Source organism: Myotis daubentonii, chromosome 3, assembly GCF_963259705.1.
Source record: "Myotis daubentonii chromosome 3, mMyoDau2.1, whole genome shotgun sequence".
Classification (NCBI taxonomy): Eukaryota; Metazoa; Chordata; class Mammalia; order Chiroptera; family Vespertilionidae; genus Myotis; species Myotis daubentonii.
The window spans coordinates 171,302,552-171,443,150 of NC_081842.1; the positions used below are offsets into that span (position 1 = coordinate 171,302,552).

Consider the following 140,599-nt stretch of genomic DNA (forward strand, 5'->3'; position numbering starts at 1 on the left):
CTCACCCGAGGATATTTGTCCCGTCAATTTTTTAGAAAGAGTGGAAAGGGAGGGAAGGGAGAAGAGACACAGAGTGAGAGTGAGGGAGAGAGATAAACATTGATATGAGAGAGACACATCAATTGACTGTCTCCTGCACACACCCCAACCAGGACCAGGGATCAAACCTGCAATCCAGGTATGTGTCCTTGAGTAGGAATTGAATCCGCAACCCTTCGGTGCATGGGCCGATGCTCTAACCACTGAGAAACACTAACCAAGGCATGGGGTAACTGATGGGAGGCGGGGAGCAGGCTTTATTTCATATCATCCCAATGGAATCAGTCTCACACAGCTGGAGAGGAAGCCCAGGCTCTGCTACCCCTCAACTCACAATTGCTTATGCTGCTTGTAATGTTCCTGAAGTTCTCACAGTATGTATTTCAACTGATCCCAATGAAATCTATAGCCTAAGCCGATGAGACATTAAGTCTGTTCCAGTCCCTAATGCATTTTCTATCCTCCCTCCTTCAATAGGTTCAGAGCTTCCGGACTGTATTCCTAGAGGTTGGAAGGGATTCTATTTCTTTATTCCCTCACTTGACAGACACTCACACACACAGGCAAAAAGGCATAGTGTCAGAGTGCAGACACTGGAACCAGACTTTGAATTGTAACTTTACCATTTACTCGTTCAAGGTCACACAGCTTGTTATTGAAATTTTTGGTGCCTCAATTCCCTTATGTAAAATGGGTTAATGATAACATTGATCTCACGCAGTTATTATGAGCTTTAAATGAGTATTGAAAGCTTAGATCTGTGCCTGGCACACAGTATATGCTCAATAAGTATAAAGTATCGTTAAACAGATATTTAGAAAATAGAAATATGCTAAGCACTGGAAATAAAAGGACTTGTAATCTACTGGGAAATAAGAGGCATAGTCCTCCAATAGATCCATTTACATGCTAAGCACCAGGGTGGGGGAGGTGCGAAGGTGCTAAACAAAACACCCTCATTGCAAAATATTTACAAACTACTAGAAGAGGTAAATAAACGAACAATGACATTTCAGCGTGGTAAGTATTGCAAATGGGGTAGAAATGAGTAATATTAGACACATGGGGGGAATGAGGTCATGGTGTTTGAGGGTCAGAGAGGGCTCCTTACAGGAAGTGAACTCAAAGTAAGACCTGGTAGACAAGAAGGAATTATTAGGACGATATGTGAATTGTAAGGTGTATGAAGGACATGGAGCATGTGCATGTGCATGGTGTAGAGTGAGTAGTCCTACATGGCTTGAGGGTTAGGGTGCATAGGGTGGGAGACAGGAAGAAGGAGGCTGGAAAGATGGCACCAGATTACATAATGGGGAGCCATGAAAAGCTGTCAAGTCTAGGAGTGATATAATCACATGATCCAGATTTTAAGTCAGGGCCACCAGTTACAGTGATACTCCTAGAGAGAAATGAAGGCCTGCATTGGAGTGCTAGCCCTGGGGATACAGGGAGGAGATGTTTGGGAGATAATAGGAAGAATTGTTAGAATGTAATGACTGAATAGAGCAGAATGGAAAAGCAGTACATTGCCACTGAAAAGAGGTATCTTTAAAGCTATTATGGGTACTTCGCTGGTGGCATATGGGAAGAACATGAGTTTTGGGAGCTGAGTGAAACTGAATTCAAATCCAGTCTCTACCATTTACTGGTTTCATGTTTAGTGTGGATAATAGTTCTACCTCAAAGTTTGTTATACAATAATATACGAATACATGTGGAGCACCTAGTACAGTGGCTGAAACATAGTAAGCACTCAGTACATGATAGCTGTGAGTATCCTGGGATTGGAAAATAGAACATGATTGGAGTTTCATGCCAGACAGCAATGGTTCTTAGTCCTTTGATTGTCAAAGATGCTTTTTATTTATTGAGATATAATTCATATACCATCAATTCACCCATTTAAAGTTTATAATTCAATGTATTTTTTTTTTTTTAGTATATTCACAGCGTTGTACAACCACCACCACAACTACAATCTAATTTTAGAACAATTTACTGGCCCCTAAAAGAAACTCCATACCCATTAGCAGTCACTGCTCATTCTTCTCAACTGCCCCTCCACAGCCCTAGGCAGCCAGTAATCTACCTTCTGTTTTTGTAGATTTGCTCTGAAATATTTCAGGAGTCTGATGAAAGTAGCTTCTACCCTGGAAATATGCAAAATTTTGTGTGCAATGTCAAGGAAATCAGACCCAGGTTAAAATTTAAAAGAAATACCCAATCGCTAAAATCTCTACTAGAGGAAGAAACTCCCAGTGGGGGTGGTGGGCAGCTGGCCCTTTTAGCCCTCACTCCGGTATCTCTCCATGATCTGAGATCTCTGCGCGGGCATACACATACACACAGTGCTCCAAAGATTCTACACGTGACCTCTAGCCATGGAGGCTCCATTTCCTTCACTCTTACAATCCGTTTCCTCTGGGAGCAGCAGAAACCTAAGACATTCCAGCCAGCAATCAAAAGTAGCACCTCTGATCGGTTCAAGCTATTGAGATAATGGTTACCATTCATTCAGTGCTATTATGTCTGAGCATTGTGCTTATTATGGTCTCTTCTAATTTTTCAGTTTTAGGAATACTACCTGGACATGTTCTGTCTCAGCTCTCTGGTGGCTCCTGGTAAATAATATGATGCCACTGTGAAGAAAGTTTCTGCCAACATCTTTGTTGGGTATTGTTGCCTTTAATCCACTTCACAGAAGCCAAAAACAGTTGCAGTTTAGAGGTAATGTTTCTCTTAGTAAAAAAGAGCAATAGAGTGATGTTTAAGTTCCCATTGGATCAGGAAGAAATGTCATTGGCCTCTCAATGCATAAACTATCAGGTTAAAACTTCCAAGAATGTGCTGAGCTGGCCTCTTTTAGAATAACAAATGAGAATTTTGATTACAGAATATTTTCCTGGTTTCAGTTTAAACCTTATTACCATGTTAGTTGAGGGATTCTTTTTGAAAACAAACAAACAAACTGGAAGCAACTTAAAAACACACACAGATGGAATTCCTGGTATTCACTACAGGATCTGTCCTTCAGTTTGCCACCCCAAACTCAGCTCATTTGCTACAGACACTTGTATGTCTACACAATCCCTGCAAACAAATATCATAACAGCCAAAAAAGCAGAACTAACCCAAATATCCACTAATTGGTGAATGAATAAAGTATAGTCTCTTCATACAATGGAAAATTATTCAGTCATAAAAAGGAAGTACTGTTACATGCTACAACATGGATGAACCTAGAAAATATGCTGAGTAAAAGAAGCTAGTCACAAAAGACCACGTACTACAAGATTCCATTTATATGAAATGCCCAAATAGGCAAATCTATGAGACAGAAAGTAGATTATTGCATGCCTAGGACTGGTGTGGGAGAGAATGAGGAATGACTGTTAATGAGTATGGATTACCTTGTGGGGAGGGGGTGTGTGGTAAAAATGTTTTAAAATTAGATAGTAGTGATAATTGTACAACTCTGTGAATAGACTAAAAACCTTTGAATAGTACTCTTTAGATGGGTAAATTATGTGGCATGTGAAGATATCTCAATAAAGCTGTTTTTATTTTTAAGAGTACAATGTAGGAAAAAAAGGGAAGTTTCAAATCAAGAGGATCGACCTTCAAAGTAAGTTTGAGGTGACAAAATAGAAAGTGTAATATTTCTATATTTAGCTTTGATATTCTAACTTTAGCAAGAGCCTCGACTTGCAAGATTATACTTAGCATTCCATCCTGAGACATAGATGTTATGCCCTTTCTTCACAAGAACCACCTTTAGCCTGGCCGGTGTGTCTCAAAGGTTGAGTATCAACCTATGAACCAGGAGGTCACAGGTTCGATTCCTGGTCAGGGCACATGCCTGGGTTGCAGGCTGTCCCTAGTGGGGGGCATGCAGGAGGCAGCCAATCAATGAGTCTCTATCATCACAGATTCTATCTCTCTCTCCCTTCCTCTCTGAAATCAATAAAATATATCTTAAAAGAAGAACCACCTTTATTGCTTTTATTTTAAAAATGCATAATGTATTTAAAGTACATTAAAAATTAGAGTCTCTTATTTACATTTTATGTGGTGTCTACATCTAGTGTCCCAAAAGTGTCTTAACAGAATAATAGTTTTCTATTGCTACAGGTGGCAGCAATAGAATGTTCCTCACAAGTATAATAGTTGGGTGTCCAGGCTGTGAGATCAGACTACCTGAACTCTTTCAGGCAATGTGAATTTGGGAGATGTTCTTAATCTCAGTCTTCCTATCTGTAAAAGGGAAGTAGAGATACTAATACTACTTATTTCACAATGTTGTTCTGAGAATTAAAGAAAAAAATGCATGTAAGGTACTTAGCACAGCGTTAAGTGTATACTAAAGGCTCAAATTATACTTGTTAGTAATTATGATTATAATATAGTAACAGTAATGGAGGGTTGAGATTATTAAGAAATGGGTGAAAACAAGTTGTAATGTGGTTGAAAACTGAGTATTAACATCCTAAAGGGAAGTGAGGGTTGCTAGGAGGTATAATATTGTTGCTCAGTTTCATAACCATTAAGCAAACATATTGGATATTTAATCAAGATATTTGGATAGTATTCAGCATTTACTGTTTTGAGAGCATGCTAGAGGTAAAGGCTGTGAAGTGTATTTTTCAGAAAACAATATGTGATTTAAGCTTGCTAAAGAGAGCTTGCTACATTTCTCATCAGTGGTATAACTTGTCATTTTACAATGCATGCCTTTAATTTGAATAACAGTCTGCCATGAAGTCTTCTTTCTTCCTCCCTTAGGTTTATTCAGCAATATTATTTTCTAATGAAAGTAGCAGGGACATTTAAATATTTTTAAAAACTATTTTAACTTCTTAGCAGAATGGAAACTTTAGTGAAAATAGTTACTTATAAGATAACTAGAGGCCTGATGTACGAAATACGTGCAAGAATAGGCCCTCACAGCCCCAGCAGCCTGGGCCCTCGCAGCCCCGGCTTCGTCCAGAAGGTCATCCGAATGATGGTTCCGCTGTTCGGCCGTTTTGTCAATTTGCATATTACACTTCTATTATTATAGATGATTGATTTGAGATGTAAAAGAATTACCATTTTGAGCTTTATTTGTATACTTTAAAAATGGTCTTTAAAAATTTCCTGGATTAACCAAAATTCCAGGAAAGAAGAAAGGGAGAGAAGGAATTTGAAAGTGCTTACAAGTTTTTCCCTCTTCCTCCAAATTTTACTCATATTTTCATGCTATATTAATAGGTAAATTCTCTAAAGAGCATTAAGTGACCCTCATAAATTCATAGCCATACAATTCCTCTATGTGTAGCTTATCTTTAAATATTCTTATTGTAATAGTGCTTGGTGGTCATAAAAACCTATTTGGAGAAACCAGGGATTTGTACATAGGATAAAAATGACTACGAACAGGCCAGCCCCACTCCCCCCAGACTATGGCAGAAGTAGGTAAGTTACTTAGTCCCTTCATTTTCCTCACCTTAGAAATGAATGAGTTGATGTGAGGATGAAGTGAAGTCACACATGTAAAGTACACCAAGCACATAGTGAAGCATCAAGTTTTAGCTCTTAATATTGTGGCAGTGGCCAGAAAGAGGTAAGTTGTAGCATATATCTCAAGGATGCAGCTAACCCTTGGTAAAGAGAAAATGTTTTTAGAGCATGGAGATCGTCCAAATTGCACTTAAGCTACTTTCAAAGGTGCTTGAAGAATGTGGTCAAAAACTCCTTGTCTTTTATCTTGGTTGGATCCACAAGAGCCAGAGCTTGTAGAAGGGTGTGTGTGTGTGTGTGTGTGTGTGTGTGTGTGTGTGTGTGTGTGGCAGGGACTCAGGCAACAGAGAAATAGGTGACTTTAAGGAGTGAGGGCTGGATTTAGAAAAAAGAAAACCACCAGGCTTGCTGCCACATGCCTGTAATGTAGACTCTGTCTTTTATTTTCTCTGGTAGGGAACTGATTTAAAATCTGCTCAGAAATTAGGAAGATCACATTCAGCCACGCTACATACTTTGCCTGATGTGCCAACGATATTTAAGTCTTACTAAACACTGGAAATTAAGAATGGACTGACTTCTATCAGAAGGCAGAGTTCGGATTAAGGAGTTGATGTCAACAGTCTCCTAGAGGAGTTAGAAGCCAGCGTTAACTCCCGGCATTTGAACAGAGGTGTGAACTTGATAAGCCATTTCACCTCTGAAATGGTTTCACCATCAGTGAAAAGGGAAAAGCACCTACCTAAAAAGCTGTCCCGGCGAAGGTTATTCACAGCACCTGGGACACAGAGGTGCATTTTCTATTATATTTTGTGTTAATGGAAAAAAAGTTTCAAAACTATGATGAAATACTTAAACACTTACAGTGTTACCAAATATGCTTGAATGGGCATTGACACTCAGTTACCTTAACAGACGTCAATAGTCTCAACTAATACGAATGCTGTAAGTGTGACCAGTCGCTGACACTTTCCTCTCCTCATTGTACCTCTCAGCACACCGCACGCTCAGATGCTGTCTAAAACGTTATTTCTTGAGCACCTTTTACGAACACCTAATCCTTGGCTCGCTGGACACTCGTGGACAACTGGACTGACTCTAGAAAGTGTTCCTGCAAACAGTGCCTTTTCGAGGCTTGCCCGGTGTCTAGCTTTTGCTGCCCTGTAAGGAGTTAACAGCAATGACAGCATCCCTCGCACAACCGTATTTCTCACCCAGGAAAGGCGCGCAACACTCCCACGTGATGGCTGTCCTTTTAATTATTCTGCTCTCCAAGTTCACGTCCCTGCGAGAAGAAGCGTATTCTGCGTCACGTTAAACACACTGTCGATTCATTGTTAGGGATACAGGAGGGCGACTCCAGCAACTGTGCAGCGAGGGACTTGAACTGAAACAGGTCGGGTCCTGTCTGGGTGAGGCCGGCGAGGCACCGCCGCAATCCCCCCCCACCCCCCTCCCCTGGCCCCGGAAGTTTGCGAGTCTCCAGTTGTAAGATCTGCGAGTCACCTTGACCCTCCCGGAGAGGTGGAGAAAGTTATAACGCCTTGGGCCGGAGACTAGGGGAGTAAAACCAAAGATAGAATACTTTCGGGAGCAAAACACGCCGACACGTTTTCCTGCTTTCAGCACAGCTCGAGACTCGAGAGTTTAAGGGTGGCGAGAGCAGGTGGCAGGACTCCGCCCATCGCCGCATTTCCCCTCCCTCACCTCGCAAGCTCCACTCCCTCCCTGAAGTCCGGCCTCCCAGGCGCGCGCGAAGAGTTGTCGCGCTGTGCATTCTGGGAATCGTAGTCCCGGTGTCGGGAGCCGTCTAGGTAAAAGCGACTCTGGCCTACATACCCCATAGTGCCCTGCGGCGCCGGCCGCTCCCGGATGTGTGCCTGGCACCGGAAGAGAAGACGGCCCCCCTCTCTCGGCCCGGCCATCTTGTGGGAAGAGCTGAAGCAGGCGCTCCTGGCTCGGCGCGGCCCGCTGCAATCCGTGGAGGAACGCGCCGCCGAGCCACCATCATGCCTGGGCATTTACAGGAAGGCTTCGGCTGCGTGGTCACCAACCGATTCGACCAGTTATTTGACGACGAATCGGACCCCTTCGAGGTGTTGAAGGCAGCAGAGAACAAGAAAAAAGAAGCCGGCGGGGGCGGTGTTGGGGGCCCTGGGGCTAAGAGCGCAGCTCAGGCCGCAGCCCAGAACAACTCCAATGCGGCAGGCAAACAGCTGCGTAAAGAGTCCCAGAAAGAACGCAAAAACCCGCTGCCGTCCAACGCCGGCGTGGCTGACAAGAAAGAGGAGACGCAGCCGCCCGTGGCGCTTAAGAAAGAAGGTGAGTCCGTGGTGGAAGGTGGGGAAGACCCGGCGTGAGGGAAGGAGCGGGGCAGCTCCTCGGGCTCCGAGCGTCCGCGGGAGGTTCTGCGGCCGATTTCCTCCCGTTGCCCCCGCATGACCAGAGCCCGGTCCTGCGAGCGTGGTAGCCTCGAGTTCAAACCACCTCCTGCAAGGTTCCCGCCTCGGGTCCCGGCGGCGAGCCGCCGTCAGCGTGCTCGGGTCCTGGCGGCTGTCGCCTTCCCGCTGGATCCCGCCCGCCGGCGGGTGTTGGCCTGAGGCTCCCGGGAAGCGTGGGGTCCCCGGTTCCCTCCCGCCCAGAGCTCGCTCTCTGTGCTGCTCTGAGGTGCGGTTGCCTGGCTTGGGCTGCTGTCCTGCCATCTTGTCCCACGACGGTGCGGGGAGCCCCCGTGAGTGAGAAGCTGGGGGTCGGGTACTGCGGCGTGAGCTACCTGTCTCAGGTGCCCCATGCGCCTTCTTGTACCACCCTCCCCCCGCAACACACACACCCTCTCCACTATTTTAAACTTGGTAAGTGGCTGCAGCGAGTGAAGCTGTTGGGAAGGGGAGGCTTTGGGCTGCATTCGATGACGCAGACGCGGGGCTTCTGAATGGAGAGTGGCTCTTGCAGGGAGCCCTGGGGGTCGCGACCCTTTCTCCGCCCCCCGCCCCCCGCGTTTCAGGTGGGGCGGCTCCGCGCCGGCCGCGTGGCGAGAGGAGCGCACGGGCTGTCACGCTCGCCCAGCGGCCGCGGGGAGCTCTCGGGCGCAGCTTTCCCTCCGCACGTGCGGGAAGCGTGCTCGGCGTCTCATTGGCGGCGGGCGGTTGCTGCTTCCAGGTCACGCCGGACGCTTCGCCGAGTGGCCCGAGCTTGGCTGTTGCGTTCTCACGCCTTACGTGTTTGTCTTTCGTGGTGACTGGGAAGAGCAAAAACAGTTGGGGGCCAGAAAAAGCATACGGGATCCACAGCAAATAGCCAGGCTCCGGATCTTGGTTGGTTTTCTACAGTCAACGTTGAAACCTCGCTTTGCTGCCACGTGCTCCGGAAAGGAGTTGTTTCTCATGAGCTTTAAGTTGGATTCCTCAACATTCAACTAATTTTCTTTTTTAAAATTTAAACACGTGTATTATGTTTTGGTTTAGGGTTTTGGTGTGTGTGTGTGTGTGTGTGTGTGTGTGTGTGTGTGTGTGCGCGCGCGCGCGCGCGCTAACTAGAACTGTGAGGTTTTGACATAAAGAACTAAGTGGTGAATAAAACAAAAGAATTCCTATACTAAAATTATGGGTTGGGGGAAGCACAAGTTGGAGTGTTAGAAAGCATGTGTACACCGAGTAAGCCAAATACCTGTTTTGTCAACTAAGACAGCAACCTGTAGCACAAGTGAATAAATCGTTTAAGTTCTGTGTTAAGGAACACTCTCTTGACTAGCTTGTGTAATTATTTAAACTGCTCATCTTTACCTCTTTGATCAGAATAATCCCAAGAAAGCACATGAAAAAATTGAGTCTGAATCGTAAATCTAAAATGTGCAAGGTAGGTGTGTTCACCCATTTTGAATGTTCAAAGGATGAAGCATGTTTGAAATCCCTCAGTTGTTTTGATCATAAAGCCCATCTTTGAAATAACCTCTTACTTGGAAACTAGTATTTTAAGTTACAAAGGTAGGGAATTGCTTCATAAATTTATAATTCAGTGGTCTTCGGGAAATCTCCCATATTAGCTATCAACATTTTCCTTAGATCAGTATTTCAGAGCACTCCTAACTTTAAATTGCATAAAACATTTATAAATAAAGGGAAAATGTTGAATGAAAAAACTCATTTTGAGATCCTGCTGTCAGTTGATGTTGTGGGCATTGGGGAAGGATAGTTAGCCTGATCCTGTGTTTGTGCTTTTGAAGAAAGGTCCTGGTATAGTGCTAGACTACCCTAGATATATATTTAATGTTCATATTATAAGAATTAGCTTTGTAGCTAGTCTTTTTTCCATTTGAAGAATTGAGAATTGACACTACAGACTATCACTGAGTATAGACCAATGTGATGTTTTTGTTTTTAATTAAAAGCCTGGTATCTAGTGAAAATCAAGTGAGCTTGCACATACAGCTAAATATATCAAGAGAAGCATGCATTTTTAAATGATGACTATTGGTTGAATATATTTGGTAAGTTTTTTAGATTCCGTAAGCCTAATATTGAATATTGGGTGGGGAAATAAGCCATTGTTCATTTGGGTGTGTTTGGCTTGGATATCATTATAAAGACTGGTTCCAAGCTCCACCCCAATACACTTTAGCTCTGATGAAATTCATTTAAGATGCCTTGGTGTAAGATCTCACAATGTGCCTACACTGAGAGTTTATGTGGAAAGGACTTTAAAATTTCATCAGAGTTTGGTACTTACTGTTTTACTCTACTTACAAGCACCTGAACAATTGGGTGAATCTTGATTGTGTTCCACTTTCTTAGAAAGAACCAGGGTAAATCAACTTAAGATCTTGTTAAAAAAACAGTTCCTTGGCTGCTGTTTGGCCTTGACTGAAATTGTGGTTTGGGAATTATGGCATACCTGAATTTTACAGACTTGAGTTTAACCATCAATCTATTTATTCTTAAGGCCACCAGTAATGCATATTGGTTGCTTCTTGGAATTAGATACTAACAGGGTAAATGCACTGGTAAGAACAAACCAAAAGAAATGTTCTCCATCCATAATAGTAAAATATTGAGTATTTTAAAGGTTGCATAACAGTTTTTCTGTCAGGTGTAGTGTGTATAAAACATGTAAAAACTAATAGAGGGGGTACTTTTTCTGGTTAAATAGCTATTTCAGACTGGATATGTAATTCTAGATGCTAGTTGTTTTCCTTTCAATTTTGTAATTTCATACAATTATCAGTCTTTTTTTTTTTTACATTTGAGGTTTTTTTTCCTCCAGATTATGTAAACTAAAAGTGTGGCCTTTACTTTAAAAAAAACTTTTTTTAGGGTCCTTATCTGTTGAATGTGAATGTGTATGGATTTGCTTGGTTATTTATGAATGGCTGCTGGTGTTATCTTTGGTGTATTTAAAGCCAAAATGTATCATTTGCCTAAAATTTCTTTAAATTTAGAATTTTAAAGTAAGAGACTGGCATTTTAAAAAGTGAGGAGAAATGGCCACCTACCCAGGTAACTTCCAAGTCAGTTGCAGAGAATGCTTTTAGGGGGTGAAAGTGACTTGGCAAACTAGATAGAAGTTTGAAACAAGTTTATTTAAAATAGGAGTTTCTCTAAAGTACTTTGTTCTACTTTAGATATGCCCAGTGTTTGCCTTTTTCAACAGTAAGTGCTAGTTAGGGGACCTGAAGATTAACATTTTTTTTTAGTCTAGGCCTAAAATTTTTGAGTTGCAAAAATAATTTTCTTATGCTGGTTATTTATCATTTTAGGAATAAGACGTGTTGGACGAAGACCTGATCAACAACTTCAGGGTGAAGGGAAAATAATTGATAGGAGACCAGAACGGCGACCACCTCGTGAAAGACGATTTGAAAAGCCACTTGAAGAAAAGGGTGAAGGAGGAGAATTTTCAGTTGATAGGCAAGATTTTTTCAAATCTCTTCATGTTTTGTCAGTTTATAGTCTCAATACAAAGCTATAAATTGGTAATAATTGCCAGGTAGCAGTGTGGCTGGTTATGTTTATCAGTTTTACAAAGAAACATCTGAATTGTTATTTCAGTAGCAGTTTTTAGTGTTCAACCTTAGATCCCTTGTAGTGAAACACTTTGTTGAATTGATAGACAGTTTCTTTTTCTTGCTATCCCAGGATGTTAACAGGAAAGTTCTGTTGTATTGTTTATAGCAAAGCAGATTATTCATTATGCAGGTTAGATTTGTTTATTTTAATTATTAAATGTATTGATGAATAGTAGTTTTATTAGGTTACTATGTAAAATGAATAACAATAAAAAGTATGTGCACTAATAAGTTTTAGACAATGTAAAATTAATGTTCTTGTTGTGGGAGTAGCTTCCTAGTTGTTTTTATTTCCTTTATGTGATTAGAAATAGACTGTTTTGAATTTTCTAAAACATGTGTTTATAACTGTTGGCTTATGAGCCAATAAATGTATTCCTGTATTTTTGAGTCTTTGAATGAATTTCCCTATTCTTTTTTCTGGAAACCTGGGATGTATATAATCTTCATTTGTTGTAGACCGATTATTGACCGGCCTATCCGAGGCCGTGGTGGTCTTGGAAGAGGTCGAGGAGGACGTGGACGCGGAATGGGCCGAGGAGATGGATTTGACTCTCGTGGCAAACGTGAATTTGATAGGCATAGTGGAAGTGATAGATCGTAAGTCTTATATTGGTTTTTATTATATTATATTTGAGTCTACTTTTTTTAGTAAAACAAACTTTGAATTTCTAGAATTAAAGAGTATTATGTTAACTCAGTTTTGTTAGTTCTTTCTCACATTACAGTGGCCTGAAGCACGAGGACAAACGTGGAGGTAGCGGATCTCACAACTGGGGAACTGTCAAAGATGAATTAACGTTGGTATTCTGATTTTTTAAAATAATTTGAATAAAATTGACCCTATACCTTACTAGAGGCTCGTCCATAACTCTTAAATATTATTTGTCCCTGAGACAAGAATGGAATAACTCTTATCTTATAGCTAAATATCTTGTATATCTTCCATACAAGATAACCTCTTGTTGGATATGTTTAGATTATAGTTATATGAAGTTACCAGTTTTTTCATATTTCAGTATATGTGATATCAGTTTTTCTTTTCATATGCATATGTAGCTTTTTCTGAAACCCTGCATTGAAGTTGTTTGGGTATTCTTATTTCTATGTCTTTAATAGTTTGTAGCTATTGACCCTTCTGGTTATTAGAAAAATTTGATAAGTGAGGCATTATTTTAAAACTAACTTCTGTCCTGTTTCTTTTTGAGTAAAATACTATAACTTGGATCAGTATACATTTTTAAATTATTTCCTCTTAAGGGTCTACTGGAGTATACATTTAGTAGGAAAAGACACAGGGAATGTGAGGATTTTAAAATATTTTTGTATAATGAATTCTTCAGCTACATGTAAATGGACCTAGATGCCTTTCTTTTTCTTTTTTTCCTTAGAGAGTCCCCAAAATACATTCAGAAACAAATATCTTATAATTGCAGTGACTTGGAGCAACCAAATGTGACTGAGGAAACACCAGAAGGTGAAGAACATCCAGTTGCAGACACTGAAAATAAGTAAGTTGGTTTATGTATAGTAGTAATCCTCTGTCACTGAAATCAGTTTGGACTTTTACCAAGAAAGCATATAGATTTAATTCTGTTACTTGATGTGTTTTTAACAGGAGAGACTTTCAGGGTACCCCAATTAATCAAGTAGTGTTTATATAGAGGAGTGTTTTACACATGTATATATTGGTATATTGGGCTCTAATGATTTGAAAAATGGAAATGGTTATTTCTATTTAAAACTACCATTGCTGTTTTAAAAAAAGGGAAGATAGTAAAACCTGCTAGCCCCAAGCACAAAAATAAACTATTGTAACCTCAAAATAGAGAATAAGATGCTATGCATTTTACCTAATTAACCTTACTTGATAGAGATAATAGTAATGGATAATTCAAGTGATAGCTGTCCAGAGACATCAAATAGACGAGAACTAGAATCTGAAATTGGGGGTTACTAAAAATTAGACCAAATGGTTGAAATAAGAGAAGTTGTATATAGAACTCATAGTTCAAAGTACTTTGGAATCTATAACTGCAGGTTTTATTTTGAGACAGTTTAAAACTAGGAAACATGACTTTAAAATTGTACCTCTTTGAAATTTATTTTCCATCAACATTGGATTTGGAACATAGCATTATTGACTTGCTTTAAAATATATGAAGAGAGCAAATGCCAGAATGTGTTATTCACTAGATTTCTTAATCTTTTTCATTGTCTGTGTGAGAGTCTTTTTAGGTAGAAGACCTGGTTTTGAAGTTTTTATTTATTCAAGGGTGAGAGTTTTAAAGTTTCAAGTTATGCTGGTAGAAATAATTTAATGCCTTTCTCTAGTTTCCATCAATCAAAGCAGAAATTATATGCCAGTCATTTCTTATGGTTTAAAGTCTTGCATTATAGATTACTTAGGTCTAAATCTTAACTGGGGCATATTCAAATCAATCAGAGGAGATGCTTTTCTAAACTTTGCTTTTTCTTAAGAATTGCTCTTACAGTGAACGATTACTAATGATTAGGGTATCATATTCCATGGGTTTATTGGAATAATACATTTGCTATTATTGGAGACAGAAAAAATACATGGTGTTAAATGATGTGTTGAACTTAGATAAATTCATTTATATGAAACTATATGGAATAATTTATTTGGTAAACAATGAAATTGTGGATGCATAAATGAGCCTCATGTAATATTGAGTACTTCACAATACTCAATACAAACGTTCTTCCTTTAATAAAGAGTCCATATTTAAATCACTGTAAGTGTGACCTGCAAAGATTATAAATGTCTACCAGAAGGAAATCATGCATTATTGATAGGGTATTGGAAGCAGACCTTTAATTCAGGACCCAGGAATGAAATTGAGGGTATTTGGTCCAAAAAAGATTATGATGATGGTATTAAGAACAGTCACCAGAGTGGAGAGAATCTGAACATAGTATTGTATCTTGTGTATGGAAATACAAATTTATAAAGCAGTGCTTGGCTGACTTTGCCTCCCTTATATATAGTTTCCAGAGCATTTGTTTTTTCTCACTTGATCCTTACAATAATCTTTGAAGGTAGGTGTCATGGTTCCATGTGACAAAATGTGCTGAGTTACATTACATTCTTGGCTCTGTCACAACTTAGGAGTAACTAGGACTTTTTTTTCTTAGCTTTCTCATCTGTAAACTGACAGGTGGACCTTATATCCAAATCTCATCAATTCAATGTAAACTTGAAATTTTAAGGTAGGATTAGTCTAACAGTACAGAGTAGCATAGAAGAGAGAGATATTTGAGCTCTGAGGCTAACTGGATCATCTGCTATCTTTGGAAAAAAGCAGAGCTCCCAAAATAGCAAACAACTTGTTTGGTGACAATTGGAAATTGATACTAGATTAAAATAATGGATTTCTAGGCTTTCTTTCTGCAAAAATGAAAACTCATATAATAGTTATAATCTAAGAATTACATTTAGAAATAACTAATTTACTATTAAGTATTGAAACCAGTGTGTTTTGTGGAGAGTTTCATTTCTAGTGAAACCTCAGTCTCCCGCCCACACACAGGTTGGTTTGAAAATTGGCATATATAGAATCTAGGATTTGTATAAACCTGGGTTTTAAAGATTCTTTTGTTTTGCCATCAGCGTTATCTGATAAAAGAGAAACATGGTAATTGGCTTATGACCGCTACCCTTCCCATTGGCTAATCAGGGTGATATGCAAATTAACTGCCAGCCAAGATGGCGGCCAGCAGCCAGGCAGCTTGAAGCTAACATGAGGCTTGCTTGCTTCAGTGACGGACGACTCCAATGTTCCCTGCCTGCCTTGCCAGCCTCTGAGCCTGCAATTTAAGAAACATTGTAACATATAGAAGCTAAACAAAACCCCAGAAACCAGCTTTCAGCCTGCTGGGATCTCAGAGCTGGAGTTGATACAGAGTTTCGATTATAGAACCGAAACAAACCAGATACCTGCTTTCAGGAGAGGAGGCCTAAGAGCTAGAGCCTCAGAGCTAAAGGTGGCCCAGAATAAAAAAAAAAAAAGAAAAAAGAAAAAAAGGAGCAGTTGGGAGCTTCAGTCACCCGCCAGCGTGAAAACAGCCCTCAGCCCCTCACCCAGACTGGCCAGGCACCCCAGTGGGGACCCCCACCCTGAAGGGTGTGTGACCAGCTGCAAACAGCCATCATCCCCTCACCCAGGCTGTCCAGGCACCCCAGTGGGAACCCCCACCCTGATCCAGGACACCCTTTAGGGCAAACCAGCCAGCCCCCACCCATGCACCAGGCCTCTATTCTATACAGTAAAAGGGTAATATGCCTCCCAGCACCGGGATCAGCGTGACAGGGGGCAGCGCCCAAACCCCCTGATCACCCTGCAGCTGTGTGTGTGACAGGGTGCGGCACCCCAACCCCCTCACCCCACAGGCCCTGCTCTGTGTGTGACGGGGTAGAGCCATAACCTCCCCATCGGCCCTACCCTGAGTGTGACAGTGGCGGTGCCCCAACCCCCTGATCTGCCCTGCTGTGTGTGTGACAGGGGGCGGTGCCCCAACTCCCCTATCGGCCCTACTCTGTGAGTGACAGCGGGGAGCTCCCCAACCCCCTGATCGGCCCTGCTCTGTGCGTGACAGGGGGCGGTGCCCCAACCCCCCCAATCGGCCCTATCCTGAGCGTGACTGAGGGTGGCATCGCAACCTCCCAAACCGCCCTGCTCTGTGCATGACGGGGCCAGGCCCCAACTCCCCAATCGGCCCTGCCCTGAGCCCGACCAGGGGCTGCAAGCCTAAGCCAGCAGGTCGTTATCTCCCGAGGGGTCCCAGACTGCAAGAGGGCACAGGCTGTGCTGAGGGACCCCTCCCCCCCCCCCCCCCCCCAGTTCACAAATTTTTGTGCACCGGGCCTCTAGTCCTAAAATAAAGGATAGAGGGACAGTTCTTTTTATATTCTAGAATGTGAAGTGTGGTTCACAGGCATTCTAGATGATAACATGAGTTATGTATTGTGGGAAATTAAAAAAATGTTTTAGGAGAAGTTAGGCCAAATATTTTAATTATGTAATGGTACAGTTTTAAGAGAAAGTAGTGTTATTTTACGAAATGTGTATTTTAGCCCCGGCGGGGGGAGGCTTGGTTGAAGCATCATCCCATGCACCAAGGAGGTAGCAGGTTTGATTTTTGGTCAGGGTACATACTTAGGTCACAGGTTCAATCTCAGTTGGGGTGTGTATGGGAGGCAACCAGTTGATGTTTCTCTTTATGTTTGGTAAAGCCAATTCCAGGTTGTATTACTGATAGATGAGCATTTAAAAGTTTATGAAGATGAATTGTGTTTTTCTTACTTATCCATACTTTCACTAATACAACAAGCGTTGAATACCTGGTGTCTACCAAATTAATGTTAGCCATTGGGTTACAAAAATTATGATCCTTCCACCCTTGGATAATTTTCCCTAAAAGATTGATTTACCAAGATTTAACTTCTTATAAGTAATACAGATTTTTGTCAGCCACCTAGTAGGTATAAAACTTAAACATCTTTTCACAGGGAAAACGAAGTTGAAGAAGTAAAGGAAGAGGGTCCAAAAGAAATGACTTTGGATGAGTGGAAGGCTATTCAAAATAAGGACCGGGCAAAAGTAGAATTTAATATACGAAAACCAAATGAAGGTGCTGATGGTCAGTGGAAGAAGGGATTTGTTCTTCATAAGTCAAAGAGTGAAGAGGTAAAATTAGTTTTTATGGTATTGGAAAATTTTTAGGTGTGTCTTGACAATTCAACACATAATTTTTGTTATTTATAATCTTTATAAAAAAGAAAAGCTTTGCATAGTGTCATTGGGTTAGGTAAATTGTTCAAAAAGGAAAATAAACTGCATTACCAAATAAATTGCATATTTTAAGAAATTTAGTCCTTCTATTTATTGTTATATTCAATCTGGTAGTCCCCATCCCCAAAAGCTGTTAGTCAATATATACCTTATAATTACTATATTTCATAAATACAGTCGGTCTTTTCAGAGTTTTAAAAATCATGCCTAAATTCAAGGACTTGTATTAGATTGAAAGATTGGCATTTTCATGTGGCTTAACCTACAATAAAATGAGTTCCTTTATATAGTATTTAATACTTGAAACTGTCTGCCTGTGCCATATTTAATGGTCAGGACTCTTCAATAAATGGTACTACCCTTTATTGAGGAATGATGTAAAGACCAGAAAATTAATTTATAGGTTTCCTTTACTTACAAAACATGGAAACTAATGAGAAAGATGTGTTGGTGGCTTTTACTTTGGCATCTTCTACTTAAGCCTTGGGGAACATTCTTAGAGGAATGTCCCATTGCTACATCCTTTTAGAGCTTGTGTAAGTATGATATTTTAGTCATAAAGTTAAAATGTTATGAAGGCAACCTGTAATAAAAAGATGCAATGAGATCTTTTTTTTTTTTAATATATTTTATTGGTTTTTTACAGAGAGGAAGGGAGAGAGATAGAGAGTTAGAAACATCGATGAGAGAGAAACATCGATCAGCTGCCTCCTGCACATCTCCTACTGGGGATGTGCCCGCAACCCAGGTACATGCCCTTGACCGGAATCGAACCTGGGACCCTTCAGTCCGCAGGCCGACGCTCTATCCACTGAGCCAAACCGGTTCTGGCTGCAATAAGATCTTAATACATTTTAATTTCCTTAAAAAATAGTTGTGAAGCAAACTTGGAAACATTTTGAAATGAAACAGGTTGAAGCGTTTTAAATATTTTTCTAGATTTAAAGGTGTTTTTTAAAAACTGAGTCTATAAAAATAGTATAAATGAGGACATTGTCTGTTAAGTGTCAAGTCATACAGAAAAAAAAAACCAGTAGAAGATTTTCATAGTTCTTGCAGATACAGTTGTATATCTGGGTAAAACAAATAAGATTTCAGATTAAAGAACTTTGAAAATTCTCCTTGGGGAGATTGTTGAACTAATTATTAAACTACTTAGGTTAATATGAGAAAGATTTATTGGGCACCTTTGAGACAATTATTTGTAACTGTTATGAGGTCCTGATAGAACTTTTCTCCAGAACAAAACACATACAAAATTATGATATAATTTTATAGGTGAGGCAATAATATCCTGAATCCTCTTCATGTATTTTATAGACCAGTTTAGGTATCATGGTTTTAAGTATTATTTTCCAGTGTGCTTTTCAGAAATAATTATACAAGGTGATGTATATGATTAGATGTTTTTGAAACTATAAAATGTGAAATTGGTTATGAATAACAAACTAATACATTTTCACTATTAAGACACATTCATATGCTTTGCCAATTTATCCTACTAGTTACTCAAAGGTTAGGGATATGTCCTCAACATTCAGACTTTATATTGTAGTAAAACCTTTTAGATTGTTTCAGTAGTATATCAACTTAGACTTTTTTTGTTTCTGTGCTCTAGAAAATTGTAAAAGCTTCTCTTTAATAGATTGATATTGCTTTGCAATATCAAACATTTAAAAGTTAGACAGTATATATAATTGACTTTAATTTGCTAGCAATTTTTTGGACTTATCTTTTAGGCTTCTTTACAAAGACTTCTATTGCCTTTAGGTTGGTCTGACACTTAATTTGGTATTAGATGCTTAAAGGGATGAAAGCATAGATACAAATATAACATTTATTTGTACTTTAAGGGTAGTTATTGACACCTGTAATATATTTTTTGTTTGTTTTGTTGTTTTTTTGCAGACTGGGTCATGTAGCTTATTACATAAATACAAAGGATCTGGATTTCACAAACATGATGTTTTCATTTTTAAGATGGTTCCTTTAATATGTTTAAGGCGTAGTTTTACTTGGGTGCAGCTTTTCAAGGTTCCCTTATGTAAAGTTGTGATTCACTTGAATCTGTAGCTCTCCTGTTTATATGAAGGAACATATGACAGTGTATGAACAAAAGTCTGTACACAATTTCTTAACCTGTGGTTGGAAGAATATAAAGTTTTCTTTAGAACTTACAGATTTAGTATTAATAATAGAAGCCTTACATGCTATCCATGTCTTTATCAGGGGTTCCTTGATGGGAATCCTAATCTGAAGGCATATTTTAAATGTACTGGTAAAGATTATGATTCATTAGGTTTGAGATGAGGCCCAGTCACTTGAGTGGTTGTGATTAGATACCTCTAATTGAGACTTGCCAATATCACCTGTAATTTTTTTAAATAATACTTTTATTGAATTCAGAGAGGTAGATAGAGATAGAAACATCAGCGATGAGAGAAAATCATTAATCGGCTGCCTCCTCCACGGGGGATCAAGGCTGCAACCTGGGCATGTGCCCTGACTGACCAGGAATGAAACCTTGACCTCCTGGTTCATAGGTTGATGATCAACCGCTAGGCCCAGAAGAAAGCTCATTCCGAAAGTTGCAGCATTACTTTCCTAGGAATCATCCAGTGGCTTTTACTTAAATTTTCAGGCTCACGCTGAAGATTCGGTTATGGACCATCATTTCCGGAAGCCAGCAAATGATATCACGTCTCAGCTGGAGATCAATTTTGGAGACCTTGGCCGCCCAGGACGTGGTGGCAGGGGAGGACGAGGTGGCCGTGGGCGTGGAGGACGTCCAAACCGAGGCAGCAGGACTGACAAGGTAAGTTGTAAAGATTTATTTTGTTCTTTTAAGTAATTCAAGGCCCTCTTTTGGTAAATCACTGCTTAAAGTCCTTTGGGGGACATATTGGAAGGAAAAAAGTAGACCCTGGCTGGGTGCTTGATTAGAGTATTGTCCTAATATGTCAAGGTTTTGGGTTCAGTCCCCAGTCAGGGCATATACAAGTATCAACCAATGAATGCATAAATAAGTAGGACAACGAGTCAGTGTTTATCTGTTTCTCTCCCTCACCATTCGTCCGTCTTCCTCTTCTCTAAAATCAGTAAGTTAAAAAAAAAGATTTTTTTTAAAGAAACTACATTTTTGGTTATATATTTTTTAAAGTGTTTAAATGACTAAATAGTGCTGCCAGTAGAATTAAATTACCACACTTTATTGAGTACTTAATTAGGTGCTGGTCATGGTGCTATGCTAGGCATTTTATGTGCTGCGTCATTTGACTCATGTTACTATGTTGACATCCTCATTTTACAGAAGAGGAATTCAGTACAGGGAACCAAGTTAACTCTTGGCCTTTGACAGGGTCTACCTGAAATGCCAACCTATATCCTTTGCCTTCACTGGTTTTTTAGGTCTCAGTTTAACATAACCTTTGTGTCTATTGTTTATTGTGTGAAACTCACTAGATGATGGTCTAGTGAACACCTTTTTAGTTCTTTATTTTTTTTTTTTTTTACTTGACTGTTACATAAGAGGTGGGATTCATTTTTGTCCTAATTTTTGTCATGTTCAATGCCTTGCATATAGTGTACTACACAAAACAAGTTCTTATGAAATATTTTGATATAAGCCCTAGTAATTGATAGATTTGAGCTCTGATCTGTCTGATGTCATAGTTCAAGCTTTTAATGTTTAGGTATTATTAAACTAAATTATTTGAGAAAACCTTTTAGTTAGTTCATTGTCTCTTATTGTCTATCTAGGATACAATCATGATGTCCTCCTGAATTTTGAACAACTGATACACAAACTGGAGGGCCCATTTGCTTGATTGGGTCTGCCAGTATTTGATTATAGTGGCAATTTAAATATTACAGATTTTATGGTCACCAGTACCAGTGTAGTGATATTTTGTTTCTGTTTCTTCCCCTGATAACAGGTGTTTTTAAAGCCAGTGTTATGTATGTGGACCTTTTCAATACTCTTTTGTTTTGTTATTTGTACGTTATAAATAGCATTTGGCAGTTTGGTCCCATTCTAACATTGATGAATGTGCTGCTTAAATAATTGTAATCGGGTTGCTTTCAAATTATTGCCATTATTATTTAGCAATTGGAGAAAATACAGAAATGCTTAACAAAGTAAGAATTTCCACACATATCCCATGTGAATCCTATGAGTATTAGAAAAATAAAATAACCCAGGCTATTTCTAGGGAATTTTCCTAGATCTTGATAGAAATTTAGGGCAAGACTCACTGCAAATATTTGTGACCCTAGCCTGATCCATAATTTTGCCTTTAAAAGGTTTGACACATTTGAGTATTTAATTAGTATTTTAACTTCAAGGTATTTTAGAGTTCTTGTCTACATGTAGACACTGGCAATTTATTTTCAGGGTTTGAGCATTATTAATTTTGGTTTGTTTCTTTTTCAGTCAAGTGCTTCTGCTCCTGATGTAGATGACCCAGAGGCATTCCCAGCTCTGGCTTAACTGGATGCCATAAGATAACCCTGGTTCCTTTGTGGACCCTACTTCTCTGAGGTTTTGCATGCTTAAGGATCCCAACCGTCTAAGAAATTAAAAAAAAAAAAAAAAAAAAGACTGTCATTCATACCATTCACACCTACAGACTGAATTTTATCTGTTTTGAAAATGAACTTCTCTCGCTACACAGAAGTAACAAATATGGTAGTCAGTTTTGTATTTAGAAATGTATTGGTAGCAGGGATGTTTTCATAATTTTCAGAGATTATGCATTACTTCATGGATATTTTGTATTGCTGCTTGCAAATATGCATTTCCAAACTTGAAATATAGGTGTGAACATGTGTACCAGTTTAAAGCTTTCACTTCATTTGTGTTTTTTTAATTAAGGATTTAGATGTTCCCCCAGTTACAGACCGGTTTTAAATATTGGACATAATATCCGTTTTAGTACCTGCTTTGCATTTACACATATGGTCAACTGGGACATGTAAAACTCTGATTGTCAAAATTTATGCTATGTGGAATACTAATGACTTTACGTATTTTAACTTAGTTTTAATATTTTTATTTCTGGGGAAAATCCTTTTTCACTTCTCATGATAGCTGTTATATGCTAAATCTTTATATACAGAAATATCAGACTTGAACAAATTCCAAGCACATTGGTTTATTAATCCTCGCTCCTGCATAGTTCATTAAGTTCAATTTATAATTGATTGACAATTTCAACTATATTTAAAAGTGTGTGACTTTCCCACTTCAAAAACCAAACTAGACACCTTACGATCTAATAGAAAGTTGTTTAAACTACTTATTGTTGAAAATACATCCTGTCAGGTGAAATAGTTTTATGGGTGTTGGGCTTTTCACCCTCCAACAGGGTGGGTATAACAAAGTTGATTTGGTTAATTCATAAACTGCTTCTGGCCACTCGATGTGATTTGTTTGTGAAAGGTTCCAAATCAAAATTATATACCCATAATCAATGATCCTTTATCCCTTCCCGTTCTAAAGAAACCAAAGGGCCTGGTTAGTATGGTAAGATGTGGGAGTGTGTTACTTTTTGGAATTTGGAAAGCAGACAGCTTTACTTTCTAAGGTTGGAACAGCAGCACCACCCATGAAATAGAAGCCAAAAATCTTATTGATGCCTAATTTCCTACATTGCTGTTAGCTTTGGTCTTAAGTTGATAAATGACTGTTCCACAGAAAATATCTTTTACCTCTTCCTATATTAGAAAAGTAGGTTAATAATGGATTACTGAATGGGAGTGTCAATGCACTTGGTAAACACGTAGAGAATGATCAATAAACAGGTTTTCTAGGATTTTTTAAAAATCTTCTGCCATATTTATTTTTAAGCAGAAAAGGAATTTTATTTAGCTTTAAAAAATTTTTGTCACTCATTTTCAGTAATTTTCTACCTATGTGTAGTAATGTCCAGTTTTTAAAATAATTGAAAATCTTAAAATCATAAAATGTCTGCTGTTTGCTGATTAGCTCCCCCATATGCTTCCAAAAGAGATGTACAGTATAAAAGTTATTCATTTGAATTAGATTTATTAACCTAGTTACTTACTAGTTTGACATCTTATTAGGAAGGAGGTAATTGGTTTTTAATGATGAATAACTTGTGCTGATGATTTGAATCTTATGCAGAGTGTGTTCTGTACTGGTGCTAATGTCTAATATAATTTTATATTTACCAACATAACTGCTACCCAGAGGCAAGTGTTAAATTAGTCCATATGGACTCTTGGTCCCTCCTAAGTTAGTGTGTTTGGACTTTTCATCTTAACTCATTTCTGGACTTGCAACCTGCTTATAAACCTCTTGATTTCTAGCGACATAAAGAAAACACCTGCTATTAACACTTCACAAGTTCCACTCTGTCAGCCATTGCTGGCATTTTGTCAGTAGAGAATACACAGCAATATCTGATATGTTGCAAGCTTTCACAACAGCCTGAACTTTAAAAAGTTAGTCCATTAGTTGTATCTGATGGATGTAAATTTGCCTCCTAGTTCACTTTGTGTCAAGCTAAAACTGTGAACCTGACTTTCTTTTATTGGTGGGTAATTACTGAAAATAAAGATTTTATTTTCATGCTCACTTCTTAAAAGTCATAAAAACAATCAAATAGGAACCCATTTATCGTCATGTGTTTTCTGGCCTGTGTGTGCACCCCAAAGATAATGCTCATATTTCATTTTTTACCTTATGCTTAGATTTTGTTTATCTGGGAGGGATGCCTATTTTAATGAGTATTATAATTAGAAAGTTGAATTCTTATAAAATGAATTTCAAGGACTGACTTTACATTGGCATTTCTCTTAGCATATCACATTTTGAATGCAGAGGTTAGTTATACTGAGCACCACTATTTTTTGAAGGGAGTATTAAACTGGATATAATACTCTAAAGAAATCCCTTGATACAGATCCATAAACAACAATTGTGGCTGATTGAATGTTTTAGTGAACTTTTATGGATGCTTTTAATTGGAAGTAATGCCAGAATTTATTAAGATATTTTCAGTTTGCATCGAAATGATTGGAATATGATTTCTTCTTTAGTTTAAATACTGTTTTGAGATCTGTGTGGAGTTATGAAAGATTTTTAAAAGTGTCACTAGGTATTATACATATAGTTAACTTTACTCACTTTTAAAAGTGGAAGTAGGACATACACATCATCTCCAGAGTTTAAATATATTTGGGGCTTATTTTTTGGTATGGGTTTGGAGGGAGTATATTAAGTAATCATTCTGAATGTGTTATTTTTCTAATCGCTTGTGATGATTGCACTGAAATAGAAAAAATCTTGTATTCTTAGGGAGTTGCATATGAAGTCTAAATATTATATATTGGACTTCAAAAATAATCTTTAAGAGCACTAGCTTTGTGTTGAAGGAACCAACGAGTATTAAAGGTTAAAAAAAAATTAAGGAGAAATGTGAAAACTGCTGGAACCTGATACTATGGACATCTATCCCAACATTTAAGTAACTGGTATAACAAATCCTTGGCTCTCAGGTGCATGTAATTCTATTTTTTAAAGTAAATAGAGCAGTGGTTCTCAACCTTGACTGCACATTAAAATCACCTGGGAATCTTTTTGAAATCCTGATTTCTGGGCCTCATCCTCCAGAAATTCTGTTTCTTTGTTACTAATGTTGTGGCCCCACCCCATAACAAAGAAACAGTTTCCGGAGGATGAGGACCAGAAATCAGGATTTTAAAAAGATTCCTAGGTGATTCTAATGTGCAGCCAAGGTTGAGAACCACTGAAATAGAGGCTTATAAAATAGATTCTAACCCAAACATTTGTAATTATGCTGAGATTAACATGTAAATAAGTGTTTATTGAGTCTGAACCTTATAAAAGCCAGATCGCCAAGTTAAGTGGAAAAAGCCTAGAAGTTAATTACCGTTAGACTTTGCAGAGTATATCTAGTGACAGTGCAGTAAAATCTCTAATCAAGCTTCAGACCAAATTTAACAACATTTGCAAAATTGTCAGGTTTTATAGTTGAGGTATAGATTAAGTGTCAGCTTTCAGAAATTTGGGTTCAATTACTTTTTGCTCGGCCTGGGTTTACCTTGGATATGTTCTCTCCATTTGAGACTCTTACCTGATTTTGAAGTTATGCAAATAGGAAGTTTAAATGAGAAATGATTGGAATAGGTCTGTTTCAGTCTGAGAAGAATATAGTGAAAGGTTGTGTCCTCAAAAATTAGAAGTTTAATTTCAGAAAGTAATTAGGGTATAAAGATAAATGATTAAGGCCAGCAAGATTTTGGCTACAGAAAAAAGTAATAGTATGGAAGTGTCACTTAAATAAAGTGCTATGTCTAAGCCTGGGGTCTGCAAATTTTCAGCCTGTGGCTTGTTTTGAAAGGGTTAGAAACAAAACTATTCTACAAAGATGTATGTAGCCCACATAGCTTAAAACATTCTCTGGCCCTTAACAGAAAACGTTTGCTGAATCCTGATCTAAGCTATCACTCCTAGGTCAGCACATATAAGAGTTCTTTTAAATAAAAGTCATTTTTAGCTACAAATTAAATCGTCCTACCCTGTGGGAAGTTGTGAAATCAGAAGTATTTTCAAGCGATTTTTTTTTTTTTTTTTTTTTTTGCCTCTTCTATACTCAAGATAAGGGCCAAAATATCCGGTAGCCACTTAGTAAAGAAGATCTTATTTTAAGAAAAGATTATGTAGCTTGTAACTTAAATATGTTACCGTAAAAGCTGTTAAGGAAAGTATAAATCTGCTATAAAAGTAAGCTTAATGCCATGGTTATAGTTTCATGATTCATGTTTAGTGACACTTGTCACTCAGTGCTGAAATCTTTCTATTGTGATTAATTTTCCATGAGATGAGAATTCTGAATGGGTAAGAAATGTCTGTTAACTTCATAGGTTGAGCTAGGACAAGAATGAATGACTTCTGAGGATTACTTCATTAGGATATTCATTTGGGCAGAGTTTAGATTTTGTGCCATTGAGGACTTCTGTACTGAATAACTGGGAGTCAGTTGTTCACTTCTAAATGGAAGGAAAGAAAAGGTGAGAAATGGCCTATACAAGTTAGAAGATAATTTACCAAATCGTTAGTTTGAGGTATTATGTAGGTACTTAGTGCTTTAAATCAGTAACCTTTGTCCCTTTTGCTGCCCATTTGGGGGAGAGTAGCAGTTCCCGGTGCATTGTATGTTTATTCTAAGCCTTGTGCATTCAAGACAAAAGATAACTGGTGATAACGTTTATGAGAATTCTGATTCTGGATTTTTTTTAACCTATTTAGATAATGGATTCATATCAGGTAATGAAAATTGCTCTGAATAGATCTTGCTGTGGTTTTGATTACTTATAATAGCTGCATTACTGGTATGGAAACGTGAACAGTGAAGGGTTAATATTCAGGATTATGATACCTGTTATTTGGTGAACTGAGTAGGGAAAATGGGAAATAGCTTATCTTTAGGCATTATTATTTATATCACCTAATCGCAGTTATAGCTGATTTAACAGACTTTAGGAACTTTAAAAGACCTCTAATTGGAAGAAATAGCATTTTTATCTATCTAGAATGATGGTTCTGTATAAAGTGATCCAGCTGAACTTGGTTCTTGACATTTGACTGCATAGAATTTTGTCAAATTGCATTAAATTTTTTTATTAGCTAAATGTCAGGAACTTGGGGAACTTTGCATGTTGGAATTCCTTGTTTCACGCCTTGGGTGTAATAATCCATGGTGAAATGTTGCTTTGTTTGGCAACCACACTCTGACAATAATAGGCCAGCACAGTTAGACATTTTGTGCTTAGACTGCCAGGGGCTGTTTTGGAAATTGATGACTTAAACACATCAGAGAAGTTGGTAGATTCCCCTCTACCCCTTCCAGTTTTATGCCTGAAAATATTTAGGATTTAATAATTGGTGAATTGAACTAAACGCCGGCAGATAGCTTTTCAAAGATAGTTGGTTTGTCTTCTCCCTGGAAATCCTGAATTTCCAATGAAGCTTCCACTGTTTTTTTTTCTCAGTAAAAAAGGAAGAACCTTTCTTACAAACTACAAATAATTTGGTTTCGACTTGGTCTTGTGTACACAAACCTTACATGTACAAGGCTTCACTTAGATGCTATAGTTTAGGAGTTTCCGAGGAGTGCTTGGGAAGACTGGATTGGATAAAGCTACTTTTAAGACATGTTCATTGGTCACTAGCATAGGAGAAAAATCACATACCTAGCAGGTATAGTGTGTACCACAGACCACTGTATTTTGTTCATTACAGTGTTCTTTGAAGATTGAGTGGCACTTTGTCACCGTTTCTCGACAAAATCCAGTATATCAGTTTTTAACAATTGGACTGATCTCCCTGCCTTTTGCCAAAAAGTAGAATTGGAAGTCATGCTGACTGAAGCAGAGAAGTGGTTTGGAGGCTGTGTAATGAATGCTAAGTGAAAATACTTGGCATGTGAGAAATAAATTCTCTTCAGGAAAAATTGGTAATATTTATTAAGAACAAAAAACAAACCTGTACTGTTGATTGAGGAACATAACTAGCACCTCCAGATTATAGGAAAGCATTAATGTGCACCCCCCCTTTTTTCCAACATCATCACTTTTGCTACTAAGTTATTACACTTTAAAGTGGGTGTTGTAAAATAAAACAATTGCAATGAAAGCTACCCTGCCATAGACAGGAGAGGGTAAACTAAAGGAAGTGTATATAGGAATGCAAAGGAATCTTGTGGAGCTGTAGCACAAGTGAGAGAAGATTTTATTTTCTACAGTGTTGAGAAAAGAAGGCAAATGGTCTTTTACTCTCTGTGTTGGAATAAAGTGAGATTTTTGTTTCTAAATGAAATCCTGCAGTGTCCTGTTTTCACCTTGAGGGATTTTTTGACTGGTGAAGGCTGGGTATGGGGGCCTTTTGGACTTGGTACAGCACAAGAAACTATCCTCGAGTTAACACAGGCCACATTCTCACCTACTTTGCAGGGAGATGTGTAAGCCATTTTAGCAAGTGAATTGTGATTTTCTTTAGTAAAGGAACAGATTTTTCTTTAATGTTTTTGCAGCTTTTGAATATAGTCAAAATTTCTTGTTTGTGGGTGGGCCTGCCTGTCCAGTGGTAATTTAGGGCCTTTTAATACAGCTTATTCTCTGTGAGGATCTTATAACAGCTTTTACAGTATTTCCTTGGCTTCTATGACCTATAAGTAGTAAAATGTCTGAAATTGGCAAGGGAGGAAAAGCTATTTTGAACCTTGCCTACATTCTCTTTCCTAGACAAGGCCAGGGTTTTATGGAATACCTTAAAGTTGTGGAATTTGCAAAGTGGCCCCAATTGACTTAAAGGGACCCCATTGTAGCAAATAATGCGTTTGTATATTTCTTAGAGATGTTACTGAAATTTCAGCAGAACCTACTTAACCACTTGTAAGTAAATGACCACTAACAACATGTGCAGCCAGTTACCATAGCATAAAGGACAGGCATTTATGTTTTAATAATACCAGCAACAAAATTGAGTTATGTAGTCCTAATTCCTTTTTGCTTAGGAAATAATAGCCTTCGTGTTGGGAAAAAAGCAGTAGGCAAATCCAATGGGGTTATAGCTATTATAACTAAAGAGCACAATTTCTCTGGTTACTTTCCTACTTAAAAGGCTTAATGATATTTATAGTTTGAAATTTCCATTTATAATTTTCCTATCTAATAAAAGAGAAACATGGTAATTGGCGTACGACCGATACCCTTTTCATTGGCTAATCAGCGAGATATGCAAATTAACTGTCAGCCAAGATGGCGGCCGGCAGCCAGGCAGCTTGAAACTAACATGAGGCTTGGTTGCCCCAGTGACGGAGGAAACCAACGTTCCCCGCCTGCGGCTGCAAGCCTCTGAGCTGGCAGTTTAAGAAACTCTGTAACAAATACGCCCAACTTCAGCCAGCAGATTGGCAACATTGTAAGCAAAGGCCAGAAACCTCCTTTCAGCTGGAGGCCTAAGAGCTGGAGCCAAGCCTCAAGGTAAAGCTGGCCCAGAATAAAAAAAAAAAAAAAAAAAAAGGAAAAAAGGAGCGGTTGGGAGCTTCAGTCACCCCCAGCCTGAAAACAGCCCTCAGCCCCTCACCCAGGCTGGCCAGGCACCCCAGTGGGGACCCCCACCCTGATCCAGGACACCCTTCAGGGCAAACCAGCCGGCCCCACCCGTGCACCAGGCCTCTATTCTATATAGTAAAAGGGTAATATGCCTCCCGGCACCGGGATCAGCGTGACAGGGGGCGGCACCCAAACCCCCTGATCGCCCTGCGGCTCTGTGTGTGACAGGGGGCGGGGCCCCAACCCCCTGATCAGCCCTGCTCTGTGCCTGATAGGGGGGAGCTCCCCCCCCACGGGCCCTGCTCTGTGTGTGACGGGGTAGAGCCATAACCTCCCCATCAGCCCTGCCCTGAGTGTGAGAGTGGCGGCGCCCCAACCCCCTGATTGGCCCTGCTCTGTGTGTGACGGGGGTTGCTCCACAACCTCCCCATCGACCCTGCCTTGAGTGTGACAGGGGACGGCGCCCCAACTCCCCGATCGGCCCTGCTCTGAGCCCGACCAGGGGCTGCACCTAGGGATTGGGCCTGCCCTCTGCACCCGGGAGCAGGCCTAAGCCAGCAGGTCGTTATCTCCCGAGGGGTCCCAGACTGCGAGAGGGCACAGGCCTGGCTGAGGGAGCCCCCCTCCCCCCCCGAGTGCACAAATTTTTGTGCACCGGGCCTCTAGTCTTAATATAAATGGATTTTCTTGGGAGTGTTCTCTCCTTTCTTTCCCTACCTGTGCCTTGTAGGATTTAGATTAGCTGGGTAGATAAATGAACAAATTCAGGAGTACCGGGTTTGTCAACTTAAAAATTTACCTGTGTGGTTTTGTTTGTTTGTTTTTAAGGTAGATTTCTTAGGAACCAAGAGTGATCTAGGGCTTTGGAAGTATGGAAATGCCAGGTTTTGGTTATTTAGTAAAAACAGCTCCAAAGATGGCATCAGTTTTAACCCCAATGGATGTAAGTTTGTAGAGCAGTCATTTGCATAAGAAGAACTGTATAGCTGAAAGTTATGCCCTGAAACTAGACTGTCCTGTATTAGGTACTAGTGTGACTTTCGCTAATTGTATTTCAGTTTCTTTTTCTGAATAGTGGTCTACCTTAAACCAGCCATGGTGAGAACTGAGTTACATATCTTAAAAACAGCATGCACTGAATATGATCCTCTCTATCCATGGTTCCAGATCCACAGATTCAACTGAGGATTAAAAGTATTCCCAAAAAAAACAACAAAAAAAACATTGTTGCTGACATTGTACAAGGGACTTGAGCATTCAGTAATGTTGGTATCTGAAAAGGGGTGGTCCTGAACCAAACCACGGAGGATACCAAGGAACGAATATACTGTGTTATATGTTGAGTGGGAATTTGGCAATATTTGGCTTGTTATATAAACTTTGTATTTCAAAGATGCATTGCTTCAGTTATTACCTTAACGTCCCCAATCCCCACTCTCACCTAGGGTGTCATAATGAATTTTCTACCAACTGACAGGCGAGCTAAAGGTCAGTGGAGGATGAAAGAGATACAGATCATAAAGAAAATGGTTGGTAGTGTCTCAACCCCTTGTGTCAGGTCTTTGGGGGGGAAGATTGGTTATATTTAGTTGACTTATCCAATTACCAGAGTAAGGAGTACTTAATGAAAAGAATATAGAAGTGTGATTTAAAAACCTATGGCTAGAAACCACTATTACCATTTTTGTGTATATTTCAAAAACTTTTGCATTGATTTATAAAGATGATGTGATCATTTTGTTCATTTTTTTGTAGCTTACCATTTCTGTGTCAAATATTGTTACACTTTTTGAAAGATTGCATAGTATGCTTTTCAATTCTAAGATCCATTCCAATTTCAGGCATTTCAGAGGGTTAGGGGCTCGTGCACCATAGAAATTGAGGCATTTTAGTTTAGTTAGCATTTTTTCTTATTCAGAGCATAATGAAATAGGGGTAATGGTTTTGTATAGATGATTTAGCCAAGTTCCTACTAACAGGCCCTTCTGGTTTAATCAATGCTGTGATAAGTCTTATTCAATTTGTTATTGATAAAATCTGTTCTTTAGTCTACATTTGTAGGAGTGGAGTTGTGTATTCAAATTTTAAAGAATATTGCCCAGCCTGGCCTTTGTGTCTGGTTAAACATTGACCGATAAACCAGGAGGTCAGGGCACATGCCTGGGTTGCAGGCTCAATCCCCAGTAGGGGTTGTGCAAGAAGCAGTCAATCGATTTTCATTGATATTTTTCTCCCCTCTCCCTTCCTGTCTCTGAAATGAATAAAAGCATTAAAAAAAAAATACTGCCCAGCCTCCAGAAAGAAGCTAGCTAGCATACCTGGTTACAAACACCCAGTTTCTGGTTATTCCTTACATTTTGCTAATTTGGTAAGTGAAAAGTGGTGTTCAATTTTCATTTATTTGAATGCAGGTAATTGTTTTCTTAATGCTTGTTGAGCATTTAATGTTTTCTGTTAATCTATTTTCTTTGAAGTATTAGCTTTTTTCAAAATGATCTGTAAGAATGTGTTATTTTTGGCACATGTTGCAAATATTTTTTGCTAACTTGGTGTGGGGATTTTGCAAATTTTTAATTGGAAATTTATTCCAGAATAGGCTGATGTAAAGATATGACTTGTTTCTTTAGTTGTCCATTAGCCAATTGATTGAATTTTCTTTTTCGGGGGGGGGGGGGGGGAAGGGAGGCGGGGGAGAGAAGAGACCTTTCTAGAGCAGGGGTGGGGAACCTTTTTCTGCCAAGGGCTATTTGGATATTTATAATATCGTTTGGAGGCCAAGCAAAATTATCAACTTAAAGATTGACCTCCTATATTCGGTCAAACATTTAATTAACATACCCTTAATGCCTGGGTAGGGCCAGATCAAATGATTTCCTGGGCCTTATACAGCCCATGGGGCTGGACATTCTCCACTCCTGTTCTAGAGAGTAGTTTGAGGATTCACCTATCCTAAAGCTTGGGTAATGTGAACATCCATGTGAGTCCTGCACGTTAGAAAGAAAAGCAGGGCTCCTACACGATAAGTGTGTCATGTGAAGGGAGAAGTTTCAGAAAAACCGAGAATCAAATGGATACACCGGAATAGAATGCCTAGCTTGGCATCATTTTCACTGGCCTCGGGCATTGGCGAGTTGCAGCTGTAGGCTATTAATGGAAACTGGGAAATTGGGACAGGGTGGAGGGGGAAAGACAGTAAAAGAAAAGAACTAGATAGCACTAGTTTGTTTAAGACAAGCCCAGGAAATAGAATCTCTGCCTCCTAGGAAAGGCCCCTTTCAAGGAACAATTCAGAGTTGGATTTCTGCACAAGGATTGGTGGAGAGTCCCATGTATCCAGTGTGTTTGAACTTGAACTTTATAATATTTCAGTCACAGAAAACAGAAATTTAATGTGTTTGAATAGAGCAGAAATTCCTGGATTGGCTTTGGATGTATATTGGGAGTGAGGATTTAAATCATTGCTGATTTTCTTGAGGAATGAAACTGGTTGTATGGATCTTGGTGAGCTCCACCTAGTCCTGGTAAATTAAGCAACCTGACTTGAGATTTTTGTGTGGGCAGAAAGGGGGTGTGTGAAACTACTTAGTGCAAGGACAGAACAGGGTTACCCATCCTCTGTCATTCATGGGAAGAGGACATTTTCTCTGGCAATGTGAGCAGCCAATGTCTTCCTCAGATATGTTTTTAAATTCTGCTACATGTGTAACAGCAGTACTGCCAGTGGACAGCAGGGCAGAGGAGGCGTTGGGGATCAACAAATGCAAACTCAGTTGTCCCAATAAAGAGGAAGCACGCACAGCTAGACTGGCTGCTGGGACAGAAGGAACACAATGAAAGTGTGGCCGGTGACATCTCTTTATTGATAGCCTATCCTGTACCTGGTATGGTGCTGGAGAAGATTGCATGTTCCCACCTTCAAGTTATTTACAGTCCAGAGGAAGTAGACTGTATAGGCATCATGCTAGGGGAGCACTGAGGAGGCCTCTGCATCCTTAGAAGGAGAAGCCTTTAGGAGTCCGAGAAGTCTCCCTGTTTAATATTTATTTATTTTTACTTTTTTAGGAAAACAAATGAGGACTGCATTATCCCCTGGGGTATTAAGGGAACAGAAAGGATGTGGGGGGGGGGGGGGCGGGGGGAATGAGGGTGTAAGGAAGACTGGGAGCTAGCTATCTTTGGGACCAAGTGGAGAAGGGCAGAGTGACTTAAGATGGAAAGGTAATCAAAAGAAGATCAAGGATTGTAAAACAAGTATTGCAAGAAAGAAAAGTTGGCTTCCGTTAAGAGGTGATAGATTGCCATGTAAGGAGGTATCCTTGTCTTGGCCCATTGCCAAATGAGGCACCACATCCTGGGTGCAAGCCAGCCAATTATGGAGCTGCTGAGATGCAAGGAACTACACACAGCGGCTAAAGAGAATTGAACAGAGATGTAAGGAAGGAAAAGCCTGGGAGAAAATACGTTAAGTCTGGAATGGCAAGAGCATGGGTGAAGAGTTAGACATGTCTAACAACATGAACAAACAGACCGATGTTTGTTACTTCAATTGCTGAGGCTCTGAGGGACACATGCCTCAGTTCCAGTGGGTGGGATGGGGGTAAGAGGTAGGTCCCATGCTTGACAGAGATTTAAGGAAAAGAAGTCTTGGACCTAAAAGTTACTATCAGCAATTGGACCACCAGCTTAACAGAAATGCCTACAGTGACTGCATAGAGGCAGTGATGGGTAAGGGGAGGTGACAGGCCAGGGCCACAGATCTAACAGTAAAGTATGGCTCATGTTCTGAATTTGTGCTGAGGAAAAGAACTCTGAGGACCAGTGCAGTTTTCCCCAAAAAGGAAAGCAGGAAAGATGACAGGAGTGTGGCAGCCCACTCCCTTTTAAGACACCTGATGTTAGAGGGGAGGCTGTTTGCTCAGCGTCCTAAGGTGGGTGTACAGTAGCTTTCCACCATCAGGCTGCTCTGGATTCACTGCACGATGAAGGCAAAACAAACCAAACTAGCAAAGCTAGGGGGGAAAATGCATTCTTGGGCCTCCACAAGTAAGGACAGTCAGAACCATCTTGGAAATCCTTTTATACTGGTGTTTACCAGGGTCTTTTATGTCAATTGCAAAACTAGGCTGATCTGTTTTGAAGGCTCCCCCTGTATTTCTCACCAGTGTGTCCATTACCTGTAGTTGTGCTGAATACAGTAGCCATTAGCCATGTGTGACATAATTACAACCAAAATTCAGTTCTTCAGTCATACTTGGCACATCCCAAAGAGTCAACAGCCAGTACTGAACAGTGCAGTTAGGCTGGTGAGACATAAGACCTGGTATGTAGTAGCTGCTTTTTTTTTTTTAAATACATTTTATTTTTTACAGAGAGGAAGGTAGTGGGAATAGAGAGTTAGAAACATCGACAAGCTGCCTCCTGCACACCCCCTACCAGGGATGTGCCCGCAACCAAGGTACATGCCCTTGACCGGAATCGAACCCGGGACCCTTTAGTCTGCAGGCCGACGCTCTATCCACTGAGCCAAACCAGTCAGGGCATAGTAGCTGCTTTTTAAACAGTTGTGTGAACAGTCCTCAGGACTATATGCCATTGCCAGTAAGAGCTTTGGTTTCCACTCTGCAGCAAAGCCAAGGAAGTTGTGGGAACTTAGTCTGGAGTCTGTAGGTCCACACAGTGAATGATGTAATATCAAGCCTCCAGAGAAGGCAAGGTGAAGTATCTGGGTTGCAGCCAACTCGCAGTTCTGAGATCACCCTGAGCCGGTTTGACTGCCCTCTAGCTGCAACCAGACCTAATGGTAGCACCAGAGGTGATGACAGCGAGCAGAGGGCTGGGTCGATGGGCCGGCTGCGCTGGTTGGGAGCACTTCAACTTTCCAAGTTTCAAGCTTCACTCAAAGCATGAGGGGACCGCACCCCATCTTTAACCGATCCAAAGTCAGCTTCTCACCACAGGAGAAGGGGAGTGGTTGCAGGGTACTTGAGGGGAACACAGAAAGGGAGATGTGCTGAGGCTCCAGTTCTTCCGGGGGCTCAGTTCCAGGAGCCCCGTGTGCAGGGAGGTAATCTATGTTGGAGGGTAAGTAGCCCTCCTGGGTGGGAAGGTAGTCCCCTGGGAGGACCCGCGAGGGGCTTGCTGGGTTTCCCGGCTTTGAGCTGGGGCTCCTGCTCCCCAGCACCTTGTACAGATCCACTAGCTGCCCTGTCTCTGCCGTGAGAGCTCTTGGAGGTGGTGCTCTCGAGGCACTGTACCCTGTTTCCTCAGAGGTATAGTGACCTTGGTCTCCTTTTCCCTTCTCTGGCCAGTTGGCACGAAGGAGCTGTCTGAAGACTGGGGTCACTTGCTGCAAGACTTCGCTGATGACCAGGGGCTCGGGTTCTTTCGTTGCGGGCCCGTCTGTCAGGAGCCTCTCCACGGGCAGCTGCACCTCCTGAGATGGGAGGAAGAAACTCAGGGCTATGCTAAGTGAGTAGCCTGGACAACTGACTTCTCCAGGTTCCAAAAGGCCTCGGCCAGCAATACCTAGTCAGCTCAAGGTGGACACCGGGCCCTTTGCGAGGTAAGAAAGCAGTTCACATTGTCAGGGAGGAAGACAGCAGGAGTCCTGGGGTCCTCTCCACCCCCAGCCAATAAGTGATTCACCGCCCTGCTCCACCTTCAACCAGACTGTTTCTGGTGAGTCAAACTGCACTCACTGCTTTTCCTCTGGGATAGAGGCATACTGAGTGCAAAGGAAAGGCTGAGCTTGCCTCTGTCTGGGGGAGGAGGCAGGGAAAACTATAAAAGGGTCAGACCAGAACTGAATCCTGAGAAGCAGAGTATTTTTTCAGATAGGTTGTGAGCAAGAGGACTGGTCTATTCTGGAACCTGCTAGTTGTTACGACAGGCGAACTGAGGCTTCAGAATTAGGAGGAGGTCCCATGGAGGGCTTTTAAGGGATGCTAAGGAGTTTGGGTTTTGATACAACTACTGAAAGGTTTTAGGTAATATCTTTATCAGTTCTACTCTAATGAATGACCCTTCTAGAATAACTTTTGGAAGAAATTTTCATTCTTTTCCCCCCTGTAACTAACTTTCTCTTGCTTACCTTCTCAACAGCACATTGGTTACCAACTCTTCAATGTCTTATCTCTCCTTTCCAAACTTGCTGCTGATCCCTGATTCCAAGTCCCAGCACTTTATTAGCATTTATTGTAAGGGGCTCATTGGGCTCTCCTTGCCTCCTGGAAACCACCTTCACGCTGACTGATCAAGCAAAGCTCCGGAGCCTTTCAGGGCTTGGACTTCCATATGGAGTAGAGCTCCCAGCCCTGACCTCATCCATCAGATTCCTTCCTCCACTTCCCATGTTTTCGTTCAGAAATTATTCCAGGCACACCATCCTAGTCTTATTAAACACAGTTTTTTTTTCTCTCTCTATGCCACACTTTTGCTTCCACTGCCAGCCTCGAACGGCTTCTGTTTATGGTACCATCCCCTGCTTGACACCTCCCTCTTTCTGTTTTTCTTTTTTCAAATGTTTTTATTGATTTCAGAGAGGAAGGGATAGGGAGAGACGGATGGAAACATCAATGATGAGAGAGAATCCTTGATCAGCTGCCTCCTGCACACCCCCGACCAGGGATCGAGTCTGCAACCAGGAAACGAACCGTGACCTGCTGGTTCATAGGTTGATGCTCAACCACAGAACCACACCAGCCGGTACCTTCCCCTTTCTTGAAGCCCCTAATGACTGCTGCCTCCACTGAACTACAGTAGGGAAGCAACCTCTTGTTAGGTTATTGGCACATGGTGCTTTATAATGTCACTCTTTAGAAACATGTCTAAGCATGTCAAAGCCATTTGTAAACAGGGACCATGTCTTAAGGGAGGCATAAGGTGATAAAAGATAGTCTTGGGACAGCGCAAACCCTCAGGACTAGTCCCAAGTCTTGACACCTTACCGCTTGGGAAAACAACCTCTGTGGCCTTTGATCCCCTCAGCTGTCAGATGTCAAGAGTGATTTGGTCTGGATTGGCTCTGATGTCCCTTGCCTTGCCTGGAGCATGAAAAGTTTCTAAAAAGTGAATGATGGTGCTGTCTCAGGACAGACTTCTGCCAAGGCCCACAAGCTGAAGGGTATGTGTATGTTTCTATTTTCTGGCTCCCTGCCCACAGTGGTGCTGGTGTGTGGGTGTGGCTTGGAACATGGCTGGTGGCTCAGGGTGTGGAAATGGCTCCTATCACAAGGTGAGGTGTTCACCTGCCTTCCTAAAAGCTTGGGCAGTGTTGATAGAGCTGTTTCTTTGATAAAGCAGGCCCTGTGGCAGACAGTCCTGGGGCAGGGCCTTTTACACCACCATTAGCTCATGTGCCTCATGGACAGTATTTTAAGATTTTACAAGCTCAAAATGGATTAGCATTCCAGTGATCCCCTTTATGGTTTGGCTTTTTCCTCCAGAGCTTTAAGACACATGTTTTTTTAGCCACATGTTAAGAAATGGTAGGGGCTCATAGGGCCTGAGAACAGAAAACGTTTTGTTGGAGTTGTAAGACTATTGTAGTTCTGACATCTGCCAAATCTGCCAAATGCCAGAGTGACCTGGTCTGGATTTGGTCTGTCACCAGCAGAGCAGTTTGGGTCTTTAAAGCCAGACTACTCACTTCAGAGGTCAAGCGACACAGGGCTCTGAGGCTGTCTCAAGGCCTCCATTACAGATGCCATGTCCAAGCTAAATTTTTACAGTTTTCTAATTTACCAGTTATTTTTACAAAAGATATATAGTTTTGTAAGAAATTTTAAAAATTCAAAGCAAACTTATGATGAAAATTAAGTCGCCCTCATATCTCCAACCCCTTCCCCAAAGGACACTCCAGTTATCAATTTTACATGTAGGCTTCCAGAAATATCTGTGAGCGTGTGGAGGGCTGTGTGTATAAAATCTCTCTCCTTTTTATGCAAATAAAAACCCACTTTAGAAACTGTTGCAAACTTTTTTTTTTTACTTTTAAATGTCTTAGAGATTTTTAGACATATATCTTTTTTAAAAAAATAATTGTATAATATCCTGCTGTATGAATATACTCAAAATATTCAACCTGTCCTCCTAGTGGCAGCTTACATTATGCCCAATTTTTGGCTTCTATTTATAGTGCTCTAATGAACATATTTATACTATATGACTTTGGGTACGTGTGTGGCAATTTCTGTTACCCTTTTTCCGTGTTATTTTCTCTAACCCTTTGTGTGTCTTAGCATTTCTTGTAGGCTTTTTATGGGCTCTTGTCATGCCCACACCCCCAAAGCTACCAGCTCAGAAGCCAGGTGTCGGTGACTGACCGGAGCTGCTTCCCACCATGCTATTTCAGGCTTTTAGGAGATGAGACAGTGGTATCTCAGCAGTGGAAGAAAGTGATCTTAAAGCTAAGCTGGTTCAACTCCTAGTCCTTGAATCCCCTCTAATGCTGGCAGCGGCATCCTTACAGAGTGCATTCCACAGGTCATCACAGTATTGCCACTAAGTGAGGGCCTCTCAATCTGTGCAGCTCAGAGGCGCTGACTTTGAGAAAGACCCCTCGTACCCAGTGCTTACAGATCTTTCAGAAGGAATGGTATAGTGGTGGATGGCACATCCTGCTCTTATGTGGACTTGGGATCCACCATTTACTAGCTGACTAACGTTGGGCAAGTTACTTAGTCCTCTGTGCCTCAGTTTCCTCATCTAAAAAATGAGGATAATAGCACACCTTCATAAAGCTATTGTATGGATTATATGTTAACACATGAAAAATGTTTTTTCAAAGCGCCTGGTATATGTAAAGTAACATATGTGTATATAAACAATATAATTATATACCCTATAATTATATATCATGCAGATGATATGTAATATATGAAAAATATATACATAAAATTTAAAAGTATACATAAGTTACTATTATTACTGTTCTTGCTATGATAACTTAACAGTGATAAAACCCCTAAACAGGCAGAAGAGACATCAAGTATGAGTCTTCCTGGGAAGAAAGTGATCCATCTTTGTTTTGTTTAAACCATGTGCTTTACATTAAGAATAATCTTTACTTTTCTTAATCCTCGTAACAGTACACATGGGAGATACTATCAATTCCTACATCACAGAGGGTAAAACTAGGGCTCAGATGTTAGGCAAGTTGCCCAAGGGCTATCCACATAGTAAGGGGCAGAGGAGGGGTTTGCATCCCAGCCTTATCTCAAAGGCCCTAAACTGCAGGGACTGAAATCCTACTGGGGCAGACATGGCTGAGACCAGCTCTTTCCCTAAGCAGTGGCTTGTACCATTGGCTTCTGGCCTGAGGAAGGGTGTGGTTAATAGAATACAATGGGCATTTGAAGAGAAGAATCTTGGAGGAGAAGGGCTATAAGGTGTGAGAAAGGGAGTGTGGGGCTGCCAACAAGCTGGGCTGGGGAAGAATATTTGCATAGCGCTTTCCTCCCCTCTGCTTTCCTTTCCATAAACGCACCGTCTTGCTCCGTATTCAGATGTCTTAGCTTCCAGACCTTCCACCAGAGATGGACCGTCTGGCCCCCTGTGAGCTGTCCTCACCTCAGACTGCACAGCAGCCCCTCCCTTGGCTTCCTCTCACCTGCCAGCTGAGCAGCCTCTCCTCTAAAACCCTTTCCGTACACAGTGGGATGACTTACTGGCTTCCTGCTAAAACCAAAATAGTCTGGGTTCTATCTGTTCTATGCTCAGACGGGGCTGGGAACAAACATCATGGTAAAGCTGCAAATCTCAAATTTGAATGAGTCAGTGTCAGGCTAGGGGTAAGCAAATTTAAAAATACTTGCTTTTTAAATTTATTTTAAAGTAAGTTAAGGTGGAGGAGGGGAACATAGGCATAGAGAGGAATGAAAAGCGATGCGTCTGAGTCAAGGTCATAACCTTCAGAAAACTCCTGTCAGGGCAGTAACGACTCAGATGGTAACCTAGTGTGAATGACTTCAGGTTATTCATGGGTTCCAAGTACCCAGGTTTCCTCCTAACTACAATGGGAAACTTAGATATGCTCATGTCTGCAACCCCATCAACTGACCGCTGAGGCCTTATACCTTACCTCCATAATGAGATAGTTCTTGGCCCAAGTGCTGTTTGCTGGGTCTGGGATTTCTCTGTTACACCACTGAGGGCTGAGGGCTGACAGGAGAACAAATACCCTATAGATATAGAAAACACTGACATCAGGTTAAGTGAGTACACGTGACATGGAAGCACGGGTTCTTAGCACAGTGATTTCAGTGCAGGGGTATGCAAATAAGTGAAATGTAAGCACTGAAGGAGAAAGATGATGCATCATCTAAGGATGGACTAGTTTTTTGTGAAGTTTGGATAGGTGATAGTCACAATGCAGTCACGTGGGGTTTGCTAAATAAATGATGGCACTTTTGCTCAGTGTAATGTTTAGCTGTCACTATGCAGCCATGCACTTATTCAACAAACATTCCCTCAGGTATGACCAGCACAGTGCTGGGGTAGGACAGCAAACAAGAAGGCATGGTCCCTACTCTTGGGAGTTTTCTAATCATGTGACTACAATGTTTATAAAGAGTTTGTAATGACAAGTAAATTATGCTAAAAGTAAGAAAACAAACAGGATACTAATGATATAAATAACTTAAACATAGACCATGCAAAAAAATGCCAAGAAAAATACCGTAGAGAAACATTCATACTGTTAAAAGAGTACTTGTGTTTGGTGATCAGAGGAAATATGGGTCTTTTTTTCTACATCTCTAGGTTTTTTAAAAATTTTTAAATGATTTTATATCACCTTTATGAGGGAGCTCCCTCCCTCCCTCCCTCCCTCCCTCCCTCCCTCCCTCCCTCCCTCCCTCCCTCCTTCCTTCATTTTTTAAACAGCAGAAGCTTTGCCCCTCACTGATACTATTTCCCTGAAGAGGATACATGTGATCCTAGTTAACTCTTTTTTAAACTTTTTCAAAATCTACCTAAAGAGAGCTCTGCTTTGAAGTACCTATCACATACAGGGTTTCAATAAATGCAAAGCCTTTCAGACAAGTTCAACAGCGGGCAGGATGACTTTGAGCTAGTCTTATTTTTACCTCTGCTCTTACGTTATACAACATCTGAAGAAACCTTTGTATTGAGTAACTAACTCCTTAAAAATTCTTTCAATAAAATAATATGTTTAAAGAAATTTTAGAAAGTATAGCTAAATAAAAGAACTAAAACCACCTAATATGATTTTATTCCCTGATATAACCACCATTAATATTTTGGTGTATTTTCTTGGGGCAGAGAGTGTTAATTGCTGCCCAATACTTGTTTTCCTCTCTGCCTTAGGAAGAACACCTTAATGTATTGGGACAACCATGAGCCCAGCTGTAAGGCCACAATTCTAAACCTCCCTGCCTCACCAAGTTCTGGCCAATGAAATCTAACCAAAAGTATCCCGTGTGACTTTTTCATGTAAAGTCTTCTGAAAAGGGAAGTGTAGGCACCTTGATTTTCCCTGTAGTCGTAGAAAGCAGGCACGATGGCTATCATTCCTGCAGCCATTGGACCATGAGGTGAAATGGATGGAAGCCAATGTCAGGATAATGGAGCAGAAAGATGCATTGGAGCTATTCACCAACCCTTGACCTGAGTTTACTTCCCTTACCTGGGTGAGAAGCTGTTAGCTAGTTTGTCATATTATTTTGGATTTTTATCTTATATACAACCAAATTTAATGATAACTGATAATATTTTGTGTGTGTGTATGTACTATGCTTTTAAAAAATGAAAGTACATCTTTTGCAAGCTGCTTTTAAAATACAGCAAATATTCATGATTTCATTTTCTTCTACATCTTTAATGGACACATAATATTGCTAGATAGCATGAGATATATCATGATTTCATTAATCCCATGTCATTGGGTCTTTATGTTTCAAATTATTTTCCTTTTATGAACAATACTTTAGCATACCCTTATGATATACTTAGAATAAATTTCTAGTTAGAAATTGCTAGGTCAATGATAGAACATTTTTTAAAATTTAATATATATTGCCAATCCAAAAAGAAATAAATTTAGTCTGCCATCAGCAATGTATGAGAGTGTCCATTTCTTGGACTCATAGCAATGATAACAATTATCATTTAAAAAGACAGTTACCAAAACTGGCAGGTGTACCCAACTCACTTTTGCCGGAAGTAACGCATTGAGAAAATGCCCACCATGATGATAGCAGTGCAAATGCTTGGTGCCACAAATGTGCTCCAATTGGCTTTACCTGAAAAGATAGCAAACCCTGTGATTGAGTTATCTTCAGTGAACATTCCAAAATACTCTCTATAGTGTGAAACGCAGCCCTACCACAGCTCCTGGGTAGCTGGGCCCAGGAATAGGCCGAGTCATTTTATCCATTCATTTAAGTCACAGCGGTTCTCAACCTGTGGGTCGAGACCCCTTTGGCAGTCGAACGACCCTTTCACAGGGGTCGCCTAAGACCATCCTGCATATCAGATATTTACATTACGATTCATAACAGTAGCAACATCACAGTTATGAAGTAGCAACAAAAATAATTTTATGGTTGAGTCACAACATGAGGAACTGTATTTAAAGGGCCAGAAGGTTGAGGACCACTGAAGAGGAGGGGCCTCAGGGAGCCAATGCTATAGTTCTGGGAGGAGCTCCAGCCCTACAAGGGCTCCTTCCTCTATGGGTGGGGGGGAAAGAGCTTGATATACAATGCACTGGCTGTGAACTGCCCTGGATTCTAGTACTGTATCTTCTACTGACTGATATGTGATCTGTGGACTTCAGGTTCTTGATCCATAAAAGGTGAGTGATGATGTCTACATGAAGCTCAGGATGGTTTCCCAAAAGGCATGATGTTAAAAGTGCAGAGTTGGATGGACAGGAGTTGGCTAAGCAGACAAGTTAGGGAAGCGCAGGCTAGACCGAGAGCTATGCAAAGCCATGGGAGGATGAAACAGCTTAGCACTTTCAGGGGACTAAGGTTGTCTGGTCCTGCTTTGGAGTATAAATGAGTGTGAGGCAGAGGATGAAGCTAGATGAGTGAGTAGGACCAAGTCATGCAGGTCCTGGTAACAGAGCAGTTTGAATCCTAGCTTGAAGCCCTTGGGGAACCACTGATGGGTTGCAGCAAGAGGTGGAATGTCAGCACTAGGGGTCTTGCAGAAAGATTCTTCTGATGGAATGAAGGACAGGCTGGGAGGGAGAGTGAACAGGGGAAGTAGGGACCAGAGACCTGCTAGGTTCAGTGAGAGGTATATTACCAGGGCTGAATGGGGGAGTTATCACAGGCAGCCTTGTTACCACCCCATACAACCAGCCCAATCTGACATTTCTTCAGCATCTGCCTTCCTTCCTGGGCAGATGGGACAGTCTGGAGCACCACAAGTAGAATGGTGCTGAGCTCTTCATCTAGTTAACTGCTCACAGTTAACTTTCATGGGGGTCACTGGGAGATGAAAAGATGGGTTTTTAATTTCCCCAGTGGAGAAGTACCTGGCATAGAACAACAAAGTCCTGAATAACCAACTTGATACTCCCTGTCAGAAAGCAAGAACAGTGTGTTTTACTCTGGGGCAAATGCAAACTAGTGCTGCTAGAGAGAACAATGTAACTTAGCTTGTGGAAGCACAGGATAGCTGGGTCACTTTACATATTCAACCTTAAGTAACTCAAATCTGAGTTTGATTTGTAGTTCTGCCATTTACCACCTCTATGACCTTGGGTAATTTTTCTGTACCTTACATTTGTAAAAGGCATCCTAATCCCTCATTCCTTTATTCATTTCATATTGAGTGCCTGGTAGTGTGACCAGGTATAATCATGTAAAACAGGCACTTTACATGGTTGTGGTCAAGATTAAATGAGCATAAGTATGTGCTACGTAGGTTGAATTGTGTTCTCCCACACCAAATATTCACATGTTGAAGTCCTAATCTCCAGTACCTCAAAAAGTGACCTCGTTTGGAAATAGGGTTGTTGCAGGTGTAATTAGTTAAGATGAGGTCAGACTGCAGTAGGGATGCCTCTAATCCAATATGACAGGCGTCCTTATAAAAAGGGGAAGTTTGAACACAGACACACAAGGAAACCTCAACGTGAAGATGAAGGCAGAGATCCATAAGCCAAGGAATGCCAAAGATTGCCTCCAGACTCCAAGCGAGAGGCATAAAACGGATTCTTTCATAGCCTTCAGAAGAAATGAACTCTGCTGATACCTTGATCTTGGACCTCCAGCCTCCAGAAATGTGAGAAAATAAATTTCTATGGTCTAAGCAACCCCCAATTTATGGTGCTTTGTTACAGGAGCCCCAGCATACTAATATGGTGTAAAAGCACTTAACACATGACTAGTACATAACTATCTGATATGCAATAGCTGCTATTGCTATTATTGAGATTATTCTCATTATTCATTAAACAGATATTTAGTGAACAAGTAGTACTAGGTGGTGGGCACCATTCTAGACCTTGAAGATAGAGATAAACAGATACCAGTCCATGCCCATTGGATTTGGAGTTTGAATATGGGTCAAATATAGTACATTATAAGGGAAATAGGAGGTGCATTTGGGAAGGCTACCTGGAGGAGGAAACATTTCCACTGAGTTTTGAAGATTGAGTAGACACTGTCTCCAAGCAGACAATAGCATGATAGGGCAGTCCAGTTATAGGAAACCTACAGTGCAAAGGTGTAGCAGTAAGAAAGCTGTGAGCAACTTAAAGAAAATCTGATAATCTCCATGCCAAAGGCCATGGGACTGTACACCTGTGTGGGAACCCAGGGTGGACTCTCCACCTCTAAAGTTGTTCTTACCTTGCAGACAAAATTCCCTCTCATTTCCTTGGGGGCTTTCGCCAGCTGCTGTCAGAGCTGTCATCCACAGGACATATCTCACTCTGGGCTGCAGACTGTCTATTGGATGTGAATTTTCAGAGACGCTATAGGGAATTTCTGAGAGGAAGATAAAGGAAGCAAGGTACAGATTAAAGGGAATATTTGAATATGGGCTTTTACTCATTGGTTAATGTTTCATTTAATTTGAAAGAGAAAAGCACATTTCTGTTTTAAAATAGTCTTAATTAATTAGCACTTAACACTTTAGTAGGCCCCACATGCAGTCATTTATGGAGGTCTCACTTTCCAGCATATTAGAAGAAGTAAATATTTTTTCTGGGGCAAAATCTTTTGAAAGAATTCTTATCATTTTGTTTTTTAAATTATTTAGTTGTAGTTAACTTCTATTTTTTTTTAAAAAAAGTTTTTATTGACTTGAGAGAGAGAGAATCATTGATCTGCTGCCTCCTGCATGCCCCCCACTGGGGATGGAGCCTGCAACCAGGAATCAAACCAGTGACCTTGGTGCATGGGACGACACTCAACCAACTGAGCCATAGTGGTTAACTCCTTTTATGTCCTATAATGTTTCTGGCATTTACCAGGTATATTTGAGAATCTTTGAGAAAGAAATTCAATATACAAATTGTTTTCAATTAACCTTTTAGAAAGCTAAGTTTAGCAATTAATGAAACAGATATTTAAGCAACATTTATTAATTTTGATTTTCCACTCAGTAGGCTTCGTAGGCTTAATATGATGATCTCCTACAATTTGATGTAAAATTTAAAACCTAGAGCAGCGGTATTTAAGATTAGATTTATTTTGGCAGTTTAAGCCTAAATCATCAGTTCCCTATGCTCTCCACACCCCTGCAGATTCTCAGCAGGGGAGATTTTGTTTTTGAGCAATGCACTGAGGCTGTTTGTAGGTAGCCTTCAGTAAATAGGCAGTCTTCTCCTCCAGCGATCTTCTGGGTGGGATTAGAGTGTGGGGGACATACAATGAAGGGCAGAACTTGAGCAGGAGCAGCCTGCTGGCTCGCTCAGCAGACTTGCCCCTGTGCTGGTGACTAGAACTCAGCACTTTGTGCCTCAACATCACATTTACTAACTCACAAAGCCCAGGACAAGTCACATGACCCTATTTGCTGAAATTATTTCAACAGTCACAAATATGTACTGAACATCTGCTCTGGGTAAGGCACCAAGTATACAAAGGCATTGTATCTGCCTCAAAGAGTTTACCATCAATGAGGAAAACAGACCCCTTACACTCCCCACCCCTGCTCACTGTGGGTGCCCAGCAAGATGGAGCCCTGTAATATTACATCCACTCCACCCAAAGGGGCTGAGGTTGGAGCGGATCATTTAAGAGCTGTGACTATCAGAGCAATTTCTGCATTTTACATCCTGTTGAGAAAAAGTACCCTGTGGAAAATTCCCAAGCCTACTCTAACCTGATGAAATTGCTTGCACAGACTTAAGCTTTGAGATCAAACTAAAAAAGCTCTTTCCTTCTTCCTAAGTCAGGGGATTAAAAAATTAATTTTGAAGCAATCTTCTGCTCATCTTGCTGCAGCAAAGCATCAGCGAGCATCAGTGAGTCAACCATTGGATTGTGTGAGGGCATCCTTGGCTCTGGGAGTGAAATAAGATGTTGGAACATAAGAGGAGAAATTTGAATGGTGTGCTGGGCCAAAAGGTTTACACACACACACACACACACACACACACACACACACACACACACACACATACGTATATTTAAAAAATAAATAAATATATTTGAAAAATAGGAAACTATGGGGGAGCAGTAAGGAGGAGGATGGTGTTAGCAGTTTGGTTGGCAAAATAGGTTGAGTTGAGTAATGGGAGAAAGAAATCATGCAGGAAATACTGGTTCTGCTGCCTGGGTCTGGGCTGTGATCTCAGGCACAGATAAAAGGGCCATTCGATCCTTAGCCCTCTGAAACTTTAGGCTCAGGTGGTTAAAAGACAAAGGCACCAGTTTTGGAAGATGTGATAGTTGCCAATCATCTGACAGGCAGTGGGTAAGAAGGTCAAGTGGTCTCCGGCAAAACAGCTGCATTGTTACCGAAAATTAGTTTTTCCCTAATAGTCTACCTTGATTTAACAACATGGAGGGTGGTGATCACCCATTTGTTATTCAACAAATACTGTTTTTATTAAGCACCTGCTGTGTGCCTGGCTGTCTTGTAAGAACAGGGGAGACAATGGTAAGCAAACAGCCATGGTGTCTGCCCTCATGATGCTTAAGGTCTGTGGACAAAAATAGCCAAGTAGAACAAAGCATAGTGTGTGCACCAGTACAGAAGAGCACCTGCCACTGGTGCACGTGGCGGTACCAACCAACTTCCTGAGGAGAAGTCTCGCACCATATTCCGCTGGGATTGCGCTAACATGCAGATGCCGGGGCCCACCCCAGGTCCACACCTCTCCTCTCCTGCCCAGCAGGGCTCAGTGCTCCGACTGCACCCTGCATGTCTGTCAGTCTGGGGCCTGGTGGGCAGCGCCACAAGACACATTAGACAGCGCCCTCCCCCTCGGTCTCCATCCTGCTCTTGCTGTTGTGGTGCCTCCATCCTGGTGTCTTTTTCCTTCAGCCTCCTGCCTTCTGTCACTCTCTAGAAGCTGCACTTGTGAATTCACCTGTGATTTCTGGTTATCAAATGCAATAGACCAGGGGTCCTCAAACTAAGGCCCGCGGGCCACATGCAAATACAAATATTGTATTTGTTCCCGTTTTGTTTTTTTACTTCAAAATAAGATATGTGCAGTGTGCATAGGAATTTGTTCATAGTTTTTTTTTAAACTATAGTCCGGCCCTCCAACGGTCTGAGGGACAGTGAACTGGCCCCCTGTTTAAAAAGTTTGAGGACCCCTGCAATAGACAGTTGCCAGTCCCTGATCATAGCAGTTACATCATTTTTGTGTGTGTGCTTTTCCATCTCCTTCAATAGACTGTGAACTCTGTGAGACAGGGACTGGGTCTTACTCGTCAATATGTGCTTCATGAATAAAAGGAATACTAGTATAACCTAAACTGGTATAAAACAGGACTTTGAATCTGGGCCTCCTTCCCTTTTGATGTATTTTTAAATACCCTTATATAGACTTTAGAATCATCAGATTTGTGACAAAATAAAGTAGGTATTTTCTTCTACATCTACAACAGCAGCTTTATGAACCAAATGACCATGCATATGTCTGGTTGTAAATAGGCCTCTCGGTTTAAACTCTGCCAAAATGAAACTTGGAAGGTGGAGGGGAGCAAATTCCACATGAAGAGTTCAGAATGGCTCAGGAGGCCCTGACTGGTTTGGCTCAGTGGATAGAGAGTCAGTCTGTGGACTGAAGGGTCCCAGGTTCAATTCCGGTCAAGGGCATGTACCTTGGTTGCGGGCACATCCCCAGTAGGGGGTGTGCAGGAGGCAGCTAATCGATGTCACTCTCTCATCGGTGTTTCTAACTCTCTATCCCTCCCCCTTCCTCTCTGTAAAAAAATCAATAAAATATATTTTTTAAAAAATGGCTCAGGAGGAGGTCAATTGATTCATCACCTTCTGGGGCGTTTTTCAGAACTGACCCTAGCTGGCCCAGTGGGAAGCAGTTCTGTTCAATGATATATCCTGTTTATCAATGGTGGGTTAGTTAAGTGAATGACTGTAAAGTCTTATAATGGAATACTAGAGGGCTATTAAAAAGAATGAAGCAAATCCATCCGGACTGATGTGGAAAGATCTCCAGTATTTATTATTGAGAAGTAGAAGCAAAATGAAAATCAGAATACAGGGGGTGGGTTAGAAGAGGACAATGGGGAGAGGGGGGAAGGAGGACGTATGTAGTACTTTCCACAATAAAGATTAAAACAAACAAAAAAGATCAGAATACAGATGATTATTCAAAACACTAGAGGCCTGGTGCATGAAATTCATGCATGGGTAGGGTCCTTAGGCCTGGCAGGTCATCAGGGCTGATCAGGTTCCCCGCCTCCCTGCCTCCTCCTTTCCTTGCTCCCTCAGCGCCCCACCGCTGCTGGTCGCCCACCATGTTCCATGCCGCCCCCGGAGGTCAGCACACATCATAGCGAGCGATCGAACTCCCATTCTCCCGGTCAAACTCCCGAGGGGACACTTTACATATTAGCCTTTTATATATATAGACTAGGGGCCCGGTGCACGAAATTCGTGCACTGGGTGTGGGGGCGGGGGGGAGTGTCCCTCAGCCCAGCCTGCCCCCTCTCACATACTGGGAGCCCTCAGGCATTGACCCCCATCACCCTCAAATCGCAGGATCGGCCCCTTGCCCAGGCCTGACGCCTCTGGCCTAGGCGTCCAGCCTGGGCAGGGGGACCCACAGCTGCAGCGGCCCCACGATCGTGGGCTTCGCTTTAGGCCCAGGCAAGGGGCCCCTAGCTCCTGGGACTGCCAGCTTCGACAGTGCCCAGCTCCCATCACTGGCTCCACCCCTACTTCCTGCTATCACTGGCCAGGGCGGCAAAGGCGCCTGATTCTCCGATCATGGCTGGGGGGCAGGGCAAAGGCAGCCCCAGGGCCGCCTTTGCCCTGCCCCCCAGCTCTTAGCTCCCCCCTGGGTTTCCAATCACTGTCAGTGGCAGGGGGCTTCTTCCTGCTTTCCCTTTCGCCTCCCTGCATTGTGCCTACATATGCAAATTAGCCGCCATCTTGTTGGCAGTTAACTGCCAATCTTAGTTGGCAGTTAACTGCCAATCTTAGTTGGCAGTTAATTTGCATATAGCCCTGATTAGCCAATGAACAGGGTATCGTCGTACGCCAATTACCATTTTTCTCTTTTATTAGTGTAGATAGGCTTGTGTAGGTCTTAAAATTTTTTCTGGATGAACATACAAAGAACTGCTAACAGTCTAAGTATAAAGAAAGGGATAATTTTGACTTTATGTCTTATTAAACTATTTGAATGTTTTTATCACTTGCAAGTATTATTTATATAATAAAAATTAACTAGCTTCAAAAGTCCTAACTCAGAAAAGCAACACCAGATCTTGAAAGGTCAAGAGAGAGGACCGACGGCTCAAGTTTCCCAGGTAAAAATCCCTCCTGCAGGCAGCACCCTGGCACCCACATCTCAGGGTGGCTCTGTTACATTCTTCTTGGACTAACTAGCTCTCATGAATGAACAAAAAAGTTGCTTCTTTATGATAAATTCTCCTGAAAGAAAGCTGCCTTTGAAATAAGGAGAAGGGCAAGCCAGAATAAATCAAAATTAGAACATCAAGTCTGGCAGGTGCCTTGGAGCTGCTATGAATAAGTGATCCATGAAGTCACTCAAGATTATGCTCCAGCCAGAATTTATTTTAATTGCTTTAGTCTTATAGAATAACTAGTGGCCCAGTGCACACATTCGTGCACATTGAAAGGAAATTAATTAGAAGAAATATTTAAATATTGCTATTCGCCCTTTCTCTATAATAGAAGTGTCAGAGGTGAAAGAATTAGTAAAATGTACATGAAAATAATATGTAAATTGATTAAGGAATAAACAATAACATGAATAATAAAGACATAAAAAGAACAAAAACATGATATAAAAACAACATTGATAAAAACAATGACTGATAAATTTATTAAACTTATTCTAATATCTCCCTGTATACCACATTAAGAGTAAAAACACTTGCAGAGTGCTTGACTAATTTCCCTTGTGATGAAGTATTTACAACTTTAACTTTAACATCACATGCTGTTTGGACTCAAGAGAAAGCAATATACAACTGACCATGTCCGAAAACTTTTTCCAGCCCAGTGAGGCACCTCTTTCAGGTAACTGTCAGCAAAACAGCAGTAAATATCAACATGAAGCAGACTATTATTGTAGATCATGCAGGGAGAACAAAGGGTAAAATATTTAACTATAGTAGTGTTTGACTATAATCTGCACAGTGAGAAAACCTGAAGTCATTTTCAAGTTCCACCATTTCCTCTTTTCAGTTGGGTCAAGCTTCTAAACTTTGTAAATCTCCATTTTCTGGCTCATGAAAAGAAAATAGGGTTCCACCAGGTTTCCTAGCTACCTACTCCAGGACTTCTACTATAAAATGTCTGCACCTGGCTATAAAACAAGTTGGGTTCCTGGGCTGAAGAAACTCCAAGGAGGCTAGTCACTAAGGAGAGGTAACCGGCCATTGCTACATGATGTCATTACCCGGCACCCACAGCCACCATTTCCAGGCTGGGCTGGGCTGTGGGCCGCATTTTGCACCATGGGGTCTCGACAGTGTCAGCTGCAATTTGGTGGGCTGTCGATCAGGGTGGTGGTGGGGCCTGTGTCCCACTTGGGGGAAGCTGAGTGTTGCTTTGTTGGTGCCAGGTCCGTGGTGCCGTTTCTCTGTAAATGGCCAGTGCGCATCACAGCAGCTCCTGCATTGAGCATCTGCCCCCTGGTGGTCAGTGCGCATCATAGCGACCAGTCGGAGGGTCAGACACTTAGCATATTAGCCTTTTATATATATAGATTATAGGTCATAAGGAATTAAGTTGTAATTCACCTATTTTGAGAATAAAATAGTATGCTATAATGGTATTTGCAAATGTGGGAACTCAAAAAGTTCTCCAAATGCATTCCTTGTAAACCTCAAGGGTCTATATAATAGTACTAAAGTGTCTTTATTGCTTTTTGAAATGCTACCTCCCCATGTGAATAAGCTCCTTGAGAGCCTGGTCTATCATCTTCATTTCTTTAATTTGATTGGCACATAACATATATCCAGTAACTGTGCTTAAGAGTTCAGATGTCTTTTCCTTCCTTCAGTTAATTTCACAATATTTATTGAGCATCTACTAAGTGCCAGGCATGGTACTAGCACTTTGTGTATGTATGCACATGCATGTGCTTGTGTTCTCCTGGCATCTGAACAAGGAAGGCCCTGCAGCATTCTTTTCTCACACGTACCACAAAATCGAGGTTGGGAAGTGGAGCTCTGTTCCTTCCAGTATATCCTGTAATGGAGGATGCAGCCCATTTGTTCCTGGGCTGGGATTTCGTCCCATGAAATTAAAATGCGCCCCTTTTCCTCTGTGATGGCATTAATGTGGGGGCCACTCCGTGGTGCTGTAAAGTAGAGCACAGGAGGCGTCGTCACCCCTCTAAATCCAAATCATGAAACTAAAGCAAAACGTGGCCAAAGGTCCCCAAGACTCACCTTTGTGCGCAGAGTCACCCCGGATGGAGCGGCATCCTCCCCGGTGCCCTGACAGTGCGTGCACGCGGATTTCATAGCAGATGTGAGGTTTTATGTTCTCTGCAAGGAAAGAGAGCTCTTATCACAGGGGCGGTATCACCTGTGAGTCACTAAAGGAGCCGCCTCCATATCTGTACAGACGCATTCAAGGCATTTCTTGCCTTTTCTTAGTGTGAAGATGGCTCAAGGGTAAAGGAATGACCTGTTACAAAATCTCAGCCTCCTATTTGCTATGGAACCGCCTTCTAAAAGCCACGGCTCCCAACTCCAAAGTTTACCTCATAGTGAACAACTAAGCAAACCTGAGTTTCTTCTGAGGGTCATCGTGATTAAGGAGACAAAAGCTAGCCCAGTCTCAACCAGGATTTAAATATAACTACACAGACCGCTTTTGAAACAAAACTTTCCTCCTGGAAAAACAACAACAACTGACTTCTACAAATAAATCATTTGCCATTTATCAAAAAGTGAGGCTGGGTGTTTCAGGCATAGAACCTGGAAGGTTCTTCAATTCCACGGACGCTTATCAGGATCTGCCTGGGGAGCTTGGGGTGACACGTTCGGGTGTGGCTAACCAGGGCGCGCTCAGTGCAACCCGACCCATTGCTCCTTCCCTGCCTGCCCGCACCATGAACCAATTAGGTCTCAGTTGCTTTGCAGCATGGAAGATTTGGAAGATCCCCCGGGAATGTTAATACACCTTCGGAGCGTTTAAACTGCCCCCCTTTGCAGTTTTCTATCAGCTACAAAGTTTATTGGCAAGTCGCTCTTTCCTGTCCAAGCTCCTTATTTCCATGATTTCTACTTGTTATAAAGGAAAAGGCCCCTCTCGTATTACTGCCCATGACATATCTTTAAATTCCCCATTAAAATTTAAAGGAAAAAGAGAGAGAATCCCTACTAGGCAACGACTGTATCATGTCGTCAAAACAAGAGCTCTCTCCCATATTGTTTAAAGCCCTGCCATGGGTAGATCTGGTCCCCTACCACAGACGATTGATTAGGATTTAACATTTCCTGTTTGGGGAAGAAGAATTCCACTGAATAATTTACTAAACTGTGTGTTTTATAAGAAAACTCACTGTCCTTTAAATATTCCAGCAAATACGCAGCATATAAAGCTCGAACACACCACCAGTTCTGTCAGAATGACCATGAAGAGAAAAGACGAAGCCAGGGGGAGCTCCCGTTTGTATTCATAAACTAAGTGAGAGGGAGGTAGGGACAGTCAGCTCAGCCCTGTAATCCAAAGATTATATGTGGGTGGCCTCCAGACCCAGGGGCCCCAAGGGCACCGTGGAGAATGGAATCACATTTCATTTCAGAGTGGCTAGTGCCTGGCTGCTCTGCTACTCGTCGAGGAAGGTGCCAACCAACCATGGTGCCATTCAGAGGCGTGGGAGTTCCAGATGAGCTCAGCCGGCAGATGCTTTTGTTACATTTTGCCATGCAAACTGTGTTTAAGGCAGAAGCCTTGGGAATGGCTCTACAGAAGCTGTGGGCTGCTGCTTGTGAAGAGCCTACCCTTAGTGGAGGAGGGAAGAAAATGTGGCTCCTTAGCTCAGGTGACATTTCCTTTTCCGTGAAGCGTGGAGCCCTAGCAAGCTAGTTCCCTGGTTCTGATCTTGAGGACTCCCGTTGAACTGGCTAAATCTTATACAAACACTCCTTAATCATGTCTGCTCTCCACCTCGAAAATTCCTTAGCCCTGCTCCCCACAATGTTAAGATTTTTATTTCTTCATCCTGGCCCCAACTACCAGCTCATTTCCTCATACTGGCAAGCACACCTATATACCTGGTGTCCATGTTTATAAATACTCTTTTAGGTGGATTTTCTGCAGAAAGCTAATTTCCCCTATTAAGTATGGGGCAATGGTCGGCAAACTGCGGCTAGGCAAACCGCGGCTCGCGAGCCACATGTGGCTCTTTGGCTCCTTGAGTGTGGCTCTTCCACAAAATACCGACTTCTGCACATGGGCCATGAAGTTTCAATCGCACTGTACGTGCGCGCCTGCACGTGGTATTTTGTGGAAGAGCCACACTCAAGGGGCCAAAGAGCCGCATGTGGCTCGCGAGCCGCAGTTTGCCGACCACTGACTTAGAGGAAGAATGAGGGAGCATGCAGAAGGGGGCCCCAAAATAGCCTAGGAATCAGGGAAGGTTTTCTGGAAATGGCGATGGCCACCTATTGTAAAAGGTGTGGCTCTGTATGGCCTGAACCATCTTTATGCAGACAGGGCGGGACTGATGATCCCTCGCCTAGTCTCACCGACCTACAGTCCTGGAGCTGGACTGTCTTCAGGCCCACTATAAGCAAGGGCCCCAGCCAGAAGCTGAGGATGCGAAGGCAATGAGTCATCTCACTGAGGAGAGAGGGCCCCTCTGATTTCGTGGTGTGAATTACTTAATTCTTTAAGAGTTTATTTTCATAACGTAACAGCAACACAAACTAATAGTTCACCAAGTGTTTTCAAGTAGCAAGAAAACCATTATTAAAGTTATTTTACCAACCAGTACATGGATCTAGTTCAAATGAATATTTCTAAAATGCTTAAAAACACTTTAGTTTCCTAAATATGGAAACCATTCTCTCTTTTCATCTACTTTATGGTATTTGTGTAGAATCATAAAAGGAAGGACCTGTAGGGACTATATGATTTAAACTATCCTGCAGGGCTAAATCCTAATTCAGTTGACAATAAGCATTTGCAATTTTGCAGCACTTCAGAGCTCACTAAGCACCTGCTCTAGCCACTGCTTCCTCTGATTTGATAGGCAAAGCAGCCCTCAACGTAAACTGTGCTACTGCGACAACTCCAGGGACAATCACTTGTCCTACGAGAGACCATAACAAGTAAGGAAAGTTCCTTCTCAAAAGAGAGCCGGCATCTGCCTTCTTATAATTTCCATGCAGAGGCCTCCGTTTTGCCCTCCCAAACAGTAAAGAATGCATCCTCCTTTTCACGTATGTCAAAGCCAGCAGCAGCCTTCAAACCACCCCACCCTCATCTAGAATTCTCTTCCATGTGCTAAGTAGTTTCCACATGAAAAGTTCCAGAATCCCAGGGACTTGCTCACCTTCTGTGGCTCACTGGGCAGCATTCTGCTTACGTGTAGTGATGACAACTGAACACAACTCACTAAAAATCTGAGCAGCTAGACTATAAAAAAGGGCACCCAGGTAAGGACCGGCTCATGTGTTATCACTCAGTGTGCTCTGTTTATTTCATCTGTGTAAATTTTTTTGCCTTAAGCAGTGCATGTGTGTCTTCCTGGACAGGTGCAATGATTGTCAGGATGTGATGGAAGTGTTATGGGATTTAGATCTTGAAAATCTATTAAAATCTTAGCTCTGTAAAATAATAATAATGATGATGATAATAATAATAATGCTAGCTAGCTAAATTATCAAGCACTTAAAAAATGCTAGGCACTGTTCCAAACATTTTCTTTATATTAATTTAGTTAATCCTCACAATAACCCAATGAGGTAGATAATATTGATATCCCCATATTATAGATAAGCAAACCAAGGCACAGAGAAATTAATTTTCCCTAGATTATCCAACCTAGAAAGGGGCAGGGCCAGGACTCAAATTTAGATAGTCTGGCTCAGCCGTGGGCAAACTACGGCCCGCGGGCCGGATCCGGCCCGTTTGAAATGAATAAAACTAAAAAAAAAAAAAAAAGACCGTACCCTTTTATGTAATGATGTTTACTTTGAATTTATATTAGTTCACACAAACACTCCATCCATGCTTTTGTTCCGGCCCTCCGGTCCAGTTTAAGAACCCATTGTGGCCCTCGAGTCAAAAAGTTTGCCCACCCCTGGTCTGGCTGCAGAACTAGTACTTAAACTTACACTTAAAAAGGACATTGCCTAAGTTTTGTCCAACCATCTCAATATGCTTTCAGATGCTTTCTTTCACTTGATTGTAACCACTGACAGATTTGAAAAATTTGAGGATTAGAGACACCAATTAAATAGATAATTCTGAATTTATTATCACAAAAATAGGCAGCAGACCTGAGCATGAAAGACTTCCTGGAATCCTTGTCTATATAATGGGCTGCACATGATATTTCTGAGACTTAAATGAACTCCCCAATGTAGGTTGCCCATCACACTGACTGGTTCCTACTTAGCTCTCAGCCACACTCATTTGGTTGATTCACTTGTATGGCACCGTGTCAGGCACGTGGGTTTTCCATAGATACTGGAGCTTGTAGGCGACCAGTTGGTTGGCCTTCTATCGCTGCCGTGGTGTATTCTGGAGTGCTGTCCTGAAGGACCCTAGGTGATCACTGTCCCACATTCTCATGTAGCCACTCGTAATTGAAGGGCAGGGTTTTGGGTTCTCACCTGCAATTTCCTCAAACAAATGTGAATTTAGAAACCCTCCTGAAGGCAGGTGAACAATCAAGTACCTGAAATCAAAGCGGACACCTTGCAGGGGGGAATCCGTAGCCAGTTCAGAGGGGGCCGCGCGCCGCGCCCCGGATGGAGCTCCCTCCATTCCACCACGTACTCTTGGACAGCAGAGGCGGCGTCCCCGGGGGGCTCCCACATCACCATCATGCTGTCCAGGCCCTCTGAGTTTGCAGAGACCTGGCCAGGAGCCAGCAACCCTTTATGGGGAAAGTGGGGAGGGACAAAAACAAAAATCACTGTGGATAAAGGTATAAAACATAACAACTCATCCTAGCGAAGTTTTAGAAGAACTGATTTCTTTTTAAGGGCTTCAGGTTCACAGATTAAAGTTCATGGTACTTCTCAATTCGTGGAGATCTGGCATCAACAGCTTGGACAAGGACCCTGTGTAGAGTTATTTATAGAATTATTTCCCCTTCATATCTCACTTCACTTTTCATTTTGTGTCCCCAATGGTACCTGCTCTAGTGAATGTAATAGAAATCCTTCTAATCCAGCTTATATAAGTGTCTATTCAGATATATATGGATCCTTGGAAATTAGTGCTGCTTTGTGCTTGTGAGTTGCTATTTCATGAACTGTGTTGGGAGTAAATCTAATGTTTTTTCTAACTCCCCCCCCCCCCATACAACATTATGTTTCTGGGATATATCCATCCTGTTCCTATATGTAAATTTAGCTCATTCCTTTAGACTGCTGCCTCAACCCCTTCTTTGCGCGGTCTCCAAGTAACAAGCAGGTTTCCCTCCAACTCTTTACTGAGGTAGACAAAAAAAAAAAAAGTGCTGTAATAAGTCATAAATTCCTAACTGGGCAGGTCATGGTGGATGGTCACACCCCAGTCCTGTAACTTAAGTGAGAGTTTTTTTTATTAAATCTTTATTGTTCAGATTATTACATTTGTTCCTTTTTTTCCCCCCCATAACTCCCCTCCTCCCAGTTCCCGCCCCACCCTCCGCCCTCACTCCCCACCCACTGTCCTCATCCATAGGTGCACGATTTTTGTCCAGTCTCTTCCCACATCTCCCACACCCCTTTCCCCCCCAAGAATAGTCAGTCCATTCCCTTTCTATGTCCCTGATTCTATTATAATCAACAAAGTGAGAGTTTTTAAAGCCAGCCCTGTCCATTGTTTTTGTGCATCTAGGTTAACAGAAGTGGTGCCAGAAGGAATACCCTTCGAAGGTATAACCACCCTTAAGAAAGCACATAATCTTCTAATCCAATCCCTGCCTTACTTTCTCCCACCTTCATGCAGTCTTCCTTAACATCCTCTCTTTAATTTCAAATGCATAAAAGAAACTGCAAAACTGTTATTCTTCAGAGCATTTGAGATCTTTATACCCCGGCATATGTCATCAGTTTGGCTCAAATAAACTCTTATATAATTCAGGGAAAATTGATGCTATTACAATGTTAAATCATTCCATTAATAATTCACAAATTTCATATATATATATGTGTATATGTATATATATATATATACATATATATATATGTGTGTGTGTGTGTGTATATATATATATACACATACATATATATAAAGAGTGCCCCAAAATTCACGCAAGAAGTAATTTTGATAGAAAACACAGGTTTATAATTAAAAATTGTAAATTTTTTGTTGATTCATAAAGTACACAGTATAGGGTTATGTATGGAATAGCCTATCGGGTAAGTGACCTCACGGCTTTGCTGGCACATACGCACTCTTTTGTTATTGCCCGAGCAGTGCATTTTCGAAGAAGAATGGTCTGATGATGCCTCCAGCCCAAAAGCCGCCCCAAACAGTGACACGTTGTGGATGCACTTGTTTCTCAACAATCACTCATGGATTTTCTGAATCCCAAATGCGACAATTTTGTCGATTAACCAAGCCATCAAGATGAAAATGAGCCTCATCGAAATTCAGCCATATTTATGCAAAACGGTCATGGAAAATTTCAACAAAAGAGTGCGTATGTGCCAGCAAAGCCATGGAGGCCATTTACCTGATATGCTATTCCATACATAACCCTATACTGTGTACTTTATGAATCAATAAAAAATTTACAATTTTTAATTATAAACCTGTGTTTTCTATCAAAATTACTTCTTGCGTGAATTTTGGGACACCTTTTATAAAGATGGCCAGAATGGTCTCTAAAATAGCCAATCAGTTGACACTCCAAAAAGAAAAGCTTGAGAGATCCCATTTCCCCGCCTGTCAACACTTGGTATTTTCTGACTTCCTAACTTTTGCCAATCTGGTACGTGTAAAGTGGTATGTAACTGTGGTTTTGTTTTCATTTTCCGGTTTCTCATGAGACTGAGCTTCTCTTCATATATTACTAATCATCTGACTTTTTCCCCTTATGTGAACTGCCTGTTCATATACTTTGCTAATTTTTTCTGAGTTTCCTGTCTTGCATCTGATTTGCAGAAATAGCTTTCATATTCTAGATCTTAATCACTTGTCAGTTTTCAACTCTAAAAATATCTTACTCTCGTCTTTCGGCTCTCTGATACCTTTATGATGTGTTTGTTGCCCATAAATACTTACTTTGCTGTAGGTAAACCTATGTATGGTTTGTGCATTTTGAGTCTTGTTTATGAAATCCTTCCATCCAGGGGTTATGAAAATACTCAACCACATTTTCTCCTATTGACTTTTGGTTTTACGTTTAACACTCAAGTTTGTTTGTTTTTTATCCAAATCTAGCTGAAAGTTTTTCTTTTAAGGGAATAAATTTTATTATTATTATTTTTTTAAATTTTATTATTTTTCCCACACAGTAAGTTTTTTTCAAATGTGACACCATCCCTAACATACACAAAGTTCTATATATGACTAGGTCTGGGTCTAGTCAGCTTCATCACCAGAACACACTGTTCTTATTACCAGGCTTTGTGATGTCTGACTATTTGGTTGGTAAACTCTCCTCTTACTCTTGGTTATACATAAAACGTTATTCTTCCCTTTAGGCTCACTTTATTAGGGTCCCCCAAAATTCCAGCTGGTAGTTTTTACTGGAATTAAGTTAAATGTATAGTTTAATTCAGGGAAAACGGATGCTGTTACAATGTTAAATCGTTCCATTAGAAGATTACTCAGCTCTCCTTTGACATCTTTTAATGGAGTTTTAAAAAGTCCTCCTTAAAGTTTTCATGGATTCTTTGTTAGTTTAATTCCTAGACATTTGATACTTTTAGTTTGCTATGTAAATGACATCTTATTTTCTATTAATTTGTGTGTGTTATTCTTATTTCTGACAAATTTGCTAAACTCTCTAATTAGTTCTAATAATTTATCTATTGCCCAATGTTGAATTTTTCATATAATAATCTTACTATCTGCATACTTAAAATATCTCTTCCTTCCAATCTTTAAATTAAATCTTTTATTTCATTTTTTTTGGTTTTTATGTTGTTGCTAACTTTAAAGAGAAGGTGCCTACATATCTTTATTAAGATGATATTTACTAGTGCATGTTTTTGTTGAAAGTCTTAAAACACTGAAAGTTTTATTTTATTCATAGTTTCTCTATAGGTTTTAAAAAATAATATATTACTAAAACCTTTTTCTAACTAAATGCTTTTCTATATCTGCGAAGAACATATCTCTTTTTTCTCTCTCTCTCTCTCTCAGTATTAATGTGATGAATTACATTGATACGTTTTTCTGATACTCCTCCATCTTTAGATTCCTAGGATTAACCTTGCTTGGTCATCCTGCACTATGTTTTGCAGACACTTAACAGTATAGATTATTTTTTAGAGAAGTTTTAAGTTTGTAGCAAAATAAGCAGAAGGTACAGAGATTTTCCAAGTGTCCCTCATACAGAGCGTCCCCTACTACCGACATCCTGCACCAGAGTGGTACATATCAGGATACAGTAAGATTCTTTTTTAGAAAATATATATTTTATTGATTTTTTACAGAGAGGAAGGGAGAGGGATAGAGAGCTAGAAACATAGATGAGAGAGAAACATCAATCAGCTGCCTCCTGCACACCTCCTCCTGGGGATGTGCCCGCAACCAAGGTACATGCCCTTGACTGGAATCGAACCTGGGACCTTTCAGTCCGCAGGCCGACACTCTATCCACTGAGCCAAACCCATTAGGGCTACAGTAAAATTCTTGATAAATACTTTCAATAATTTTTTCCCTTTCACTTACTTTTTCTCTCACTGGGACTCCTTTTAGGCAGTCATCCTATTTCCCTCTCAATGCTCTCAGTGTTTTAGTTTGTTTGTTTTTCATCTTCTTTCCCGTTTCTGATGCCTTTTGGAAGAGTTTCTTACCCAATCTTCCACTCACTCGCTCGTCTTCCAATGAGTCCTTTTTGCTCTTCAAACCATTGGCTGAGCTCTTTATTTCAGCAATTAGACTTTCCATTCCGAACCTCTTTATTGCAGGCTTCTTCACAACCACCTGTTCCTATCATTCTCTCTTCTCTTCCTGCCTGAGGACACTTATTATGCTTATTCTAAACTCTTGTTCTTTCTGTTGCATTTGTTGTATTTCCTATGGCACAAGTTGTTCTATTTGTTGCCTTCTCCCCTCCCCTATCCCCCCGGCCCCCCCAAACGTGTGCCCCTCCAATTTCTCCTTTGGGATCATGATTTATTTTTCTTGGATTGATCAACAGCCTTGACCTTCATCTTCCTGTAGGAGGAGGAGTGAAAGCTTAGCTGTAGCTCCTGCTCCTACAGGTAAGTGTAGGTAAGAAGGAGGAGCTTTTCAGGGTGGAGAGCTCGAGGTCAGAGGGCCTGTAGTGATGCCAACTGAGCTCTACCTGTCCACAGGTCCCCCTCAGGTGTCCCCGGCACCTCCAGAACTTACCTGTGCTTTTATGTCTGGCACTTCCCTTTATGGGGGAGTGGGGCTCTGATTCTCTTAACTGCCAGGCCCACAGGGTGGATGGCACCAGAAATCTCAGGAGCCAGCCAGCTCACAGGCGCTCTCTGCTCTCAACTCCTCTCCCCGGCTAGGTTCCAGGGCTCCTTAGAAGACACTCTGCTCTGATCTCAGGACTTCCCTGCCCTATAGTAGAAATGCCCGGGCGATGATCATCTCAGAACAACACAGGCAAGAAAAAGGAGTGCAACAGCCAGCGCTGCCTCAGCCCTTCCCTTCATCACTATTCCCCTTCGCACAGCCTCTGCCTCCCCTGGCACCCTCAGGGCTGGGCATGGTAGGTAGAGCCTGTAACCTGCATAATTCTACAAGCTGGAATTCCGCAGCTGTGGTTCCTTTATCTTCACTTGCCTTCGTATCTGACTTCCCATGCCAGGATTTTTTTTTTTAAGTGAAATGCATTCATTCGGTAAATATTTATTGAGCACCTATGGTTCACAAGACCCTTTGCCAGTGATGGGCTAACACAGCCAGAGCCTTTCTGACCACTGTTTTCTCTGGAATTAGCTAAAAAAATCAACTTGGCATTGCCCTGCCTCTGAGTCACTACACTTGCCAGGAACCAGCCTGGACGTCCTCCCGCTGAGGGCTGCCAGGGCTTGTTCTCTCCTTCAGATCTCGCCTCACACCTCACTTCCTCTCTGTGACCCTTCACACTATTCCTTTAGCCTCAATCATTCAACTTCCCATCCCCATTTCCACTGAGAGCTTCTGAATAGAGTTATAAAGTTCATGAGATATTTGGAAAGAGACAGGTGGCCTGGTTTTTCTGTCCAGCTCTGCCACTAATTGGATGATCTTGGCTTAGTTACTTCCCCTCCTGGGGCCTAAGTCTTTGACAGCTGTATGAGCCTGTTTATGACTCTACTGGCTTTTGATTCTTCCCAAAGTTTCAATAATTCTTGAGCACAAGGACTGGTGTGAAATATGTTTTACTTGTTGACTGTGGGTTTGGCACACATTCAATTTTCATGATAAATCAACAAAAATGTTCTAGTGCTTCTTGATATGCAATGCGATGGCAGGTGCCTTTGATAATAAAATTGTCCCTGCTTTTCTCAAAATCAACATAATTCTACCTATTGTGAGTAGTATGAACATATTCTGAACGAGAGGGACACACAAAATTATGGTATAATATTTCTACAGATTATTCAGAATATGTGTGAGACAAGAGCCATCAAGGATGGGATTATGTAATTTGCCAATCTGTCCTCTGGCCACTCTGAGATGCACAATTTTGCATTGAAGGGTCAGGTGTGGTCTTAGGAGTGGTAAAGACTCTTGAGAATCCAAGGTTTCCACCTTCTGAGACCTTCTTAGAGACAGCTCAGTTGTAGAGAACTGTTTCAGTGTCATTCCTTACCTTCTTGGCATGCTCATCCTTACTGAGCCTCATCCTTATTTAGCACCTGTCCATTCTGAGAGGAAGTAATGTTCCTTTAACTGCTTTTGTTACTGGGTTCCATCAACTTCCAGCTCCCCAGGGTCTTCCTTCCATCAATTATCCCCTTTATTTTCAACTCTTCCCTACCCCTGATTCTGTTTTTTTTTTTGGTTTGTTTGTTTGTTTTTGTTTTTTACTTATATGCTCATTCGGATCCCTCTTTAAAACAAACCCTCATGCCTGCACACCTGCATCCCTTCACCTGGCTAGTACCAAGTGGTCTCTCCATACCCTGTTCCCATGTTGCCTCCTCTCCAAGCCCCATACTTGGGTTTTCTCAGTTCCTAGAGCTACCTGTGCATACCACTAGCCTCACACTTATTATACTGTACTACAGTTTACTCGTTTATATGTCTGCCCTTCCACCTGAGTAAATATAACTGGAGGATCTTATTTTTTAACCTACTGCTGGAGTCCAGTTGACTTAGATAGTATATGCTCAATAAAGGACTACTGGATGAATAAAGTAGAAGCCAACTCTAAAATAAAGAATGTGTCATTTTGAGAAGTTGTTATCAAATCTAAATAAAGAGTCTGGAATGGGCCCAGAAAATTCATGAGGTTTATATCCCCAAGACTCCTCTGCAGTGAGGTCTGAAGAAGTGAGGTATTCTGACATACTGCATCTTAACAACAACAGGATATAAACAATGGTATGAGCTCTTCTCCCACAGAATTCACTTTAAAAAGTTACATATGTAGTCCTTATCGAAGAAAAAAATTAAAAAGTATAACAAGCAAAAGGGAAGAAAAATCACCTGCAATCCCATGATGCAATGATGATCTCTATAAACATTTCCATTATATCCCACTAAATGTTTTTAACTTGCGAAAAATGTATATTCATGTAAACACATATTTTAAATGACATTATCCCGTATACACTATTGGAAGCCTACCGTTGTACTTATTATGTGCATCTTTCCATGGCAATAAAAACATAGCTACAACATCACTTTAATGCTGGTATGAAATCAGTGCCAGTGAGAGTCAGGATATAGTAACCCAGTTCATTTTCTATTATTTTACATTTAGGTTATTTGTACTGTTTCACTATTTTTTTTCAACAAACATATTTTTGCCTATTTATTTTAAGCACTTACTATTTGCTGAGGATACATTTATAATGCTAAAATTTCTTACATTTGGCCAAATTGTTCTTTAGAAAGGTATGCCAGTGTACACACCCACTAGCAGGGTACAAGAATACTTTAATCATTCACCAGTGTGGATTATACTAATTTTTTACTCTTTGTCAGTCTGATTTGGTTTCTCATGGTTTTTTAAAATTTGCATCTCATTGATTAGCAATTAGACTGAACATATTTTCATATCATTATTACTCTTTTTATATTTATTATTTGAGTTGCTTGTTCATATCCCTGCTTTCTTATTTTAAAAGGTTGGATAGGCCCAGCTGGCATGGCTCAGTGGTTGAGCTTCGACCTATGAACCAGGAGATCACAGTTGGATTCCTGGTCAGGGCCTATGCCTGGGTTTCAGCTCGATCCCCAGTGTTGAGCATGCAGAAGGCAGCCAATCAATGATTCCCTCTCATCATTGATGTTTTTGTCTCTCTCTGCATCTCCCTTCCTTTCTGAAATCAATAAAAATACATTTTTTAAAAAAGTTAGACAGATAATCCTCTTTTTGTAAAAAATGTGATATATACTTTTCTTAAGTTTCTATTTATACATCTGAAACTAGTACAAAATAATATTGAAAGTAAATTGTAATTGAAATAAATAAATAATGTTTTTAAAATAGAAAAGAAAATCTGGCCAACTGTTAACATTTGTTAGATCTGAAATTGAGAACATGGTTTTATTATGTTACTCTGAAAAAAATTGCTACTCATATTTTTAAAGTTTTATTTTTGGTGTTTTCAACTTTTTAAATTTTACTATGCAGAAAGTTTAAGCTTTTTTCCCCATAGTTAATCCATCTCTTCCATCAGGTTTCTGCCTTAGGTACCTAATACACGTGAGCGAGATTACCAGAGGCCTATCAAATACCCCCCCCCCCCCCCCCCCCCCCCCCGGCCTTCATCTTCTTTAGCGAGGCAACACTGCTGCCTGAAAGACACTTCTGAGCCTCCTCTGAGCTGGGTGTGGCCTGGTGACCAATTAGAGTCAATGGCTGCAAGTATGTTGTGTGTGACTTGGGGCAAAGCTCCTCAAGGGAGAGGGGGTGTGCCTTCCTCTCTTCCATCTCTCCTGCTGCCTGGATGGAAATGGCTAGAACTCTGGGCAACCGTCTTGAAGTTCAGGAGTTCATCCATCTTGAGGACGAAAGCCAACTTGGCAGAAGGAACAGGAGGAGGAGGCTGGAGTCCTGATGACGTCACAAAGCTGCCACACCAGCCCTGGAGAAGGCTGGCTACTTCTGGCTTCTTTAATGTGTGAGAATAAATAAATCACTGTGCTCAGGCCTCTGCTAAGAGCAACCCTTTACTAAGAGCAATTCCTAACTCATATACCAATCCAAGGTTATCAATATTTGCTTGTATTTTCTTCTACTTATTTTTATTACTCTATTGTCTCTATATGTATAGATATGTGACTGAAAAGTTATATAACCCAGATTTAATAGTATACATAAAATAATCATGTTTTGGTAGAACCTTCTTCAATATGATGATTGCTAGACTCACATATAGATAAAATTGTTACATTGAATTTTAAGCAAGGATCTTATTAGAGTTTTATTCTATCAGGCATTTTTGGAAAAAGGCCCTGAGAAATAGCATTAGCATCCTTTTTATCCCCCCTCTTTTTCTTTCTTTTTTTACCTTTTTTTTTTACACTAATTATAGGTTTTATCCAAAGAAGTTAGTTTTCAGAGAATGCAACTATAAAATGTGTATAGCTAGTTGGGAGGTTTTCAATGTAGATCATTGGGATCACACCTAAATTTGTGGTATAAAGAACTATAACATAAATTTTTTTTTTACTATAGTTTCATTACAGCCAGAATTTCATTTTAATACGATTGGTTTTAAAATATGTTTTGACTATAGGTGTAAAATGTTTTCTTCTAGAATTTGACAGCCCATATTATTCTTGCTTCTGGAAAAATTAGCCAGATATTAGTGTTCAACTTAATGCAACTAATATTTCCTTAACTAACACTTATTAAGCACCTGCTATGTATTAGTCTCTGTGTTTAATCTTACAATGACCTGCAAAGTGGATGATGTAATCCCCACTTTAAAGACGGGGAAATTGAAGCCCAGAGTGTTAATTCACTTGTCCAAGGCCACTCCTAGTCTGAGTGAAAAAGCCAACCTTTGAAAGCTGTTGATTCAAAAGTCTAAATTCCAGGGCTACCCACACCAGGCCCTGAACTGAGCCTGAGGAAGATAAGAGGTGAGTAAGACATGGTTTCCCACAGGCAATATTAAAGAAAAGTTGGTACTTACCTGTCCCACACAGGTCTGTTATGTTAATACGAGTGGGCAGGGAACTGCCTTTTGAGTTAGCTGCAGACACAGCCACAGCCCAGTTCTCAGTTCTGGGAACGACCCAGGTCCAGGAGGTATGTTCTGTGATGTTCTGTAGTGTGGCTTTCTCCCCAGCCACCTCCAGCAAAGTCACCTGATAGTGGAGGATTTTTCCTCTTGCCTCTGATACACTCAGATTCTGCAACAAAACACATCCACTTACTGTGTAGGCTCGGACAAGGTCGTTGGATGCTCTATGGCTGGACCTCATGGTCCCCTGAAGCAGGTGGCTACATCTGAGTGAACTTTTTATTTATATCTTCTCAGCTCCTCAACTGCACACTTTATGCTGCTGCCCACCCCCACCATTTAGAGAAGAATATCACTTCACATTTTTTAAAGCTAATTCTTAACAGAACATTGATTTTTCTTGCTTGCTTCAAAATGAAACTTCCTACCAGTAGAAAACCCAATTGCATTCAATGGAACAAGAGCAGGATCTAAACTGGGAAGATCTGGATTTGAGTTCTAGCTCTACCGATCACCAGCTATGTGACTCAGGGCAAGACACTCAGCCCCTCTGAATCTCCATTTCTAACTTTCTCTCTCTCTCTCTCTCTCTCTCTCTCTCTCTACTTTTTAAATAGAAAGCACAATGCTGCTCATGAAATAAAAAACAAGATTTTCAAGAGCTAAACTAGTAAAATCCATTGGATGAATTGGATGAGCCGTCTGTGCTAGGAGATGAAGACACTCTTTTTAAGTGTGTACCCAACGAGTTTTTGGAACTGCAAAAATTCCAACTGAGATCACTTGGGAGCAATCCCAGAAAGTAAGCAGAAAGCTAATTATTTGTATTGTAGCCCTGTTTGGACAAGGACCATGAGAAACAGAAGCAATGAGAGCGGAGAGCTGCCAAGGTCAGCATTGGCAGTGCCCATCCATGCCTACTGCATGGAGAGGAAGGCTTAGCTCACCAGACGTAAGCATTACAGTTTTCTTGGCAAGGCTATTCCTCCCATGGGGTGCAGGGTGGCCTCAAGCTGCTGAAAGACACACCTTAAAATTGTCAAATGCCTCTTTCTCTGATTCTCCACTCCCTAAGCAATCTTCTAATAATTTGTAGTTTATCTGTCAGGAGAGACTTGGCTAGCATGAACATCTGGTTCAGTTAAAATTTGTGTTTTTCACTTTAAGTGAATAAATTGCCCTTCTGATTATAATTTGGTTTCCAAAATAATTAGCATACTGAGAAAGAATATTCCTATCTGCTGAGTCAAGCCTTCTCGTTTGCCCAACAGCTGAATTTTTCACTATAAATTAATCATGAACATGCAGCTTTTTATTATATTTTAGTCTCTGAGAGCGTGGTTAATGCAGGTCCTGTCCTAGGTGCCTCTCTGGATCCACAAGGCCTGAGACTGGGTCTTAAACCATGGTCTGTGCACCAGGTAAATACCATGTTGCTGAGGGCTCGTTGGGGTGCACGTCCAGCCTCTCCCTAGAAGACATCTTTGTGTTTGGGCAAGAACCAAGAAAATGTCCATCATCCCAAATGTCCGCCACAGCTGTTCCCATAGGCCTGTTGTGTAAATTAAAATAAGTGAGTGCTTTAGAAATTATGGTGTTCTAAACTTATTCATAAACATACCCTTTGTCATAAGAGAAAGAAAGAGAGTAAAGAAACAGGGTAAATTAAGGCAAAAGCTGGCTAGGGAAGACCATTCCCTCAGTATCTCTCATCCTGTCCTTCACTATCTGTTTGCTCTGAGGTTCAGAGGCATGATTATTCCCCGACCCTGCAGCACCCCCATAGTTAGCCACGTTCACCATGCTCTCCGTTCCTGCCACGGGCACAGAGGCTTCAGTCCCACCCTGACAACTAAGCAAACAGAGCCTTAATTGGAAAAACACCTTGCAAACCAGCCTTTATCGTCTCTCTCATTGTCCTGCACAGACACCTCAGCACTCTCATTCAGAGTGCTATGGTAGAATGCTGAAAGACGGGGGGAAATATCAAGTCATCTTGGATCTACTGAACTTGCCCAGTGATCGCTGGGAAAATCTAGCTGATCACAGTGACCCAGTGACCAGAGGTGTGAGTCTGGAAAAGGAGTGACAGTTCCCAGAGGGCAGTAAAGGGCCTGGACCATACTTGGCATTTTTCTTCCATACCCCATATCTTAGAGTGGAAAAGATCAGTGAGGAGGTGAGGGCGGGGTTGAGGTAGTTAGACAAACAAATATGTATTTCGTGAGTCGTGCTTTTATAAAATGTGAAGCTCAAGTTTGGGGATAAGGGTTAATCTCTCTCAGGTAACTGGCTTCCTTAACCAAATTAAAAACCGAGCCTAACTTGTCTGACAGGGTCTTGGAAACAAAAAATTCAGTGAGCCAATGGGAAAACAAGTATTTATCCAGCTGGGCTAGCAGCAGCTTAAAACAGGATAATTAGTTGAGGTTTTTTTAATAGCAACGTAAAATTTGCAAAAAATATATGTCGCCCATCACCCTTAAATCACACGTGGCCCCGATGGAATGGAATATCGTCACAGAACAACAGAACAGGAAGGGATTCCCACAGATTCACATTTAATTCAACATTTCCTTTTGTCAATGGGAAGCTAAGCCCCAGGGCGAGGGAGTGGCTTACTCAAGGCCACTCAAGGGATCAATGGAGGAGGAGAGTGTGGAATCCAGGGCTCCCGGCTTCTAGACTAGTGACCCGTCTACTCTGACGTCTGCTCCACACGGGTGAGTCTGAGTGATGCACTGTAAGTATGGCCACCATGTGTCAGAGCTGGAATCCCCAGCCACCCTTCTGCCCCAAAGTTGCAAAGCAGCGTCTCTAACTGTGAGGACGTGGAGCATCGGCACTGGAATGAGGTCAGCAATTTGGGGGAGGTGGGGATCCAGAATTCTTTTTCCCCCAGAGACAATGGCCCTGAGTCACAAGGGGACCAGCTGTGAACCCAGAAGAACTACTACCCGAGGAGCCAGCTGGGTCTTTCCAGATGAACTTCTTTTTATTTCAGTATTAGTTTGTTTGGGTGGGTGATAAGGGAGAAACTATCATTTATTGGGCCATACCATGAGGCAAGAGCTTACATCTGTTGTTGCATTTAGTTCCTATGAGGGTGCTGAAGCTCCGAACGGTTAAGAAACGGACTCCCCACAGAAAAGTAGTCCCCACAGACACGTGAGAGTTTAGTGCGCCCCCTGGTGGCTGTGGGGGAGGAAGGGATGTCTGGACCATTCCTGGCATCCCGGACAGTGTCTGGAAGACCTGGTACTTCTCGCACCTTTCTGGGCAGCGCCGAAGCTGGTCTCACTTCAGTGTTCCCATTGCCACTCTCCTACTGGTAAGAGTAAGCGAACAAAGGAAACGCTGTCCTAGTGCCCCTCGCCTGCAGCTTCTTCCTGCTCTGTCCAGTGGGAAATGCTGTAACTAGTAAACTTAGCCTTCTTGACTGTGAGAAGCAGAGTGAACAGCCCCCTCATAAACCTATTCTGAGAGTTCTGCTGCCTGAAAAGGCTTTCAGCATCAAAAACGGCTCGATGAACATAACCCATGAGAGGACAAAACCTAACACGTGTCCAAATTCAGGGCCCTTATTTTTTGTTTTGTTTTAAAGTACATTAGAGGAGGGGTGTTTCTCTGAATTGATAAGTTGTTTCTCCTTAGGACTTAAAAATAAAAACTTCTGGGAAGACTTTTTTGTTTGCTTTGGGCAGACCCTTTGCCTTCTTGCCCCACCACATAGCAGCTATGTGGCCTTGGACAAGTTATTTTACTTCCCTGAGGCTCAATTTTCTCCTCTGTAAAATGAGGATAATTCTGTGGACAGCATAGGAGTTTTGGAGGATTCGATGGGCTAAAGGAAGTAAATTGTTTCAAAAAGTGCTTGGCACATGGCAGGTGTCAAGATACTGGGTGAGTTCCCTTCTCTCACCTACTCTAATATAAAAATCATCATAATTGGCACTTTCCCCATCATAGTCATATGACTCTTCTGTCAATTTATGGAGAGACAAGCCATCTTGACTTGGCTTATACCAGAGCTCTATAAAGGAAGTCTCACCAATGTCACACAGTTGATTACAAAGAACATATAAGAGAGGAAGGGAGAACGAGAGAGAGAGGATGAGAGAGAATCATTGATTGGCTGCCTCCTACGAGGGATCAAGCCCACAACCCAGGCATGTGCCTGACCAGAACTGAACCTGGAACCCTTCAGTCCACAGGCTGGTGCTCTATCCACTGAGCCAAACTGGCCAGGGCTATCTACTTTACTCTTGGGGAAAATAAGGCACAGAGAGGTTAAGCACCTTGCTCAAGAACACAGCCATTAAGTGGTAAAGCTGGAACTTGAAGTCAGGTAGTATAGCTCTAGCTAGAAGATGAACTTTTTTTTTTTTTTTTAGATTTTTTAAATTGATTTTTTTTTTTTCCAGAGAAGGGAGAGAGAGGGAGAGAAACATCAATCATCTGCCTCTTGCACGCCCCCTACCAGGGATCAAGCCTGCACCTCGGCATGTGCTCTGACCTGGAGTCAAATGGGCAGCCTTTTGGTGCACAGGACGGCACCCAACCACTGAGCATACTGGCCGGGCGAGAGGATGAGCTCTTCTCCGCTGTGGTGCCAGCTGGCACTTGGCAGACACTGCCCAGGTGTTGTGCTACACTGAACCGATTTAATTCCAGTCACAGCTCACGGTAGCTACCCCACATAATTTCTATCCTGTTTTGCAGCTAGAAAAACAGCAAAATAATGAGAACTTTCATAAGAGTGGAACTTTAACTCCCCTTTCCACCTGGGTTTTCTATTTTCTGTTCATTCTCTGCTACCTACTCTCTTATTTTTGTCATTGACGCCATTCTGCCACCCAACGAGAAATCCCTGTTTTACAGCTGGTACCATATGTGTGATTAGAAAGCCAGGGAAAGCGACCGGGTTGGCCTTGGCTAGGATTCTGGCAGAAAAAGGAGGAATATGTGTAACGTTGGGGGCCAGTGCTGTACATTCACCCCTGACAACACGGTCAGGCGGACCATCCCTGAGGCCCTACGGCAGTGGTCGGCAAACTGCGGCTCGCGAGCCACATGCGGCTCTTTGGCCCCTGGAGTGTGGCTCTTCCTAAGCCTTAGGAGTACCCTAATTAAGTTAATAACAATGTACCTACCTACATAGTTTAAGTTTAAAAACTTGGGCTCTCAAAAGAAATTTCAATCGTTGCACTGTTGATATTTGGCTCTGTTGGCTGATGAGTTTGCCGACCGCTGCCAAGGCCATGGCAGCTTTAGTGACGAGTGAGCTGGAACCTGGGATCGAAGCTCCCTTCTCCGACCCACCAGAGCGATGGTTTGGACAGTGGAAGGGAGCCATGGTGTCCACATTCACCCCTTCGATTAGGAGCTACACTGATGGGATGCGACGTCCTCCCAAGTGTTATCCAAAGGCTAACCGAAACCCCATGGACCAAACAGCAAATTAGTCTCCTCCTGGAGCAGGAAGGCCAGTGAATGTCAGCGAGTGTGAAGAAAAGAGTTTAAATAAAGAAAAGGGGGGAACTGTGAGAATAACCAAGTCATCTTTTCTGTCAAAGAACAGTTCAGGCAGCCTCCATTGTGGCCTCACGGCTTGCAGTCAGGATTAAAAAGGGAGCGACTGCCTGCTCAGTGTGCGTGTGCTCCCAGACCATGTGCATGTGCACCCTCCTGCAGGAGTAAATGGATTTGCATTGAAAAAGAAAAAAAAGAAAAAAGAAAGCAACCTATTCTTTCTGAAACAGTCTTCTGAAATGCTGTGCCAGCCTGCGATGGGGCAGGTTTGGGGAAAGGAAAGAGATAGAATTGAATATTGTGACAAATTACTGAAATCCTCCCATCTGGTGCCTTTTGTATTTAAGTATTGATTCGGAGATTGCACACATCCTATAATTACATAAGCCCTCGGGCTCCTGGCGGCCAGTCTTCTCTGGGGATTTACAACAGGCCTTTGTCCTACATCAAGAAATCGGGTTACAGCCCAACCGGCGTGGCTCAGGGGTTGAGCAGCGACCTATGAACCAGGAGGTCATGGTTCAATTCCTGGTCAGGGCACATGCCCGAATTGTGGGCTTGGTCCCCAGGAGGGGGCGTGCAAGAGGCAGCCCATTAATGATTCTCTCTCATCATTGATGTTTTTATCTCTCTCTATCTCTCTGAAATCAATAAAAATATATTTAAATAAATAAATAAATAAGGTTACAAATAATACAGTCTACTCTCACTGAATCTCTTTCCTAGGAGGGGACCAAAAAATCCATCCCTTCAATGCAATGTGATACAGGTTGGGATATTCTTCACATGATACTGAGAGACACAAGGGGAAATAGACAAAGCGAGTGCACTGAGGAAGCTGCCGCTGGTCCCCAGTCTCTGAGGCTGGCGTCTGGGGCTCCTTGTTCTCTCCCCTCCTGTGGTTTGAGGGCAGCTGCTTATTGAAATGAATTGCTTCATTTAACAAATGAATAAAAAACACCAAATATTTTCCCACGTTTGTAACCAGGAGTCTCTCTCACTCTCTTCTGTGTTGCTTATCAAAGCCCTCGAGCTGGCCCTTGCCGGGTAGCGCATTTGGTTAGAGCCTCGTACTGAGGCCAAAGTTGCGAGTTCAATCCTGGGTCAGGACACATACAGGAAACAACCAAAGAGTGCATAAATGAGCGGAACAACAACATCTCTCTCCCCCGACTCCCCTCAAATCAATTTTTAAAAAAGAGCCCCCTAGCTGCACTGTCCATTACAGGAGGGCGCCCTTTGCTGCAGGAAATCATGGAGCCCTGGCAGTGTGGCCAGCCTGCATGGGAGGTGCTGCTGCTGTCTGGGGGAGGCGAACCCTCAGCCACTGGACTGGACTGATGCTTAGTAGACACACCAGTTTTCAAAGACTTCGTAGGGGAAAAAGTAAAATAGCTCATTAATAACTTAAAAATATCGATTACATAATGAAATGAAACTATTCCAGATATATTTGAGTTAAATATCTTTTTAAATTAATTCTACTTGTATCTTTTTCTTTTAAAAAATCTGGCTATGAGAAAAAATTTAATGACCTGTGATTGGCTCGCATTTGTGGCCTGCTTTATATTTCCATGGTTGGCCCTTCACTGAAGTGATGCATCATTTCTACGCTGAATCCATGGTCCCCGGAGGGTCTCCTGACAAATGTGCTTCCTCTTGTCCTGGCTCTCCCGTTCTTCCAGGCATTATGTTCTGAGAGGTCTGCTCTGACTCCTTCTCCATTCCCCTGCTCTCCTGTGTGAGCCCAACCATCACGCCGCCAGCTGAACCCTGAACTCCTCCTAACTGCCTGAGTGCATCATCATCCCCACTCCTCCGCCTGTCCTCCTGCTGGACTGTGAGGCCAAGCACATGAGGACTGGATTGATCTTGTTCACTTCCATATCCCTGGCATGAAGAACATGTAGTGTCCAGTACCAACGACTGGCTTTCATATATTTGTTTGAATGAATTAATGGAATGAATTCAACTTCATATACACACAGATATTTTTCTTCCAGACTCATGGCCTCATAATTTCAGAAAGTTTTTAATTTGTTATGATCAAGACAGTGAGAGGTCTCTGAAGAAAGTAACAGAGGAAACTACAAAGGTTAATGTGGCTTTGTCCATCATCTTTTCATACGTTACCTATCTGTATCTCTATACCCCTATCTCTTATCTATATCTACACATGTATCTATATCTGTATCTACATATGTATCTGTCTATATCTATATCCATATCCATAACCATCTGCACATCCACATCCATATCCATATCCATATCTATATCTATATTAAAGGTGATTTATAGGTTCATGTTGACCAATGTCACTCCAATTTAATAATTTTTTAAAAAGGTGAATTTTCTTCTTAAAGGATACATGTTGTATTAACTTGGAGAACAGTGTATTGGACTCACAGACTGAAATGCTTAATCTAAGCAAAGGAAACAGTATGAAACTTTGCACAGAGAATGACAGAGGGAATCGGAGGGACAGGATTGCTAAGAGCCTCCTGTGAAGGCCTCTCACACAAAACAGGTTGCTTATGACAGAGAAACAGTTTCTAAATGTTACTGCATTTGTTTTAACAATACCTGGTATTTTTATTGCATTCCATGGATTAGGTGGTACTTTTTGGCTTCAACAGAGAAAATACTTTTTCTCTTAAAAATAACTATGGCAAAAAATAGTGCAGGATATTTTTGAAGAAATGTGGTTTTCAGGAGAAACCAAGGGCTGGGAAAATAAGTAATTATGTGGGAACCAGAACAACAAAGCAAAGGTCTCCTTCACTCTCACACACACACTCACATTCACACAGACATAGATGAAATTCACACACATTCACACCCACACTCAGACCCACATGCACCCCTTCCACACGCTCACACTTATTCACTGCTATGGTCTGAATGTTTGTGTGTCCCCAAAATTGGGATCCTAATGCCAAGGTGACAGTGTCAGGAGGTGGGGCCTCTGGGAGGGTGATTATGTCATGAAGATAGAGCCCTCATGAATAGGATTAATGATTTTATCAAAGAGACCCCACAGAGGTCCCTAGCCCCTTCTACCTTGTGGGGACACAACAGAAAATCTGCAACCCAGAGGACACCCTTCACCGACCATGCTAGCACCCAGACCTTGGACGTCCAGACTCCAGAACTTCGAGAAATAGATTTATGTTGTTATAAGTCATCCAGTCTATGGTATTTTGTTACAACAGCTTAAATGGACTAAGTCCTTCACATACATGCACTTACACACATATTCATATAGACATACCCACGCCTACATCCCCACTCATATCCTTCACACGTATGAAAGACTCACACGCACTCATACACACATTCACACATACCCTTTGTACTCACACACGTATATAACACACATGCACCCACATCACTCACATACACACCCACCTCTACTCACACTCACATACATTCACACCCACACTCACAGGGACTATGCCCATTCAACACCTGGCTGTTCTCTAATGTAAACATCCTGCAAAAATGAAAGGTCACCTCACATTTCCCCAACTGCAAGAGAAACGTGCTCTCACTGTGTTCACAGACCAATGGGGTTTTACTTGGGGCTTCCTTTGGTTCCAACACCCGAAAACCCCCGCTGCCGTGGCGGGGTGTCCCCTCATTGGGTTTCCCAGTATTAATCACAGTTAAAAAAACCAACCCACCGCCTGCATGTCTGTGCTTCCTTTCCTCAGTGAAGTCTAATTTGGGCCCCACCACAAAGCACCTGGTCTGGCTGCAGCGTTCCTTTCTCGTCTGAGTCCCCTGTGTTGCGACACCACCCGGTCAATTCCCAAGCCTGCCTGAGGGCGCATGAGGAGTCCCCGGTGGGACGAGTGGGACAGGAGTGGTCCAGACAGAAGGGGCAGTGGTTTCCGCCCGGGAAAGGCTCCCTGGAACAAGCACCATAGGCCCTCTCATTGGAAATCATTTCACCTCCCTAGAGCTGTTCCCGCATTCCCCCCCAGTTTTTTGTTTGTTTGGTTTGTGTGTGTGTGTGTGGGGGGGGGGGTGCGAGGTGTGTGTGTGTGTGTGTGTGTGTGTGTGTGTGTGTGTGTGTTTATCCTTACCCGAAGATATTTTTCCATTGATTTTAGAGAGAGTGGAAGAGAGAGGGAAAGACAGAGAAATACTGATGTCTGAGAAACAGGGCCCAGGCCAAGGAAGAGCCTGCAACCGAGGTATGAGCCCTTGACCAGAATCGAACCCGGGACCCTTCCGTCTGTAGGCCGACGCTCTATCCACTGAGCCAAACTGGCCACGGCTATTCCCACATTTGTAAAATGGGTGGTGGGACTGCATGCTGGCTAAATTCCCTTTGACGCCAGAGCCTGTGACTCGGCGGTTCTGTGGTCCAAAGCAGGCCTGCTCACTTTCGTGACTCTGGCCAGTGTTTGATTCCCGCCCTCAGATGAGTGGTCTATTTGGGGCCCTGGAAGCTGCCCAGGACTTGGCACAAAAGGGCTTAGCCCGGGAATGGCCCTACAAGACTGAGGACTAGACCCAACTTTCCAAAGAGCCTCTCAGACTGCATGGTCACTGAAGGCTTTGTGGGTGCACTGTCACTACCACAGTCAAGTTACAGAAGCTTCCAGTGTTTGCATTTTTGATTTCTTATTCCAGCCAGTTCCAGTCCAAGCACCTACAATTCTGGCCCCACCTACAGGAAGATTTTCTGACAATAGAAAATGCCTATCCTGGCATGGACTGCAGAGTGGAATGCTCCCTGTCTCAGGAGGTCCCAGCAGAGACATCTGTCTGTCCCGGCTAACACGGGAGCAATGTCCATGACAGGAAGGGTGGACTGGGAGAGGATTAAAGTCCCTTTGAATTCCAAAGCCTCATTTTATAACCTCTACTTTGTGAGGATTAGGGGCAAGATCAGAACGAGAAGCAGAGAAGAATTTGCATACGTATGTTGAAGACCTTTTGGGAGGAGAAATCTTTATGGGAAGAGGAATTTTGGGTTTAACCAGTCATTTACTTGTGAAAATGAAAACCACGAGCCAAGAATTGAGCTGGGTTCTCCTATCATAGGCACAGATATGGCTGCTCTAAATGTCTTGCTTTGAGAATTGTCTTGCTAGTACAAAAAGGCTTTATTTTAAAATGAATTTTAAGCTTTGGTTTTAGTTTCAAAGTTAAGAGCTTGATTATGGCTCACCATGCTATTTATAGTTGTCCCCTCTTCTACCAGACATTGTGTGTGTGTGTGTGTGTGTGTGTGTGTGTGTGTGTGTGTGTGTGAGAGATAGAGGACAGAAAAGAGGGATAAAGAGCTTATTGATTGCCTGGCTCATTCCTTAAATCTGAAGAAGATTGCAGCTATCCAGATCGATCATGCTAACTCCATCAGGGGACCTTTTATTCCTTACTCTCACCCTTTCTGGTTTTGTGCTCACCAGCTTCATAATTCCAAAACTGTTTATTTACCCTTATCTGGGGGAGGTTTGGGGAAAAAAGGAAGAGTACAGTCCACCTGAACACCTCTTATTATGAGTGTGCTAATTAGTAGCTCAATTCAAAGAGCATTTTCTTTCAACAAAGAAAAAGTCAGGATGTAGCAGAAAGCGTTCTGGATCAGGTTTTAATCCAAGCTCTGCACTCAGTAGCTGGGTGACTTTAGGAAGGACTTCCTCTCTCTGACCCCCCGTTTTTATATTTGTGAAGTGGGGATGCCTAGCACCCACCTCACAGGGTTTGGGTAAGGACTACATGGAGTGCCAGCGCCAGCTTTCAGCACCCTGAGGAACTTTGACATCTGTATAACATTAGCCACATGTCTTCCGGAAGGTTACCCTACGTCCTGCTGTTCTACTACTATTCCTGAGGAAGAGCTGCTTTCCCTCCCCAATCCTATTATTTTCTGCTATTATTTGTGTTCCTGAGGTAGGGCAGCTTTCCCTCTCCCTTTTCAATGACTATAGAAAATATAGTCCTAAATATCCACATCCACAGATTTCCAGCTTTAATTTCCCCAAAAGTGCATAAGTCTGGTGGCCTGGTCACTGCTGGGCACACTGTATGTAGGAGAGAAGGGTGATAGAGGGGGCAAGAGCCAGAAGAGATGATGTAGTGGGGTCCGAGGGTGGGCATGCATAGGGGTGGAAGGGACCTTGATGAGGAAAAGATGAAGAAGTGGATGAGGAAAAGATGAGATTGTGTGGAGTCAGAGCTCCCACCCTTATCTGGCAGAAGTAAATGACACTGAGTTGAGTATCATGAAGATGTGGTTGAGATAATGAGCACCAACAAAGTCTCTGAAGCCTCATTGTGTGAAAAAGGGCCTTTTCCCATCCTGAAGCATACTGTTCAAATATAGAATCCTCTTTATATGTTATTTATAGCTCAATAAGAACAAAATAAAACAAAAAAACACAAATAGGCAATTCCCTTGAATTTTAAGTTGACATTGAAAACTTACCTTCCAGAAAAGAGAAATCTGTTGTCTCCTGTAGTCAGTGTTCTGTCTGATGTACCAGACATCTAATGTCCCTGTAGGCTCTGATTTGAAAGGGAAAGAACATATTTTCATATATATAAATGTACATACATTACAAAACCTTTAAAAGTCAATGGGTTATTTTATAAATGATTCTGGGAGAGTAGGATTATAAGATACTTTCAATTTTCTTGTGCCCCAGTATTTTTCTTCTTCTTTTGTTAAACAATGAGCATGTATATCTTTGGCCATAGAAAGCTCACAATTACCTTAAAAAATAAAATAAAATAAAATAAAATAATGCAAAAGAAATTAGATTCCTAACTTACTCTTAAAACATATATTAATAAAATAACTCAAAACATGTGTGGTTATTTCTTTTTTATTGGAATGCATAAGGAATTATCATCCAAAAAACAAAGACAGAAATTGTAACGAACACATTTTTTAACCGTGTAAAAGTACAAAATACAAATAATAAATTTTGTGTTAATCTCCATTCCTGACCTAATGCTGTAGTATAATTAATTGGTTTTATGACTATTAGACAATGATCTACTTGAAAGGAAGGCCTATCTCATGTATCTTAATATTTCTCCTACCTAGCACCATACTTAGAATGTAGTAGGCTCTCAATGACTCTTTGTTACATGATGAATGAACAAAGCAGGCAATATTATCTACTTGATGCTAAAACACAGGCTGAACTGATAGAAGAAATATCCACCAATCTATAAGACAATGGTCAAATATGACCTAATTTAATATGAGAAAGTTAATCAAAAATGCTTGAAAAGAAACGAAATAATCAACTCCTGTGTATTAGAGAGGGTGTGTGTGTGTGTGTGTGTGTGTGTGTGTGTGTGTGTGTGTGTGTGTGTAAGTGGACCAACCTCACTTGTTTAACAGTGACACTTAGAGTGTACCTGAGGTGAGGCTACAATAGGGTTCCTTCTGGAGTAGCAGGTTCCTTTTAACCAGATGGAAATTTCCAGAAAATTAAGTTCCATCTGGATAACAGAAGACAAGCAGCCAGGAAGAGAAGAGAAAGAGAAAGGAAGGGAGCACAGGCACCGGCACATACTAGGGGCAGATCCTGGGTGGGCCCACCCACAGTTAGATCTCATGTCCTCCTCACCACCGCAAAGTGGGTAGCTTCAGGGCTGCGGTTAAAGTGTTAGCTCCAGAGCCAGACCATCTACAGGCAAATCCCAGCTCTGTGACCTTGAACAAATGTTAACTATGTCCTTAAGCCAGCTCCTCATCTGTCAAGTGAGGATCACAATTCTGCACGCCACATGGGCTGTTGGAGAATTTAAATGCACAGAGGAGTGCTGATACATGGTAAACACTCATAAAACTTAGCTGATGTTTTTGTCTTCATTTGAAAACTAAAGTGCTGAGAGGTAAAGGAGTTGTTCAAGGTCCCAGAACTAATCAGCAGAGAAGCCGGGCTTTGAACACAGGTCTGTTTTATTTCAGAGCCTGTGATCGTCACTCTGCACCATGCAGTGGCCTGGTTCTGAGAAGGCTGATGATTTCTCTCCAACACTTCCATTCCCCAGTAGGTGTGCCTCTTTCATGTTTTATTCTCTTCCTTTGTCACTTCCTCTTCCTGCCTCTCTTGCCCTCTTTTCTTTCTGGTTTTTTTTTCTTCTAAACATTCACTTCTTTTACTTTCCCCCTCTTTCCACCAGTGAGGACTTAGCAGTAAGAAATACATGCATAAGCCCTGACTGGTTTGGCTCAGTGGATCAGTGGATAGAGCGTCGGCCTGTGGACTGAAGGGTCCCGGGTTCGATTCCGGTCAAGGGCATGTACCTTGGTTGTGGGCACATCCCCAGTAGGGAGTGTGTAGGAGGCAGCTGATCAATGTCTCTCTCTCATCGATGTTTCTAACTCTCTATTCCTTTCCCTTACTCTCTGTAAAAAATCAATAAAATATATTTTTAAAAAAGAGAAATATATGCATAAGACATCCTGAAACTCTCAATGCTTTAGGGTTATAAAGAATAACCCAGGAATCAAGCCAGGACTTTTATTCCTGCTAGCCCAGATGCACAAAGAGAAAAATGAACAGGCAACAGAAGAAAAGAGAACCTGACATGTATTAAATTACTATGTGTCAGGTAATATTTGGACACTTTATATACATTATCTCACTGAATCCTACACATTGCAGGGGGTGCCTGTGATTATTCATATTTTACAACTGACAAAGGTTAAATGATTTACGAAAGACATAGAGCTGGTGAATGACAAAATTGAGAGCTGAGCCTAGGTCCTCAAAGACCCTGCTCTTCCATTACAGCTCATTATGTGGAGCAAAGATAGAAACACTTCACAAATCAGGTAATCTGGACATTGACACATAATCAGGATATGGTCACTTGGGTGTGCTCAGTTGCAAAGCCAACTGACTTGTACCGAAGCACTAAATGTCTTCAGTTAATTACATATTGGTAAGAAATTTAAAGGAAAACTCATTGCCTCATTAAAGATCTACAACCTTCCATATTATTACAGAGCCAAAACCCAAATTCTAGAATCATAGTCTCTTCAAAGGAGAAATTGCAAGTGAAACTGAAATTTTAATGGTGGCCACCTGCAGTGTAAGTCACTATGGGAGAGAAATCATTAGTTGAATCTATATGAATTTCAAAGTGTAGAATTTCATGGCCAAGGGTGTCAAACCACTACTGTTTAATGCAATGTAAGGGCTAATATTAAAGAGAATCTCTGATAGTCAACTTTCACAAAATCACTTAAAATTCTAACCACAGTGTCATCTAGCAAAAGACATATTAAAGATATTATAGGCAGGTGGGAAGAGGAAAGTCAAAGGCCCACATATCAAAGTGATTTCAAAACAAATGGGTACAGCCCTGGCTGGTTTGGCTCAGTGGATAGAGTGTCGACCTGTGGACTGAAGGGTCCCGAGTTTGATTGCCGGTCAGGGTACCTGCCCAGGTTGCAGGCTTGATCCCCAGTGGGGGGTGTGCAGGAGGCAGCCAATCAATGATTCTCTCTCATTTTTGATGTTTCTAGCTCTCTCTCCCTCTTCCTTCCTCTTTGAAATCAATCAATCAATCAATCAATAAACAAATGATTGTTAACAATTATTAGATTAATCTTTAAAAAAAAACCCAAATGGGTACAAATGATTAATATACAAATATTGTGAAATGGAAGTCAGCTTTCCTGAGATAAAACTAGCTCCAATATAAAGGGGGAAATAGTAGGGTTAACTAGAGTCACCAATATGAAATAAAAAGAAAGATCCTAAATTAAGCAGGAGATTGGCCTAAATGACTTAAATGACCTCAAGGATTCTTTCAACTCTTAAATCCCAGGATTCCAGGGTTCTATGAAACTGTATGTGTGGCAACCAAATCAGAGCCAAGCCATTGTTTCTGTCAGCTCAGCATCTATATCTGAAACCAAGGTAGTGCAGGGCTGGGGACAATAGCAACTGAATCGGGTGGAAAGCAGTTCCACCACAGAGGTTTTAGCAAGCAGTGAAGAGAAGAATCAAGAACAGTGAAAATAGAGAATTTGACAAACAGTAAATATATAAAAGACATATCTCAACTTTTAGGTAGTGGACTAAGTGAAATGCACACAATTTTTTTGATCCAAGTCATGCTGTAAGCAGGGCAAGAGAGATAAGTCATTCACTGCCTTGGTTTCATGATGTCCACTCGTTAGGCTGTGCTACATTTATCTCATTTATCTAAAATTTAGTTTCAAACAATTCAATTCAAATAGAACTTACAAGTGCCTACTTGATTAAACAAATTCTCAGTGATAGGTTCTTGCCTTCAGATGTTATCATCTGCTGTGCCTGCATTCACTTCTTCCAGGGTACATGTTGGGCTTAAAGGAGACCAAAAGAAGACAAAAGGGTAGGGACTGGCATTGGATCTCAAACAAAACATTTTCTTTCTAATGAAAATGTTTGCACGTAAGTCCTTTAGGAACAGTGATGGCAAACCTAGGACACGCGTGTCAGAGGTGACACGCAAACTCATTTCTTTGGTTGATTTTTCTTTGTTAAATGGCATTTAAATATATAAAATAAATATCAAAGATATGTCTTTGTTTTACTATGGTTGCAAGTATCAAAAAATTTCTATATGTGACACGGCACCAGAGTTAAGTTAAGGTTTTTCAAAATGCTGACACTCCGAGCTCAAAAGGTTCGCCATTACTGCTTTAGATGGTAAAAAGCCATTCATTCTCATTTCCTCAAGTTTTAAGCAAGAAGGCACAAGTATGAAACTTTCAAGTTTAGCTAGTTTAGGACTCAGCAAACTATGGCCCATGGACCAAATCTGGCACATTCCCTGTTTTGTTCAGCCTGTGAACTAATAATAATGGTTTTTATATTTTTAAATGGTTGAAAACAAATTTTAAAAAATCATTTTCAGGGAGAAACCAAGGTGGCGGCATAGGTAAACACCGGAAATTGCTGCCTCCCACAAAAAATTCAAAAATACAACTAAAAGACAAAATGGACATCATCCAGAACCACAGGGAGGCTGGCTGAGTGGAAATTCTACAACTAGAAGGAAAGAGAAAAGCACACTGAGACTCAGAGGAGATGTGGAAGTGCAGAGGTGCGGAGGCGCATGCGGCAAGGGCTGGCAACTGAGGACGCAGCTGTCTTTTTGAATCAGGAGGGAGTAACAAGCCCCTGACTGCTCTGAACTCCAGTTCCGGGTGAGTCTCTGGGAACCCAGACTCATACGGGGAGAAACTGGACTGTCTGGCAGCAGGCAGAACTCGGAACTCGAGGGCAGCTTTCTCTCAAAGGTGCTTGCAGCGATTACCGGGACACTGAGACGCGGGGCCCCTTAGGGCAGGGCTGAGGATCAGCCATAGCTGCTTGCTGTGCCCTGTTGATTCCCTGAGACCCCGCCCCACCCAAGCTGCAGCAGAGGCTCTTGCATATGAATGCCCTGGCCCTTTGCAATCTGAAAATTACCTAACAAACTGCAGGTGGGCCAGACAGACCCAGAACTTCCAAGAGGAGGCCCAAAGCCCCACAGCAGCTTGCATTGCTTCACAGCTGGGCCTCATTTGGGCATCTCCAAACCCCAAACAAGGAAGGGGAATCTGCAAATCTCTTCATAGCTCCTGCTGGGTAGCCTTAGGCAGAGGCTAAATTAGCACCTTCTTAGATCCAAGAGCCAGTGTACCCAGTGGTCAGAGTGGGACCATCCAATTACAACTCCTCATATCCATAAGGGACACACTCAGGGGGCAGACTCAGTGAGCACCAAAGCCCCACTGAAGCAAGTCTTGCCTCATAAAGGTGTCTTCAGCACAGAAGTTCTCCCACCGTAGACACAGCTGACTCTCACAGCCAATTGGCCTGGAGGTCAATTCCTCCCAGTGATACCTACAACAATCAAGGCTTAACTACAACAAGACTGTGCACAAAGCCCACAAAGGGGTGCACCAAGAGTGTCCACCTCAGGTAATTGGGGAGGCTGAGCCACTGGGCCCTATAGGACACTTAGCACACAAAGCCACTTTACCAACACAGGGAAGCATAAAAAATGCAGAGACAAAGAAACACGTCACAAATGACAGAAATGGAGGAAAGCAAATGACTGGATATAGAGTTCAAAACCACACTTTTAAGGTCTCTCAAGAACTTTCTAGAAACTGCCGATAAATTTAGTAAGCCCCTCAAAAAGACTGGTGAGACTGCCGATAAATGTAGTGAGACCCTCAAGAAATCTAGTGAAACCCTCGAGGTTATGAAAAAGGACCAACAAGAAATTAAACATACACTGACTGAAATACAGGATATTATGCAGAGTTCCAACAGAAGACTAGAGGATCGTAAGAATCAAGTCAACGATTTGAAATACAAAGAAGCAAAAAATACCCAACCGGAAAAGCAAAATGAAAAAAAAGAATCCAAAAATACGAAGATAGTGTAAGGAGCCTCTGGGACAGCTACAAGTGTACCAACATCAGAATTATAGGGGTGCCAGAAGAAGAGAGACAGCAAGATATTGAAAACCTATTTGGAGAAATAATGACAGAAAACTTCCCCCACCTGGTGAAAGAAATAGACTTACAAGTCCAGGAAGCACAGAGAACCCCAAACAAAAGGAATCCAAAGAAGACCACACCAAGACACATCATAATTAAAATGCCAAGAGCAAGAGACAAAGAGAGAATCTTAAAAGCAGCAAGAGAAAGACAGTCAGTTACCTACAAGGGAGTACCCATACGACTGTCAGCTGATTTCTCAACAGAAACTTTGCAGGCCAGAAGGGAGTGGCAAGAAATATTCAAAGTGATGAATGCCAAGAACCTACAACCAATATTACTTTATCCAGCAAAGCTATCATTCAGAATTGAAGGTCAGATAAAGAACTTCACAGATAAGAAAAAGCTAAAGGGGTTCATCACCACAAACCAGTATTATATGAAATGCTAAAAGGTATCCTTTAAGAAGAGGAAGAAGAAGAAAAAGGTAAAGATACAAATTATGAACAACAAATACACATCTATCAACAAGTGAATCTAAAAATCAAGTGAATAAATAATCTGATGAACAGAATAAACTGGTGATTATAATAGAATCAGTGGCATAGAAAGAGAGTGGACTGACTATTTTTTGGGGGGAAAGGGGTGTGGGGGATGCGGGAAGAGACTGGACAAAAATCGTGCACCTATGGATGAGGACAGTGGGGGGGGTGAGGGTGGGGGGAGGGTGGGAACCAGGTGGAGGGGAGCTATGGGGGGAAAAAAGAGGAACAACTGTAATAACCTGAACAGTAAAGATTTAATTTAAAAAAAAATGATTTTCAGTGACATGAAAATGATATAAAATTCCTCCTGGGTGTTCTGAGTGGTGAGGGATCACTTCCCCCCGGAACTTGAGCATATTATTCTCAGGCCTGTCTGGACCCCATGCAGCCCAAATTCAAAGTGTTTTTCCACTAGACACAAAATATGGTTGCTCAGTTCCCAGTATCAATCCTGCCTTTAATGGATGATTGTGGGACACAGAAAGTGGTTTCTTTCCTCCTACACCTTACTTAGTGGTCATTTGAAAAGTGTTTCTCATGGAGGACCATTACTGGAGTTAAATTTAATGACATAGGAAAAGGCCATATGGAGTAAATAACGACCTAATTTCCTGCTGATATGATATAAATAACTGTGCCCAATCCACCAGGAGACAACATTTTGCTCTTGGTTTTGGTAGCAAAGTATTATTTGGTTTTAGAGTGACATTTAAAAAAAAAAAAGCTTACTAGTAATTTTTTTAAATGCCAAGTTACATATGAGTCTATATTTAAAGGGTTAAAAGGAAGGCGTGTTAAAAAAATTTCACACCTTTTAGGTTTACATCAGTTGGTGTTTCATAAAGAAACTGATGACAGAAATAGTGGTAAAAGGTGAAAACCATGCAGCTTAGAGTAAGAGAAAAGAAATCCTACAACAACCCACAGAAAGATCAAACACCAAAAAGGGAGATTCAGACATTGAAAGGAAGCCAACAGAGCTTGGTAACCGTGGTATATCTCAGAGTATAGGTTTCTCTCTTTATGAATGCCTGCAATTACTCTGAAAGAGCCAGCTTTCTTGGTTCAATTCACAACCATCCACAAATTCTTAACCATAACAAGTTGCTGCACTCATTGTTATGATAGTGGTTTATTTGATAAGACATGAGAAAGTTACTACTGTCCTACCTTGAAGGGTTTTTAATTCAACAGATAAACACTTACAAGAAAACCCTTTTAACAGGTCATTACCAAAGGTGAGTAAGAATGACAAGAATTCACAAATCCAGAGTTTCCCTTGTTTATAGTTTAGACTCACGTAATATAACAAATATTTACTACCTTGAACTTAGAAAATATGGCCCATTTTCAAGAATTTTATCTGTACTGTGTATAAATAAAATCAACTCCATGAAGTACTTCTAAAAAATTCATTGACTATGTGTAATGCAAGGATAATAAAAATAAGCTCTGGATTATGAAAATGGCAAGCATTTAAGCAGACAGCAAGTGGCTCAATGAGATTTAATTTACGAGATTTTTATTATGAAATGAGAGGAAATAAATTCTAACTTGTTGAATGATTTCATTTTTAAACATTTTTTTAAAAATAGAAGTAATGCAATTCATACAAGAAGAGGGGAAGAATATACAATTATCTCAGGAATTGTATTTTATTAATAGGTCCTTTAGGTGCTTGAATGTCATTGAAGAATCATTGATAAGTGTCATCAATTACCAAAAGCCATTACTAGCTCACAGAAAATGAATGTAACTTAATCACAAGGTTAGTTCATATGCACACAGATCCGTAAGTTTCCACAAGTATTAATATTACAAAACCTCAAGATAATAAAGCAATGTATTATATGCTAATAATTTTTCCTGAGCCAAATGTACACAAATTATGAAAAGTCCATGCTATATAACTAATTGAGAGCGTTTGAATACTAATATTCAGGTGGCTATTTCTTTTGTTTCCCAAGATTTGTTAATTACTGAAATAACCCTCATATAAGCATTTTTGCTCTAATAAAAATATTTTTATTATATTTCAGTAAAATTACCTTCCCAATGATTACCAAATATAAAAGCCCATAAGACTGCAAAATACATTTGATACCCTTTTCATAGCTATGGACAGTCTACTGGCACTCATCTGAGCAGGGAGTCAAAGCCTGGAAGAAGTGCAATGCTGCAGTATTTGAAGGAGAAAGATGGCTGGATGTTAAATTTTACTTTAAAATATTATGTGTCCAGAATCCTCCTTCTTTCAAGCTTTTAGTGGCTCACAGAGCCAAATTCATTTTCATAGAATCCAAACAGTAAACCGAATCAAGGTTTAACTATGAAAGAATGAAATTAATTACTGGTTTAGCTCTGTAACTTAAGAGAGAGAGAATTACTGAGATGGTAAGTAAAAAAATAATAAGTGCAATAAAAATAGGAAGTTATAACCAAAGATTACTGAGGCTTAAGCTTGTCACCAACATGACATATGCCAAACAGGAGTAGGACTTACCTAATGTTAAATATTTCCTAGCAATATAAACAGATCTCTCTGACAGTTTCAGAACTTAAGTTCATGTGGAAATTAACTTGTTAATTAATGCAATCATACTCTTTGACTCAGTATCAGCACTTTAGCGACTCTATTCCAAGGAAATCATTGCATCTTCTTCTTTCCCTCCATCCTTTCTCTCTGCCCCCACCCCACCGCATTCCTGTTGTTTTTTCTTTTTTTTGACACATACCTTCTTCTGGCGTTTGCATTCTCAATGATTCACTCCAGTCACTCCAACTGCCTTTATAAAGATGTAGTTTAGAGGAAACCTGAAATTCATAATCTGTGAATGGTTTCAGATCCAATAAATCATGTCTTCCTTTGGCATTTGTAGTATTAACCTTCAAACAGACAAGATTTTTAAGGTGCATATTAATACTCTATTAATTTAAAGAATTTTAACAAAAAGGTAAAAAACTAGACCAGGTAACTCATTTTTTTTTTCAGATCTGTCATTCAATGAGAAGATATATCAATGGCTGGGTTATTGAATACACTGAAATAATACTGTTTCAGAATAAACAAAACAAAAATATCTCCTGATATTAAGAACCTATCTATGTAAGTTCTAAGAGGATTCCTAAAACTAGCTGAAAAGGAAGTATAAGTTGAAAACTACCAATTTTCATAAAGGCCTTGGAGAATTTTCTACATTTGATCACAATTAGAATGTGATGCATATTTTAATACTTATAAAGACATAGAACTGGGTTCAAACAGAAAACTTTAATTATATAAAAATATTTAAGAAATTTAGTTACTGTACCTCTCTTGAATATCAGCTGTATATGAAACTGATCCTTTGTCATTATAAGACATTATAGTTTAGCTCTAGCTGGTTTGGCTCAGTGGATAGAGTGTTGGCCTGCAGACTGAAGGGTCCTGGGTTCAATTCCTGTCAAGGGCACATGCTGGGTTGAGCGCTTGATCCCCAGTAGGGGGTGTGAAGGAGGCAGCCAATCAGTGATTCCCTCTCATCATTAATGTTTGTGTGTTTTTTTTTTTTATCTCTTTCTCCCTTTCCCTTCCTCTCTGAAATCAATAAAAATATATTTTTAAAAAGACATTATAGTTTATAAAAATACTGGAAGAAATTATAATCCTATACTTTTTATTGTAAAAAAAATAATGCCTAATATATCAAAGTGTGGGGCTTTAACTTTGGAATATTAAATTCCACATAAACTTCTGTGGACAGACCCTAATATTTCTGTTTCTAATATGTTAAAAAATTACTAAAAAGTAATAATAGGGCTGGGGTTAAAAAAAAAAACTCAAGGAGAAATGAGCCCTTTACTAGACACAAAATATAGAAAATTAACACTGGTCTACAGAAGCTTGCAACTTAAAAAATCAGTGATCAGAATTCAAGATATTTCTTGATGAATAGAGGTATATCTGGCTTTCTGGTATAACTCAAGTATATACTTTAAACTACATATTTCGCTGGTATGAAAAGACAGAGGTCTGTGCAGTAATATCAAGAACCCCTCCCTGTTTTCCCCTTTCACTCCAAAAACCATTACCATATTCCAGGACCTGCTGTTACTGGGCCGATATCTGAGTCGATTAAACAGCACCATCCCCTCATCTCTCCACTGAAGAGTACACCTGCTCACAGAATCATTTGCACATTTGATTCTGATGTCCCACGGAGGAAGAGGCCTCACTGGTAAACAGGAGAAACAAAAAGGTGTGATTCAGGCTCCATAATCAGAAATTGTCTTATGTATTAACATGAGCTATAAAGAGTTGAATAAAATTCATCTCTAAGATGCATGACCACCCAATTTGGTGAAATAAACAAGAGAGAAGTCCCTGGCTTTTAGAAAGAAGAAAAAGTTTGATTCACTTCTAAATCCTTAAAATAATTCCTCTTAATCTGCCCTCATTTTTACCAAATAAACTACCACTGACAGCAACGATAGTGTTGATTCCACTTAATTCAATGATTTAAAACACATGATGTGCCAAATCTGAGAGTCCCAATGCTGAGTTAGAGGTGGCTAGAGGTGATCCCCTCAGGAAGAGAAGAAATGTTGGTAGAAAAGTCACAAGAAGGGGATATAGGAACAGGGGAACAGAAGAAAAGAATAAGAGGGAAAAAGGTGGCTTAGAGATACCTATGTAAAGAGATGCAAAGTAGATGGGGAGAAGTGTGATAGGAAAATGCATATTAAATGCCTATGTTCAGACTCATAGTTAGCAGTGTGTATGCAAAGAGGTGCTGTGGGAAGAGAGAAGAGAAACACATAGTGTGAGGCTGGGACTTCAGGCAGGCCAGAAACCCAGTTCTACCTGGGATGGGCAGAATCTGGGAATGCCTGGGATTGGTCTTTGATTCATCTGGGCCAATTATATTTGCTCAGAAATGTGCTGGGACTAGCTCATTCCAGCAACCACGCCGAGAGGAGCAGAGGTAGGTACCCACAGAGCGAGGTGCACATAAACCTTGATCCATTTTATTTATAGTTTGCACCAGCTGCTCCAGAGCTGCAGGCCTACATGTAGCCTAACTCAGAAGAGTGGAACAGCCATGGGGGTAAAAAGACATCTCTACCAAGAATGGCCTACACTGAGCTTCTTGAGATAACCTCACAGGACCCTCTCTCAGACAGATAGTATTACTGGCAGCTGGTGCCTTCGTAAGATTTGAAACCAGAGGCTCCTGTTTGTCCAATATAGAGAATAATGTTGACTTTTATACAACCATCTCTATATAGCTCCAGGATCATGCACCCTTTTACCTGCATCAAAGTAATGTTTATCCTATGCCTATGCTTGTTGGTCACTTTCCATCAACCACTGCCTCTTTTGAAACAATCACATATAGGACATTCAAGTGATTTTTGAAATAATGTTCATGTGCCAACGTATGACACCTACAAAAAGTGAAATAAAATGTACCTATGTCCAAGAATGTGAATGTGGATGGAAATGAAGAAGCATTTCCAAGATCACTGATGGTAGTAACCCTGGCTGTGTAACTGGATTCAGGTGATTCCAGGGTTAGGTTGATTCCAAGGTCCAAATGGTCACAGTAATAATCATTACATGTCTTCTGCCAAGTTAAATTTTTTGGTCCATTTAACCTGTGAATAAGAGACATCTGTGTTTAGCAGGATACGTTATGTGCTACTTCCCCCTTTTAACACAAAAGAATGAAACTTTCAAATATTTAAAATTCTAGACATATTTTAGGGTCAGTCTTATTACTAGAGGGTACACTATGGAAATGTTTGTATTCTATGATCATAAATAGGACCATACTTCCCCCTCTCCCTTTCTTTGGTAGGACTGAGATTTTTTTTTTTTTTTTTGACATTCATAGAGATGAGTAAGCATCCCTACACTACCTGAATTCCCCAAACCCTTTCTGATGTCTTGGTTCCTTAGGTCAGATCCAAAGGATCCATGGTCCACCTTGGCATTTACTGCATAGAAGTGCCAGTTTCTACTACAGATCAGAACCCTGGGGCCCACTTCATTTCCCCATCTGCTGCTCACTTAGGCACAGTGCAACCCAGCGGGATCTTTGGATGGGATTATAGAATCAACTGCAACAGACACTCCCAGACTCTCTCTGTGGACGCTCGTGCAGGTCAGGCAAAGGGGCTTCGAAAAGAAACTCTCCCAGGCTGATGGAAAGCTCCACAAGGAAGAGTCTATTTATATATCATGACCACAAGAGTCTGCGAGAAAAGGTATATAAGGCAGCCAGTTTAACCCTCCTAGAGCAGGGAAGAATGTGCAAAAAATTGGCCTTGGATGCCCTGAAGAGAGCTCTGAGTTAGACCTCACACCCATGCATCAGTTCCCACACTGTAGATGAATGAACCAGTTTTCATTTATGAACGCTAGCATTTTTTTAAAAAAAACATCTAATGATCTAGAGCTGTCTATTGCTTCTTCTCACCGGTTAAACTAGAACTATTAGGTACTTCTAAATGTCATACAGAGACCCACAAAACCTGCAAGAACAGTCTCTCACTCACTGTAAAGTATACGCAGTAGGTAGGTGGGTGTCTCGTCCTCTGTCCCAGGTGCAGGCCACAGTCCCACGTTCTCCCTTCTGTGTGCATGATAAGTTTTGAGGCTGTTCTGGAACAACTTTAAAAATAAAGAGCAAAGCCATATATTTGAAATGCCACACAAGTGATAACTCAATCACATTGTTATTATTTGTCAACAAGATAACAATACTTTCTCTATATGTCCCATCCCAGACAAGCTGGTAGCTATGTTAGATCCCATCAAGTTCAAATTTGCCTCTGAGGCATGAATTTCTTCTACTAACAATAGCAATAATAGTGACTATGAGCAAACACTATATGCCAAGTCCTATGCTAAGTGTTTTATGTGCGGTTTTTCTCAAGTAGATGTCACAGCAGCTACATTATGTACACACTATTATTATCCTCACTTTATTGAAGAGGAAACTAAGACTCTTAAGTATCTTGCCAAAGATTACAAATCTATGAAGTGGCAGAAGCAGGGCTCCAGCCTAGGAGTGGCTGACTTATGTCCAAGCCTTTCACCACATTTTACTATTCTCCCTGGCAGGTGAATACCCAATGCTACCTCCATGGCCCCAGTGACGATGAGTTTACCTTTCCGGAATAAAGTCCACTTAATAGGACAAATCTTTACAAATCGGGGGCTCTTTTTCTCCATTGAACCTGAAATGTACTGCCAAGACATTGCTATCCATTGGCCCAACTCATGTCCTTCTGAGCTGTACCATCTAAATCTAATTTCTGCAGCTTTACTTGGAGTACATACTTTATGGGCATTTATAAATTAACTAGAGGCCCAATGCATGAAATTCATGCAAGAGTAAGCCTTTCTTCCCCCGGCTGCCAGCACCGGCTTCCCTCTGGCACCTGGGACCCGGACTTCCCTTGCAGGCCCGGCTTCGTCAGAAAGGACAACTGGTCTACTTAGCATATTAAGCTTTTATTATTATAGATTATTTAAATAGACACTGAGTAGTTTCCATGGGCTAGGCTGCTTACTCTCTCACTAGGTAGGGTTACTCTTACTACACTGGGTGAAACCAACATTCACTGTGTCTTTTCCTGGAATGACTAGCTATATTCAGAAAAAGGTGTTGCTTCCAGTCAGTCCTTGACCTCAAAGGTGTTAAACTTGCTCAAAGAGCAGCCATTTCATGGTGTGGTTACGCCTTGAGCGCGTTGCACAAGCAACATTCCGGCAGGCAGGCAGCACCACCCAACTGAGCTGCACCTGACAGATCTCCTCCCCACCTCCCTAGATCCGCTGCTGCTGCAGACTGTCACAAATGCATACTGTGGATGGAAAAGTAAAATATGAAAAGGAGTTGCAGCACTCCAATGTATCTGAGCAAAGATAGGAAATGGAACAAAATGGCTAAGGATGTCGACAAGGATACCGACTTCCAAGGCCATTGTTAGGCCACCAAAAAGAAAAAACAACAACAACACAGCAGCACTGTGGACTCCTGGAACTGCCATCACAGAGCTGGGAATGTCTAATACAAATACGCCATGTCAGTCTGTAAGATGGCAAATTACTTGGGTGAAAAATTCAGGAGTTCTGAAGACAAGGGAGGTGAGGATCATTGGCGTTTTTTAGAAAAATTTTCATTTTGTCTATAACCAATGCTTATGCTTTCTCTTAAGGGAAAGAAGAGAGTAAAACTGGACAGATGTGCAATCTCCGCACTCGTGACCTATGTACCTCCTATGTGCCTGGTACTAGATGAAGCACTTTGCATACAAGGTGTCATCTAATCACTGAAACCATCTTATGAGATAGGTGGTAGTATCTCCATAATGCAGAGGGAGAAACTGAGGCTCAGAGAATTGAAACTGTCGAAGGGTACATTGCTGGTGGCAGGGTTGGAATTCAAAGCCCAGGCTCCTCTAATGACACCGCAGGCTGTCAGAGCTGAGAGTACATGATCCATTAGGGTGGGGACAGGAGACTCTGAACTGAAAGAGGAGTACTGGACCCAGTTTATGTCTCTTTGTCCCCCAGTGATTTGTTTGGCCATTGCTTGGTGTTCCGCTCAATGCTTCTGGTGACCCTCCAGGAAGACTGCCTGGCACCAACCATATCCTTATAGGTCACAGAGAAGAGGCTTCACCTTTGCAGGAAAGAGCCTTATTGAGGTCTATATCACTGTTTTTATGACGGGGACCCTGTCCTTGCATTTGGTCAGCCTGCTGTAGCAACTGCTCCTACTCTCTTCATGCCTCTCACCTGCTACTCTGGACCTTCCCTGGAACCACAGAGGCACAGAGCACCACAGGATCTCTCAGGACCCATGTATGCTCACTGGTTTGTCCGGCTGGGCCTTTAAGGCTGCAGGCTGCAGACTGCAAGCTGCAGGTAGGTCTTCTGCTGGCTCACTCTGTGCACTGTGGCTCATGCTACATATGCCAACTGTGACATCCTAGCTCTTATTCCCAGCAGCTGCCTGGAGGGGCCCACTGTGTAAGCCAGCAGTAAGGGGCAGTTGATGCTCTGACCACAGGCAGACAGTTAAAGTCTCCTCTCTTTCTCCTGTCATTGCATTTCCATATGTTCTTTCTGGGGATGTTCCTAGTGACCAAGCAACCAGCTGTATTTTCTGATGCCTCTGTGACCAGCTCAGTAACTTAACCACCTTGTGTTTGCTTTGCTACTTTCCTGGCTCCCTTACTCTTGCTTCCCTGGAACTATCCAACTCTTTTCCCCCTAGGGAGTGTTAGCATGTCAGGTTTACCCTAGGCAATTTTCAAGGAAAGATAAATATAATGGTAGTTTTCTTTTAACCTCTGCTAAGTATGATGATCAGTGGTCAGGAGTGACTATGGGTGGAAGAACTATTTTTTGTACATAAAGTTAGAGAGGGGAGAAGTGTTCAGCCTTGGGTAGGCAGCCTGGGCTGCATAACTCCAAAGAGACATCTCTTTCTTCTTTTTCGGAGGTTGTAGTTTTGAACAAATTCTCAAAGTCAAGAAGGCATGAAGATTGCAGAGATCCATTTTCCTGCCATTGCCATCCAAGGACAACAGGTAAATGGTGTTAATGGCCAAAAGGGGAGGGAGGAGAGGGACGTAGAGAAGGAAGAAGAGAGAGAGGAAATAGAGCCTTACGAAACGAGACCCCAATTTCATAGATTTCTGGACTTCTTACATTGAGGTGCTCATGTTACTATCAAGATAAAATATATCCACATGGTGGGAGAAGAAAGAACACAGTCCTATACTGGGCTTTCTGCTTAACACAGGACAAATACCAAACGATCACCAATTTTTAGGAATTCAGAATGGAATGCTCACCACCAACTGAGATCTCTGCCCCACATATCTGGATCTCCTCACTAGTGCCGCAGGCCAGTTTGCAGACAAACACTGTTGTGCCCAGAGGAAGACCTGAGACCTGCAAACTGAGGGAGTGGCCATGCTGGAACTTTATTTTTTGATGAAACTTGTAGAGGCTTAACCTGTTAAAATTAGAATATGGAGAGCAGCCTTGCTTGGGCTTTAAAGAGCATGAAATGTTGACAGCAGATCCAAGTGGGAGGACACGGGAAGGCTCCACAGTCACATCTCCTCTCTTGCACACATCTGCTGTGAGACACAAAACGCAATACTTTCGTTGGCATATAAGCAACCCATTCCAAAATGGAGGGTTCATTAATTCCCCAAATGCAGGGCAAAATGAACCCCACCAAATCCTGGAAATATAAATAACCTCCATTGCTCTGGCTGTATTGGTGACGCACAATGAGAACAGAAGGCCACCATATTAAAGTCTAACTGAATTAAAACATGCATTCCTCTCAAAACAGTAATATTAGAACCAGAACTATAAATAGGAAAGTGGTGAGAAAATAGGGTTGGAAGAACATTCAAGAACACAGTTCCAGGAAAAGCCAATCTCTCTGTATGTAAATTATTCACCAGACTACTAAAAAGTACTTCCCAGAATAAATCACATTTGTTTCCATTCCCATTTATGATTTATGATGCTTACTTAAATACTCATTCCAAAAAGAGACAATTTTAAAAGGCTATTACAAACTTTAGGGACAGATTTTGGAATAGTTCCCTCTTTTATTATATTAGTGGTATAAAGTATGTGTAATCTATAACATTATTTTATAACAGAAAATATTCAGGGGCTCTGGTGTATTTGTAGTTGGCAACAAAGATAGAAATTAGGTCTTACCGTGCCATATTTTGATATTCCTTCAAGATATAAGAACTTGGGCTAAATGAACCATTACCCAATACAGCTAATATGAAAAAAAGAGTTCTCCATATTATTTACTATATGTCAGTTACCACATTAAACTCTTATTTAAAAGAGAGGTCATTCTTATTACTGAAGTTTTTGTATAAATAAATATGACAACTATTCAGAATTAACAGGTTTTGGTGGTACTTAGTAATTGCCAATTTTAAAAAAAACCTCAGAATTATAGATTCACCCTGAATTTTTAGATGTGATATAAAATATTCACTGAAAGTCTTTTATTTTTTTATTTTTGGCAGGGGAGGTAATTGTAAAATTTCTTGGATCAACTACCATAAATAGAAATTGATGTAAAAAAACATGTTATTTAAATCAAATAAAGGAAGTACTGAAAATTCTTTTAAAATAAAAAGTTCTCACTTCTATTTACAGAACTAAAACTACATCTTTCTCTTATCTTAGTTATGTTTGTTTTCTGCTTGTTTGATATTCTTTGATGCTAATAGGCCAGAAAGTAAAAAATAAGCTCCCAATAGAAAGAAGCAAAGAAAATGCCAGCCACCACTTTTAAAAAATAGCTGACTTCAATCATAAATACCCTTTTAGAATCTATACTAATAGATTCCAGACAAAGCCATGGTGATGGGGGCCAGGGCAGAGGCAGTTAGAGGTGATCAGGCCAGCAGGGGAGAGCAGTTAGGAGTGATCAGGCAGGCAGGCAGGCAGAGGCAGTTAGGGGCAATCAAGCAGGCAGGAGAGCAGTTAGGGGTCATCAGGCCGGCAGGGGAACAAATAGGGGTGATCAGGCAGGCATGCAGAGGTGGTTAGGGGTGAGCAGGCAGGCAGGCAGAGAGGTTAGGGGCGATCAGGCAGGCAGGCAGAGGCGATTAGGGCTGATCAGGCAGGCAGGAAAGCAGTTAGGAGCATTAGGCAGGCATGCAGAGTAGTTAGGGGTGATCAGGCAGGCAGGCAGAGTGATTAGGAGCAATCAGGCAAACAGGCAGGTGAGCAGTTAGGAGCTGCCAGTGGTCCCAGATTGTGAGATGGATGTCCCATTGCTGGTTTAGGTTCAATCCTGCAGGGATCGGGCCTAAACAAGCAGTCAGACATCCCCCAAGGGGTCCTGGATTGGAGAGGGTACAGGCCAGGCTGAGGGATCTCCCACCCCATGCACGAATTTTGTGTACTGGGCCTCTCGTACATTATAAGGTAAAACATTCGTTCATGATGCTGAGCTTGGCTACCTAGCCATTTTCAAGAGGAAATGTTATCACTGAACTTTTAATCATTAGTACAAATTAAATAAAATACATGTTAGTTACATACATAGAACCAGATTATCCACTTACATGGTAGACTGACTACAAAAGACCAACTACCAGAACATTTACCACACGTGCATATTTTTAATCTGTAACTGAGAATTTAAACCACAAATCCTTCCACAGATAGATTACAGAAATATCTTACCTATTGTTGCTTTAACCAATGGCGACATGACAAAAATAAGTGCCAAATAGCATGTTCTAACTATATGTGCCATGAACTGTCACCTCTGGAATACACCTCTATATTTTTCCTGTAAGAGAAGACAGATTCATTCATGTTAAACACATTAAAAAAATACCAGAACCAACATCATTTAGAAGTGCTTAAAATGGCCTTTTAATTTTCTCCATATTATTAAGATTTTGCTTGTTATTTTTTAAATAATGAAGTGTATCTTTAAAACTAGTAAATTGAAAAATCTTAGTCATCTCTAACCCCCACGTCATTTAAGTTTCTTGGGGTCAGCAAAGGGTGGGAGAAGAGCCATGGCTTTTGGAGTCCTTTAGAACTGGGTGTAAATACTTTGAGACTATTGGCAAGTCATTTAACTTTCTAAGCCTCAATCCTACACATTTTTTTTCTTCCAAACATGTTGCCTCATCACAGTCAAACACAATAGTGTGAAATTCGAAGACTAATGAGAATTTCTGACCTAGACACCTACTTCTGGAAGTAAGAGATTAAAAGTAGCTCATAACACCCCCCCGCGGCCCCCCCCCCCCCCGTGCGCGCACACACACACACACACACACACACACACACACACACACAGCTTGGAACTTTGTAAAAGATTGATCTCTTTGACAGTAGGAGAAAAAGTCTACGGGTTCTAAAGAGGGTTGTTGAGGTTTTCTATAAAAGTTCAATTTTACTTGTGTGTTTGCTTGTTCATATATTACTATTTTACGGAGTATTTTCATCTTGAATGGTTTGGAAAATGCAAGCTGGTGATTTCTGATTGTTTCTAAATGTAAATCTAAGGAATGGCTCTACTAGTCATTAGCAAATTATCTAAATTCTATTAAAAGTGGGCTTTCACAAAGTAAGATGGAAAGTTCCCTGATGTCAGGCCACTGGGAAACAGCCATTCCAAATGTTCTCTTCTTATCCCCATACCCAGAAACGTGCCAGAGCATGCTATAGAGCCTCAGAAAAATTCACTTCTTCATTCAATGATGCCAGTCACAGTGTTAACTGCTAGACACAACAGTCTTGCCCTAATGGGCTTCCCTATACCTACTTGCTCCTTTAACGCCTAGTCACACTCAGGGTAGCCCCAAATAATATCACTATCTTTTCTTTTAAATATATTTTATTGCTTTTTTACAGAGAGGAAGGGAGAGGGATAGAAAGTTAGAAACATTGATGAGAGAGAGAAACATTGATCAGCTGCCTCCTGCACACCTCCTACTGGAGATGTGCCCACAACCAAGGTACATGCCCTTGACTGGAATCAAACCTGGGACCTTTCAGTCTGCAGGCCAACGCTCTATCCACTGAGCAAACCAGTTAGGGCGAATATCACTATCTTTTCAATAGTCTTTGCTGGTTGCAATTCTGTCTCCTCCTGACATTTAATCCTTGGAAGATCTCAGCTCACCTAATGCATTATTTTTTCACCATTTCTACTTTCTCCTGGGAGATCTCATCTGATCACCTGGCTCTAGATATCATCTGTATGCTAACAACTCTGAGATGCGTATCTTCAACTCTGCTTCTCCCTGAGCTCCAGTCTCACATGTCTGTCTCCTTGGAATCACTTCCTGGATGTCCAGCAGACTACTCAATATTAACATGCTCCTTTCTCCAAACTGGTTCTTCCCCCAGCCTTTTCTATCTCAGCGAATAACATTTTTATCCCTGAAGTTGCTCAAAAACTTAGAAGTCACCCTTGATTCCATTCTCTTTTTCATCCCGTACAACCAAACCATTACTAAGTCTTATCAATTTTACCTCCAAAGTATATCACAGATCATTCACTTCTCTCCTTTTCTACCATCCTCACTCTAATCCCAACCACTGTCATCTCTCCCATAGATGACTGAAGGAGCCCCTTAAAGTATCTCTCAACTCCATCTTGCCCCTTTCGAAGTCATTTTCACATAGCTGACTACCTTTTAAAAACATAAATCAGAAAAGAAATAAAAAATAAATAATAATAAAAAATAAGATAAAATAAAAACATAAATCAGATTCTGTTACCTCTTACACCATCACTTTTTAAAACCCTTAAATGAGTCCCCCATGCTTTAGAATAAAATTCAAAGTCCTTACCACACACAGGATCTCTCAGCCACTGCATGGCCTCACCTCTCCACCACCATTTGCTTTACGTTTTTGCCCTGCTCACTCTGCTCCATTCACACTGACCTTCTGACTGTTCGTTAAACAAGACCTGCCTTTTGCTGCCCAGGGGACTCTGCACTTTCCATTTCCTCTGCTAGAAGTTTCTTTCCCTTGTTCTCAGTGGCTGACTGACTTACATTCTTCAGATCTCATCTCATGTGTCACTTCCTCAGAGAGCCCCTCCCTGACCACCTAGCCAAAGTGGTCTTGCCCAGCTAGCTACTTTCTACTCACTGCCTTCATGGTACAATCTATAACCACCTTGTTTATTTACTTCATTACTTGTTTGTAATTACTTGTTTGAATTTAAGCCACCATGAGAGCAGAAACATTAACTGTCTTGCTCACTGCTGTATGCTAGCACTTAGCATTGGGAAAGAGTACTCAATAAATGGTTCCTGAAAGAAAGCAGGGAGGGAGAAAAGGAGGGAGGGAGGGAGGAAGGGACAAGGAATATAAGCTATAGAAAACTCCCTAAACATTCCTATGGCAGGCAGAATAATGGTCCACAAAATATGTCTATGCCCTAATCCAGTGGTCGGCAAACCTTGGCTCGCGAGCCACATGCGGCTCTTAGGCTTGAGTGTAGCTCTTCCACAAAATACCATGTGCAGACGCACATGTACAGTGCGATTGAAACTTCGTGGCCCATGCGCAGAAGTTGGTTTTTGGCCTGGGCGAGCCTATTTTGAAAAAGTGGTGATAGAAGAAATGGGGGTACGTTCACTGAGGTCAACCCCTCAGATTGAGGACATTTTTAGCAAAGGCCAGCTTAGGAGTACCCTAATTAAGTTAATAACAATGTACCTACCTATATAGTTTAAGTTTAAAAAAATTGGCTCTCAAAAGAAATTTCAATCGTTGTACTGTAGATATTTGGCTCTGTTGACTAATGAGTTTGCCGACCACTGCCCTAATCCCCAGGCCCCATGAATATATTAGGTTACATGACAAAGGGATTTTGGAGATGTCTTTAAAATTAAGGACCAGGAGGTGGCCAAATGTGCTCATAGAGCATGAGTTCATAAAAGTTGAGGCGGGAGGCAGAGAGCTTCAATGCCAGAAGTACTCTCCCCACCTCTGCTGGCTCTGAAGATGGAGAAAGGGGGCCAGAGCCAAGAAATATGGTGGTTCTGAAGTCTAGGGATAGATCTCAATGTGCAGATAATATAAAATGTAGTTCTTCTGGGTCTGCATTAAAAATGTTTGAGAAACACTGATCCAAATAGAAATCTGACAGTGTCTCTCTCTCTAAACCATAAAGTACAAGTTCATGGCCTACAATGGCCTCTGTGAGCTAATTCCTGTCTTTACCACCAGCCACGTCTTCCACGCCTCTCTGCTGACATTCAGCTGTCTACTGAGACTGAACTGCACAGCTCATGCCAACTCATGCTTCTGTTCTTAGACTGGTTGAGTCTTACTTATCCCAGACACCTTTTATTCATTCATTCATTCAACAAATATGTATTAAGTTTCTATGCGCCCGGAGTTTGGGACAGAGTGGAGAAGAAGACAGAGAGAGTTTTGGCTCCCATTGGAACCAACATCCTGGAGTAGAGAGATAGAAGACAAAGAGATAAATCACAAATTCAGATAATGACAGAAGAAAGAACACAAGGCTGAAGGGAGAGAGAGCCTGGGGAGGAGAGAAGCTGGTCAATGAGGTGTTTCTAGCAGGTGAAGCTGGAGCTGAGACTGGGGTAGGCCAAGTGAAGGCTCAGGAAGAGTTTTCCTGACAGAAAATGGTGACTGCAGAGCCAGAGGCAGGGGAACACGCTTGCTGTGGATGAAGCACTGAAATAAGTTCACGGTGGCCAGGGAAAGTGACTACGGGAGATTGGTATGAAGTGAATTGGAGAAGGCAGGAGGCAAATCTATCATGGGCTTGTTTGCCATGGAGGGGAGCATGCATTTTACCCTCAACACTATGGGAAACCACTGGTGTTTAATTAGAAGTTCCATTTATACATTTAACTGGGTTTTAATTGGGGGCGATAGAAGATATGAATTACATTAAATGCACATACACAAAACAAACAAACAAAAAAACCCAAAACAAAAAACTAGTCTTGGCCCCTTGTATGGGGGCCAGAGTGGAAGCAAGCAGACCAGTTAGGAAGCAATTGCAGAGACCCAGGTAGGAAATGATGGTGGTGTAGATCACTGTCATAGCGGCAGAGATGGAAAGAAGTTGTCAGATCTTTGGAAGCTTTACTTAAGTCTTCAGGTCTGACAAAAGCTCATACTAGTATCTACATAGCATCTTGCACCCTCTTATCTTAGCACCTGCCTTAAGTAGAACTGACTTATTTAGGTATCTACCTGTCTCCTCCATTTGCTTGCAAGCTCCTCATGGGCAGAAGCCACAATCTGTAGCACATAGTAGGCATGTGCTGAACTGAATGAAACTTTTCTGTGTTTATCTAATCCTATCTAATAAAAGGGTAATATGCAAATAACCGCCACTCTGTCACAAAGATGGCAGCGCCCATAGCCCAAGATGGCGGTGCCCAGTTCTCTCAGCCCCACCGGAGTCCCCCAGTCCCAGCGGTGGGGGTGGGGGTGGGGTGGCGGTGGTGGCTGCTGAGAGCGGGCAGCGTGAGGGGCCTGGCAGAATGCTTGCTTCATCACCCCAGTGACAAGGCAAGTGTTACACATCCAGCCGCAGAGGGGCCTCTGGCCAGGCCAGGGTGCGGATGGTCCTCTGGGCCGCAGAGAGCCTCTGGGAAGCAGGCATGGAGCGGCCAGGCCCCACAGAGAGCTACTGGCACACGGATTCATGTGCAGGGCTACTAGTTTACTTATTGTTTAGTTTTATGTAATTAAAAATACATGAAATCTTATTCTGCTACATTGTGGCTGATGTCATTAAGAAGTTTTTGTTTATTATAGTTACCTTACTTGCATCATTAAAATTTGAAATATTCTCCATAAAGGAAATTATGACTTGAACTAGAATGGACAGATACATAGGATTAAACAGGTTTCTGCTTCCTAACTGCAAAGAGTGTCTACAGGGTATCTTCCAATGTGCATTGCAACATTCTTCAAATAGTATAATATTCAATATTAAATTATTTATCTGGATGGTATAAGAAATTAATATATAATATGTATGTAGGGTATCCCCCAAATTGTACATACACTTTGAATAATTATAAATTCCAATGGGTTAAATCTGAAAAGAAAGGAACATCAATTGATCTATCAGCTTTTAGTAGTGTATACATTTTTGGGATACCCTATATATATGAAATAGGCAAAATAAAGGATCAAATTCAGTTTATATAGTTCAGACACAAACTTGATCATTTTCTCTGAATACCAGGTAAAACACCTTCTCCATTTATAAGAAAACTCAGAAACCCAAAGACCTTCAAGTAAATGAGGTATCTTCCAATAAAATGAAACCCCATATCTACTGTAAACATCCTTCACACAGCCTGCCTGGAGGATCTGTATTAAAACTACAACTCTACATTGAATCAGAAAAAGAAAGAGTGTGCTGTGTCACTGACTCATCACTCCAGTTGTGACAGTTCCCAGACAGAGAAAGCAGTGTCTCAGTGCGGGGGGCGGGGACTAGCCAGACATAGAGCGACTGGCAGGTGGCAGAGGCAGCGACTGTCTCTCCGTGAGTCTCTTCCTCCATTGCTCCAGGAAGAAGCATAAAATATGCAACGACTTCAAAAATCTAATTTTACTAGCTTAGGAAAAACCCTTACCACAGGTGATACGTTCACAGGGGGAGAAACACTTTCTACTCCGCTGTTCTTCTGTAGCACCTTATTAAGTCCCGGGGGCAGCGTGGCAGGGTGGAAAAGAAAAAGGCTAGCCGATCTCAGTTCCACTTTGCCTTCTGAACCATAGAGGACCATTTCCTCATTCAGACACCAGGTACCTAGACAAAGTTTTTGGGAAGATTAACATGATATTGTCTTATCGTGTCCTGGACCATAAGAATAGCTAACACAAAGTAGCACCACTCTCAGGCTAGTTTTCATTTCCCCTTCTGTATCTTGTTTTTGCATTTCTTTTTAAAATCACTTACTACTTTCTTTTGTTTTGTTTTGTTAATCCTCACCAGCGGATATTTTTCCACTGATTTTTAGAGAAAGTGGAAGGGGAGAGACACACAGAGAGAAACATCGATGCGAGAGAGACACATCGATTGGTTGCCTCCTACATGCGCGCTGAACAGGGCCAGGGATCAAACCTGCAACCCCGGTACATGTTCTTGACCGGAATCAAACTGGGACCCTTCAGTCCACAGGCTGATGCTCTATCCACGGAGAGTGCTTTCAATGCACAGGAATTGTATGTTCTGTTAGACTAAGTAAAAAATTATGTTAGACACTCTTTATTCGAACACTGACCATCAGATAATTTAATACGTCAGAGGAAGAAGGAAGCTGAAAGGTTTGCTAGTAAATGCCATGTGCCTACTGCCCCCTTCTCTTCCCAACTTGAGTTTGGGCCACTGCAGAACAACCCTGAACCTACATCAAGGTTGGACGTTTTACAAATGCATGCAGTTCATTACCCAGTTGACTCAATGAGGCAGGGTCCAAAATCCTTCCCTTCTGGGAAAGCTACTTATAGGCATAGCTTACTGGTGCCAGATCAGTATAAAGACAACACTTTGGAGCTCATCTCTTCTACCTTCCCCATTTTACAGAGAGACAAACTGAGGCCTAGAGAAAAGAAGGAGTTTGCCAAGGGTCACACTAATAGCAGAATCCAGATCAGTTCACAGTTCCCAGATTTCTAATCCAACCTTACTTCTGATCGAACATGTGCGACTGTTTCTGATTAGTAGCAACAGTAGCAGCATAATACTAAGAGTAATGCTACAGTTTGTTGATCTCTATGTCCCAGGCACCATACACATTACAAACACGATATTCATGATACCGGTACATCTAGTAAAGTACTTATAATACCTAATGCTTGTGATCTTCAGAAGCTTGAATCATTATTTTTGATACCCACTCCCCTCAAAAGAGGATGAAACAACAAAACCCCATGCATATACAAGATGTAAGTATCTCTAATGATCCATTCCACTATGAGAATGGAAAAGGAAAATCAGATCCACCAAGGAGCTAACTTGCAGCCTAGCATTGAAGCCAACCTCTGCTCCATGACTTCTCATGATCTATGTCATGAAAAAAGAACAGTCTCCTGAATGAAGCATTGTCTCTCTTCTCTTTCTGAGGTTTTTGGAGAAAAACCTAACAAGCTATAACATAAACAAATGCTGGCCTGTCAGTCCCCGATCAAATCAGCCCCTTCGTACCATGTTAGATGGCTTGAAGGGGAAGAAAAAGTAACACATCAATCCTCTCTGCTTTTTCACCCAATAGTCTCAATACCCTTTACATGAGCCGAATTGGACACACCCCTGTTTTCCTTTCTTATGCAGCTACTGTGGCTCTTGAATTTTTCCTGTGTAGTCCTAATTTTACCATGTATAGAAATTTTCCTCTTGCCCAAATTCAGGAGACTGTTGAAGTTTTGGTACTTTTTTTCTTTTCTTCATTTTAGTCACAAAGTTTTCTCCTTTCCCTCTTTATGACCCCTTTATTATTTTTCTTAACAAAGATATTCTTATATTTTTCTCCTGTCTTTTCTCTTGTTCTTTCTACCAGTTCACTTGTCTTTATTTCCATTTCAGATATATCACACTGGACAGGCTCCCCAAATGTTGTGTGTAAATTTTAAAATGTATTAGGGAATCTTATCCAGTCTTAATCCCTGAATCATTTTTACTGTGAACTGCCTTATAAATTGAAGAAAGAAGAAAGAAAGAAAGAAAGAAAGAAAGAAAGAAAGAAAGAAAGAAAAGAAAGAAAGAAAGAAAGAAAGAAAGGAAGGAAGGAAGGAAGGAAGGAAGGAAGGAAGGAAGGAAGGAAGGAAGGAAGGAAGGAAGAAAGAAAGAAAGAAAGAAAGAAAAGAAAGAAAGAAAGAAAGAAAGAAAGAAAGGAAGGAAGGAAGGAAGGAAGGAAGGAAGGAAGAAAGAAAGACAACATGGGTGGAGTCTTGAAGAAAGAAGGTGCTTTAAAATTAACTGTTATTTGCTACATTTTGTCTTTTCATTCTTAGAATAGCTCCACAAGCCTACACTATTCACCACACTTGTTCAATTAAGTTTTAACAATCCAACCTTCTCTATTTAGCCCCCCTGCAGTCTTCTAGAGCTATGCTATATAATAAAAGCCTAATATGCAAATTGTCCCCTCAACTGGGATTTCGACAGCTCGCTATGGCATGCGCTGTCTACCAGGGGGCAGCGGGAAAATGGCAGGCGTCGGCAACGTGGCGCTGGCAGTGGGTGGTAGTGGAGGCGCTGCCAGCCCTGATGGGCCCCATGAGAGCGAGACTGCAGCAGGTGAGCAGGTGGTGCCAGGCCAAGGCAGGTGCGAGCAGGGCCCAATCGCCCCCACTGATCACCCAGCAGACAGAGACCAGCGGCGGCAGCAGGGAGGGGGGCAGGCGCTGCCCGGCTCCCAGGCACTGAAGGAGCTTGGCAGGGGCCTGATGACTCAAATGCAGGGGGGGACTCAGAAGCCCGGGGGCCCAGGTGCTGCCCAGGGCCCAGAGGTTAGCTGGGACCTGCCCTTCCACGCCAGATGTTCCCGCTTCGATCGCCAGCCAGGCCTTGGGACCGCACTTATGCACGAATTTCCTGCACTGGGCCTCTAGTAAATAAAATAAGCCATCTTCTACTGGGAAGGATGATGAACTGGAAAGAGCATGATGTTTTGGGCCAAAGAACCTGGGTGCCATTCTGGGTCCTCCACTTCTACCTCTATCACCATCACAAGTGATTTCACATTTCAAAGCCTTTTTTCTTGTTTGAAAAATGACAATCAACATTTATTGTGAGAATTAAATCTCCTTCACTAATGTTTCATCCTGAGTTTATTGGAAGGTTTCTCATTGGACATCCTTAATCTTGAAGTCTCTAATTGTGGACCATGGCATGGGGGTGGGGATTTAACTTTGGGTCTTGCCAGTTTGTAACATCAATCCCTGAGTCTTTTCATAAAGTGCTATGAGACATTAAAGATATTAAAGCACATTTCAATTACTTTGTTTTGGGAATTTTCTAGGAACTTCACAATTATCTTCAAGTATCTGGAGGCACATGTGGAGATGGGGTGGGGACTAAAACTAATGATTGCATCCTGCAGTGTTCCTCAAGTTTCTTATATAAACTAAGAATTCAACTAAAGTTTCTACACTAACAACCCCATGCCTCACATCTCTGCTTAACATTTTACTTAATGTTTCCTTTTCTTCTAGACATCACAAAAAAAGTAAATTAAGATTCTAATCTTAATCTTTTATAAGCATTTACTTATCAAATTATCATAATTCAGAGCACATAGCTGAGTTGCTACTATTTGGTCTTCTGAATAAAGTATCCACTGGCATTTCTATTGTACAGGTGGAGAAATCAGTGATCAAGATTAAAAATAATAATAATAATAATAGGAAGAAGAGGAGTAGAAGGAGGAGGAGGAGGAGGAGGAGGAAGAGGAGGAGGGGGGAGGAGGAGGAGGAAGAGGGGGGGAGGAGGAGGAGGAAGAGGAGGGGGAGGAGGAGGAGGAGGAAGAGGAGGAGGAGGAGGAGGAGATTAGACAAGTCTTTTTTTGGATTTGGCTTTCTTTTGTGGAGGTGGAGGGACTTGGCTTTCTTTACAGGTTAGTTTGCAAAATTTATATATAGAAGCCAAATAATTTTCACATATGACATATGGACCGGAAATTTTGTTCATTAAATCCGAAGTCAGTTAAATTGAGGTCTGCAAAATCGAGGGTTTACTAGAATGAATTGAGGATTTCACATTAAAATGGGGAAGAGCGTGACCGCTCTTGAACACTAAGGTCTTTTCAGTTATCTGTGGGACAGAGAAATAGGACACTTGTTATAGGGAAATAAGAATCTGATGTTTGTTTGCCCAAGTGGAGGTGGCTATAACCTTATTAAGCCTGAGGTGTGAACAGGCAAGGAGCACAGAATGTAGAGCCAGAAACGTGTAATACTATCTCTGAGAAAGTGCCTAAGTGTCCACATTGGTAAAATGGGAATACTAATAACCACTCACTGGATTTTTAAACAGTTATATGTGATAACAATGCAGTTATACATATATATATATCCCATGTTGAAAGGCTGTTAAACCGCATTGTTTACCCATATCTTCAGAAAAAAATCACTTCTACTGTCGTGGTAAACAACCTGCTTCCCTATTTATAATGGTCTGGCCCTCTAGCAACTTCAGCGCCAAATTATAGCTAATTTGCCTACAAACGTCAGGTGGTCATAATAATCTGGCCACTCAGTGTATATGGGATAACAATGCAGTTATATGGGAAAACAATGTGCTGGGTACATAGAAGGTGCTCAACAAAGATTTTATCTATACCGGATATACACCTAAGGATTGTAACAATTATCTAGTTTTCTCCCTCCTCTCCTCTCCCCTCCCCTCCCCTCCTTTCTTTCAAGGACTAATTTCACCCTGTTCTTTACACATACTAGGGTATAAAGTTTTATCATTGGCCTACTATTGTAAGACCTATATCTAGACCTTAATATAGAAGACCTTAATCTCTTACAGTGCTTGTATTTAGTGTCCTTCAATCAGGTGACAAGGGCCTCTGAAAGAGACATTTCACAGATGAGAAAACAGGCTGGCCGGACAGCCCGCTCACCCCAGAGCACTGTGCTAGGAACTGGCCAGCCACTCTACCTGAGAGGCCACAGGAAAGCGCTGCCGGAAAGGGGGCAATCGCCCTCATGCAAGACTAAGTATCTCATAGAAAGTCCATTTTCAAGCTCCGAGTCACGCCCGTGGGCCTATCAAGGCAGGACCCTGAGGGGTGCCCTCTGCCCTTTTCCAGATGCCCCGTCGTCCCCCCCCCCCCCGCACCCCCCCCTCCTCAGGAACCTGTGACTCTGTGTCTGGCTGGGCACAGTGTGGGCGCGCACGCCCCTCCACCTAGCCAAAGCCCACCCAGCACCCTCAGGTGAACACCAGCGCCCTGAGAATGAGGACCTTGAGGAGAGGCCACCACCCAAGCGCCCCCCCCCCCCCCCCCAGAAGCCAGCACTGAAGCTTGGGCACTTACACACCCATTTCGCCCGTCTCCCTGGGTTCCCCGCCCCACCCGGAGTGCCCGGTCACTCACCATGCGGCCAGCACCTCCCGGGTGCTCCCTGTACTCTGGGACGCACGTGTTGCGCCGGCCCAGGGCGCGCGGGGGATCCCGGCGTCAGCGCCCCCTGGGCCCCGCGCCCGCCGAGCCGCCTGGAGACCCCGGGGTGGCGCCCGCGCGCAGGGGCCAAGGTGCGCAGACGGCGACGCGGGCGGAGGGACGGGGCTGCCGCCTTCAGCCCCGACGCCGGGCGCCAGCGCCTGCGGTTTCCGCGCAGCCGTCGGTCAAAGCGGGCCAGGGACCCCTCCCGCCACCGTGGCTGTGCCTCTGAGGTCCCGAGCAAGGTAGTTCTCTCTCCACCCCTCCGTTTCCCCTCTGTAAACGCGGGGGCACAGCCCGTCTCGGGAGCCCGAGCGAGGATGAGTTGGCGTGGTGAATTCTGCACCGACGGGGTGAGCGCGACACCGTCATGCTGTGGGTTTTCACAGCCGCAGAGAAGTGGCACTTGGTTGACGGTCTGATTAGAGAACTTTCCTGAGATGCTTTTTCTCTGTGCGGCCTGGAGCGCCCCGTTCTTACCACACCCCAGAGCCCTGGTCTCCTAAGTGGGCCGTGTGCAGGGTAGGGTGGGAAGGAAATAGCAGGACTTGCGTTTGTGTTTGCTTTCTGAAGTATAAGGAAGAAGTGAACATTTACTAGATGTTATGACACCCACCCCAAATGGGCCTATGTTCTGTGTTGTCAGTGGGATTCTGGGGGAAGAGGGGCAATTGCACAAAATGCAGTGGGGATGACAGCGGCGCCCTTACTTCTGACAATATTGCACTGAATCTAGGAATTCAACTACTAGTGTAAGACCTCCCTTTTTTTTATGTACCAGTAAGAAACTAAAAGATCTGTCACAGCCCTGGCCAGTTTGGCTCAGTGGATAGACTCTATCCGATAGAGCGTCGGCCTGCGGACTGAAGGGTCCCAGGTTCAATTCCAGTCAAGGGCATGTGCCTTGGTTGCGGGCACATCCCCAGTGGTGGGTGTGCAGGAGGCAGCTGATCGATGATTCTCTCTCATCGATGTTTCTAACTCTCTGTCCCTCTTCCTTCCTCTCTGTAAAAAAATCAGTAAAATATATTTTTTAAAAAATCTGTCACATAAACTATGACAATGCTTTCTTATCACTTAGAATATTTTAATTACATTTTTATTTATTGAAGTATTTCTTTTAGATTTATTTAAGCATATATGTTTATTAGCTATCCTTATTCGTTCAAGAAAGAAAAAGGAAACTATGTATGAGAAAAAATTGTTAAAATATCTTTAGATATTCAGATTTCAGTGTTTCCCATCACTTTTTTGTTTTACCCAATATCAACCTCAATGATGTAAGAGTGTTAATAAGGCAGCAATTCTTAAAAGAATGTCCCATTAATTTCTCTGGGATATTTTTTCAGTCCATTAAAACCAATCTAGGTTTGCTGAGCATGCTCAGAGCCAACTACCTTACTATATTTGGGTAGTAGGCATAAGATAAGATGTTAAAATTTTTTAAAATGTACATTTTAGAATTGACAATGCATAGATTGCTTTTATGACGTTGTGACATTTTAGTTTATACTAGTGGTCCAGTGCACAAAATTCACGCACATTAAAAGGGAATTAGAGGAAATATTTTAATATTGCTATTTGCCCTTTCTCTATAATAGAAGTGTCAGGGAGGAAAGAAAATTAGTAAAATGTATATGAAAATCTCCCTCCTGTCAGAGTCTGGGGCATGCCGAGGGACCCAGAGTCAAGTCCCTGCCCACCTGTGTGCGCCATGAAATCACTCGAGACCCAGACCTGGCCGGCCCCATGCCCATCAAGCCCCGCAGGGCAGGGGGCACAGCCTCAGATCCCCCGGCCCCGGCACGAGGGCATGAGGGTGTGATGACAATTTGCATATTAGCTCTTTATTATATAGGATACTTCAGCAATTTATTTATGTGGACAACTTGATAAAAGTGAATTTTATAAATTGCCAAATTTTAACATTACTGTGTAGTAAAATGGTGAATGATTGTGAAAATCAGTTGCAACAAAGTTAAAAGAATAATTTAGCCCAGCTGGTGTGACCCATGAACCAAGAGGTCACCAGTTCAATTCCAGGTCAGGGCACATGCCTGGGTTACAGGCTTGATCCCCAGTGTGGGGCATGCAAGAGGCAGCTGATGGGTGTTTCTATCTCTCTCTTACTCTCCTTCCCTCTCTCTCTCTCAAATCAACACAACATATTGGGGGGAGGGAGTAATCTTAATTAGAAGTGGGTTATTTTTTATTTATCTTTTACAAAAGAGCAAATATTCTCATTTTTAAAATATTTTCTGTAATGATAGCTGTCTCACAGTAGTATATCACCTAATAGATTTTCCTTAAAAAATAAAATAAAATAAAAATCTCAGACTTCTTTGTCTTTTTGAGGTAATGTTAACATTTTAACACTGAGTGAGAACATGCAATAAAGAGAACATTTGAAAAAAAATGTTCAAAATATTGCCATTAGTGGTGGTGGTGGGGGGGGGGGCGCCGTGGGGGAATGGCTTGCTAAAAATTATGTAAGTTTGTCATCTACCAAAAAAAAAAAAATGCTTTAAAACCCTTGGAAACAATTTGCTATCTTTTTACAAATGAGTAGTTCAGTGAATTCTTAAACCATTTGTTAAAAAAAATGAAAATGCAACAGCTTTTGATTAGTTTAAAATGACAACTAATCAATATCAGTAATAATAAAATTATGGTAACCAAATATTAATAATTAGCTTGTATAATTTATGGATTAGCTTATTTTTCAATAATTTTTAGTGAGAAGGAAGGCTTTTATTTTGTTAATAGTTAGTTCAAAAATATATTGTTCTCCATTTAATTTTCAAATTTAATTTATTTTTTGTGTATATTTTACAATATCTATTTGCAAAACATTTATTTGTGTATATAAAATTTATAAGTAAATGAAAACACAACTGAACATATAATAGGATGTATTCTCAAGTCCCTTTTTTTCTGAAGGAATGCACAATCTAAAATGTTTAAAGACCACTGGTCTATTAACTTTCATTGCAGCATCTTAGAAAATTGCTAATTCAGACACAAGACAGTGTTCCAAAAGCACCTGAGCCATTTTCTCTAGGGGAACAGATGAGAGATATTGGACTGAATCTGATTGTAAAGCAAGCAAAACTCATTATGAGAATGCAATAAGATAAAGGCAACAATGACAGCCTTCTTTATTATCTTCTTTTTCTTAGGTGCAAATACATCAGAAGATGACCAATCTTACATAAATATTTTTTTGAAGGGCAATTCTTTTTTTCTTTTTTAAGCTTTTTAAATTGACTTTTATTTCATTTTATTTTAAAATATATTTTTATTGATTTCAGAGGAAGAGAGAGGGAAAGAGATAGAAACATCCATGATAAGAGAGAACCATGAACTGGCTGCCTCCTGCACGCCCCCTGCTGGGGATTGAGCCTGCAACCCGGGCATGTGCTCTGACCAGGAATCAAACCTGTGACCTCCTGGTTCATAGGTCATTGCTCAACCATTGAGCCACACCAGCCGGGCTTTTAGAGAGGGAGGGAGAGGGAAAAACATCAATTGGCTGACTCCTGCATGCCCCCTTATAGGGATCAAACCCACAATCTGGGCATGTGCCCTGACCAGAAATAAAACCGGCAACCTGTTGGTGCCTGTGATGATGCCCAACCAACTGAGCCACACCGGCCAGGGCTTACATAAACATTTTTAGAGAAATTATCATCTTCTAAGTCTAACAATATATTATTCAATTAAGGCTTAAAATCAAGATAAGACCTGTGCTAATAGTTATTGGTAATAGTGATTCTCTCTATATCATAAGTTGGATGAATGCAAGGGACACATCTGTCTTGTTTGATCCCTTATCTCCAGCACCTGGCACAGTGAGTGGCACAGGACAGGTGCTCAATAAATATTTACTGAGATGAATTGACATTCGGGAGAGATCTCACTGTCTGGTCAACCAAAGTTATAGGTAATGTTAAATCTTCAAAACTTTCAAAAGGGTATTTAAAATGTAGTTTGAAAATTATATATAGTTTTCCTTAGCAAGTAGGTGGCCTTCCCCTATGGAATCTGTAGAGACCTTTCTATTTTCCTTCTCCCTTTCTCTCCCTTCTCTTCCTCCTTTTTTTAACTTAAAAAAAAATCTTTGTTGTTGAAAGTATTACATATTTCCCGTTGTTTCCCCTATTGACCTCTTCTAGCCTGTCCTCCCTCCCCCCCACCAGGCCTTCACCACCCTCTTGTCTGTGTCGGTGGGTTATGCATATTCCTCCTCCTCCTTTTAATATCTGGGTAGTTTTCCTAGTCAAGTCATGGCTGTTGTCAGTAATTGCCTGTCTAGTTGGAGAGGAAAAAAATCTTGCCTCTATATTTTCTGAGAACAAGACCTAGACAGTAGAGCATGCCTGATGAAGCAAGAGCTTCAAACATACAAACCCATCAAATATCAACCTAGGATTGTTAGGATGATTGTTGTTAGGTCGATGGGTGTGAGATGGCCTTCTGTACAGCTATAGCAGAAGAATGTTCATACTTGCAAATTAAAAGCTCAAGTAAGTGAAAACCACAGTGACAGTGACAAAGACTTTTCTAGGAAATATTAGTTCCGTTTCCATTTCTGATACTTTTCCATTCCTTTAAATGTCTATTTTGGTTCATGGTTGGTACCAACAGTCCTGAAAATACTTACTCACACTGTGCTGTGAACAACTGAGTCATTTGTCAGAATAAATACTAAGAGATGGTTGCCAACATAGTGACTTAGGACATCAGACAAATGTTGGCCCCCGTTAAGCTTGTTAAGAAGGTTTTTACATATATTTCAACCTTTTACTTATAATAAGAAGGTCAGAATCTAAGATTAATTATTCATCTTTGCTACTTCACTTTACAGAAGTTTCATTCCTAAAAGTTTTTTAAAATATTATTTTATTGTTTAAAGTATTGCAAATAGTAGTACATATGTAAAAGTTTTTACTTAATTATTAATTTTACTCATCTGACTAAAGCATTACATGTATAGGACACCAATGTAACCGCTAAATATACCTGCATCATGTGTTGAAAGGCTTATATAAAAACTAGAGGCCCAGCTCAAGAATCGTGCGGGTAGGGTCCTTAAGGCCTCCTGAGATCAGGGCCATCTTCCGCCTGTTTGCCAGTCCCCAGGCCAAACACGCCTCCGCTGCTGGGCTGTCAGGCCTGTTGGGATCACCAGCTCCTCCCCGGCTGCTCAGGGGCTCAGTCCTGCAGGAAAGCGGGTGCCGACGACTGCACCTCCATGCACATATGCCAGGCCTGCCGCTGATGGAACATGTTGCCCGTTTGGGGCCGCTCACGCAGGCGCTGCCACCATCGCTGCTGCTGCTGGGGCTTGAGGTGCTGATGGAAGCTGCGGGGCGCACCCATGACCTACCCACCCTGGTGTGAGCGGCCTGAACAGGCAGTGGAGGTGAAGTCACCGGCACCCGCTTTCCTGCAGGCCTGAGCCCTGAGAAGCAGGCGATTAGCTGGTGATCCCAACAGCCTGACAGCCAGCCCGGTCCTCCCGCCACCCAACCCAATTCCCCCATTCACCATTGCTGATCCATTGGAGCCTGCGGGTCAGGGACAGGGACCAAGAGGTCAGCCGTTCAGCCCGCTCGCCAGTCCCCAGTCCTGCCCCACCCCGCTCGTGGGCCGGTGGGGAGAGACTGAAAGGTGCTCAATGCATCTCATGGTGACCGGTCGTTTGGTCGTCACAGTCATCACAGACACTGGCTTTTTATATATAAAGATAGTGTAGTACAAGATTCTTAGGTTAGCAATAAAAAAATTCCTAAAATTCAAAGTTGTAACTTTTTTACAACTGATATTCAGCAAGCACAGATGTTGTTTATAGATGAACAAACCACATGGAAAATGCCATGTCTTGGATAGGAGCAGTGCAATTCCAAGAGGTGTTTAAGTTGCCACAGGCCTTATTGAATGAAAATAAAGGTTCAAGTGTAAAATTAGAATATGAAGTAAATTTAAAACACTGACAGCCACAGGGTTGCACACAATATGAACTTGATTCACAATCTGTCATTCTCAACAGCTAAATTGAAAACACATATGAGTCATAGGATTCACAGATTCCATAATTTAATGCTTTGTAACCTGGTCATCAGCAGCAGAACTTTTTTATTTTTAATATAGTTTTATTGATTTCAGAGAGGAAGGGAGAGGGAGAGAGAGATAGAAACATCAATAATGAGAGAGAATCATTGATTGGCTGCCTCCTGCATACCACCCTACTGGGGATCAAGACTGCAACCCGGGCATGTGCCCTTGACCAGAATCAAACTCAGGACCCTTCAGTCCACAGGCCAACGCTCTATCCACTGAGCCAAACTGGCTAGGGCAGTGACAGAACTTTTGGTGGCCCAAGAGAAAGTGTTTTGGTGGCCCACGGGAGAGTGAGTCACATAAAAGACAACCTTCTCACAAACATTCTTACACAAAACCCACATATGTTCCTTAGTTTTTTATTTATTTTGTTATAGAGTTCTTCAGTGAAAGCTTGGTGAGCATGAACATCCTTTTCTATATTTCAGTATTTTTAGGCTCCAGTGTTCCTTCGCTCCATGCTTCTCATACATAAGAATACTCTCTGATTCCCAAGTGAGACAGCCCAAATCCTGTCCTGTCACTGCCTCCAGCTCAGAGTCAAGCTCGCTGGGTAGTGAGCAGCAGCTACTGTGGGATATGATTGCTCTGGTCTACTGCTTACAATCCCCAATCATACATTACCTGCACCCCACTCTCCAGCCACAGTGTTAAGTGGTGGAATGGGAACAATGAATGCTCCATCTTGGAAAGGAGAAAATGTGAGACACTGGAAGTCACAGGTTCAAGCACTGCTGTCTGATAGGTGATGTATTAGAGTTCTTTCATTTGGCCCATGAGGCCTCTGCTAAAACGGAGAGAGGAAGAATCTCAATAAAGTATCCTTTTCTACAACTCAAACACAGCAGAGAAATAGCAAATTTTAATAATTTGTCCTGTCCCTTCCAGTCTCTCACAAAAAAAGTAATAGCTTTGTGAGAATATGTCCACATTTTTTTCTTCATGCCTTCTAGAGGTATAAAAGCATGATAGTTTTTTTCTGCATTTGAACAAAAATTGAGCCATGCTACCCATCTAACTTTCTATGTGTCATCTGGTTTTCTTTACCACATGGCATAAACTTTATTCTTTAACATACATGATAGATTTAACTCAATTTTTTCAATAGCTACAAGTATTCCATACTATGCTATGTATGTACTAAGATTTAGTCAACTATTCTTTTAGTTATAGGTCTTCAACTTTTTCCCAATTTCCTCCCAAACAAAAATACAACATACTCAATAAAATAAGAATATTCATGTACAAATATATGGTGCTTTTATTTGTATGTAATAGAATCTCACATGTGGCTTGTTAAATTTAAAAAAAAAGATATGAGCTTTTACATTTTAATAGATAATGCCAGATTATTATCCAAACTAGTAATTCACACTCCTACTAGCATATCACGCTATCAGCGACAGTAAATTCATATTCTGTAATTTTTATCAATCTAACAGGTGAAAAATGGTGTCTTATTGCTTTAAACGATATATCCTTGACCAGGAACATCTTTTCATATGTCTGTTAGTTTTTTACAAATATGTATTATTAATTTATATCAGCCTACCTTCAAAACTATAATAATAAAAGCATATTATGCTAATTAGACCAGTCATCCTTCTGGACAAAGCCACGATGGCAGGGGCTGAGGCAGAGGCGGCCGCCGTGGCAGTGGGGTCTGAGCCCCTTACCCAAATTTTGTGCATCGGCCTCTAATAGTGTATAATGTAAGAGCTTTACAACAGTATACTGCTATCTTCATATCTTTTGTGCTATTCCATTGTGCATTTTACTTTCCTACATATTTAAGCTCTACAATACACTGTTACTGCTTTTGTTTTAACTCTCTTTTAAAGAAATTTTAAAATAGAAAACAAAAATTATCTACATTTTCTGATATTTATGATTGCCATTCCCCTTAATTCCTTTGTATAAGTCAAAGTTTCCACTGGGTATTATTTTACTTCTGCCTTAAGAAATTCCTTTAATATTTCCTTTAATGTAGGTATGCTGCTGACAATTTTCTCACCTTTTGTTTGTCTAAAAGTGACTTTATGTCACTTTTTTGAGTAATTTTTTTACTGTATGTAAAATGACAGGTTTTTCCTCCTAGCATATTAAAGATGCTATCCCATGGTCTTCTTGATTTGCATTGTTTCTAATGAGAAGTCAGTTAATCTCTTACCTGTTTTCCTGTATATAATGTCTTTTTTTTTTTCTCTTGATACTTTCAAGATTTTCTCCTTATCACTGATTTTCAGTATTATATTGTGATGTGCCTTGGTATGGTTTCCTTGGTGTTTATTCTATTTAGAGTCTTTCAAGCTTGTTAGATCTGTGGTTTTTTAGTGTTTGCAGAATTTGAAAAATTTTCAGACATTATTTCTGTTCCCCCATCTAGATTCCAATTACATAATTTTAGAGTACTTTATAATGTCCCACAGGTCACTGAGGTTCTGTTATTTTTTTCAGCTCTTTTTCCTTTCTTTGCTTCAGTTTGGATAGTTTCAAATTTATTGCTCTTTCTTTGGTAGTGTCAAATCTGTTAAATGCATCCAATTAGTTTTTTATAAGATGTTAAAAAATTTATCAGCTCTGGAAGTCCATTTAGTTATTTTTATAGTTTCCACTTCTTGTGTTATATGTCTTTTCTTTAAATTATTGAATACATTTATAATAGTTGTAGTAAAGAACTTCTCTGTTATTTCTATTATCTCTGCTATTTCTGGGTTTATTTCTATTGCTTGAATTTTCTCCTACTTATGGATCACATTATTGGTGCTTCTTTGCCCATCTAGTAATTATTTTTACTGAACACTAGAGATTGTAAATATTATGTGATCTACAAAGGCTAAAATATTTGCTGTCTGGTTATATACAGAAAACGTTTGTCGATCCTGCCCTAATTGTATAGAATTGGGTTGTATACAGTTATCACTACATAGAGTACACAATATGCAATTGTCCTCCCTCTCCCCTCCTTTTTACAATTAATATATCAGTATTTTTTTCTGTTCAGCAAGAGTCAAGAATACAAAAGAATGGGAACAAAATATGAACAACCCCCCTTCACAAACTCAACTATTGTTGACCTTTGGTTTAGGAAGAGTTTGGTCCTTTCATGATCTCTATCAGTCTTCCCACACCAATCTTTGAAAGTGACATTTTCTATTTTTTCATTTTATGAAAAAAGTTCCAAGCAAACACAACTATGAGCTGGGTCTGCTGTTAAAAAATTATAATCTCTATACCCTCTTTCTATTAATTGTAATCACAAACATATACCTTTCTTTTATGGGTATATTTAGGACTATAGCATTATTCACCTTGGAGTTCTTTGCATACCAAGGTGTATATGTCTATCTCATACTTTTCTTAAACAACTTCATCACATCTACAGGACAAATGATCCATAATTCATGAATGATTTCTATTTTACTGGACACTTTAACTTGTAATTTTCTATTATTATTCATGATATTGCAAGAAACGCCCTTTATATAGTTTCCATACTTATTTCTGAACATATGTGGTTATTTGATGGGATATATTTTGGAAGTAGAATTTGAGCATTAGAGAGGGTGCATGTTTACAATTTTTTAATTGAGATATAATTGATATATAACATTATATTAGTTTCAGGTATACAACATAATTCAATATGTGTATATATTCTGAAATGATCCCCACAATAAGTCTAGTTAATATCCATCATCACACAGTTACAGTTGTTTTTCTTGTGATGAGAACTTTTAAGATTTACTATCAGCAACTTTCAAATATACAATATAGTTTTATTACCAATATGCTTTATATTACAACCCTGCGATTTATTTATGTTATAGCTGGGAGTTTGTACTTTTTAACTCACTTCATCTATTTTTCCCACCCCTCACTTCCCCATGTCTGGTAACTACCAATCAATTTTCTGTATCCATGAGCTTGGTTTTTGTTTCTTTACTGTTTTTTTAGATTTCACATATAAGTGAAATCATATGGTATTTGTCTTTCTTTGTCAGACTTATTTCACTTATCATGATGCCTCCAAGTTCCATCCACGTTGTTGCAGCTCTAGGAATTTTTTTAAAAAATTGATTTGAAAGAGAGAAAGAGATGCATTGACTTGTTGTTCCACTTATGCATGCATTCATTGGTTGATGCTTGCATGTGCCCTAACTGGGGATTGAGCCCACAACCTGGGGATATACAGATGACACTCTAATCAACTGAGATACCCCACCAGGACTCAACTTCACTCTTAATAGTAGCAATGCAAACTACACAGAGGCCATTTTTTGAAACAGCTCGAGATATATTGAGATATAGTCCATAAACCATAATTCACCTTTTTTAAGTGTATAATTCAATGGTTTTAGTACAGTCACAGAGTTGTATAATCATCACCACAATCAATTTTAGATTATGTTCATCACCCCCTAAAGAAACACTATAAACTTTAGATATCATTTCTAATCCTTCCGTGTACCTTAACCTTAGGCAACCACTAATCTACTTTCTGTATCTATAGATTTGCCTATTCTGGACATTTCATTCAAATGAAATCATATGATATGTTGTTTTTTGTGACTGACCTCTTCCACTTAGCATAATGTTTTCAAGGTTCATCGTGTTGTAGCATGTATCAGTATTTTTACTGCTTTTTTTCTGGTTAAACAATGTTATTCCATTGAATTAATATACCACATTTTGTTTATACTTTCATCAGCTGATGGGAATTTTGGTTGTTTCTGTCTTTTTGGTGGAATGATGCTGCTATGAGCATTTGTGTACAAATTTTTGTGAGGACATATATTTTCATTTCTCTTGGATATATCCCTAAGAGTGACATTGCTGGGTCAAATAGTAACTTTATGTTTCAATTTTTCAGATACTGCCCAACTGTTTTCCAAGGTGGCTGCATCATTTAAAATTGCTACCATCAGCAGTGTATGAGGACTCCTCACCAAAATATCTATCTATCTTTTTTTATTATACCATCCTAGTGTATGTGAAGTGATATCTCTGTGGTATCTCATTTGCATGAGACCATTTTTTACCTATCATATTGGTGAAGATCAAATTTTGAAGGAAAAAAAAAAAGAAACCCGCAGGGATGGAGAATATATTGGGGGAAAACAGGCACTGGCCTACATGGCTGGTAGGAATGTGAATTCGTGCACCCCCTATGAAGGCCTATTGGCTTTTCTGTCAGAAATTGAAATGCACATACCCTTTGAGTTAATAATTCCTCTTCTAGCAATTTGAACTTGAGATTGCCTGCACATGGAAATGTGGAAATTGATTTATGTACAGGGGTTTTCACAGTAGCATTGTACCAATTTCCATATATATGGGATTGGTTCTATAAGTGATACAGTGGTACACTTTAAAAGGATGAGGCAATTTTATATGTACTGATATGAAATTATTTCTGAGATATATGATATGTGAAAAGAAGTGGGGTGCTGGGCAATGTTCTTCTATGTTATCATTTTGTAAAAAAATAAGAATGATACATATTTGCATGTGTATGTCTAGGATATCTATGAAAGGATGCGTAAGAAACTAAGAGTAGCTGTCCCTGCAGAAGGGAATCAAATAGCTGGGAAAGGATGAGACGGAATTTCTAAATAATATTTCTTTCTGTATGTTAAATTTTTTGAACTGTATGTATGCTATAGTTACTTTACACATAATCTTTACTTAAAATTTTCTGAATAAGGTCTGGCCTTATTTATTATATTAATTCCAACTTTATTGTTCATTGCTATTATGGATGAAATAAAAATTTTTGAGAGTATGTTTATTAAGGCTGAGGACAGTGAAACAAGGAAGGGCTCAGGATAGAAGAAGCAACAGGAGAGAGACTAAGTGAGGCTCCTTTGGCTCTAGAAATGTTATGGAAAAGAAGCAGCCCAAGGCAGTGCTGCTGTCAGCTCACTGGAGAGTCAGAGAAAAGAGGACCTTGGGGACAGGTTCAGGGGGTTAGTTTAGGATAAGCTGCTGCTGCCCATTGCTCCCCGTATTGCATTGTGTGCCCACCACCCAAAGTCAAATCATCTTCTGTCACCTAATATTAAATAAAATCTTTTGATTATGTTTTCTAATTAGATATTGCTGGAATTGAGAGACAGTAATAATTTTTATATACTGATCTTGTTCTGGTAAATTATTATAACAACCCTTTATAATAGTTTATCTTATTGGTTATGGTAGTTTACCTTATGTTTTTTTTAAAAAAATAATTGTGTCACCTAAAAATAATGAAAGCATTTGTCTCCTCACTTCTAATTCTTATACTTCTTATTTCTTTTTATTGTCTTATTGTGTTGGTTTGGTAGAATTTTTCTTTTCCCATTTTCACTAACAGGACAACCTTGGTTCATAGGATTATTCAAGTTCTCCCTCACACATGGGCTGAAACTGTTTGCTGTTCTTCTCAAAAGTATTAAAACTCCCGTGCCAAAGGTCTCTAATTATTTCCTTTGCCCCTGTGAACTGTTCTGTTTTAGCTCCTACGTCATGCTCTTAGTTTAGGCCTCTCTTCATTTCTGGCAAGTGGGGTTGTTCTTTCTTGCTTTTGGCTTTGCTATGTACTTTAAACATTTTTTTAAATATTCATAATTTCTACATGTTTAAGGTTAGAAACAGCTTCCTGTATCAACTTCTATAGTATCATTTTTAAGTATGTTTTTTATTGATTTCAGAGAAGAAGGGAGAGGGAGAGAATGATAGAAACATCAATGATGAGAGAGAATTACTGATCGGCTGCCTCCTGCATGCCCCCCACTGGGGATTGAGCCCACAACCCAGGCATGTGTCCCAACCGGGAATCAAACTGTGACCTTCTGGTTCATAGGTTGACACTCAACCACTAAGCCATGCCGGGTGGGCTCAGCTTCTATATTATTATCTGGAAGTTTCCACCTGCTAAGGACAGTATGTTTGTGTCACCCCCAAATTCATGGTATGGCGTTGGAGGTGGGGTCTTTGGGACGTTATTAGGTTTGGATGGAGTCATGGGGGTGGGGTCCCTATGATGAGATTGAATAGATCCAAACTCTTCCTTCTCATTGTGAGGAAACCAAGAAGAGTGAAAATGACTTAGAGTTAATTTTGTTTTTCTTCCCTCCTTAATGTTTGCTTGGTTGTCAAATTCTTTTAACCTTGCCACTTTGATATTCTTAGTACTTCTATCATCACTAGCATCCTAGTTCAGATCTTCATTGCCTTTGTATTATACTCCTAATTACTCGTTTGTCAATTTAACTTTCCTGAAACCCATATTTATCTATTCAACCATTCATTCAATTTACAGTGCCAATTGCTGACAATACCAAAATGAGTAGATACTTTCTGTCCTCAATCTTTTCACCATTTTGGTGAAGAAAACAGATAAAGATATATTTAAAAAACACACAGCATATATGCAAGAGTAAATTTTATTGGGAGGATACTCATTTGTCCTTTGTGAGGACCCATGAAAGATTCAGCCATCCATTCTATTAACAATTTGTTAAATGGCTGGTATGGGTTGAGTATTACGAAATTTCCTAAGAGTAGAATTTAAATGTATTCACAAATAAATAAATAAAGTGAATATGTGAGGTGATAGATGTGTTGTGTCCCCCACTCCCAAATTCATCTGTGCCATAGAACATGGCTGTGTTTGGAGATAGAATATTTAAAGAAGTGATTAAGTTAAAATGAGGTCTTTAGGATGAACCCTAATCTAATATGACTGGTGTCCTTATAGGAAGAGGAGATTAGGACGCAGACACGACAGAGGAAAGACCATGTGAGAGCACAGCCATCTACAAGTCAGAGAGAGGCCTCAGAAGAAACCAACCCTACTGGCACCTTGATATCAAACTTCTAGCCCTCCCAAATTGTGAGAAAATAAGTTTCTGCTGTTTAAGCCACCCAGTCTGTAGCACTTTGTTATAACATCCCTCACCAATTAATACAGAAGGTGTTCATGAGGCCAATACACACACAAACAGGTATTCTATCTCATTAGTCATCAGGGAAGTGCAAATGAAAAACAAGTAGCATACCACCACTCACCCACCAGAATGGCTAAAATTTAATTGTCTGACAATGCCAAACGTGTTAACTATTACTATAATTGTTAACTCAGTTAATAGATATTTATAAAACATTGTTGCTGGAAGCCAATTCCAGCATGTCATAATTGCAAGAGTTTCATCAAAAGGTTGATGGAACTTGGGGACTCAACAAGGGCTGAGTCACATATGTTATTGCCTGTTGGGAATGGCTGAAGGCATTTCCCCAAACCTGAAAAGGATGATTGCTTGCTGCCAGACAGCTCAGGGCATCTTAATCTGCATGTTATTGCCTCCTAATGGCCAAACACCTGAACAGCTGAAGGCAGTTTCTCCAAAACCTGACAATGGATTCTGTACAAACCCTACCCTTTGATGTGTACATCTCTACCTCGCCTTAGGACAAATCTACACGAATAAAAGACAAACATGCAAATTGACCGTACCTTTGCTATGTCGTAAGCCATGCTCACCAGCCAATCAGAGCGGCTATATGCAAATTAACCCAACCAAGATGGCGGCCAGCAGCCACGGAGCTGGAGCAAGCAGGAGGCTTGGTTGCCCCAATGATGGAGGAAGCCAAGCTTGCCACGGCAGCTCTGAGCTCCACTCAAAGCAACAAAGTTTCAATTATAGAAGGCAAATAAATCCCAGAAAAAAAAAGAAAAAGAAAAAAAGGAGAGGCTGGGAGCTTCCTTCACTGGGGGGGCTTGGCCAGCCTGAAAATGGCTCTCAGCCCCTCACTCAGACTGGCCAGGCACCCTAGTGGGGACCCCCCCCCCACCCTAAAGGGGGTGTGGCCAGCCTGAAAACAGCCCTCAGCCCCTCACCCAGGCTGGCTAGGCACCCCAGCGGGACCCCCACCCTGATCCGGGTCACCCTTCAGGACAAACCAGCCGGTCCCCACCCATTCACCAGGCCTCTACCCTATATAATAAAAGGGTAATATGCAAACTGACCCTAACAGCAGAACGACTGGGAATGACTGGTCACTATGACACACACTGACCACTAGGGGGGAAGACACTCAATGCAGGAGCTTCCCCCTGGTGGTCAGTGCACTCCCACAGGGGGAGCTCTGCTCAGCCACAAGCCAGGCTGATGGCTGCCAGTACAGCGGTGGTGGTGGGAGCCTCTCCTGCCTCCTCAGCAGCACTAAGGATGTCCAACTGCAGCTTAGGCCTGCTCCCCGCTGGCAAGTGGACAACCCCCGGGCTGCCAGAGATATGTCTGATTGCCAGCTTAGGCCCAATCCCCCAGGGAGCAGGCCTAAGCCAGCAGGTGGTCATCCCCCGAGGGGTCCCAGACTGCGAGAGGGCACAGGCTGGGCTGAGGGACCCCCCCCCCCCTTGAGTGCACAAATTTTTGTGCACTGGGCCTCTAGTTGTGTTAATAAAAAGCAAGGGGTCCTGAGACAAGGAGAACTTAGTTCCTTTAGCTAAGTCTTCTCTGACTCCCTAATGCCTTTCAAAATTATGTTTCATCTCTGGACTCTTATTTAATTTACGCACAGCCCCTTCTCCAGATTTCTGAACCCTTCTAGATGCCGGAACAAGAACCCCGGCACATTGTCCCAGGAACCATTCTAGAGAAAGGGGCCACAAAGGTAAACAAGACAGACACTGTCCCCACCCACCTTGAACTTATGGTCCAGGAGGGAGGCCAGACAACTAAACTCATTAACAGAAATAATATGCACTAAGTTCTGTAATTGTGAAAATATAAGATGCTTTGGTGACACACAGCTAGAATATATAGCCTAACATCAGAGTAAAATCAGTGGCCGTAAAGGAGATAGGTAAGCATTTCAGGGCCCTTCTAAAGAGAGTTGGACTGAGATACATAGGCCCTTAACAGGCTAATACCTGGTACTCCTTCAGGGAGATGGTTTTCAAATAACTGTTCAACCTCTGTTCAGAGATGCTGCTGAGTCTGTTTGGAAGAAGAGCAGAGCAGGACCACGGGGTTTGCTCCTACCACGCACAGCCATCCTGTGCTGGCCACAAACCCCTCAGAACAGAAGCCGGCACTCAGGCTGGCTTCGAGGGTGTGTGACTTGTGCAGTTGCTCAGACGCCAAGCTTAGAAGAACCCTGTGCTTCGTTTAGTGCTCTGCTGTCACCTTCTCGAAATCCTTAATAATTTTTGGAAAGGTGGTCCCACGTTTCCATGTTGCAGGAGGCTTTTTAATTTGTGTAGCTGGTCCAGCCTAAGTACATTTGCAATTCTTAAAGTGCAATTTAGCGTGCTTCTTGGGAGTTTCATAGGGCCAGGATTGTTGTAAATGCAGACACTCTGGGCCTACTCCAGCCCACTGAGTCAAAATCTGCATTTTAAAAGTTCCCCTGGCAATTTAAGCATATGAAAGTGTATGAGAAGTGTTCGCTGAGAACACCTCATGCCCCCTGTGTGCTGAGAGTAGAGCTAACCCTACCCCTGACTCCTCTGATGAACACATGACTTGGCATGGCCAATGAGAATTCCCTGGTAACAGTGATTAATTAGTTTAGAAATAAGCATATTATACTGGTTATGCCAAGCATTGTAAATATTGAAATTTGTGTAGGAATGACTCAGCTGAGACCTTCTTGCCCCCCACCCCCACCCACAGCCCCACCTCCACCCCCGCCCTGGAACTGCTAGCTGTTATAGTGACCTGAGTCTGGAGTTGTGGCCACCATATACCATACAAAGCCTGCAAATGAAACCAACACCGCAGAAGCCAAGAGATGGGGGAAAATTGCCACCTGGATGCCATAGCCTTAGCTTCCAGGTCAAGGTGTGCTTGTAGTTAAAGCTACACCTGGTTTTTTTAATTACTTGATCCAATAAAGTCCTATTTTCATTTCAGTTCATTTGAGTCAGGTTTTCTTCTCTTTGGTCCAAAAGAGACCAGATGGGTAAAAAAAACTCCTGTTCTTGTTTACATGAAGTGACCCTCAGAGGTAGAGAGGTCTGGTTTGCTGTAATCATAGGTACACAGCAATAGATGCACTTTTCACTTGGACTACCCAGTTTGGTTATTGAGTTGCAGAAATTCACTGGATAATTACCAAATTTTCACTTTGTTTTACTTTAAATGATATACCAGTTCTGGATCAAAAATACTATTTTCTCTTTGCTTGTGTTTCTCTGCTGTTTCAATACATGCAATTCCACTGTAGCTCTTACTGGACGACCAGTCAATTCCAATGTGTAATAATATGTTTCCTTCTGGGGTGTAACTTCCTTAGGCGGTTCACTGAGCCAACAGTGCTAAGAATGGAAAGCTCCTGTTTTCACATCAGGAGTAAATAGCTGAAAGCATTTCTCTAACAAAAGCCCGCCCTTTCTCCCATGTTCATTACCTCCTTTAATTGTTGCTTAAGTTCCCCAAGGAAATGATTAACCAAGCATCAGAGTTCCTTTTCCTTCAAAGCATTCCAAACCATGTTATATTTATCTCTGGCTACCTGGTAGGTAGCTCAGTGCCCCGATTAAGTATTTTTTTAATATGTACTTATTGATTTCTGTTAAATTAAGTCTACACACACTCATAAGCAGGCTAAGGGTATAAAGTTTAAGATTACAAATCTAGCTCGAATATGAACCATTAGAGCTGGAGGGGACTGAGTGACCCTTTAACTCAGTGGTTCTCAACCTGTGGGTCGCAACCCCTTCGGGGGTCAAACGCCCCTTTCACAGGGGTTGCCTAAGACCATCGGAAAACACATATATAATTACATATTGTTTTGTGATTAATCACTATGCTTTAATTATGTTCAATTTGTAACAATGAAATTGGGGGTCACCACAACATGAGGAACTGTATTAAAGGGTCACGGCATTAGGAAGGTTGAGAACCACTGCTTTAACTGAACTCTTTTATTAGTCTGTCTCTCTCCATCTATCTCTATAAGAAATAAAACAGTGTAGATATAACTAAAGCCCACCCTACCCTACTCTTCCTTCTCCCTCCCTGCAGCGGTTCTCAACCTGTGGGTCGCGATCCCTGAAAATACATCCTGCATATCAGATATTTACATTATGATTCATAACAGTAGCAAAATTACAGTTATGAAGTAGCAACAAAAATAATTTTATGGTTGGTGTCACCACAACATGAGGAACGGTATTAAAGTGCCGCAGCATTAGGAAGGTTGAGAATCACTGCGTGACTAGAGGTAAGCTCTGGTGAAGTTGGTGTATATTAACCCAGTGCATGTTTTTGTACTTTTATCATGTATTTTAGTGTCTGAAAATTTACATTAGTGGAATCATATGAATGTATCCTTTTGCACTATGCTTCCTCCCCCCGCCCCCCTATATTTTTTAGTTTATCCCCATTGATACATGTGGATCAACTAACTCTAGGATAAGTTTGCATGTGAGCACAAGGAAGAATGTATATAGCTGCTCACTGTAGCACTGTTTGTAATAGTGAAAAATTTGAAACTGCCCAATGTAGGGGAATGGATGAACTGAGGTTTATTTATATTGAAGCATAGTAATTCCTCCTTTAGAAAACTGCTGTTTGAAACTGCTCTTTGAACTACTCTGTTATTCTTAGACAGTCCCTTATTCTGTAGGTAAACTCTGTTATTTTTAGATAGTCCCTTATTCTGTAAAGTAACTGTTTTAGTTTGAATAATAGAAAAAGATAAAAACTTAACTGTCTGACCTTGCAAGCTAGCCATCTGATGTAACAGGCTAATGCTGATACTGATAATAATTCCCATATTCTTATGCCAGTATTGGTTCATTATATATTCAAGGTTACAAACTGTCTGTAACAATAACCTACACAGAGCTCTTTGTAAAATCTGCAAAGGGCTCAAAAAGGTATAAATAGAGAGAACTTCCTCTATTTGTTTGCTCAGAGATTTGGGAAATGCCTCCCTCTGGGCCCGCACAAATAAAGACTCCTAATTAATTGGCTCATTAAGGTGTCTCGTATCTGTCTCGCTGATTTACGATACAACAATATAATGGAATTGTTATGCCCAGATTTCAAGATTCCCAAGAGCCCACCAGGGAGCTCCGATGCAAAAGCAAACAAAACAGTCCTTTATTTCGAACTAGTTCAGCTCCCCGACCACACTCACCGATGCAACGGTAAGCCCAGTGGCAGAGAGAGTGAAGCCTGATGGGACGAGGAGTTTTATAGGGGGGTGGAGTAAGGGCAGGAGAGGGGACTGTGGGCCCCGCCGATTGGCCAGGCGCGAGTCGGTGTCTCATTACACAGGATGTGGTCATATTGATGGCGTGCACTTCCCTTGATTATCATTGGTCAGTCCAGAGAAATCCTGGGTGTGGCTAGCAGAGGCTTCTTCCGGGAAGAAGCCTTGCCGAGCACATGGCTCTGCCCAAAAATGGAGGACCCAGGGTAAGATGGAGGGCATAGTCCTCGCCCTTTCAGGAATGCCAACCCACAGTTAAAACATCTGTATTTTACATGGTCCAGAGAGGTTTTGTGAAATGGCAAATGTCATTCAGATCGGTAATGGAACCCAGGACTCCTGCGTCTATGCCTGGTGCTTCTTTTTATTAATCTCATATTTTGAAGTAATTTCAAACTTACAAAAATAATTGTGAGAATAATACATACAAAGAATTTTCGTATACTTTTACCAGACTATTTTTAACACTTTGTCACTTCCCTCTCTCTCTCTCTTTCCCCAGTTTCTTTACTAAGTTATCTGAGAGAGGTTGCTTATATATATTATGGCCCTTTAGCTATATTATTCCAGTGTGTTTTCATATAAATAAAGGTATTTTTAATGTATTCATAGTACATGTATCAAATGCAGGAAATTTAACAGGGATACAGCATTTTTTTTTAAATTCTTTAATTGTTTAAAGTATTACATATAGTATCACATATGTCTCCCTTTTCCCTCTTTGACCTCTCTCCGGCCACTCCCCCCCCCCCCAACACAAGCCCTCACCCCCTAGTGTCTGTGTCCACTGGTTATGCTTATATGCACCCATACAAGTCCTTTGGTTGATCTCTTACCTGCCCCCACCCTCTCCTGCCTTCCCACTGAAGTTTGGCAGTCTGTTCAATGCTTCTCTGTCTCAGGATACAGCATTTAAAAAAATAATCTACACCTATATTAAAATTTGGTTGAATGTCCCAATAATAATCGTGACAGCAGACCTCCTATTATATTTGCCCTTGGCATAGAATTCAGTCCAAGATAATGTGTTGCATTTGGTGGTCAAGCCATTTTAAATAACTCATTATTGCTAAATCTGAAAATCTTCCACAGGTGTGCCTTTATTGATTCCTCTATTACACACACCTGCTGACTATAATATACTCTATATTCTTGGCATGGACACATTATTACACCCAAGGTTTTACTCTTCTATGACAAAGGCTCATTGAAAGAAGCCATGTAAACAGCAGATTCCAGACCTGAGGAATTCACAGTTGGGCACAGCGCTGAGATAGGCACATGGTATGAGTGAGGGGACCCTGGCAGGATGCCTCATCTCTTGTGACTCAGTTTCCTCAGCGTGAAAGTGCTAATAATACACCAAAGGTTGTTGGGAAGTTAAACAAGGTATGGAAAGAGCCAGGTATGAATTTGTAGAACTTATTTATTGCAGATACTTGTTTTCCCCCAGTTTGTGCACTGAGATTTAGTTTCTGTCAAATTTGTGTATTAATAGTTATGACACCTCGTAGCCCTTAAGTCTATTCACAGCAGGAAATGTGGGAGGTGACACTTAAGTCATTTCTTCCCCAGTTTATGACAAGGTTACCTGGTTTCTGCACAAACACAGATAAAGGGCTTTACCTTTTGCATGCTACACCACATAAAACTTTGTAGCGTGCAAAAAAAAAAATTGCTTACGTAGTCATAGAACAGGATTTGTACCTGGTCGCTGGAACATTTTGGTTAGCCATACCTTACTCAAATTCTGAAAGTCAGTCCCATAATTTAAAGGGATTGTCCTCTTCTCAGATAATGTGCAATATCAATGTCTAGGCATAATTGTTGAGAGGGAAAGCTGAAAATTATAAATATTAAAAAAATAAAAATATTAGAACTTCATTTCCACTTCAGACTTCCAGTTAGGATGCACAAAGAGTGAATAGTGCAATCCAGTGCTCACAGGCTTTTGAAAGGTATGGTTTTTCTTCAAGCTGAGTTGCATTTATTGCCAATCCTTCTGTCTGTAATTGCAAAGAGGTTGATGTAGGGGAGACGCTGTCAGGATGGCTTGAGGTCTAACTCCAGTAACAATTTACTGAAAACAACATCAAACATATCTTTGTGCAGTAGTACCTTTCAATTTTAGGTAAACTGATGTACAAGATAAACAGCATCATTGCTCATCATCATTAGAAGAAAATCGTATAGATTCTGGGAGCAAAATTCAAAGCTTTTTTTCTTTTTACATCTAGGGGGTTGTACTAATTAGAACTCTCAATTATAAATAATAGAAATACAACTCTAAGTAGCTTAAGCAAAAAAAAGACTATTATAAAGGTTTCTCTTTAACTGTAAGTCATGAATGTGATTGAACTGTATTAACAATTAAAACCAGGTCCTTAGATGCATTTAGGCTTCTCATTTCATCTCTTCTCTTTGCCTTTTTCTGTTTATTTGTTTATTATTCTTGTTCTCGGTATGTAGACCATCCTCCTTTTATTCTGGTCAAATGGAGAGAAACATGACTGACAAAAGCTTCTGAACTTTGCATCAAAAATTCTACCACTGGAGAGAGTCTCTATTTCTCCAGAGTGCCTGGGAGAAACCTTTGATTGGTCCAGCTTAGGTCAGGTGTGCAACTCTAGCCCAGTTATACTCAGAGGCATGTTGGGGAAGGCCTTTGACAGGCCTAGCTTGTTTTAGAATACCTCATACCAATCCCCTGCAGCCAGCTGACCGGGGTGACGCTGAAGGTACATGGATTGGAGGAAAAGAGTAGATCCTAGGAAAGGGGAACTGAGGAGAAAATAGATGACCACCATAGGGATGTACGCCATCCATTCTTTGGAAAAAAAAAATTTCTGATTACCTGTTGCATCCATTATGATTAATTTAGATACAAAAACAGGATGACCAATAACAGTGATTTAAAAACATTAGTCTCATCTAAAAGTAGAGATAAGTGCTCCAGGGAAGCTCCTCAAAATCAACAGGGAGCCTGGCTGGCATGGCTCAGTGGTTGACAATCGACCTATGATCCAGGAGGTTATGGTTCATTCCCAGTCGGGCACATGCCCGGGTTGCAGGCTCAATCCTCAGTGTGGGGCGTGCAGGAGGCAGCTGATCAATGATTCTCTCTCATCATTGATGTTTCTATCTCTCCCTCTCCTTTCCTCTCTGAAATCAATAAAAATATATTTAAAAAAACAAAACACCAGGGTTGTGGGCCTCTTCCATCTTTCTGCCGTGCTATGCCCAGTGAATGGCGTTTGTCTTCCAGGTCACCTGTGGTCCCAGGTGGCAGCTGGAGCTCTAGCTGTCACGTCCACTTTCCAGTCGTCAGGAAGGAGCAAGGGGGAGGAAGAGGGGAATTTTTTCTCCATTTGTCTGTCTCCCCTTTTAAAAAGACTTCCCTGAAATCCCTCTAACATCTTCTGCAAATATCTCATTGGACAGAATTCATCACATGGCCACACCTAGAGGCAAGAGAGGCTGGAGAATGTGTCTTTCAGTGGGATCTATTGATGCTTCAATAATACAGAGGCTCTGTTAGTAAGAACATGAGAATGGGTGTTGAATAGACACTTAGAAGTGTTTACCACATTTACTCTGAGCCAGGCACTGGTGGATGAGAACAAGATGGGTGTGATATGTAAACAGATAACTACAGCCAGTCCCTACAGGGGGCACAAGATGAGGGGGAGAGTCCAGTGCTGGGTGGAAAGATTAGCCTGGAAGGGGAAAGGTGTAGTCCTTTTGTTTTATGAAAGCAAGGAGAGAGAATGAGTGAAAGCAAGTTTATAATGGGGTAGTGATGAGATGCAGGGGCTCCCATGGATTGGCATCTATTGTCCCTGAGAAAACCAGGTGATGGAAGGATTGGGGATGTAAATAATAATGCATAAAGGCAGGAAGTTTCTTTTCACAAGAAGGAGCAATTAAGTTAATGGTTTCAACCCTGGCCGTGCATAAATAACCCCAAAAAGTATCAGTGAAACTGGTGGCGATCAGGCTTCCGTGGTTTTTGCTTCCGTTTTGTTTATGTTCTCAAGGTGATTCTAATGTTCAGGCAGGTGACAACCACTGGTCCATTTCTAAGCAGCTAATTTGGTGTAGGTTGTGAAAGAGCCCTGGACTAGGAGTCAGGAAAGTGAGATCTGCCCTAACTCTGCCACCTCTATACAAATCACCAAGCCAACCCCAGCTTCATTTACAAAATTTACAGGCTGGTTTGAAACTAAAGCAGATGGCATTTAAAACAACAACACACAAATACATACATTTTGTGGATTATCTCTACTTGACTATTTTTAGCGACATATCTTTACACCAAAGTTCCGATAAACTATGAGATGCTTGGTCTTTTAGAATTTAGCTATTTTTTTTTTTTTTTTTTAGTAAGCTATTTATCTAATGTTCTGTAAGGTGAGAACACTTGTTTGTTTAGTCATTTTCTTTAGCACCACACACAATTTGTCTGCCCCTTTCAGTGAGCATCGACCCATGCACCAACAGGTCACCGGTTCGATTCCCAGTCAGGGCACATACATGGGTTTTGGGCTCAATCCCCAGCATGGGGTGTGCAGGAGGCAGTTGATCGATATTGCTGTTTCTCTCTCATTGATGTTCCTGTCTCTCTCCCTCTCCCTTCCTCTCTCTATAAAATCAATAAAAGCATATTTTTTTAAATGTATGCTTGATTTTAGGTGGTGGTGAGTGCCATGAAGAAAGGAAAAGCAGGGGAGGCGAGTAGGAAGTATGGGGGTGAAATTTGCAATTTTTGATGGAGTGACCAGGGAAGGCCTAAAGTTACTGTGCTACTGAGCAATGCATCAGTCTTGGGAAAGAGTATTCCAGGAAAAAGAAAGAGTAAGAAAAATCCTTGAGACCAGTGGGATAGAGAGAGATAAACCAGGTAGAGATTCATAGGTCACTGCAGTGACTTGGACTACTATTATTTAGAGGGATGGGAAGCCATTGGCAGGTTTTGAACAAGTGTTTAGCAGGATCACTAGTTACATCTAGTTCTCTATTGAAGATGGACCTTAGGAGACCTTTGCAATAACCTAGGCAAGAGATGACGGTGGTTTGAACTAGGGTGGTGAAGTTGAGGTGGTACGAAGTGATTTAATTTCAGGATGTATTTTGAAGGTAGGGTAGACTGGAGTTCCTAATAGTGTAGACCTGAGGAGTGAGAGCAAAAAAGGTCAAGATGACTCCTAGATTTGTGATTAATTGGGAAAAATGTCAATACTGTTTATTGAGATGGGGATATCTGTGAGAAGAGAAGGCTTGGGAGATCATCTCATGTTGGGTTCTCCAGGCCATGAGGATGTGCAAATGGATATGTCAGAAAGACAGCTGAATGTATGAGTCTGGAGTTCATGGTAGAGGTCAGGATAATCTGTTTTCTTGGCATGTAGATAATGCTTAAATCCACAAGAATGGACAAGATCACCAGAAGAGAAACTAAGGCCTGGGCCGAGGGCCTCCAGTGTCTGTGACAGAGAGGCTAGCTAGGAGAAACGAGAAAAGGAGGCTGAGAATGAGTGGTCAGAGAAAAAAGTCATGGACTTGTGGTGTCCTTGGAGTAAAGTGGGGAAAAAAGTATTTCAGGAAGGAGAGAGTATTTAACTCAGTCAAATCTTCTCCTCGTCCCCCCTCTCTCTCCCCCTCCACCTCCCCGTCCCCGTCCCCCTCCCCCTCCTTCTTCTTCTATATATTTTTATTGATTTCAGAGAGGAAGGGAAAGGGAGAAGGAGAGAGAGGAACATCAATGATGAGAGAGAATCACTGATCAGCTGCCTCCTGCATGCCCCCTACTGGGAATCAAGCTGGCAACCTGGGCATGTGCCCTTGATTGGAATAGACCCTGGGACCCTTCAGTCCCCAGGCCGACACTCTATCCACTGATCCAAACCAGCTAGGGAAAATCTACTTCTTTTTAAAAATAATTTTTTTTATTGATTTCAGAGAAGGAAGAAGGGGAGAGAGATAGAAACATTAATGCCAAGAGAGAATTATTGACTGGCTACCTCCTGCATGGCCCCCACTGGAGATTGAGCCCTCAACCCAGCCAGGTGCCGTGACTTCCTGGTTCATAGGTCAGCGCTCAACCACTGAGCCATGATGGCTGGGCTCAGTCAAATCCTCTTTAGCAAGGTACACCCTGTCCCAGAAAATAGGACAAACAGAGAAAATATCAAATTCTGATAATGGTCCAAGGTCACACACTTGGCATTCAGTAGATTCAGAATTCAAAAACCCTGACTGGTTGACCTTATTTCAAGCTCTTCACTGGAAAATTTAAAAAAGGAGGTTTAGTTCACCTATTGCAACATTAGTTATATTTGTAGTTCTACATGCTTTTCTGGAATTTTTTCTTTTGCTAAATGAGGATTTTCATTGCTTAGTAAAACAAAATAAACAAAATGGAAAAATAAGAATTTTAAAGAGTGCTTTTAAAAAAATCATTATTTCATTGAAGTTATGAGGATAGGTTGAATCTATCATCTGTTGTATTTCCTAAGCATTTGTGTGTGTGTGTGTGTGTGTGTGTGTGTGTGTGTGTGTGTGTGTGTTTAAATATTATTACAATTGCTTTTCTGCATTACTCTGGGCTTTAGCAAGCTCCTGCCCAGCTCTCACAGGGTTCTGAATATGCTGCCTCTATTCTATCAAATGGAATCTCCAAAGTAGCACAGAATGTGCAATGAATACTAAAAAAGGAAAAGTGAACTTGCAAATATTTGGCAGCGGGCAGCTTCTTAAAATCCTAATCTCCTCATTTAAGAAAACATAAGTGATTTTCAATTTCAACAGCTAAGATAAAATAAATCTCCTACATTGAATCCCATAGTAAAATGAGAACTGAACTTTGTTTAAATTCAGATATGAAGAGGTTTGGAATAAGTATCACATCAGCCAGCATCCAAGGAATATATTACATTTTTCATGTTTACTATGAAATTCTGAACACAGAAACAGAACAGCCGAAGTGTGATAGGAATTTAGGGTTGGTGCTGTTTACTGGGTGAACAAGAGCAGTCCTGTGTTGCTTAAAAGTGCATGTTTTTTGGGGTTTTCTAATGCTATTTCTTTACCTCCTGTTTGCTCCACAAGTCTCCTGAAATGTCCTGCCTCTCCACTCAGGTACCTCATATTCCCCTTCTTTCTATATCCATTTAGGCATTTATCCCTCCCACCCCCAATTCACACACTTGTGTGAAGATGTATATAAGATGAATTATTACAAGAGTGGGTATAATAATGAAAAACGGGAAACATATGAAATATCCAGAATAGGTAAATACATCATAATACATTTATTCTATGAAATACTGAGCAACTATTTAAAGACTGAGATAAAGCTATATATAACAACATCTGAAGATATCCAAGATGTACTGTTAGGTGAAAATAACAAGTCACAGAACAATACAACATTTTTAACCATTAAAAAAATTGGAAAGAAAAACACTAATTTATTGAGAATGACTATTTTATTAAATGTATTGGAGTGACATTGGTTAATAGGGTCATATAGGTTTCAAGTGTACGTTTCTATGATACATGATCTGTATATTTCACTGTGTGCCCACAGCCCAAAGTCAAATCATCTTCCATCACCATATGTCAGGCCTCTTCATCATATTCTTATGATAGGGATGGGGCAAGGAAGCAGGGGTGTACAGGCGGACTGTCACTTTTCACTCCATTGATACTGATATCACTTTGATTTTTTAAAAGCATTTTTAAAAATTCGTTACTGTGTAGCTTGAAAATAAAAAGTGCTTTTTAAAAATTTTACTATTCTTTCCCTCTCACTCACTTCTAATAAAATTCTCAGGCCGGATGTGAACAGAAAGAAAACAGTTGGTTTATTGACTTCCGTGTGTCGTATGGGTTCCAGTGTTTGCTATTTATGATTTCCTTCCTCTGCCCTGACAGAGTCATGACTGTTAGGTGTGCCTTCATGGCTAGAAACAGCATTCTGGTTTGCTTGAACTTTTGAACCAAGGATCTCAGGAAAGAACTGTTTCTCCGACACTTGCTTGATTTAGTTTTTTAAATTTTATTTCTTGTCATAAAGCAAGGGCAGACTTCTTTTTCTATCCCAAGCAAACATGAACCATGTAAGAATAAATTCTCAATTTATTGCTAAATGCTAATTATTAAAATTAAATAATAAGTTGTGTTCCTGAACATAAGCATAAAGGAAATGCATCTTCAGACAGTTGATGGAAATTCTGGATAAAAAGATGCAGAGTAGGTTGAAAAGTGAAATTAGCAAAATGGCTAAGAGAGTCCTTAACATGAAACATTAATTGGGATTTAATGGTGTAATCTTAGCAGCGGGAAAGAGACGTAAGAATATTCTATCAAACCTTTGTTAGAGTTCCTTATAAAATTGCCTTAACTGTGGCATCCAAGAAAGTAGTACACAATCCACACCATGAATCACAATCCAATTATTTTATATTGGTTTCATGCTTTTACCCCCAGAGAGCTCCATAAATTGTTTTTAATCACTTTCTTTTATTTTAAATCAATAGTGTCTGCCAAGTGGATAACATTGCCCATTAAAACATCACCTCCTATAATTGGTATAATTACTTCATAAAGAGATAAACCACAGAACAATTCAACAGTCTTTAGGGTTATAATCTAATTATGTTCACAGCACAATATTTTATTCTTAATGATCAAAAAAAGAACATAAACTTGAACAAAACCCAGACATTTATGATAAAGTAATTGGAAAGAAACAAGTTAATTATTGCATGTAGTACTGCTTCTATTAGCAACCTCTAAAAGAAAGCTCCTTTTTACAAAGTCGTTCAGGGTATAGGAAGTTGTGGTCCCATTAGCTTGGGTTGGCAGCCTATGGCTGAGATGGAAAGTTTGGTACAATCCTGAGGAAGGGGCTTCTTAAGGCTGGGCTGGAGTCCTGATCACCTGGTGTTGAAGAGAGAAATCCTTGGGTTTTCACATGCATGTGTAGGCTGCTTCAGCCATGACCTTCAATCTCTGTTTTAACGGGAGATTTGCTTTCACCTGTTTTACAGTTTGGATTTCTGCAAACAGATTTAATGTCAGTTGCTAAAATTTATTTATGAAAACTCTGCCCTATGCCATAGTCATGTGATTCCTTTTTGTCAAAGAGTGAAAATATAAGAAAAGAAGTTGAGAACACCCTCTGATTGAGCCAGCAGGGCCAGAGAGCAACCCATGTTGCCTGAGAGCCACATGCTAAAACTCATAAGCCTTCTTATATCATCAAATAGTACTTCTAATTTGTAAAAACAAATTCCTAATTTAAAAAAGGATAGAACACACACACACACACACACACACACATACACACTCAAGAAAACACCTCAGAACTGTACCTCTTCCATTGCTTCTATGTAAAAAAAAATAACGAAATAAAAATTAAAAAGAAAAAGAAAAAAGAAGGAAGGAGGGAAGGAAGGAAGGAAGGGAGGGAGGAAGGAAGGAAGGAGGGAGGGAGGGAGGGAGGGAGGGAAGGAAGGAAGGAAGGAAGGAAGGAAGGAAGGAAGGAAGGAAGGAAGGAAGGAAGGGGAGGCAAGGAGCAGGGAAGATACTAGACCAGGAGGAAATTGCATGTCTCTTAGTTTTAGGATTGTCCAGAATTATGATGTCCTGTTTTGCTTCGGCATTACGAAGAATTAACCTGCCTTTCTTTGTATTTATCTTCTCCTCTTCCCTCTCAATGGTATCATTAGGGGCTTTTTCCTCCCTCTTTCTCTCTTCCTCCTTCTCTTTAACCTACACCATGACACATCCATTAGGAAGCAGCAACGTACAAAGATTGTGAGACTTAGAAAGTTAGTAATAAGCCCAAGGGCTAGATGGAAAGATGAAAAGATACACACTTGTCCCCCAAATCTACAGAAAATTCTGCCTGAGGAAGGGAGAGGTGGCAGGGGCAGGGGGTGTTAGGGGCCACATGAACAGGAGAGAAAGAAGTAGAGATATTAGCCTTGGAGAATTTTTCCAGAGAAGGAACTTGTCAGTGGCAAGCTGATTCTCCCACGCTGGCTCCTACGTGTGATTCAGGTGGCAATGGCAGTGTCCCTTTGGGAGGGACTTTCTCTGACTCTCAGTGTAAAGTGACCACCAAGTTGATCTTCACCACACTATCCCATTTTACCTCTCTACACACACTTACTATCTGACATTTTTCTTCTTTACTTTTTTTCCGCTTCTCTTCATCCCCTGTCTTCCCCTTCCCCACTAAAATGTAAACTCCTCGAAGGGCAATGACTTAGCCCCATGGACTGTGTGTTTCTTGCCCATAGAATATAAGTCCCGACGCTGCATGGACTTGGCTGGTTTTGTTCACCTCCATATCACTCAGAGTGCCTAGCACAGAGTAGGGACATTCAATACTACAGAGAATAATCCTATATAATAAAAGCATAATATGCAAATCGACTGAATGGCCGAATAGCGGAACAACCATCTGGACGACCATCCGGATGACCATCCGGGACCACACTATGACACCCACTGGTGCCAGGCCAGCCAGGGCAGGTGCGATGCGATTGGTTGGGGGCCCGGCCATCGCCCCATGATTGCCCCACAGAGGGAGGCCCAGGCCACTGGCCGGTGGCTGCGGCGGGTGGGCGGGCCTCCCTCTGTGAGGGAAGCCCATGTCCCAGGAGCCAGAGGAAAGCCTGTGGCAGCAGCCAGGGGAAGGAAGGAAGGCCTACTCTTGCATGAATTTTGTGCACCAGGCCTCTAATATGAATCATAGTAAGAAAACCCTTGCCCGTTTACCAAGGTTGCATTGTGATGAAATTTTCCTGGAGTTAGGGCAAAGGCAGGCACATTGCCTCTGTTATAGGTATTGCTTCAGTTTTTAGTCCATTGGGACCATCAGGCCGAATGGCAAAGTGCCTCCTTGGTGCTGAATAGTGATGTGGGTGTGGGGAAGACACCTTAGAAAGGGAAAGCAGCCCAGAGAACAAGAAGTTCTAAAGGAGACGTTCACTGTAACAGAAGCATATGCAGATCAAACAATGCTGTAATTCTTTAAGCTTGACAAAAGCTTTTTTAATGTGCGGCAGATTACAATTGTACTGAAATACACTAAGAAAATATTCTTCACATGCTAACAGATGCCATCATCATGTTGGTAAACATGAAAGATTTATCTCAGTCTTTTGTTATTTCTATCTCAAAAGCTACCTGCCTCTTTGCTTCACTATAATTTCCCTCTGGAGAAGAATAAAGCAAAGACATATGGTGATTTACAAATCACGATATTTCATATTGGCATTTCATTCGTGATTTAAAATATACTTTCAGGATATGTAAAGTACAACTATTATGTACATATTTTAGGAAAATAGAATTTCACAGCAGGGGATATGTTTTTAAAACTGTGAGTAGTAATATTCCATTTTTGAAACAAAATGGCTTTATAAATGATATAAAGTAAAATAAAGAGGACTGTCAATGCAAAAAAAGAGATGATACGATAAGTTACTTACATGCTGGACGTTAAGCAGCTTTCACAGATAGGGTGACCATATGATTTATCATCCAAATGGGATGCTTCTGAGGGTGAAAGGGTGCGCTGATCTTATTTCACTCTGGGACAAAAACCAGGGAAAGCAGGATGTATGGTCATCCACCTCATGAGGACACTTAATGACAACAAAACTGCTTTTAGCTTTTTAAAAAATTAAATGTCTCCTTTTTTATTTTTAAAAAAAGCCAAAAACAAAATAACTTGCTCGTGTGCTACACACATGGTAGGCAACTGGTCCTTTTTTAAAATTAACTGCTTGACTTGTTCTAATAAAATTAAGCGATTTAATCTGAATATAAGTTATTGTTAACAACTGTAGGAGAGAAAGAGGAATTCAGGGGATAAGCTACCCTGTTTTCAAATTGTTCTGATAATTAAAAAAGTGTTCCCCTTGACCACAAAAATTAATCACAATAGAGAAGTCTGCTGAGTACCAATTCTCAACTTAAAATATGCACTTCATATTTCTAAGATCTCCGACCTTTCAATATTGACCTGGTTGGCAGGTCATCTCGTCTCAGCCATTATTGATTGTGGCCATCACAAGCACTGTGTTGAGATGATTGACTCTAAAGCCACCTTAGGTCTCAGCAAAAGG

At 41.2% G+C, this 140,599-nt stretch overlaps 2 protein-coding genes across 5 annotated transcripts; one reads left to right on the top strand and one right to left on the bottom strand.

The window, feature by feature from the left end:
• Nucleotides 1-7,430: 7,430 nt before the first annotated feature.
• Nucleotides 7,431-24,013, top strand: SERBP1 (SERPINE1 mRNA binding protein 1). Of its 4 annotated transcripts, none has more exons than XM_059689236.1 (8): nt 7,431-7,860; nt 11,291-11,441; nt 12,059-12,199; nt 12,310-12,399; nt 12,991-13,110; nt 17,133-17,310; nt 20,057-20,230; nt 21,848-24,013. In XM_059689236.1, exons 1-8 carry the CDS (start codon nt 7,548-7,550, stop codon nt 21,902-21,904), a joined length of 1,224 nt encoding a protein of 407 aa, XP_059545219.1. In that variant the 5' UTR covers nt 7,431-7,547; the 3' UTR covers nt 21,905-24,013. The 4 variants fall into 4 exon arrangements, with proteins under 4 accessions (XP_059545219.1, XP_059545220.1, XP_059545221.1 ...); XM_059689237.1 differs by having other exon boundaries at nt 12,328-12,399; XM_059689238.1 differs by having other exon boundaries at nt 7,432-7,860; nt 13,036-13,110.
• Nucleotides 24,014-35,372: 11,359 nt separating this feature from the next.
• Nucleotides 35,373-99,954, bottom strand: IL12RB2 (interleukin 12 receptor subunit beta 2). Its single transcript, XM_059689241.1, has 16 exons — nt 99,781-99,954; nt 97,648-97,756; nt 95,259-95,546; nt 91,944-92,058; nt 90,856-91,040; nt 89,475-89,617; nt 88,139-88,289; nt 78,832-78,911; nt 66,807-67,026; nt 57,038-57,238; nt 52,569-52,667; nt 52,319-52,477; nt 45,345-45,482; nt 42,689-42,779; nt 40,598-40,697; nt 35,373-35,950 (listed from the first exon to the last, which is right to left on the bottom strand). The coding sequence occupies exons 2-16, from the start codon at nt 97,718-97,720 to the stop codon at nt 35,414-35,416; spliced, it is 2,580 nt and encodes an 859-aa protein (XP_059545224.1). The 5' UTR covers nt 97,721-97,756; nt 99,781-99,954; the 3' UTR covers nt 35,373-35,413.
• Between the last annotated feature and the right edge of the window lie 40,645 nt (nt 99,955-140,599).

Excerpts from the sequence above, each read along its gene's own strand:
- SERBP1 (XM_059689236.1), top strand. The coding sequence starts at position 7,548 with ATGCCTGGGCATTTACAGGAAGGCTTCGGCTGCGTGGTCACCAACCGA. Across the intron at positions 11,442-12,058 it reads GGAGAATTTTCAGTTGATAG|ACCGATTATTGACCGGCCTA; the intron begins GCAAGATTTTTT and ends CATTTGTTGTAG. Across the intron at positions 13,111-17,132 it reads GTTGCAGACACTGAAAATAA|GGAAAACGAAGTTGAAGAAG; the intron begins GTAAGTTGGTTT and ends ATCTTTTCACAG.
- IL12RB2 (XM_059689241.1), bottom strand. The coding sequence starts at position 97,720 with ATGGCACATATAGTTAGAACATGCTATTTGGCACTTATTTTTGTCATG. Across the intron at positions 91,041-91,943 it reads CCTACTGCGTATACTTTACA|GTTAAATGGACCAAAAAATT; the intron begins GTGAGTGAGAGA and ends TCTTATTCACAG. Across the intron at positions 52,668-57,037 it reads GGTGTCCGCTTTGATTTCAG|AGAACATAAAACCTCACATC; the intron begins GTACTTGATTGT and ends CTTTCCTTGCAG.